General features: G+C 32.6%; 1 protein-coding gene and 1 long non-coding RNA gene across 2 annotated transcripts; one reads left to right on the forward strand and one right to left on the reverse strand.

Annotated features, from left to right (window-relative positions):
* The first annotated feature begins 21,100 nt into the window (after positions 1–21,100).
* On the forward strand, positions 21,101–113,347 carry LOC125054404 (5-hydroxytryptamine receptor 1-like). Its single transcript, XM_047656275.1, has 3 exons — positions 21,101–21,308; positions 106,753–108,114; positions 109,055–113,347. The coding sequence occupies exons 2-3, from the start codon at positions 107,158–107,160 to the stop codon at positions 109,775–109,777; spliced, it is 1,680 nt and encodes a 559-aa protein (XP_047512231.1). The 5' UTR covers positions 21,101–21,308; positions 106,753–107,157; the 3' UTR covers positions 109,778–113,347.
* A 20,337-nt stretch (positions 113,348–133,684) lies between these two features.
* Positions 133,685–134,192, reverse strand: LOC125054851. The gene is made up of 2 exons (XR_007117780.1): positions 133,968–134,192; positions 133,685–133,889 (listed from the first exon to the last, which is right to left on the reverse strand). It is a non-coding gene; the product is annotated as an uncharacterized LOC125054851 (long non-coding RNA).
* Between the last annotated feature and the right edge of the window lie 9,987 nt (positions 134,193–144,179).

Here is a 144,179-nt window from a genome sequence, read left to right on the forward strand (position 1 = left end):
GTTTGTAGCGCCACTGTTTTTTTTATTATTTATTTACTAATATATTCATAAATGTAGAATGATTATTATAGAAGCTATCGCAAAGCCAAACATATAAAACAAACGTATCATATGAACTAGGTTATATATAATATTAAATTGTATACTTATATAATTGTGTCAAAAAATAATTAAATCAGTGGCGCTACAACCTCTTTAGGTCTGGGCCTCAGATTTCTGAATCTCTTTCATTCAGGCAAGTAGGTCAGCAGCCTCCGGTGCTTGACAAAAGCCCTTGGATTTTTTTTTGGGTCTAAGGCACGTCGGCTTCCTCACGACGTTTTCTTTCACATTCTAAGCCAACATTAAATGCGCACATAGAAAGAAAGTCCATTGGTGTACAGCAGGGGATCGAACCTACGACCTCAGGGATGGGAGTCGCACGCTGAAGCCACTAGGCCAACACTGCTCGTCATATGTAGGTATATAGTTGGGCTAAAACACGTATCGCGTATATACATTTAGAAGTCGCGTGATATGGATGAATATAACCTTACAAACAAGAAATAATTTTAAACAACCTTTCTAAAAACAAATTTATTACCTTCAACACCTGTTTAATTAAAAAAGATTTATGCGAAAACTCGATTTTTATTGTTTCATTTGATTTATAGAGAGAGTGAAGATTTTGTTTTAGTCTGACTTTGACTTCAAATTTAATTTAAAAACGGAAATTGGCTCGAGGCATGCTCTGTGGGATGCGAGATTGACATTTCTGCGTCAGATTTAAAATTATCCAAATTTAAAAATATGCGTTAATTAATATTATTACATCAATTTTGTGGTTAATCTCATTGGTGGCATCATCATCGGTCTTGCTGAACGTCTAATTTTGGATTTTAATAGAACAGAACTTGAAGAGGAAAAGCAAGCAAGGGCGAAAACAAGACACGCTGTCTGAGTAATTATTTTATTTATTATTATATCAAGTTTAAGTTTCAATTTAATGTTCAAATGTTTGTTAAGTATATAAAACTACGGTGGGCAAAATATTTACTAAGAAATATTTATTATATTTCCTAAAAGACAGTAGTTAAACAAAATAAACTTAAATTTGAAGATACATTCTTAAAATCAACCATTAATTTTATTATTACTATAATATTATCAAAGAGCAAATGCACTTCAAATCGCAATCTTGAAACTACGACAATAGATGAAAAAGAATCACTTTAGACACTACGTATGATACGACCTAGATGTATGTTAATGTATAATATAATAATAATATAATGGATAGATATTATTCGACCACACACTTAAAATTAAACCTTTTGCCGTTTCGAGTCCACTGCACTTAGATCTAAAATCTGGCTTCCAGCGGTGCATTTCAGTGTGAAATCACCCTATTTCTCAGTGCTATTCAAACTATTTTACAGAGGAAATGGAACCGATTTGGAGTCATTCAAATTGCAATATTTTTAAGTAAGTGTCGTATTTTATTCTTAAAAATGTCCAAAAATAATGTTTGGCCTCAAATACCGATGAAGTCGTTTAGGACTTTTGTGAGGTATCCCGAAACAATTATTACTAAGGCAGTAAAAATGAATATACAAAAGGGCAACCATCCATAATAATGTTATATAAGAATACTTTTACTTGATTAAACTTTACCGGTTTCTGTTGTCCTTCGTAGTAAAAAAACCGCAGATTGATCACAATTTCAAACATCTATCATTCATGTTTTCCAACACCCAATGGATTGGCGCTCGGCCATAAATATTGCTAATTTTATTTCGTACTAACATTGAACATATATTGGTTAGCCTGATACAATAGTATATATAGTGGTATGAGCAACACTGCTAGGTAATAGAATGGAGAATAATTTCCTTTAAAAATGTCACCATTAAAAACAAGAGAAATGTATTAATGTTTACTGTTGGCAATAATGGCAACACTTAAGGCTCGTTTTTTTTTACAAACGGGTTCACCTGATGTTACGTGCCTATAGAGCAAGAAGGTTCGCAAGTGCGTTGCCAGCCTTTTAAGAATGAATACGTTTCATTTTTGAAGGAACCTAAGTCAAATTGGTTTCGAAATACTTAAGTGGGTAGCTGGTTCCACGTAGTAGTGGTGCGCCGCAAAAACTGTCTTAAAAGCTCTGTGTTGAACCACGGATGACGAGGGTATATGTTGCTATTGCTATATGTTCGTATTTCAGATCCTTCATGAGATATTTCAGTTCAGTTAATATCCTGAAAAATATCTACTGAATTACACCCTTTTTACGAGACCTTTGAACCAAATCATTTGACATCTTAATCGATCGTTCACAGAAGTAAAATACCTGAAGCGGTATTCTGTTAGTTCCAACATCAATTGGGATTAAGACTTCTATTTTGTGTTTTTGTATTGCGCGTCCAAGGCTACAACAGCGGAAATTGAGAGAACGTTATATGAAATTGCTTACAAAACGACAGAATAGCTATTGCTATTAGAAGGTTCAGAGTACCGGCGCTGGACATGCAACACATGTAACACATGGAAAAAGATACCATCCGTATTTGTTACCATGGTTACCATTATTTTAAAGAAATCGGATATTTTACAGTGGAATAAAAATAGTCCTTTTACGCACACATAGATAGTACCAGCATGGCTGATTAAATACTCCCTGCAATCCCGTAATTATATTAGGTGTTAAATTTTGTACATTTAGCCGGTGCCGGGTCCCAAACAAACATACTAATGAACTACAAACACTTAACTCGTAACGAATATTTATATAGGCTCTTACTTAATTACTGTGTTACATTTTCAATTTAATTTCAACCAAATCATTTTTATTTAGATGCAATTTTTGTGAGAACTAAGTGATGTCAACCGATTTAAACAATTCTACGCGGTTTGGTACATGTTACAATTTTCCAAAGATCGGAATTATAAATATGTATGATTAAGGTAAACGTTAAGTGAATATTGCAAGATATATGAGGACTGATAGTTGACGCTGCGGCTCTAAGGAAGGAACTAGAGGTATTTTTTGATCATAGAAATAATCTTATAGTTGAAATAATTTGGATTTCTAAAAAAAATTGTATCGTTATTTAATACTATAAAAACTAAGGATACTATGTATAATCATACCAATATATATTATTTTACTTTTATTATGTTTTAATTAGGTAATAACAGAACAGGAGGTCATATCTTACAGGTTGTAAATTGTCAATATGTCTAAGCCAATTTATCAGTGCGTTGGTTCAATCATTTAGTTTTGTCCTCTACGCCTGCGCCGGACCTGCGCACTGACTTATTTTAAAATAAAACCCAAATGATCGACGACGATTGCGATAACTATCTTGCTAACATTAATCACTTCGAATCTGCGACATAAATATAACATATAATGCATAACCAAATGTAGGTTAGATAATTATGGGTATTATTTAAAATAAATTCTCCCAATGTCTAGTTAGCGTAAAAATAAGGTTTAATTTTGAGGCGAGTCAGTAGCATCATCACACTTTGTCTTACAGATCCGGTAGTGTTGTAATGTCGCAAGCAATTTTTTTAAGGGTCAGTTTCAGAATCCCGGATAACACTCAGCTTACTGTTAATAATGTACATAATATAATATAATATAATGTACTGTTAGTAATGTATATAATATAATATACTAGATAGTATAAGAATTGACATTGAATAATAATGTGAAATACTTTAAGACAAATTTGCGCGCCATCGTGTGTGGCAGAATGTGCGAACGATTTATGATTGTATCACCTTAACATTTTGTACCATATTCTTGCAAAAAATAAATTATTATTATTATTAAAACATTTGGCTCTTATTATCATTTGGTTCGAAGTCAAAGTACGTTTAATATTGTTGGAAATAAGCAAAGCTGCTGTTTCTTATACTTAAATCATTTTGAGGAAGGCTTTGTGAGAGCGAATAACATAGCACGTGTTGAATAATGAAATTTAGGCTTTGGTTACAAACCAAAGCTATAGAAAAAATTATATAAAAACTTTTATCAGTTTTAAATATAATAATCAATTTATATTTTTTATTGAATTGCCTGATAGAAAAAGTACAAGAAAGGAATGGAGAAAAAAAACTTTTTATTATAATTTTAAAAGGTTTAATTATTTGTATTCGCATTTATTTGTTTGCACCTGCTGGAGGTTACATTTTTGAATTTGTTACGTTTAGATCATTACTCTGTAAAACTAATACCGATTTTATAGAGAATACAATTATCCTTAAGACTTTTCGTTCCATAAGGATGTAAATTCGGTAAATTTCCCACGACTCGAAATTACGTGGGAAATCTCTGAATTGCTATCGCTAAAAGCCGTAGTCTTACTTACTAGTGCTATAGAATAAATTTATTCTCTTTTAGTATTACTTAAAGGAATACATCGAAATTAAGTTTAGTACACCTATGCTATATTTTTTAGGAATCTTAGTATAGTTAGCTATTAGCGATAAACTTTATTGGTAGCGCGCAGATGACAAAGTGTTAGTAGCGGTATGATGTATATGGAACTAAAAGTATTAACAAATTCATTCTGGTTTGAGGTGTTTTGTTTCTGTAATTTTGTAGACCGTTTAATTTTTATAAAATTCAATACATCGTTTTTAATTATTGTTTTTTAGTATGTTGTTTATTGAGTGTAGCGGTTTCAAAAAAACGGGGTGCAGTAAGCAGCAGTGTAGTAGTAACAAAAATCGATGACATTTGTTAAGCACAGAAGGCCAATGAAACACATGAAAGTGAAGCTAATATAGGATTATAGCACCACCAGTTTAATACGTTACGTTAAACAAGTGGTGCTACAAACCTACGTAACGTACGTAAAAATTGCTTGAAGCTCAGACCGGTGACGATGGAGAATATTCCATCAATTCAAAGCCGACCCCTTAAAATGCCAACCTATTAAGTAGCCATTGCAAATCGCGCGGGAACTTTACATTGATAAAACGCCGTTGCTTGCGTAATTTGTCACGCAACTTAGTTATTTGTCCTGCGTATAAAACCCGATGGAATCGTCATAAATTTCTTCAGAGTTCAAGATGACGGCCTCTCCCAAGTACTGGACTGTTTTTTTTTTGTTTTCGGGTCATAATGGTGAAGCCATATTTCCTACGCATCCAAGAATAGTTCAATATCTTGTTGTGAAAAAGCTGTGTTTCTACACACAAGAAAACATTCTGGGCACAGTGTGCTGACATTTTTTACACACCAAAATGGCCACTTCCTATAAAAATATTCATTTTTAATTATTTATAACAAACAGTAACACAACGATCCGCCAAGAGAATGTCAGTCACTACCGCTGTAGAGGTGCGGAGGTCCTCGTTAATGAAAGCTCTTACTCGTGAAATATGGAGGAGCATGTTGGTCTCAGTGTTGATTTACCTGCTCTGTAGTTTAAATTTTCAAGCAGAGATATTTAATTACCGCGCCAACTTCAATTTTAACGACTTTTAAAATTACGTTCCTAAACGGCGCAAGCAAATGCCTTCTAAATTTAAAAAACAAAAGATAATGGATTGCTTTTTTATTATTTTTAAATCTAATGTTTGGGCTATGCCTGCCCGTATTTATGAAGTTATACTTCTTTAGACGTGTTATGAAAATATGATGAGAGTGAAATTTTACGATGCGCGCGCACCGTGACACAAAATTAACAGGATGAAATTGCCCACGGAAGATGCTACGGCATTGGACAAAATTTAAATACAACATTCGAATAATAATAGAATTTATGTTACACTAAATATAAGAGAATAATAATAAATATTTATTTATTTAATTTTTCAAATGTAAACTGAACTTTATTGACTATAATGACTCCTTTTCCAGTCTTTGATTATTTAATTGTAATTAATTATTTGCATGCAATCAAAAACTATTTTTAATATAGCCAAAGAAGTATAACTTCTTACGCGCGTACATAAGTACACGCACCCTTTTTTTATTTCCAAGAATACATTGCATTATCACTCTCCACGTACAATAATTTGTATTTGTATCAAAATATCTACCACGAATCCATATTTAAAACATTATACTTCTAAAAACACGATAATTATGGGCAAATCCTTTAGATTTAGAATGACAATTGTATATCAAATGCTAATACGCTATTGACATACGAAACACAAACTTAGCGCTGTCGTCCCCTAAGATTAGTAGATATTTGTTACGGAAATATTTTACTCCAACGTACGGTATTGCGCAGAACAAACTTTTTAAACACAATTTTATTTTCAACATTGAATAAAATCACAATAACTCTGGAAATTGAAATCGCTAACCACGATTATGTAACTTCCTTTGTTTTTACGCTATTTTAAAACCGCCAAGAATGTGTTTTGACATTTATAAACGAGCTGGATTATCCAATATGTGGTATATTAATGTTTACAATATCTCACTCGATCTAATGCGTTAATGTTTCGGATATTCTTGGATGTAGGTATTATGAGAAATGTATAAAGATTTCGTTGATCCTTCTTGTACTTGTTTTACTATAGATTTATTATTATTTGTTATTTGAGATTACTTGTAGAATAATTGAGACATTTTGTGTAGAAATATATGTATATGTTGTGGGTTTTATATCACTAAACTACTTTTTTACTATGGGTTCCCCGCAACTTCGTTTCGCTGTAATATGATTATTTTTACTTAGCCTGTTAAGTAGCTACATAGCAACATATGGAACATTTCACTATTATTATATCATAAATTATGAAATACAGTATTTTATATTTTATGCAAAACAATTTATTGAATTCTCAAATGACGAATTATAAATTAAAATGCCATGTGTTTTTATTATCGAATAAATAAAGTAAAAAAAAAAAAATTTATAATTTGTATTAATTGTCGACACTTTTAATATTTTAATGACAATTAAATTCATTCAATTCCTAAGATATCTTCCTTTTTCCCTCCCTCTCAGTCTCGGAAATCTAAAGTTTTATTTTAATAAATAAATATGAACAAGACTTAAAAATTAGTTTGCTAAAGAATTTTCACTTCTGACACGTGTACTTTGAACGCACGCACTTTTTTATTGTATTTCAATTAGATTTAAATTAACAAACCCGATTCAATACGCTGTTAGTATTAATTAAATATTTTTAAACTTTTGGCATACAAGTGTATACACTTTACTAGAGCTTACTGTGAAATCTCCGAATTGGGTAACAACATTGTTAGAATCTCGAGAGGTTTACTAACTACGTTTCGTATGTGTTAACAAGTTCTTACCCGGGGGCATAATTCGTTCACACAAACTCTAACACAACTGATTCGGAATAGTAATATACGAAGGGTTAGCTTCAAAGGGAATAACATTAAATAGTTTCAAGTGCTTGCGGAGCCTTTATGATAATAATTTTTAGAACGATTAACTAATATTTTTTATATATATTACCAATACTTTATTAATTATTATTTATTTATATATTCACGTCTTTTCCCGAAGGGGTAGGTGGATATCACGGATCTTGACTTGCTACGGTCCTGATATACCTCTTTCGCTTCATCCACTTTCATGACATTCCTCATGCTTGCTCGTCGGTTATGGGAAATATCTTGAATAGTTTAATGTAATAATTATTAATACAGTATTATTTCAGTTAATTTAGTATAACAAAGACAAAAAAAAGGGTGCGTGTACTTATGTACGCACGTTCTTTGGCATTATTAAAAATAGTTTTTGATTGCATGCAAATAATTAATTACAATTAAATAATCAAAGACTGGAAAAGGAGTTATTATAGTCAATAAAATTCAGTTTACATTTGAAAAATTAAATAAATAAATATTTATTATTATTCTCTTACATTAAGTGTAACATAAATTCTATTATTATTCGAATGTTGTTTTTAAATTATGTCCAATGCCGTAGCATCTTCCGTGGGCAACTTCATTCTGTTAATTTTGTGTCACGGTGCGCGCGCATCGTAAAATTTCACTCTCATCAATTTTTCATAACGCGCCTAAAGAAGTATAACTTCAATAAATTTAAAGTAGTAAAAGATACAAAATTAATTTATTGTAATTTATATAAAACTCCAAAAATGTTTCTCATTGATATGCGGTCCTGAAACAGGATGGTTCGTTAATATAATAATTAAATTGTACGCTAAAAACCATTGTAATAGACGCTGTGGTCTAAAATATTAATCGCTAATGGAAGCCTATTAGTAACTTTGGGAATAATCCTTAAAATCGAGCTTTGCGTTACTTTCATAAATCCCTATTTCACTAATAACTGAAACTTTCTAACCGTTTTTGTTCTGCTGGCTATCTGTCTCTAATCGCAAGTTTTAATATAGATTTAGGTTTGTCAATTATCAAATTAAATTTCGCGCCTTAGCTTCGCAATTTGTCACTCTTAATGGGCTATTTGATAGTATGAAAATAAAGTCTTATTAACACGTTCACTGCGCCATCATTTTTAAAGAACTTTCAGCTGGTGCTTTGGAGACCTAAAAGATCTCGTAACAAGCCTATCCTTTGGTGCGTTTGAGACCTAATCAGTCTCCTAAAAATACACTTTTGAAAATAATTTATATCTTCCAAAAAACAATGACATATAGTTTGAAGTTTTTGTGGGTGAAAGATAGCTAATTGCTTTATATTTTGCTAGGTTCGCACGCAGTTACGACATTTGAATAAACTACAAATACCAAAAAAAAATTAGATATCGATTGTATCTCGTACCGCAACCGAAGATAGTTCAATATGTGTAGTAAGTAGTGATGGGAATAAAATAATATCTCAGTTATCGATTCTAAAAGTTTTATTAATTATGCAAAGTGTTTTTCATTAAAACATGGTAAGCACATTGATTGCTTGCACATTACGCGCAAATGGTAACAATTCGTTTAGTTTTTTTAGAAGCGTCAGTGCTGTTTAACTCCGTGTGCTCCAACGAAAAAGGTTTATCCTTAAATATTTCATAATCAGAATCACTGTCATTATTAGTCAATGGGGGCAAATTTGAACATTTTCCAAAACAAATATTTTACTGGACGATGCAGCAGTATAATCCGGCGTTGATTTTTTGTTAGAAACCTCACCAATAAAATAGATTTTTTACACTTTTTTCTTTTAAACTTAATCACTCATTGTTTATCAAAAATAATCAACACGCTGGTATATACGCGAGTGTTATTTTCAAAACGTGCCCGCGACTTCCCGAATGTCGATTCTAGGACAACACTAAAAATCCCATCCTCCATCTCTTGCGTCTACGAGGCGTACGAATTCACGAGTAGGTACCGACATATCTCCTAACGCAAGGAATTATAACAATTACAGTACTGTGCGTTAGGGACCTAATCCATCTCTAATTTATTTTTTAAAGTCCTTGAATTCAGCTTTAAGTAGGAAGCAAATATGTATATTTGTCCTGCTCATCCTTAAAGAACTTTACAAGTTACATCCTCCCGCAAGGAGTGAAAAAACACGATTATGTTCAACGCACAATACAAAAGTCCTGCAAGAGATCTGATAGATCTCGTAATGCAACGAACGTGTTAAGAGTAATATAGCTTTAAAAAATCAATAATTAAAAATATTTATTTATAAGTCAGTCACGTGACAGAAAACGGAGACAGATTGGACGAATCGGCGATGATATCTTGGAGTTTATATCGTCGGAGACTGTTATCAATAAATATTATACGTTATTTTTCGATAAAAATTGTATTTGAGTAAGTTAAGATTGATGATTATCACGTAAAAAACCTGAGGTTTGTTTACGTGTTTACTGACATAGGGCGTCATAGAGACTGGTGCGACGCCATCTTGCATAGCGTTTTGGCGTGTTTTTAAAATTACGTATATTTTAATTTGAAGTTTAAAGCAAAAACTAAACAGAATTTAAAAATATATAATTGTTCAGGTTGCATGGTCACTAATGCGTACAATGAAACGGTTTTTAAAATCTTGTGAAATATTTTATTTGACTATGCCGTGTTCTCGCTCTCTTCTATGAAATTATTGTTTTCAAAAATATATTTCGTGAAGTTATTATCATCCTTTATTTATAAAATTATTTTATACATTATTTAAAAATCAAGGCAAGCTACATTTGCACGTAAAACAAATATTTTTGTTCTCGGTACAGCGAAGAAGATCATTCTTTACTACCCAACTAATAACTTACTTGTTTATAATTAAAATTGGTAAATGAAACAGTTACAGAAATGTGTCCACCTTATTGAGAACTTACGGAATTTAATGCTATGAATGTGCTTAACTAAATTGAAGGCGTTTTAACTAGACTAAATTACTAGAATACAATTTTAAAAGAGTACCGAGAGTTTTTCTGACGGCTTTTTCTCTCGGCCTACACCCTCTGTCTTCTTTGCCGATTAGTAGGGATGTCTACCTGTACAAATTTAATGACGTGGAATAAGTGATAACTGTATCTTATATTCCATAATAAACATATTTTATTTTCATATAAATATAGTAGCAGTATTTTTGCATTGTGATGGGGCTTCATAATTAATACTAATCGAATTCATACCTTGAATCGAAAACATTCTCGCCTTAAAATCATTTTGCGGTGAAACAAGACTGGAATTGCCGCTAATTCAATAAAAAAATATTAAACATAAAAAATATACAATATATGAAATGAATGTCATATATCACTTTAGGTAACCAAATCGTGTTTATAAGTTATGTATTATAGTTTTGTTTGTTTTATTCAAACACAGAGGAGATTGGATCCATTTCCAAAACACTGAGTGAACGTGGGAATAATAATTATTTTAAGTCAATCAAACTAAATAATCAAGTGCATAGCATAAGCTAATATCGTATTAAAATTATTATAACCAGAGCTTACTACACTTAGGTTCAATCAGATTCAATTAAAATGGAATTTTCCCGAAGTGAAAAATACTTCACAATATGAAGATTGCGCTACACTTTGATATTGCAAAGGCTTTTCAAAAATATAGTAGTTTTAATGAATGCCACTTATATTGTGAAATGTATGAAAATAGTTTGTGTCTAAACCATATAAATATATTTTAAAATACCTATATTTCAAAAAACTATGTAAGTTTGGAATGCATTTAAAATATGTTACGTGTAACTTGACCAGACTTGCTTTCTTCTTTATGGTAATAATAAATATAATTTATTTTAGTTGGTGTATAGAAATGGTTACGTAATATTATGTGTGTTTTTCTAGACATTTGTGGTTTAATTTATTTTTGCTTAAAAATCTCTGACACAAAAACACTAGGTTATCAATTTAATATAAATTTCTTTAATGGATATAAACGCGTATTAAATTACGAATTTTCTCAATCTTATAATATCTAAAATAATATAAAGCCTTCAAAATGCTTTAAAGAACAAATAAATGGATAATTAATACGATTATTCGTAAACTTCAATAGTTTATCCTTGTGCAGTCAGTCCATCGATCGGGCTATTTATTACGTTTCATAAATAGAACACGATGGTTTATCAATACTATCTTCTACAGTCAGAGTATAAATTCAATCTGCATGTTCGTGCAAACAAATTCCTTGAGTAAATTTGAAGACTTCTCCAAACGGCTGGATACATAGGAGATGGTGTTAACAAAAATACAGGACATTGCATAAAATAATATGCTTGGGTATTATAAGACAATGATTTGGTTATTCTAAGAGACGCTCTTTGGTCTATGGAATTAATAAGTTGCCAAAAAGCCTAAATGTTCCTAATAAAAAGATTTTAATATAAAAATGTATGTACTTTACTGACAAGTCAAAATTTACATTATGTTACCTACATGATTAAATGTTTTTTTTACTTTTTACTTTTATTTCTTTCTAAATATAATTTATGATCGTGATTTATCAACGCAGACCTCACAGGGGCCGAAAACTTGTAATTAACTAGTTGGGACTAAGCTAAACATGTAGACGCACTGTAATGAAGCTATGTATTAAGTTGGCATTTTTGAAAATATCATTGAATTTTAGTACAAGGTATAGTTTATTAGTTATATATAAATATGGCATTGTACTTTCATAATAATATTCTTGTAATTTTCATTTGCGTAAGAGGATTTGTCACGCAGATTACTGTTCTGCGAGTAATGACATTCATATCGATTCTGTTTTAATTGACTTTAAGTTGTATATATCTAGACATTAAAATTTTTAATTTGCTCAGTAAATAACGATTTAAAGAAAAAACTTTTTAACCGGATTAAAGTTATGTATTATTATAAAGATTCTTCCCAAGATTGGTACGCGAAGCCATTAAAATAAAAAAACACCCCAATTTCAATAGAAAAGACGGCCTAAAATTGTCAAACACCTGGGATCCAATAATATTCAAATTAAAATCGCAAGATAAACAATCCACGAAAATAGAGGACACCGTGAGCCATTTCTGCCAAAACCCTCCATCTTTTAGTCGGTACCAACTCCGTGGAAATAAATACACATAATGCAACTTTTTCTACAGCTGTGATACTTTTTGACATTCAACACCTTTTGTCTTCAGTCACCGTGACCACGCACGCTGTAAAGCACGCGAAACGTCGGTTAAATTTAAAATTATGTTAAATAATTGTAAATTTATAATAATACATAACTCTAATCCGGTTATAAAGTTTTTTCTTTAAAGGTTATGTCAATAAAAGACAATACTAAATAACGATTTTCAGATGTTTATTTGAGTAAAACATTAAGGTTCTGGGAAGCTTTAAAAGTAGTATAATGAAGTGAAAGATGTGTAAACTGCCAACATCAATTTGTTTATTTAAATTAAGAATTGCCGTATACAAAAACAAGGATTTTTAAAGTATGCAGGAATATAGAACAATGGGCTGGTAAAAACAAAAAATAAAACGTGTGGCACTCGGGGACTGCCGTTGTAAAGCTATTGCATAGCATTTTTTATCAGCTTATAATTACAAAAAATATAATTATTTATTTATTTTTTATTTATGCAGAATTCTTTTTCTTTGAAGTAAGTTTTTTCTTTGCACCGGCCGCGCTTATGCTACGTCACCGATCTCGTTAGAGAGATGTGAATACGCAATATGCGTTCTGTCCCACTCTAACGCGTATTGACCGCACCTATATAATATATTATGTCATCGTGTGTTACGTTTATTTCTTTACGGAATTTCTTGATTCGGTCGCCGCGATAAAATCTATGCAATAGCTTAATATTCCTGGGTGTCAAATAAACTGTATGGTTTTGTAAAAGAAACAAACTGATATCGTTAACCTTTGCTTTGAACACATACTAAACATAACATTTTAGAAATTTCTTTCACTGTTCAACAACAAAAGATGTAATCAAAAATTAATCTCTTTATAATGGAATGTGGTCTATGTTGCATAAAATTTCAATTAAATGTTTGAATACAAAATGTTATTGAAAATCCTTGGATTTACTGATTGGTCTGCCTTTACTCTAAATTTTTGTACACATTTTTCAATTACCGGGATGTCCGTACTGAGTCTTAAATATTTTTTATAAAAACTAACTGTATTTCTCGCCTTAAGCTCAATCAATTATAAACTAAATTTATATATTTATAGTAATTTTATCAGTAGGTGTCCATCACCTTTATACTTTCCGTTGTATTTCTAACAATATTATTAAAATAAACCATCAACGCAATATTATAAAACGCTTTGAGCCCTATAAAGATTTTAAGTGCCCGTATACTCTTAGAACTATAAGCATGTACTGTGGAGGTTCCCGGCTCTACACTCGGTTCCATTGTTCTCATTCTATTTACGTTTTACGGCAAGTAATTAATCTTGCCAACTCTAAATCCTACGTGAAAGTATCGATTTTTTCAACAAAAGGGCGGTGAACAAAAAGTTTAATCTTCCTCGGGAAAGGGTGAAAACATTAACATTTTTATGAATGATTGGGAGTCGAGATAAGCAACAGATTTGAATTTTTATGACTTTATTGAATGTTGTAATGTTTTCATAAACTTCGTATATGAATTTTAATTTGATTAATTCAACAATACAACGTTTTAATAGTACATGAAAGTATTTAATTTGGAATAGTAACCCCATTATATATATATAAAAATGAAACCGGTTTTCCGTTGTCACGACATAACATGAAAACGGCTTGACCGATTTGTCTGATTCATTTTTTATAATATTCCTTGAAGTAAGGAGATGGTTCTTACGGAGAGAAAAATTTAAAAAATTGAGTGAAAAAAACTAAAAACAACAATTTTCTATATTCCCATACATAATATTCGTAACAATACTTAAAAGCCAATTTGAACTTTAATACCATATCATAAAGTTCAAGTGTTAGTGGAAGGTAAAAAAGCAGAATAAGTATTTAAAAAAAATAAAGAATCGACTATCGACTTCGGCGGTACGATGTTCGCCAGGCCAGCTAGTTATTACATAATTTCTAATGTGACGTACTGTTAACGTAGTCTTGCTAATTTGCAAGAACAAAATTCAAATCAAAATCAGAATGATTTACGTTAAATAGAATTTATATATGGACGTATATAGAATTACAGTGTACAATCTCAGTATATATCTGAAAGTGTATATATTTTTATACACAACTGCCCTGCGATTCTGAACTCACTTTTCGAACTCACACAGCGGTTTTCGCGTCACTTTAGCAAAAGTGAGTTACAGAATCGCAGGGCAGGCCAGATGTTTGGCTTCAATCCCAACCAATGTGAAGAGAGGTGTGGCCTATGGAGGGCAAGGAGTTCCGCTTCTTTGCTGTTTTTATAAGGAAAAGGCTGTTTCGAAGGAACGAACGATATATTCCGCCAGTTGCTCTCCTTTTTATTTAATTATGTCAATTGTACTATATTAATGTATATGCAACGAAGTGTTAATAAATAAATAATAAATAAATAAATTATATTTTATCATAAGTTAATATAATAATAACCACTCAATAATAATACGCCATTAATAACCGCTCATTTAAATACAATAATTCAATACAAGATCATAGAGAATGTACGTTGCCAAAATTCAGTATTTTCACAGCAAATAGAGTTGAAGCCAAACTGTAATTCCTCTATTGAAGGTTACACAAATAACGTTTATTTCCTGACATAACTGCATCATTAACGAGTCTTTACATAACGAGTTTCTATACAGTACTGACAACCGGCAGATCGGTAACATGTGAAAAGTACTTAATATTATAAAAACCTCAGCCTACTCTGTAGGTCTCTGGAATTCTGTGCTTAGCACGCAATATAGGCGTCCGTGTTTCATTTGTGAGCCAACTTTTGAAAGATCCAGGTTGAGAATCGTATGCTGAACAACTAACATTATGATTGACTTGGTTAGTTTTTTTTTTTTTTTTTTTAATGAGCTATTGTACTCTATGCTAGTTTTTTTTGTCTTCTATATTTAAGGGTTAGGCGCTGTATGCTGAAATACAGGTTCACACCTAGTTCAGCGTCGTATAAACCTGGACTATTTTTGTTTAATATAACTAGCGTAATTTAGTAGTATAAGTTAGTATTTATAAATTTTCCCCTGTAAACAAACTTGAACTTGAATAAATTGAATAAAAATTGAAAATTGATTATTTGAGAATAAAAAAATATTATATACAGATACAAAATCTGTTTTGCATATACATATGTATACAATCCTTATTTTTTTTTTCTTTTTTGTAGCTGCTAGTTTAGTGTCAAATTTTGCTGTCATGTTTTGTCTAGTCTTACTTTTTATTGTATTTTTTATTAGTGAAACTTTTTTCGAGGATATGTCCAATATGTCTACTTATTTTATGTTTACATTTATTTTTATTTTTTCTATATAGTGATGTATCTGTTTAGTTTCCAATAAATAAATAAATAAATAAATACAATCATTAATTCTAATTTTAAAAGAGGAAACATCGTAACAATTACTTATAATTAGAAGCAATCCCCGCCAAAAACCACTTCACCAAAACATTCGCAGGGACATTTTCAAAGCAAAATAAATGTACAATGGCGTCGTTTATCTAGTTTCGGACATAAATTCCAACCCAGGCTTTTTGTTAGGGCTGCCACAAAATATAAAGCATTTTTATTCCCTAGCATTACAATAAATGTCTAAATACTGTAATAATATAATAGTTCCTCACGCTTTCTCCGCGATATTTTAAGACACATCGAAAATGCACACATGGTGATAATTATCTTGTAGCGGTAAATCTGTGATACCTCCGAAGTTATTCATTGAAGTAAGATTTGTGACATTTGCGCCAAATTTAATTCTTGTGATAAATAGTGTTTTTTTTTTTAAAAGACAATTCACACCAATTGACCGAGTCCCATGCTAAGCTGGTGAGACTTGTGTTATGGGTACTAGGCAACGGATATACATACATAGATAGATAGACATATAAATACATATTTAAACACCCAAGACCTAAGCACAACACCACATGCTCATCACATCGATGTTCGTCTCAGCCGGGGATCGAACCCGGGACCCATGGATTCGCAGTCAAGGGTACTAACCACTAGACCAATGAGTCGTCAAGAAAAAAAAGTCGTGTTGAGTGCAAATAAGAATTAATATCGTGTTTATAAAAAAACATTCGCAACGAGCAACGCTTTTTATTCTCACTTCTGTTTGTTGTTTAATAGGCTATGGCATTTTTAATAAATGACACTAAGGGTGAGATCTATAGTGCGCACTTGGACTTTGCTCAGACTTTACTTACGAAAAACACTAAGGTTAAACTATGATTTAGTATATTTATAGACATTTTAACGGTGAGATTAAGCTAAGCTCAAGCTAAGACAGAAATTGATGTATCATTTCATGCAATACCTTCTTTATTATCCTTTAAAAAAGTAAAGAATGGTTGTAGTTAAGTCTGAGCAAAGTCTAAGTGCGCACTATAGATCTCACCCTAACAAATAACGCAAAAATAATTTTTCAACTCCAACCAGTAGTGAGATTAGTGCATTCAAACAAAAAATAAATCAATGGCGCTATAACCTTTTTAGGTCTGGGCCTCAGATTTCTGTATTGGTTTCATGATCATTTGTCAATCTAATGGCAAGTAGGTGATCAACCTATGCCGACACACGCCGTCGACTTTTTGGGTCCAAGGCAAGCCGGTTTCCTCACGATGTTTACCTTCACCGTTTGAGCGGATGTGTAATGCGCACATAGAATGAAACTCCATTGGTGCACAGCTGGGACTCGAACCTACGATCTCAGGGATGAGAGACGCATGCTGAAGCCAGTAGGCCAACACTGCTCAACAGTGCATTTAAACAAACTAATAAATAAACTGTTTAGATTTAAAAAGATGGAAAAATTATGTTGTGTTGTGAAATTACAAATTATTATAAAATGTTGTAATGAAGCTATAAAACTTAAAAAGTCTGAAGATGTAGCCCTACCTATAGTAACTGTCGTTCGGAATAACCGTACATCAAAGTGGATTCCCGATACGAAAGGTACTTTCTTCGGGAAATCGTAAAATCCTTCGGGTGCAGTAGGTGATATTGAAGGAATCGTTTTCTTTATAGAAAATACATAGTACCTTCTACTTGTTTGGAATATTTAACTTATGTTTTCGAATTTTGTATAATGTTTGACTTAAGCCATTTTGGAACGAAGTTCCTTATCGCGCGTTGTGAAAGGGGGCTAGACGGAAAAAATTCTTACGAAAAGTTGTCACGACACTTTTTTGCTATTTGCTATTGTAATACACCGGTTCTCGTCCGATCACCGAAGTTAAGCAACGTCGGGCGAGGTCAGTACTTGGATGGGTGACCGCCTGGGAACACCTCGTGATGTTGGCTTGTTTTTTCGTCGTAAGATTGGTGTCGAGAAAATCTATCATACTGTTATGACTTATGATACCAATTAACATATAAATTAATCGAAAGGAATTTCGTTCCATCCGGGTGTCCCTTGACACCTCTAAAGTTTTTTAGTTTACTTGCGTCGCGCTGGCTCATAACCGTCCTTCTTTATATATTCCGGAGTATCAACAGTAGACTTTGACACGAGTGCCTCTGTAGACTTTGAGCTGGCTAGTATTTCCGTAGTCTTGCGCTGTGTGATTTTAAATTTGGAAAGCGCTCACATAATTATGATTAAACATGAATTTAGAACTTATTTATTCTTTTGATTGGATGTGTTAAAAATATGGAAGACTCCCACTGACTCTTGACGACTTGATACATTTACTTGAATAAGACGTCAAAAATCCTTAACAATATGTTTTGATGTACGTGTGTTTTGACTCAATACAGTAATCCCTCCTATAACACGGCAGATTTGTTCCGCTTTATAGGAAACGCGTTGTAGGAGTATTCTCGAATAACGGGTTATGTACAAATAATTCACGGTTAACTTTTCTAGTTAAAGGGTATTTAAATCGAATATTAATCGAATGTTATACAAGGTACTGAAATCGCGTAATATGAAAATGCGTTGTAAGAGTACCGTGTTATAAGGGGTTTAACTGTATGGTGCTGGTTAATTTCAGATTCAAACAAATTTAATACACTTGAACTGATTTTACTTTATTATTGTTTGATTTTTTAGAGTGTACTCCTCCCTCAAAGGCCGGCAACGCACCTACTAAAAATGGGTGTCTATGGGCTTTTTGGGCATCCTGTAGGCTCGTTTGGCCCCCTATTATATAAAAAAAACTATTAGTCAATGGCTCGCTGCTTTGTTGATATACCTATTATTTAAGTATAGAAATTTTTTTTTCAATCCAGTTACTATTTCTATTTAATCATCCGCGACACAGAAGGATTCATGCATCTTTTTCTAAAGAAATTGGTGTTTTGTCTGTAACCTTTTACGCTTGTGTTGTCGATCCGGTATCGTCAAATCCGTTTACATGTCTACTGACTGATGACCGTAATGGAAACCCTTGTATACAAAAGTTCGAATATTTTCGGACTGTGATTGATCACGACCGTCTATGACAAAACTGACGTCATTAATCATTTAATTGGACTTTTCTTCCCTATGATTGTTACGTCCTATCAAATTATCATGTCATCGATCGTAATCATTATAAAAAAATTGTCCTTTTTGTTAGCATAGATTATAGAGCATTAGGCTTGTTGCCCCAGATTACGGGACGTCCAAAAAGGGCAGTTGTCGCGGCTCAAGGACACCCATTTCAGTAGGTGGGTTGCCGGCCATTGAGGGAGGAGTATGTTTTTTTATTTAACAGTTAGAGGTCGTAGCTCCCAGGGAAGACCATGCGTATCATGTCATCACAACTGAGCGTTTTCTAAGGCAGTTTATGCCGCGCACCACCACTATGTGGAACCAGCTGCCCACTGAAGTATTTCCGAACCGATTCGACTTAGGGTCCTTTAAGAAAAGAGCATACCAATTCTTGTAAGGCCGGCAACGCACTTGCGAGCCTTCTGGCAGTGTGAGTGTCCATGGGCGGCGGTATCACTTAACATCAGATGAGCCTCCTGCCCGTTTGCCTCCTCCTACATTAAAAAAAAAGAAAGAGAATCGATACCACAGTATGCTAGTTCGTAAAATAAAATGTCCTGTCAAGCGGGCCAAGAAGAATTTCGGCCATCAAGGTATCAAGACAGGAGAAATCAAACTAAACAACATCAAACTAACTATTTCACTCGCATGAAGTGCTATGCCCGAAAAAACCTCATTTGAATGGACATAAAGAAGAATGATTTAAATGATTGCGATTTAACGATAACGCCTCGTCAATAAAGATAAGGTTCCACTAGTTTTATTAAAATATTTTCCTCGTTATGGAAAATTTAAATGCTGCGTTTATTATGAAACTTATGCAACATTTAGCAGCAGGCTTAACAACTGCGATAGAGATTTTATGATTAAAAGCTACGCTCATTACATGGTTTACGTATTTACGCTTTCCTTTGCGAAGTTTCAATGAAAACCCAACTTGTTGATTTAAAAAAAATGGTTGGCTGTCAAGTCGGTTTATGGACGATTGTTTAACGTGACAACGTCATACCAAAACATGGATGAAATGTTTGCATACTTTTATAAATAAAATTGAATTATTATTTTTATTGAATTATCACTATTTTATTTGGATACAAAGGAGTGAATCCTCGGACGCATAGGCTAATCGAGTGGAAGGGAGATAGATGCGGCGTAAGCGTACAATGAGCGTAACGGGGCAATGAGCGTAACGGGACAATGAGTCATGCTTTTTTCGTGGGTACACTTATATTCTGTAAAAGAGCTGTAGCATAACGGCATTTCATATACCTTAGGTCGAACCTGGGCCACACCATATTTCTCTTACCCGGTCTTTCTTAAACCAAATCAACGTGTGACACAGAAGCCACTTATCTTTTAAATATCAAATAAACGCAGTATAGGCTTGACCCATACCCCATTAAGGTACCATACACCATTAAAGTAATAAGTGTTTTCCTTTAACATTTTTACTATCAAACAATTTTAGTGGAAACTAACCTTTAGTAATTTGTAGAGGGGAGTTACTTAATATTGAGTTCGCATGCTCAATGGGACTACTTAACTTTTATTGTATGAATAAACGACATTTCTGTCATTAATTCACCGTTTGGGGCAATTATATTATCTATAGTTATTGTATAGAGGTCACGTGACATAACTATGCGTCGCCTAGTGATTAATCTATTTCTTGATTGATAAATTAAATTTACTTCACGAATTTTATAATTATATTGTTTAATTTATGTTCTAAATTCCATAAAAATTGGCTAAAAAATAAATTGTCTCATGTATGTATTTGTTGGAAAAATATTGGGGAATTTATAATCGTTCCAAAATGAATTCCTGACCCTCTATATGAAACAACTCTAAAGCGTCTTTATCAAAATGTAAACAATAATATGTATATTATTTGACATTGTTAATCGCTATTATTGTAGGTTGGCTTTTTATTATAAAATATGAAGATTTTAGATTCATTCATCACTTTTTATGACAATCCAATTCTTATTTAAAATCTTAATTTTGATTCGATTTTCAAAATAGGGGATTCTACAGGTGCGCGTTGACCTAGCCGTTTGCCGCCAGACAACGACGCTCAACCAACCAGCGATAAGCAGTCGAACCGCGAATTTCATATCGGCCGCACGTTATGTAGGCGTCACTCGTTTAATTTACGACGCGTTCGGAATTCGAATAATGGCATATTTTCTTTATTTTATACTTAAGTGATAGTGACGATTGTGACATTTTATAATTAAAAATTACAATTAACTGTGAAAGTGTTTTAACTGGAGGTAAAAGTGGTTTAATTGTTTGCTTCGTTGTAAAATGTAAGTACTAGTTCCTAACACATTATCCAAGACGTTAATAATAACAGAAATAGTTTTAAGTCTGCCAAGGCCTAAATACATCGATAAGATAATTATCATATTAAACTATTATTGCTTCCGAATTTCTTATTAATTTGGGTAACATATATGTTACTTTACTAATAACTATATTATATAACATACATACTTTAACCATTTAATATTAGGAAAAAAAATTTTAACTATAAAGTAAAGGCGGAAATTCTGTCCTAATAAAGTAATTTATCATATAACAAATTACATCTATATACAATTATAAAATAAATTCTTGATAATAGAACATTAAGTAATAATATAATGTGATAACAATATAAATTAATGTATAATAATGATGAATGTAATAAAAATCTTTATAGGATAATTTTATGAAAATTTATTTTTTTACTTGATAGCTAATAATCAAATTTAAATTACATTTTTTATTGACTGAGACATCCTTGGACTTTACAACACTAAGTAATTTAATTCTTGTTAATTTATTACTAAGAATATTTAATATAAGTATCTAATAACATTACTCACGGGGAAAACAATATGTTCTTGTATTCTATTAATTCAAATAGATATAATAGTATTTTATTTTCGACGGAAACTCACACCGAGTTAGAAGTAGAAGAAATAAACAGGATTATAAAATAAAGCTTATTTATGTAAAAAATGAGTATGGACCACATTTTCGCGCAATGTTTTTAAAGATTGCAAGTGTGTGTGATCACAACCTTCGTTTTTTTAATTCTGTATTGGAGATGGTAATTTGTTTAGAGGTGGTTTTTGTATATAATGCATATATAATGTATAGTGTCATAATTCTGACTCTCTTTAAATGTTTTGGATTTCTACTTACGGGATTTTCTGAATATTACCCTCAGATCTAGACTGAATATAACTACCGCATGTTAAAGACAATACGATTTGAGATACTTATAGCTAAATCGTGTTATTGTTTATTACAACTAACCCTTCTGCATTGATAAGGCAGGATAAACAGTCTTATATATGTCACCGTAAAATTGTAAAAACCGTTAGATTGTAATCTATCTCGCGAGATTGTAAACTGTCGAAAGATTGTGAACCTCAACGAACTGCTTACAAATTAACGTATTATTATTCGGTAGTTATATGAAATTGTTGGGAAGTAAAATTAATCTGTAATTGACCAAAGAAGTTTGAATGATAACTAAGTTAGTGTAGTACAATCTACCGAATAATAATACGGTAAATTGTAAGCAGTACGCTGAGGTTCACAATCTTTCGACAGTTTATAATCTCGCGAGATAGATTACAATCTAACGGTGTTTACAATTTTACGTTAACATATATAGAAGAAAGAAAGATAGATTTACCGTGCGCGGGTTGAATGACAATAAATTGGAATATATCGTGTTTCCTGTCAATCAGCGTGAAATTTCATATTCGTTTCCGATTCTTATTTTAAATTCCACGTGATTCTTCGCATAACGTAAATCAAGATTTTATTTCGAATAAGGAGTCATAGATCTTGCTATTTTTCAACATTATTTTAAATAATTAATGAAATCATCGCGACGTATTTAAATTTGCTAAAAGACATGATTCATTTGTGTAAAGTTGGCAAGCATAGCCCTTGTCAAGTCTGATGTGACATGTTAAAAAAATAGAGCAAAATAAATACTAGGTGATGAAACGAGTTTTAGCATATTTCTGGGAAATCAATTAGGGCTATGCTTTAGAATGGTTATTTATCGGAAAGTTTTTGTTCGACCACTCTTTTTTACTTACTGAATTGAGTAAGCAAAACAAAAGACGGAAGAAATGTCTCGAAGAAGCGAAATTAATACTTAATAAAGTATATTTGTACTATTACTGGAACTTGTACTAGTTAAAATAAATATGAAAATTGGTATCAATATTTTAATAGTTCAAGGCATGCCGGTTTCCTTACGATGTGTTTTTCACCGTACGAGTTTTAGATGCGTAAATAGATGGAAAGTCCAATGGTGCACAGCCTAGGTTCGTACCTACGACCACAGGGGTAGGAGTTGCACGCTAAAGCTAAGACTACATTGCTCAAAATTCAACGCTGTGTGTCAGGCACAGAAAGCTGATCAGTGATCACCTCTATTTCTGCCGTACGCAAAACAGATACATAAATCTGAGGCCAGACCTAATAGTTTGTAGCGCCATTGATTTTTTCTTATAGCATTAGTTTCTTATAAGTATAGAACAATCAATCAAAAGAGGCTTTACGGCTAATATAGGTTTTTAAAGTGTATCACTTTAGTTTCATTGAAAATACAATGTGCCAGAGCTTAGAGTTTCTAAACTCTCCACCGGAAGGCTTATCGCAATAACAACTCGAACTACCTCAAAAGCGTTAACGTAAGTTTGATAAATTAAGCGCTAACGTAAAATACGTAGGTATAAATTAAATATTCTATGAATGAACAGCGCCCCTTGTGCTTATTTTTGGAACTAAGATTTGTAGGTGACGTGTTTTATAAGTATTTAATTCCTCGTCAAGCTTATATAGGTTACTGGTGGATCCTACATCTAATTTTATTTGGACAAACAACATATCTAACGTATATACTCGTATAGAGTAGGAAGTCGGACGCCGAACGATAGTCAACCAATAAATTCAAATATATTTTATTGATATAGATTAGATGTACACTTATGTCTTAAGAACGTTAATAAAAAGTATTTTCTGAATTTACATTTACTATTAGTAAGCTACGTTGTTAGTTTGCCGAGAGAGATCATTCTTTTTAGTCAGTGATTATACAAAAATTTAAACCTTCTCGTCGATGAAAAGCCATACCGTACCATTGTACATACTTACACATGGCATCATTATATAGTTACCACAGAACATATAATGATAAACTAACTATATAATGTAAGGTAACTATATAATGATGCCGATACATTATTACAATATATAACTAACTCAACTCAACTCAAAATATATTTATTCATGTAGGTAAACAAGTACACTTATGAATTGTCAGAAAGAAGTTAAATTAATTGTAAATTTACATTTACTAACAGTTCGCAAGTCAAGGGCGTAGAGCGGCTAAGAAGAACTGGCAAGAAACTTTCCGCCACTCATTTTAATCGCCAAGTATTGTCATACAAATTGTTTGAACTGGAGCAAATCACTTTACATCAGGTGAGCCACCTGCCGGTTTGCCCCCCGTTCTATAAAAAAAATCCCAAGGATTAGGATCATTTAAGTATTCCTCAAATTTATAAAAAGCTTTATTGATTAATTTTCGTTTAACTAGTATATCTTCACGTTGTAGACTAGTATACTAACATGTACAGTGCTTCCGGCTGAAAAATATTTGCGATGGATATGAACTGGAATTCTAAAAACGAAACTTCAAACAGATGCCTCACTTCCGGTCGCTACGCAAAAACTCTACGCAAAAATGTTGATTGTTTATGCCCCTTTACGGTGAAGAGTTTAATTTGATATTCAAATATGTGATGTTACCAAAGGCTTAAAGTGTATATTAAATTATCCAACCAATATCTGTTCTTCAAGTACTTCAGGCATACTATTTTTGGGATTGGAATCAGGCTGAATAGATCTCGGATTTTCATAGTTTTTTATACTAGTGTTTTGTAACAGACATTATTTTTTATGTTTTATTTGTGGCCTATGGAATTTCAGGAATGAAAAAAATATTAAATAACACAAAGTGCAGAAAGCAAAATGAATAAAAATATTCCCTCTAGTTGTAGTACTTGGGAATACATGTTTGCGTTTAAACACTGATGGTATATTTTTATTATTCAAAAGTGTTAAAGGAACTGATTAAAACGCGTCCTTGTACACATGTAAATTATGTGAATTAGGTACCTAAAACATTGAAATCAATTATACATTCATAAAACGTAATTAATAAGTTTTTATAAGATGAAATGAATTTTATTTTGATTCACGATTTAACATTAAATTGAATAATAATGAATTTATTAGCAAAGAGACCAACATCCTCTAAGAAAATTATTAAATTTTGACCGTTATTATCAGTATTGCAACTCGTATAGTTTTTTGTGCAATATTAACATTCAAATATATTTATTTTTAAACATTCATTGACTTTGTTTGACATTACTGGAATGACGTAGGTAGTGTAAAACAATGGAGAATCACCAATGTAATGTAAACAATTTTTTATTTGCGTATGTGGTAGACGAGACTTACAAAATGTATGCTTAAATAAGAGATATTGGGTATATATATGTCACCGTAAAATTGTAAAAACCGTTAGATTGTAATCTATCTCGCGAGATTATAAACTGTCGAAAGATTGTGAACCTCAACGAACTGCTTACAATTTAACGTATTATTATTCGGTAGTTATATGAAATTATTGGAAAGTAAAATTAATATGTAATTGACCAAAGAAGTTTGAATGATAACTAAGTTAGTGTAGTACAATCTACCGAATAATAATACGTTAAATTGTAAGCAGTAAGCTGAGGTTCACAATCTTTCGACAGTTTATAATCTCGCGAGATAGATTACAATCTAACGGTTTTTACAATTTTACGTTAACATATATACTATATATAGATAGAGTAAAATTAAAATAGGAGTTAAAATATTTCTTTAATTTTACAGTTCCCTCACATACAACGTACGATTTATGTCAAAAGAAATTATAAATATGCGGGATAGGAATTCATATTTTTTACATTTTCCGATGTGTCAAAATAAAACTCCAGCCAAGTAACATCTAGCACCTAGGCTAGTGCTCTGTATCTCCAAAAAGCTACAGTGATTGCGATTTTATTGTTGATTTTTTCGCGCAATCCCATTCGCCATCCGCGCTACGGTATTGAGATAACTATCGAAATTGGATACAAAAACGCTACAGAGAGTAACCGTCTACCCACACTGAAGTAATCAAGTAAAGTATTTATTGTATGGAAACTATGTTCATTATAGTGGTTTCGTTTCGTCGCCCTATATACTTTATATGCATGTCTTAGAAGTGTCGTGGTTACATAAATATTAATTGATAATGACACAGACATCGTAATAAATTTCTAAAACCAATAACGATCTTCAGTTTGCTTCATATACAAATAGGTTTTGAGAGTAACTACATTAAATTATAATTTAGAAAGTGTATTATGATTAGAAGGTACTTTAACATTTTATTGGACATATCAAATTATGTAATATATTATGTTAAAATAAAGGTGTAATTGCGTAAATGAAAGACAATAGTGGACTAGAGTACTAGAGTGTAGATTACGATTGTCATATTAGAGCAATTAAGGGAGCAAACGAACCTACGGGACGCCCAAAGGCCGGTCGTCGCAGCCCATGGACACCTATTTTATTGGGTGCGTTACCGGCCTTTGAGTGAGGGAGTGATTGCATACTAACTATAGAATTTATTTAAAGTAATAATAATTAAAGAGTTATCTAAAAAATAATTTGAAAGTAAAGCTAATGGATTTAGAAAATTATGTAAATTTTTTGAGTATTCTGAGTGTATTCGGCGTTCCGTTATCAGTTAGCTAAAATAGTAATGGCGCATATATTGTCAAATACTCTGATAAGCTACTGAAATCTTATACTTCATCGCTGATAGGCACTTGTTTTAATCAACATCTTATCTCGTACTTAAAATAATAATACTTACATTTTACGTGTGTTGAATGACCTGGCATTGATAAGAACAATAGACATCTATGTATATGAAACTGTTTGTCCTGACACTTGCTTCTACGTTTGTGTAGGTCTCAAAAAAATAAAATGAAATTATTAACATATTTAGCTATATTTTCTCCATGTGTTCTTAAACTATCTAAAGTTCTCAAACATACGTCTTCCTGCTACGTAAATTATTAAGAAGTAGCTAGAAGTAAGATAGCTGTATCTAGAAAATTGTCACAATTGGCCAGAAATAGTTACACGTTGGAAAATAATTATAGTAAACCTGTTTTTCATCAAAATTTGTCAAACAACAAATAAATTGTTTATAAAAATCGTCATCCAATTCGAGTAAAGTAAGGAATAAGCGAAGAAGGTAAACCCGTAATTTAAAAAAACAAGATTCAGATTATTAGATTAATTTCGTAGGCGTATCACTAACAAATAAAATTTTCTGCGAGTTAAGTTCGTTTCATAGAATAATAATAATGTTACGGGAATTTGTAATTTACAATACGGAGAGAGAGGAACTACATTTGAAGGATATGTTACGGTTTCATACCAATAATAATTTATTGGCAGATATAAATTAACATTATCTTATAACGTCTGAGTAACAATAAGCAAAAAACATTATATCGTGTAATTAATTTTATAATGAAGAAAACAAGAAACCTACTATGTGAGTTTCCTGTACAAGGTTTCATATTCCCGGAGAGTAAAACACGAAAGGAAGAGTATATGTATTATCATTTTAAATCAAATAATAATAGTTCTTTACCAGAAATAAAAACGATATTTTACATTTACAAATTACGTTTCGAGTTCTTTGAAATTAGGCAAGAGACTGCAACATAATACTTGATATTATTATCATTAGTCATTGCCATATTAACGCCATTACAAGTGTAAAAAGTAAACTTACTTTACAAGTGTAAAGTAAAGTAAAGACAAAAAAAGTTTTTACCCTATGCCCACAATGGGTTTTGGGATGTCACTTATTAACCTTAAGAGCTATTACGCACTGTCGACTTGTCGCCGGCGACTCGATCGCTGGCGACTGTGAGTTTCTACAGTTTAAATAGATGTCTACGCACTTGGTCGTCGGTCGCCCAAGCGACTGGGCGACTCGCCGCGTCGTGGCGACACACAAGCGACTGCCGGTCGCTGGCGACCAATAGGAGCACGGCTTCAAATGGAAGCATTCACACTGCGAGCAACTGTCGTAACGACTGGACGTATATATACGCATGTACTTGGAATACTGTTGCTCGGCTTGGTCTCCTGCCTAGTTGCCTATGTTTTGGTCGCCGAGGTGACCGAGTCGTCGGCGACAAGTCGACAGTGCGTAATAGCTCTAAAAGTAATTAATATACATAACTAACTGAAATTAAATAAATAAATTACTTTATAACAGAACTTATGTCTGGACTAGGTATATTATAGTGCAATAAAGTTGTGCCAAAAAGGAAGTCAAATGCAACGACAAAATTTATTTTAATTTTAGCTTACTTTTCAAGACAAAATACCACGTCACATTGAGAACCACTTGTATTTTGAAGCGATGAAAATTAACCAAACTTTTCCTGAAATTTCCCCTCATTATTTTTTCAAGATGCTTGACGTCTCGAATGAATTCAAGTAGTTTGAATATTCAAGAGTACTTGTATAAACTCCGCATAACGTCAGCTATCTATCAGACTGAAATAAAGATAAAATAGGTTCGCGTACAGAGACTATAGAACAAACAGAATCATTCCGTAGCTCTTCTAGTAAACGTTTTGTTCCCTTTGGCGTGGTAAAAACGTTTACATAGATATCTTTATTTAATTTCTGGTATATGGAGTGTCTTCAATCACTGCTTTTAAAAGTTTACTTTGATTTAATGTGTGACTTCATTATCTATAACAATGTATTACCATATATACATTAATTTTCTTATCAAGACCACTATGATTTAAGAGTTTTGAAGATATTAAAAATATGCTACGAAACTAAACAGTTTCTCGTTTCTTTGTAAACTACTTTCAAAATTCGTTCAATGTTTTATTTAAGATTGTTAAAGTTGCTTTCCTTACAAAATTAATGCAATATTAATTGTAATGATAATATTTGAAAATTTAACCGCTGAATTATTTTTTTCTAATTTTTGTGTTTTTGAAAAAGAATTTATTCATAACGTACTATAAACGTAGGTAAGAAGTAATAAGTTTCTATTTAGTTTAAATTTGCGATTTTATTTTTCATATTTTGCCTATGTTTTAGTTCCTGACTTTTATATATTTTTTTCCTTTCTTGTATGTAATTTCTAATCTAATATAATTTATTTGTAAACTGTATATATGTATAAAATTTGTAACTTTATATTTAAGTGTTATTTTAAGCACGCATGTTATTCTATAAAAAAAGTAGCTATTGGATGTTTTCATCAAATTACTTTTGAGTAATTTCGCAAATTTCCTTACATAACTGTGCTTTACTCGTCATAAAACGTTCCCAATATAGAACTGCGCTAAAATTGTAATATTTTATTGAAGACATCGATTCGATATTGGAATTATTTCAAGCCAAGTCCGATCAATCCAGAATGAATATTTAACGAGACAGAAAGTAGTTCAATAGTTGATCGTGATTACATTTAAAAAATCTTTATGTTAACTACAAAATCTATGTTAGACTAGACACGTTGAAACTCGTTAAACTAATTTTTGACGGTCACCACCAAAGAGTCACCGTACACTACATGCAAGCGCTCTTTGATTTCGCTGCGCAATTTACCTTCTAAACATAAGAATCGAATCACCGACCGATATTGTTCTTTTTCTATTTTTCTGAAATCCGCGCAAACACTCCTTCCTTCCGAACTTCGATGAAAACAATACTACCCGACCGATTCGGTTCAAATTTTTACAGTAGCTGTCTACAAAAATGTTCAAAGCGATGAGAAATTGCTCTTGTAGGTAGCGCTAGCGGGCGGTCAGGCTATGTACTTCTCGGACCGCTCTCGGACATCCACATACTACCGTGCAGTTTGTTACCGATCTAATTTTCAATAATTTAATCATGTTATTTAGAAACGTCGTCTTACAACTGCCAATGTTATCAATATTAAAGGTTTATTTTAAGATAAAAAATCGGTTGTCTATCAAGTCGGTTTACTGACGATAATTGAACGTGACAACGTCATAAGAAAATACTGATGGAATGGTTGCATTTTTCAAGAGAAAATTTTAATTTTATTTGTTTCATAGATATTTTGTATGGATATAGAGAAGGAGGTAAATGGAAATCACATTTGAATTGATCTAGTTACATTTATTTGTACGCATAAATACAATTATGTCAATTTTTAACGAACGAACGCTGCCGAACGCGGAGGCCGATTGTGCCTCTTTGTCGCTCGTTCCGCGCTCTCGCTTGCACTTCAAGGCTTAAATGAAACGCCTCGTCCATAAGCCTCCTTAAAGTTATCTTAATATCTAATTATATATATCTACTTCTATGCGTGTATCCTTAATGAAACTCTTCCTAAGCGGCTAGACCGATTCTGATGAAATTTTTTGTGTGTGTTCAAGTGGATTCGATATTGAATTAGATGTTCAATGAAATGCTTTTTTTTTATTAAATACGTGTGTATAGGACAACGGCTGTCGGGTCCGCTAGTTTTACATAAAGCCTTGGCCCTGGATGATCTCATTACTATCAAGATCAATGACAGTGCGCACTACTTATTTGAAGGCAATTGGTATTTCCTCATTTATCTGTGTTAGGTAATGTACCATAGCAAACATTGAACGTACACTTTAGTTCTTTACAAGCGGGTATTCGAAATAATTATCATTTTACAGATGTGAATGGCAATTGCGTATAAAGAAGTTCGGTGATGCACTGATGGCGATGAAAAATAGGAAATATCACCCCAAAACACACAATAAAGAACTTTTTTATTAACACAATACACAAACAAAATTTGGTTTATTTATTTATAAGTTCTAAAACAACGTGTATGCATAAAATTGTACAAGAAAATATGACATCACATTACACAAATTAAACAAGCAACCACAAGATAAAAAATTTATAATGAAATAATGTCATATGACTATAATTTATACCTACATATTTATAAGTCTCAGCAAAAAATAAAAAAAATATTCTATTTGATTTGGCCACAATGTCTTCGACAGACGAAGTGTTGTTTTATCTATTGATATTACGATATACGAACATACGGTTTACAAATTCAAAATAATTAAAAAGTAAAAAAAAAAGGTTTTCATGTATCAGTATTTATGGCCAGACTAGTCATATTTCTATAATAGGGTTTTTAATATGTTATAACAATCTTTCCAACCTGCCGTATTTATATATAATATGCTCTTTGTAAAACTTATTTCTGCATCTATTATAATATCCGTATGAATGTAGTTTCTCTAATAAAACAGCAAAAGATGTTCATTAATTAACTTTGTAACGTAAATGTGTACGATTCCACACTCGTTACTTAAAGTGAATATTTTTATATTTACTGTTTAAAAATACTCAATAGGCTATGGGGTAGGAATATTATAACTCCACTTACAATAAAACTGTACTTATTACAACGAAAGGCGCCCACACAACTCCCACGATGTCGTAATATAAAAACACATTTGCAATGAAATGACCAATATGTATGTATGGTTTATCATTAGTTCCGCGAAAGGATATTATGGGAAAATTCTATAAATGTGAATGACGTGTTCTTCTAAAATATGTATCGATATCGATCCCACCACTACCACATTGGGGTCAGTAAAAAGTACTGACAGTAGTCACAACATTGAAAAATTATATAAATTGTTACCGGAGGATCCACCACGATCGCAAGGTGAAGTTAAATTTAAAACATTTATAAAAAAAAGTTATGTAGCCGCTAGGGCAAGATGCAGACATATTTCTGCGTCCGTTTTTTTGATATTTTTTTATACGCAAAGGTGATTAGGTGCAGATAACTAGCTGACGACTTCATGGTTTTATACCTGCCATATAGTAGGGGAGCCCACGATGCTAAATGGGGATTTACTCAATCGTCATAGAGACCTATTGGGTTGCGAAGCTTAGATAATACTAGAAAAAATTTTTTATACATTAATACATTTTCATCGTTTGGGGGAGCGGTTATAGATTTTCAAAAATAAAAAAAATTCTGAGCCATGGACATATTCGAGCGCGTCAGATATTGATAGCATCCATATCCTTAGTTTTTTTAATAATTTACGTATGTTAATCTGATTGTTTGCATGGCGTCAGATTTTCTAAGGGGGTGAACCTAAAAACATTTTGAGTAAAACACACGGTTTTTACAAGCGAGGAATGGAAAATATCACAAAAATTTACCTAAACATTAAACTACTTAATCATATATTATTTTTATCACAATCAATTGCAATTTTATTAAAAGTCATTATGATTGTTTTATAATAAAATATAATCGTTTTGAATCAATCTTGAGGATTAAATGTCAGATTTGTTTTTGTCATTGCTTTGTTGCAATTCTATATACATAAACTATTAATTAACTATGTATAATACCCACTGTTTGTTTAAGAATATGTTATAAAGTATATTACTATTGTGTATGTAAATAAATGCCACTAATAACAGAAATAATATAGCGTGGGAGGTAGCACAGGACAGCTGGAAGATTCTCATTTCGGAGGCCAATACACTTTTTGGGTCGCACAGTCAGCGGAGTAAGTAAAAAATGACATAGATTTATTTAATGGTATATATTGTTACAGAATTTCAGTTATTACGAAAAGCGTATTTATCAGAAACTTTTCTATAGTTTATTCAAGTATTCGTAAACAATATGGTGTCAGTTTCACGAACGGAAAGATTATGCCATTTTGGTGTCTATTACACGAAAACCAATCGAACGTTTTTTAGATACAAAAAGAACACTCGTCTTGGACTAAAACCTCCATGGTGTGCTGTTTTGTTTTGTATATGGAACATTAATGCTATTATTGTTACTAACCTATCACGGTCCATTATACGCAGCCTTCGTTTTGTATTGTACTTGTGGAGTACTACAACTATAACCAACCAAAGCTTCAATTAGCAGGTAGCAAAAAATGAAAAGGTGGACTTATAATATCTAGTACCTGATGTAGTAAAATCGTGTTATAAGTTACAATACAAGATTGTTATGAAAATAACTAGTAATTTGTTAAGGATTACACTTGTTAATTCTAGAAGTACGTAAATACACGACTTCGCTTTGAATTTCAATTCCTTTACACCTCATACTTCCTTAAATATACATAATAATTACTGTAATCATCACGGTGTTAGTTTAATGGTGCATACAAATTAGAACATTCTCATGCAACACGCTCAAGGTACTTTTTACACTGATCTTTATGTATTTCAATAAAATAATGAGCACTGTTGGCCTAGTGGCTTCAGCGTGCGACTCTCATCCCTGAGGTCGTAGGTTCGATCCCCGGCTGTGCACCAATGGGCTTTCTTTCTATGTGCGCATTTAACACTCGCTCGAACGGTGAAGGAAAACATCGTGAGGAAACCGACATGTCTTAGACCCAAAAAGTCGACGGCCTGTGTCAGGCACTGGAGGCTGATTACGAAACAGATTCAGAAATCTGAGGCCAAGACTTAAAGAGGTTTTTGCACCACTAGATACTAAATGCGAATATACAATTATTTATATAATATGAAAATATAAAACCGAAATATGAAACGAGTCTGAAGTTTGGCATTAATGGTCCCGGATAGATTACGTTGAAAGTCATCGCAATAACAGAGGAATGTTTTGCGCATACTTGAACCTAGAGGCGATTTGCTATAACCTATATAGACAGCAGAATTGGGTCCGGGCCTTCGTCCGGGAATTTTCCTTCTATATACGAGTGTTATGTATTCACACACACCTTCTACGCCGGTTTGCGATGCAGTAAGACATGTTCAACGTCTAGTAGTCGTTCGTCCGTCCTATTGTTATTTGAAAAATAAAACAGTTTCATGCTAATGACATTATTGTAGAGATAAATGAGAATGTTCGTAACAATAATTATTGAAGTTGCATAATATTTACCGAGTAAATATTGTTTTATTCTATACACATAGGAACGTGGCTTTACTTTATCTAAGGCTTATTCTAGTCTTAGTCCCAGTAAACACTATGACGTAGATTTCCATCCAACCATACATAATATATTCATGCTTTAATTTCCTTTGTATAACTTGCTCGTTAGTCTTTATACTTCTTGTAAAACGGGTACAAAAGATTCAGTCTTTGATGAAAATGATACTCCACGTAAAGAGCATGGTTACCATGGCAACTCATAAGGTACTTATCCTATCCTATCCTTCGCTGTAGCCTACATTTTATAAGACCTATGCGGACTTTAGCAAACCGACGTTCCTTTGGTAGCCCTAAACACGATGCTGACTGGGTAAGTGCAGTTGATCGATAACTTTAGGATTTGATCTTAAAAATCATATTACAATTTGGAAAAGGTGAATCAGAGACTATTTTACACTTATTTATTTAATACTTAGTATTTTGTGTGACTTAACCATTTTCATTAGTTTCATCACAGTATAAATACAATTTGAAAGATAATAACTACAGTATAGTTAATAGTGTAATTAGACTGTAGAAATTAACAAAGCTCAAGGATGAAACAGAACTATAACTTGATTTCTTACAACACCTTCACAACGGATTATTTCTTATTCCTGCCGAGCCAAAGCTATTTCTTAAATAAAATCTGTATTTGTTTCATGACCATTTGTTAATGTAATAAGCAAGTAGGTGATCGGCCTCGTGCCTGACACACGGCGGCGACTTTTTGGGTTTCTTTTACCGTTCGAGCGAATGTTATATGCGCACATAGAAAGAAAGTCCATTGGTGCACAGCCGGATCGAACCTACGACCGAAACGACTGCTAACTACTCTTTCTATTTCTTAAATACTTTTTATTAACAATAACATTAGCTCGTATGTTATCTTTCGTAAACACAAATATAAAGATCCGTGTTAACGATTGATTTAGTTGGAGATTGTTACAATTACATCAAACTGTAGTAGTTTTCGAATGGAATATTTTATGATTGTATTCATTTGTAAAACAATTTATTGTAAAAGTGTTGTTTCGATAAAAAATATTAACAGCAATGATATCCTTCATATTTAATAGCCCATCCTAAATTTATTATTATTCGACTCGTAGACTTGATATAAATTATTCCAATAATGAAACTCGTAAGATGAAACAAGATTTTTATACGAATATGCAAAGATTATTTAAATAAGTCGTCATAATAATCTAAATGACCATAGAAGAATGTTTACTTTGTTCAAAGAATCACATATATTAGTTGGTAGATGTGTGATTGATTTTTGTCATTATTAATGTACTACGAATGAATAGGATGAAATCCTCAGTATATAAAAAAGCCTTTATTACTGTACTTAGTGTAGAGTATTATTTTAATTATTTTATATATTATTTACTATTATTACAACTAATCAGTTGTGGCATATGTGTCATGGCAAATGTCGCCATATTGATCAGCCCTGCGATTCTGTAACTCACTTTTCGAACTCACACAGCGGTTTTCGCATCGACGGTTGCTCTCAAATCAGTCGTGAAGCTGTCATTCTATGATTTGGCATTCTGAAAAGGTGGGAGCATGTAGTTTATTGTTTATCTGAATGCCAAATCATACCAACACCTCTACCTGCTCAGTTATATCATTATAAATAGCAAGAAGTGTCATGATTTAAAATTATTATCTCCCGTGATTCCGTTAATGAATCAGCCAAAACAAACAAACATAATATACACAAGAGAAGGTTATCTAAGTATTCCGCCAAAAAATTTATTTGTGAAATTGAAGTATGCATTTATTGGTGAGTACTATATGAGCCTAATTTAAGTTTAGATTTTATGGTCTAGAATTAGATATTAATAGATAATGTAAAGAAAGTATTTATTTTTTTAAAGAATTTTTACTATCTCAATACGATAAACATTATCTATTGCTAATAATAGTTCAACTTAAACTAGCTATTTCTTTGTTTATTAACTTTTCAAAAAGTGGCTCGATATAAAAATATTTTAACTAAGTTATTAAAATCATAAAGGTATGTATAGCATTTGGAATTAGACAATCTTATTGGTATAATTATGTTGATATTTATGATGAGAATAAATGTTTGTAGACGAATATATTGCTTAAAACTTGTTAACTTGATTTAGATAGAAAACCTTACAAACCGCGTTCAAAGAAAAGATATAATCAATCTGATAAGAACTCAGATACCATATTTGATCATATAATATCAAAGATAAAGTTTTCTCGATCATTTTTTAAATCTGTGTAACACAATAACACATAAAACACTATTATTTAAATTGCTTGTCTTTGTTGTGTGTACCTTAAGCAATGTCAAATACACAACAAATACACTGGTAAAAATAAAATCTTTCCACAAAAAAAATATAACGCCAAATAGACCTAAGAGGGATAGAGGGATCTAAAAAAATGTTTATTCGAAAATGGTAAGCAACAAAGCCAATTCAATATATGTCCCGGAAAAAGTGGTGTTTTTTTTTTGTTTTTTTTAAAAGACAATTCACACCAATTGACCTAGTCCCATGTTAAGCTGGTGAGGCTTGTGTTATGGGTACTAGGCAACGGATATACATACATATCATAGATAGATAGACATATAAATACATATTTAAACACCCAAGACCTAAGCACAACACCAAATGCTCATCACATCGATGTTCGTCTCAGCCGGGGATCGAACCCGGGACCCATGGATTCGCAGTCAGGGGTACTAACCACTAGACCAATGAGTCGTCGATTTCTGTGATAACTTCTATTTAGGTGTGAGAGAATTTTAAATGTAAATATACCCTATCGAACTCCCTCTCCCTTAATAATAGTACAGGTGTGGATCACTACGATAGCCTAATCATTAGTCGCATGTCATTGTCACCACCTCGTGGCCTCGATCACCAGTGTACGATGTGTGTCAGGAAGGTAAAAACACCAATGAATTGCCCCATTAGTAATGTGTATAAGATGTCGGTAAAGATTATTTTTATTTCCATTCAATATTGTTATTGGATTCGTAAAAAGTAGCTTGTAAAAGTCGAAATTGAATATCATGTTATCAATAGATATTGTTGTCAAGGATTTATTGTCACATAAATCCCAAGTACAGGATGTTTTGATCTAACATCACTGGATAGGAAAATATATTCTTTCAGCTGTAAAGTAAACAACAAAGGTACAACATACAAATAAATATATATTTGTTAAGTACAAATTATATAGCATTCATATATGTAGAGTTATATTTCATTGAAGTAACTATATATAAATTAATATTTTTAAAAAATGTGAGCCGTCACGGGACGCCTGGCAGATGTGAAACATCGACATTATTTTGTAAAAGTAAGTCATAATGATAAAATAAAATATTACGATTTTTTTTCCAGATAACGATGACTATTTATTGAATAAACATTTATTTTCATTAAATACAAAAATTTATTTCAAATCGTGACTACTTAATTCGTTTAATCAGTGACTTCGGTAAAATTTATATTCGATGTTGCCTCTGCGGACGGTATTACTGTGACAATTGGTCGATATATATACCATCATATAGCGTGTATAGCGTATAGCACATAGCGTGTGGCGATGCGTCGCCACGGCATGCTTCGCTACGCCAGAAATCGGTTTTACGTGCGGCTATAGATGTTTCACATCAAAAATACTAAATATTAATAGAAATGAGTATTAAACATATTTGTTTTGAATACTAATAAATAAAATCTTCGGTGTGATTTTTTAAAACATTTCCACAGATTATAGTGTATATATCTTTTTGAATTTGGAATATTATTCTTGTGTACGCAAAAATATATTTTTTTCCAGTACTAAAAAGTTGTGAATGTAATCTTATCTTTACACCCTCTACACACGAAAGTTTATTCAATCTCTAAATTGACACGACAGCTGCGCAAGTTATTTTCTTTGAAGATAATTTCATGATATCTCTTGTTATCGTACATTCATAAGTCATTGTCAAGATTACAAACGTGCCATTTAAATTTACGTTGCTTAGTTCTTTATAAAAAACGCTGGCTGGGATAATTTTAAGAATTCACTATTGTAATTGTATAAATAATATAAAAATAGGTAGTGCGGAAGGGTGTGATTGTCAATTCTGAGATCATGTCGAACACTGGCTGTGTGCCAGTGGTATTTTCTATATAATAAAAAATAAAATAAAAATCTGTATATTCATTTAAAGTACATATGCATTACAATGTGTAAGATTTGGCAACCCTTTTAAGTAAGAAATACCTGTGTCAGGGCTCCCAGCTCTTCCATAACAAACTTAAGTATAAATTCCTTAAAATATATTTGTTTATAATTTAATTATATCTTTTATTATATTTACTTTTTAACTGTTATCAACACGCCTGAGTGCATGAGTGAGTGTGTGGGTGCAAATGTGTAAGTGAGTGAGTGAGTGAATGAAAAAAGTGTGTAACTACATACTTGGTCTCAAAAGCATTTCTAACACTGCGTAAGGTATGCTCATAAGCCAGTCCTTTAGTCGTATCTTTAGATTGTAGACGGTGAGAGGGTAGATATATACTTGATTGTATGTTGGAAAAAAGGATTGTGTGGTTTTATGAAACCACGGTAAAAGTGAAACTTTTTTTTACATCATAGACATTTAACTAAAAAATTTTGGAATAATATTCCATTAAGGGTATAAAAATCGCTTTATCAATCTTATTTTTATACCTTACCTAATAATAATAGTAAAGTCTCCGACTAATATTTTCATTGAATTCTGTGTCTTAGAGAGTACGCCATACATAATACTTAACTATTATTTAGATTATATACACATATTAAATAATAGTCTATACACTACACGGTCAGCTGCTGCGAACTTTAGGCGCCGTCATATTGGCCTTGGCTGCTATGACGAGCGCCTTTCACTTATCCCTACTCCGCGGCCGACCGTCACGCGACATGCAACACACAGATGAAAAAGTTTGAGACGATGTAATAAAAGTACCACTTTAAAAAATAACAATGTGAGAGAACCGGCATGAATCCAATCGAAAAATTTACAACTAGTGTCAGTATGCGACTAAATTACAATTAAATCCAGTATAAATAAAAGAGGGTAATTTTAACATATTTTGAATGTTAGCAATGGGCACACTTTATAATTATTGTTAAAACAAGAAACTACCTAGTGAAAAGGAAAGTCAGAAGACAAAGAAAAGGTAAGACAAGGACACATCACCCATAGCAGGAAACGGATGGTTGTAAGTAGGCCACGGCAGAGAAATATGGAGGAAGGCATGACCCGTATAAAACTGTTTTTCTCTAACTATAAAGCATAAACAATGGCTATATTAATGACTTATGAAGCCTATATAAAAATTGTATATGTTGTTACTCCTACTACTAGTGTTTTGTCAGATCAAATGCAGAAATCTGAGTCCAAGAACGCGCGGCAATACAATTGGCATTAACAACAATATCTACTAATCCTTCGAAATCTAAATAAATAACAGATAATTCATTCTTATTATTTACAACAAAATTAAAGAGACATCGTTGAAGAAAATAGTTCTCTGTAAGGCAGATTGAAGTTTAATCTCTCGCAAATCCAGTGCAGCAAGAAACGTAAAAGAAAATATACTATACAGTAGTATATTTTCTTGAAGAAAATTATTTATCAGAAGTAACAGATCACGATATTCTATTGGGATTTACTTCGAAGGAAACCTGAAGCTTAGATCACCTTGCGTCCCTCGACACCTTGACACGAGAAAAATTATATTAGATTACTTTTAAAATACAGGAAACTGGTTTATGTTCGTATATATTATTCAACTAGCTGGCCTGGCGAACATCGTACCGCCTAGCAGTCGATTCTTTATTTCTTTTTAAATACTTATTCTGCTATTCGGGACACCGGTCTAGCTAGTAAGATAAAAAAAGAAAGTTGATAAGACAACAAATACATTATGTCAAAAAATAAAAATTTACCTTCCCGGAACCCCTCCACACTTGAACTTTATGATAATATGGTATTAAAGTTCAAATTGATTTTTAAGTATTATTACGAATATTTTGTATGGGAATATAGAAAAGTGTTGTTTTTAGACTTTTTCACTCAATTTTTTTTTTAATTTTTCTCTCCATAAGATCCATCCTCGTACTTCAAGGAATATAGTAAAAAAGAATTGGCCAAATTGGTCCAGGCGTTGTTGAATTATGCGCTTACCAACACATTTTGCGATTTTTATATTATAGATAACACTTTTATTATAAACTAAAGAAATAGTTACTTAACAACAAAAGTACAAATTTTCAATGTTTGATTAAAATTATATACATATTTAATTGCTTTTTTTAAGTTTTATTTCTCAATAATATCTTTTATACAAGCGATGCTACAAATGTTGATATATTTTAGTACTATGTTAGACAACCCGGTGAAGTTCGTATCACTGACATATATTTGTGTGTGTTAGTGGTTTGTGTCAAAACTTTATACAACAAATTTAAAACAAACCAAAGAGATCTGTCTTCATCGTACAGCTATGTGACAACCAAGTGTTTTTATTTCTAAATAGACAAAATACATCATATATTTCCCAGAAGAGAACAGATTTTATTGGATAATTCAATCGTCGTTTAAGTAGTTTTCTTTACTAATTATTTGTTTTCCACAGTTTAAAGCTTCTCCCAACAAATATTTCAAGATCAAAATCAGCCATATCGGTCCGTTCTCGAGTTTTACCGAGACAAGCAAACAGCAATTCATTTATAATATAACATTGTTACTATTGATATTATATTTTCGATTTGCAAAGAAAATATATACAAAATTTTAACAGATTATTATTTACAAGTATTTCTACAGTTAAAAATATGCTGTTAGCTTCAAATAGATTTAGGAAACACCGGAACACTAAAAATAAGTCCATCACACTTCAATCGGATCAATACTGGAACCAATAAAATGCCAATTTTATTACCTACAAGTATATTAACCTACGTGTCCGTTTATGAAGGACAAATAATTTAACAACAATATTTTATATAAACCATGTCAATAAGATTATCGTATTGTGTTACAGTGTAGTTATTATACTACTTTACAATAAATTTAGTCACTAAAACAAATTTGGAACAAAGAATAGTAGAAAATGAATAATATTGTATTGATGTGTGAACTAACAATAGTTCTATTTAAATCTATCTCTTTATGCGCGCAAACTACATAAGAAAGATATCGCGACAAAACATGTCTTAGAACTGGCGATCTCCACTGCTGGACATAGGCCTCTAAATTCCCAGGCACCTATTAACCTTAAAAAATTAAACGATACAGATATATAAAAGCGTCCGTAGATGGTAAGACCCCTGGTTGTATAGTCGTCCCTTTAAAATATAGGTTTTTAAATAATAGATGAGTTTTTAGAAATATACCAATTGAATTTTTAATATCGAAAAATTCATATCGTCGCGTGTGAGGAAATTTGTTTTTACGACTTTTCCGATTTTATTAAAAATCAAAATCGATGTGAGTTCGCAAGTGCAGTTAATGACTTTTGCGTAGTATGAGATTGGTACTATGTACTATCTACGTAAAAGTGCTGAAGTAATAACGCTCCAAAATATTTAAAAAATATAATAATACTTATTTAAAGAAACTAATAATAAATAGTTAATTATAAAAAAAGAAAGATCTATTCTCTGTTTTGTTTTGCTTGTAACATACAGCCATCATTCGAATACTGGGCGCATGTCTACATATCAATTCACGATTATTCGCGGTCATTTGAAGGGAAAGGCTAAATTAGCTTGATGTGCTCAGAAAGGCACGATGGTACTTCATTCCGCCCCATCACTTGCAACTGGATAAAGCACAAATTAGGCCCCACATGGAGATAACCCAGTATCTGCCGTATTTACCATGAGGAGTTTTTTTTAAATAATGCTGCCGGTATTAATTCGAACATGGGCTGATATCCCAAAAGCAACTGACATAAGTGTCTGGCAATGGATGACGAGATTCCTTAGGTTATCCCTAATAAAATATAAAAAAATTGAGCTTTATACTTTAACGAATTTAAGGTACTATTTTATACACCTTTACTACCTGTTATCTGCCAAAGTAACCACTACCCAAACTCTATAGTCCCTGGTCGTTCTTACCTGTATAGGGGACACGCACAGAAGAACTATCAGCTTTTATAAAATGACGAAGGTCTGGCCGTCCTGGGCTCTTGATCTATGAGTTTTATCATCGGACGTCAAGGCAGAATACGGAATTCCACCCGTATCACCTCCACGTCCGTCGTTCTACAACTGAGCGTTATTTAAGGAAATTAAGGCAACCACCACTATGTAGAACAGCACAGTATTTAAAAATAAAATTTTCAGCCGTGGAAAACTGGAACGGGCTGTAACATATATTTTTTACATTATAAATATATCTATGCAGCGGAAAATAAACCATTATTTTGGCATAAACACTTTTCCCTTCCGGCTTTCTTGATAAATATTACGCTTAAATAACGGCCATTATTTATATTAAGGACTAATAAATTTAGTTTTTGCCTTTAATGACGTAATAAATATCGTTAAGTTGTGTTTTTGTCATCGAGACAGTTAAAATTAGTATTAATGGTCGCCACCGAAACTCTCTGACTTGTGTAATTGGAAATACAAAACTCGTATATAAATACAAAAATGTATTAGTTTTGCGAAACAATATTAAAAATAATTTATCCAAAAGGTACAAGTATTAACAATATTCTTAACCGTATGTAGGTTAAAAATGAAAATAATAATAATGATGAAAAATTTAATAGGGAATTAAAACGAATTTAAAAACTGTGGTCCCTGTGGCAGTGTACGTTCGTGCAACTACTTTGACTCGACCCGACACTTTAAAGACTGTGTGAGCAATACTCACAAAAATCACCTCGAGTAGTTCCTACAAAGCCGCGTTACAGAGACTCACCTTCTACCGGGACCTCAACGGCTCCAGCCATAAGTTCTGTTACAAATGAAAATGCAATTTTTGAAGTGAAACTTCTTTAGGCGGGCTTCTTATGAGGTTTAAATTTTTACGAAACGTCACGAAGATGTGCAGCGTTTTTGTCGAAGAAAAGGGAGAGGGCGATTAAGACCGATTGAGAGAGAGTGAGAAGGGTGAATTGAATTACCTTATAGAAATTCTATTTTTAAAATCAAAATTTCGTAAAGAGAATTTATGAAATATTAGTAATTTATATTTTATGCAAAATAATTTATTGAAATCTTCGATGAAGAATTGTAAATTAAAATTCCACGTGTTTTTATTTTCGAAGAAATAAATTTAAAAAATATAATTTGTATTTATTTTCGACACTTTTAATATTTTAATGACAATTAAATTCATTAAATTCCTAACATATCTTCCTTTTTCCCTCCTTCTAAATCTTGGAAATCTAAAGTTTTATATTTGTATAAATATGAACAAGAGTTAAAAATTAGTTTGCCAAAGAAGTTTCACTTCTGACATTTGTACTTTGTACGCACGCACTTTTTTTATTGAAGTAATGTAATATTATTAAAATTTATACCTAATAATTAAAGTCGCAAAAAATTAAAAAAATATTCTATTCGAAATGACCACCAGTGTATTGCTGGGAGGTTTCACAACATGATCCAAGACTGTATCTTGATACACATTGGCTGAAGTTTTGACTGCTTTTTCTCAAAAATGTAGTTTTGTGACTCCTTGATAAGACGCCCCCCCAAACCATCACTGACGCAGGATGATGACCACTTTCCGACGACCTTTCCGTGATCATACATAAATTAGTAATAAGGTCATAGAGTAAAGATTTACGACACTATCGTGAAATATATGCCATACGGTAATCAATAGATGTAAAGAGATTCTGGAAATAATATAGATTATTACACGAACTCAAATAATAAAAATACAATTAAGAATTACTAATCTGTCCGATGCTTCGGAAGCTTTTAACCTCCGTGATCACCAATAGATATATTATATATTTATTCTCACATAATATATTATGTGTTGTATGTTTAAAATTCCGTATTCTATGTCGTACAGTCATCCACTACTGTTTAGAGATTACTATCAATATATGCTTTTTAGTTATTTATAGTTTAATGATATGACCTTTTTACCAATACTCATAAATATTTGCAAATATTAATATACTTTATTTTCACAAAACGAATATTTCTGAAAATCCTCGGCTCTGGCCCTGTACTTTAATAATTGAACTCCAATCCTTTCGGACAATGTCATTCTGTCGGTCTCTCATTCGATTCGTTCAATCGCGAACTGTCGATACGAGAGCACTCATTTCATGATTGAGTTGTTTTATCGGATTTTTTAATTTCGATTTTTTTTTCGCTTGAAAAATATAGATTATATTTCAACCCGGAGTTATATCTATGTAGCAAAACCAATATTGAATTGCAAACAAAATGTTTAGTACTATAGCAAATGTGATTATGGGTTGACTTTTAACTATTACTTACTTGCCATAACGTAGACGACGTATAGCCAATACGTATATAAGTCTCAGAGTGGTGGCCGTTTCACCTCTTATCACATGCCTGAGCTTTGAACACCGATTTAATAATATATTGTAGGGAAACCGGCATGCATTAGGCCCAAAAAGTTGACGGCATATGTCAGGCACAGAAGGTAGATCAAGTAGGTGATCAGCCTTCAGTCTCTCAGACTTATTAGAAAAAAATATAATCACGAAACACATACAGAAATCTAAGGCCCAGACCTAAAAAGGTTGAAGTACCACTGGTTATGGGTTATCATGCCAGGTCTGTCGATATACACCACTAAAAGTTATAATTTATCTGTACACAGGTTAGATATAATTTACCCAGGAATAATTATTACTAATTTAATCTAATTACATTAAGGGAGTCGGCTGCGGGTCCCAGATATTTAATTCACAAAGATAAAATATCATTAACATAATTTTCAGTGTCTGAAATAAAATGAAAGATAAGGAAAACGTTACTACGTTTATAATTAAAGCATTTAAATTTAAAAATAATAAACTAGAGACACAGATTCTAGGTTAATCTCAGCCCTGAGGTCTGATGTTCGAAACCGGCCCGGAGCGAGTACTAAGACTGACCCCCATTTATCAAATGCAATACGTGTTTAATGGCTTACGCTTTGCACTGGAATTCTGGAGGAAACAACCCATTTAGACCCAAATATAGAAGTAAGTTGTAGTGGTTCACACAGCAACACAGTCGAACAATTACTACTATAAAATATGAATTAAACAGTTGCAGAAACCTGAGAACAAGCCCCACATAGAGTTGAATCTGTCACCGTAAAATTGTAAACACCGTTAGATTGTAATCTATCTCGCGAGATTATAAACTGTCGAAAGATTGTGAACCTCAGCTTACTGCTTACAATTTAACGCATTATTATTCGGTAGATTGTACTACACTAACTTAGTTATCATTCAAACTTCTTTGGTCAATTACAGATTAATTTTACTTTCCAACAATTTCATATAACTACCGAATAATAATACGTTAATTTGTAAGCAGTTCGTTGAGGTTCACAATCTTTCGACAGTTTATAATCTCGCGAGATAGATTACAATCTAACGGTGTTTACAATTTTACGTTAACATATCGCTAATGAATCATATTGACAATATTTTTGTTAAATAATTTCGGGTAAAATGACTCCTTAATAGGTCACCTAATTTAGACTTTAATTTACGTGTAAAACCGATAGAAGTTAACTAAAACTTACCCCCGTGATAAAATTAATTAGTGTCTATGACTTTGTTAATATAACAACTATAGATATATTATGTGAATTAAAAAATAATCATGAGTCATATTATTTAGGCGTTTTAAGGAAATAGCAAAAAGGTTACTCGACATCCTCACAAAAGGTTAGTTATAAGAGACCGAAGAGCTGACAGCTACCTCGGATAAGGAATTGGTCTAGCTATTAAAAGGGGGAACGCTGCCAGTATCGTCGAAAACTTGCCTAAAGGGACTCCTTTTAATAATATATTTTAGTTATTATAGATAGTAATTTATGTTAGCTGTAGTTTTACAAAATTCTTGTGAATCAAATAAATAAATGTATTACTTATTTTAAATAACACAATTCATATTAGTTAGTAGCAAAGAATGTTGTATTAATCTATGTCAACTTTATAAAGCTAAGAGTTTGTTTGATCACGAAACTCAGGAATTGTCGTTTCGAATTGTAAAAATGTTGTATAGCCCGTTTATCGAGATATCTAACAATACAAACCAACGAAGAGCAGAATCCTGAGAAACGTTACAAAAAAGTAAGAAAATTTGACCTTTATAAGATGTTCAGTTGCGTGCCGAATGACGAAATGGTATCTCTTAAGAAGTTCTATAAAATGCCTGACATAATTTGTAAATATTCACAATATATACGTAATTGTACCTCGGTAATATTATTATTTACCTTATGCTAACAAACTGAATTAAATTAAATTCTAATTAATAAATAACCTTAACATATAATAACAGAAATATATTATTAAAAGGAGTCCCTTTAGGCAAGGTTCCGAAGATACTGGCAGCGTTCCCCCTTTGAATAGCTAGACTAATTTGTCCGAGGTAGCTGCCAGATCTTCGGTATCCTCTGATGTCGACTAACCTTTTTGATATTTCTTTAAAAAGCCTTAAAGCGCTAGGACCGCACGGACCAAGGGTCTCGACAATTGTAAATTATGTCAAGTTTCCCTATAACCTACTGTATTAGTTTCGATTTTAAATCCCACCAGCCATTTAATTACAATATAAAATTAATCTACGTGCATATACATGTATCTGGCTTACAAATTATAAGATATCAAACTACACAAAGGAAATTCAGCCTAAGTCCCAAACCCCGGACGTCTAACCCTCGTCCTACAGACGTCGTATTTTATTCAACAAGTGTTTCTTACCAGTGAATATTTAAGCCAAGAATACATAACTAGACCTTTGTACATATTTGTCGGTTTAATGTGTCCGGTACCAAATTATTTATGCTCCACCGGTTGTACCATACATGTAAATATAATTTCTAATTTGACAAAATTAACTTAATTTTGGTGATTATTCATATAACGAGTACAACTAATAAATTAATAATTAGTTTGAATAATCTTATTAAAATTTACTGTAACATACCAATCTTAATATATATAAATTACGTGTCACGTTGTTTGTCCGCTATGAACTCCTAAATTACTGAACCGATTTCAATCAAATTTGCACACCGTGTGCGGTTTGATCCAAGATACAAGATAGGATAGCGTACATCTCAATTTATACCCGCAATATTATTTTATTTCAAAATATTTGTTTATTATTTGATAGTCACAATTCTAACAGATGGCGCTGTGTTGAAAGTACCAACGTTTCACATAAGCTACAATTTAATGGCATAACCACCAAAAAAGCATGGTGGTCCCCATGACTGCTGTTCTCCAACCGTTTCCCTTGAATAGTTTACCACTATGTGATATAACAAAAACCTTAGCCACAGCAACGTTTGGCCGGTCTGCTAGTTAATTTATATAATATGGTCCCAGTAGCAGGGTACTATTAAGGCCGGCAATATTTCTAATTACCTAGCCCAAAACTAGGAAGTATAAAAGATAAGGGAATTTGGTTGTTGTTTAAAAGATCGCAATATTTTTATATATTTTTAAACTCACCCGAGATCTGAGGTCTCTTTTTCGCTTGCTAACCACTAACTTATGAGGCGGTCAAACCAACTTGTATAAGTATGACCTACAAAGGTGCCCGTAAAGTCATAAAAAGTGTAATAAAAACATATAAGCGGAAATCCGAATCATGGTCACAATATATTACATACAGACAGAAAAACTATGACCTCGTACTAACATTTCCTATTCCATGTTTACGGTAAATTTAAATAAAAACTTTAGAGGTGTCAAGGGACACCCGGATGGAACGAAATTCCTTTCGATTAATTTATATGTTAATTGGTATCATAAAAGTATGATAGATTTTCTCGACACCAATCTTACGACGAAAAAAAAAGCCAACATCACGAGGTGTTCCCAGGCGGTTACCCATCCAAGTACTGACCTCGCCCGACGTTGCTTAACTTCGGTGACGAGAACCGGTGTATTACAATAGCAAATAGCAAAAAAGTGTCGTGACAACTTTTCGTAAGAATTTTTTCCGTCTAGCCCCCTTTCACAACGCGCGATAAGGAACTTCGTTCCAAAATGTATGGTAATATATATGATACTGATAACTAACTAATATAAAAAAATATACAGTAACTCCGTATTTGTACAGAGATCCTTTTATTTACATTGACGATTTTTGGTCATAACGAATGAATGAACTTTTATTTTATTTCAATTAAAGACTTTTTATTCTGTATTTGTAAGGATAATGAAAATTATATAATTATATATAAATTTCTAGTTGTTAATAGTTGTTAGAAGTTTGCGATATTATTTTAATAAAGCGGCTCCGAGGGAAAATTAGAGCACGTCGCATATGTACCGCAAGGGAACAAAATGTTTATACACATATTTTAGATATAATTTTAAGACATAATATGGACATTCAGTTTTATACAAGCAAGAAAAAGCTTGCTTCAAAAAATTGTTTTAGATTATTCACGCTAGTTTACGGATATAATTTGTATGTATAATTTTAATTGGCACTAATTAGACAGCGAATATAAATTATTAATTAAAAGGTTTTCATACACGTACGGCTAGAGACATTTTCTTTATTTACATATTTTTAGCATTGTATACCTTATTATTTACTTTTTACGTGCTATTTTTTGATATAGTAGTAGGTAGAGATTTATAATTTATCATTCATGATAGGAGGTGATTAAAATAAACTAAGATAACATTGTTTGCATTCCAAAAATATGTTTTTCATAATTTCCATTGGGGAAATAGTAAAGCGTAACCCTTATTAAATATTTGTCAGATTGCAGGTTTCTCATGTAATTTTTCTATTAATGACAAGCAGGGGATCAGCCTTCTATAACTCACATGAATAAACCAGTGGCGCTACAACCTTCTAGGTCCTCGGTTTATGTTTCTTGATCATTTTTTTTATTAATAGATAAGTAGGAGATTAGGCTTCTTTATATATCTAATATATAAAATTCTCGTGTCACAGTTTTCGTTGCCATACTCCTCCAAAACGGCTTGACCGATTTTGATGAAATTTTTTGTGCTTATCCGATATCTATGAGAATCGGCCAACATCTATTTTTCATCCCCCTAAATGTTAGGGGTATTCCCCCCCTAAATTTTTTTTTTAGTTTTTAGGCAAAATTTTTAATTTCTATTTTTTTATGATACAGCATTAAAAAATACATACAACCCCTAATTTTCACCCCTCTACGATCAACCCCTATTTTTTATTATAAAAGATATACATACATGGCAAAACGACGTTTGCCCGGTCAGCTAGTCTAATATATTAAGATTTCCTCACAATGTTTATCTTTACCGTACAAGCACCTGTAATTGCATTGATATCTGGGTATTCCAATAGTATAGTAACAATAAAACAGATACAGAAAATCTATTCAATATGGTATATCATTCAGGAACTACTAGTACTACATTTCTAAAGGCTTAGGTCGTTTGATGTATTTCAAAGCGAGCCTTCAGTCCACCGAAATAGAGGCTAAATATGATTAAACGGAGAAATAGATATCACTTCGAATAGTATTTTACTGTACGAAACAGACACAGACGGGCCTATCCTCCATTGTGGGTTAGGGGGAGGTTACGAAATTTTGTACTACGTTTATTCAACTTTTAATCAACAAATATAAAATTCTACAGTCATAAAATTTATTTCTTGTTTTTGGAATAATAATAATTTATACCATACATCACAAACAGAAAAACATATATCTCAGATGCAATAGAAGCTAGGAAGCACTAATATAGCATTTATAGAAGCATTTAACACTATAACTACTAAATTTGTTTTTTTTATAGAACAGGGGGCAAACGGGCTAGAGGCTCATCTGATATGAAGTCATACCGCCGCCCATGGACACTCTCAATGCCTTTGCAATTGATACGCTCTTTTCTTGAAGGACCCTTAGTCAAATTGGTTGGGAAATACTTCAACTGGTTCTACATACTATACATAACTAGTACTATAGAAATTTGTATGTGAATCAAGTGTGTAAATATTAAAAGCATATAGATTGTCATGGAATTATATGACTCATCCATCAATGCCTTCGATCAACAAATCGTAAAACGGATGATCACATGACTTTCATAACTCGTATGGAGATGTCAAATATCGTTAAGTATGATTTTCATAATGAATGAGCAAAAATCTTGTATATATATATATATATATTAATATCATACTCGCAAGTATAAATCCTTTGAACTAAATTTGTTACAGCATCAAAACTGTCAGGAACACATTATGTTGTTTCGAAAGAAATCCTGCAAAGTTAACAGAACAATATTATTGTCTATTGTTTTCGATTCGGGCACTCCATATTTAAAAACTAAATCAGCCCACTTTTAACTAAAATACTCTTGTCTCTTTCTAATAAATATAGTACGCTGTGGTGAGAAAGGACAGAACCTTTTATGAATAAGTTTGAATATGTGAGTATGTTTTGAATATGGAATAATGAATTTGTAGTAATGTTAATAAATATAAATATTAAATTAACATTTACAGTCTTTGGTGATATTTAACTTTCTTGACTCGTGTGTAATAATTTAAATTATAACATTGATTCTCCCTCAATAACAACCCAAAGATGTATATATGTTAACGTAAAATTGTAAACACCGTTAGATTGTAATCTATCTCGCGAGATTATAAACTGTCGAAAGATTGTGAACCTCAGCTTACTGCTTACAATTTAACGTATTATTATTCGGTAGATTGTACTACACTAACTTAGTTATCATTCAAACTTCTTTGGTCAATTACAGATTAATTTTACTTTCCAACAATTTCATATAAATACCGAATAATAATACGTTAAATTGTAAGCAGTTCGTTGAGGTTCACAATCTTTCGACAGTTTATAATCTCGCGAGATAGATTACAATCTAACGGTGTTTACAATTTTACGGTGACATATATAAATATATTTTGTAGGCTCAAGTTTTATGAATGTCTTTGCTTTCGTATTTACTCGTACACCTTTATTTTGAGTAATGAAGCCTTTGATTGAAATTTTTATTGAAACCGGCTTTAAAACAAAAAAGGTATATATATATTTATTCATATTTATATGATCAACTATCATTATTACTAGAAGAAAGTAACAATACTAGAAAAAATCCTACAATTCTTCGATGAAATCTAGTAATAGAATAAAATATGTAGTCAATCCAATTCAAACACAGAATCAGAAATCTGAGTTTTATAAATTTTGCCGTTAAATCTTTGATGATTTAATGATTATTTAAGTGATACGCGTTATTTCTGTGACCTTGCATGATTTTCAAGTTCAAGGCAACTCAATATCCTTGTTATATCAATCAGTTGGCGGACGCCCAAAAATATGATTTATTATTGACACCACACCGATGCCAAAACTGACTCAAATTTTAAGGGTGACGGCCTTTGTTGTTGCCACGTAATTTATTATAGCTACTGATTTGAAAGTTTCAAATGTCGTTTGCTTGGCGGTGCGACTCATTAGCATATTCGAATATATAAGTATAGGGAAATTTGTGGAATTTCAGCCTTGTTTGTTGCCATGGATATTTTCCTTGGAAAATAATGGTTCGATAATTACTTTAATTATCTTTGACTGGTATTAATTACAATTATGTAGACTTACGTTCCTTACGTTCCTTACCTTCACTTCAACATGAACGTAACACCAGCATCTATACAAGTACAAGTCTTCATCATCAATGGCTTAATCGAATGTTTTATATGTTTTATTCAATTTATATCTTATTTGAATCTTGTTCAAACAACCATTTATACAAAAAAAAATTTGTTTGTCTTCTATTTAAGGGTAATTTTCGTTCATTCATTACCTTAGCAAATGTCATATAAAATATAATTTAGAAAGAAAATTACATGTATCTGTTGACAAGCGACCTGAAATGACGTCACATTGGTTGTTAGCGCGCTCAACTATGAAATTATTGTAATAAACAATTGTTCACCTCGTATGAGCGTTTTGTGTGAACTACATAATCACGGAGAGGAAAACATGAATATTATAGTAGTAAATATACGGGCTTCGTTGGAATTTTCAGTAAACGTCATTTTATTATAAAATAGATATGTCAGAGCAGTTATTATTAGTCGTAGTTTTGAACAAAAAGAAAAGGTTCGTAAATTTATGGTAACCATTAACGCGGTTACTCTTAGATATAATTCGTAACAAAGCTGTATTATTTTACAGCATGAAGCTCAAACGTCAAATGTCAAAAACGTATGGTATTATTATTTAGTTTATTAAGTAGTTATTTTAATGTCTGAGGCCGTACTCTGCAACTTCCAATAGCAACAGCATTACCGATCTCGACGTTTTTTCAAGTTCGATTTATTTCTATCAATATACTTAGCGCTAATGTCGCAACCTTGGAATCGCGCGGATTAAAATATTGACAAGACCAGATCCTGTAGGTATCACTATTTTAAGATAACGTTTTGAAATTTTAATTCACACAATCAAATAGTATGGGTTTTCAATCTCTTTTTGGGTTCTGCTAAAGGAGTTTCTACATAGCTGCCCCCGTTTCTTTTTCTTATATTTTTTTGTATTAAGTACTTTTTTTTTATAGCTCTGACACGATTTGTGCATTAGCCAGCGTCAAGTATAAGATTTTTTATAATTCGTGCTTGTCTTTAAAAATTCGACCGTGTCCTCCATGTACAGTTTAAGCAGTACGCAAATTTAAATTAAATTAAAACTTGCAATCGAACCGGGAATCGAACCCGGTACCCCTCACCTAGCTGCCACTTAATAAGACCGCTAGGCTATGAGGCTATTAAGTACTTTACCTACCTCTTTAGTAGCTTTGTGCCGCTTCAATTGTTTTTGTTGCGGTCATTTTATAAGGCAATTTTTATAGTTATATAAATTATCTGTATCTATATTTTACACTCATATTAAACCTACTTAATTTGTATGCACAAATGTACAATAAAACTTTAATCATATTAATTATACTCTCGTAAATCATAATTTTCAGAACAATTGTACAAAAACAAAATGCGGTTTTGAAATGTGCACGTTCGAACTTGTGTTCGCTTTTAATAAATGGTTCGTCGTTATTGTTTTAAAAAATCTTTTACACATCTCAGTTTTATAAACTCGAAGCAACCTTGTAGAAGCTCCGTTTTTGTTATCTAAAAATAACAGTAGTAACAAAATTTGATAAGAGCAAGACTAGTTTGTGTTGTGGTCTATTCTCGATCGTCTTATTATCACACATTTATTACATCATAATATTTGTATTATCGATATGAAAATTATGAAGATGAACGATTTATATAATTGTATGTCTTTGACTATTTGAATACAACTTAACTACTGGACCGATTTTAAAGAACTCGTTACACAGGGCCAAGCCTTTTTAAAAAATGTGAAGCTGTGCGAAGCCGGGACAGGTCGCTAGTATACAGTATATATAATACTATACAGTATATAGTAGCATATATATATTATAATTAATATTAAAGAGGTTAATGGGTATGTAGGCGCATGATCGCACCCTACTTCATCGTACTAAAGTACACGAATTGGCAATTTAGTCAAACATTATTATTAGTTCAAACTTTAATTATACTAAAGTTTTAATAATTTCTTCAGTATTACATACATATTATTAAAATATTGGTATCATCCCCAAACTACTGGCATAGGTTTCTTTTATGTAATCCTAAAACCCAAGCCCAAAATGCAGTTTGAATTGAAATCTTGTTTAGGAGACATTTTAAAACAAAATGTACAAGTTGTAGTAATTACGTATAGGCCTTGTTTTGGTGCCTGAGAACAATTCTTATGACCTTAAGGCCTGTGGTCCAGATGGGTCTTAAAATATTATGTATTTTCAATTTCTATCTCCTTGGGTTTATATCTTTTTCTTTGGATTGATTTCAATCTACCTCACTTGTTTAGTTATTACGATTTAATATCAACAATCGCCAGTAATTTGGTTTTTCAAGTATGTAATATAATTAATTAACTATTTAAGTACCTTTACTGTTTTGCTTTGTTAAGTAGATTAAGTATTAACATATAGGAAAGAGCGTTCATCCCTAACACAGGTTCTTGAACTTAAAAGGGATGTAATCAAATATAGATTTAAGACTATTTACTTAATAAAGAAATTTTTGTGTTTTGTGTTAATATCTTCAACATACAGACATGGTTTTAAACAGTTTCATAATAGAGATTGTGTTGGCAAGACGCCAGACTTTTTCGGACGTAAACTAAGTCTGCGGCCATCCATTATGCCGGCGTAATTTATGCTCAACAATTTAATATCGATCAGGTAAAGTGGTTCAGAATGTGCGGAAGATTACAGGGCAAAGTGCTTTTCACTCAATTGTGTAACGACTTTTGTTTAGTCTATGCTCATTAAAGTATCGATTTTTGAAGTGAAACTTCTTTGTCGGGGTTGGAAAAAAATTTTGTGTAACATTTTTTCGAGACGCGTCACATTTTTCGGTTACGCGTCACATTTTTCGGTTACGCGTCACATTTGACCGTTACGCGCGTCTTTTTTTTTCCCTTCCAGGGTTGATTCAAAGAGATTCGAAACCATTAATAACAAAAATGTATAATATATATAATAATAAGTTGCATATAGATAAATTTCGAAAAATAAGGTCATAAAGAAGTTTCACTTCTAACGTGTGTACACTAGTACACGCACATTTTTTTTTCGTAAGTACATTCGAATTTTGAACGTACAATAGTTGTGATATTTCTATGAAAAGGTTTAGCAGGAGAACGAAAGAACGATATTATAATTCGTCGTCTATATATCTGTGATTATATGCGCCAAAGATTTTTGTTTACGTTGCTTCTGTTAATTGGTTACTCTAAATCAAACCACAAACGTTTTTGATGTATGGAACTTATTCTCCAAGTCTCGACTTCGAATCTTACCCGAAACTGTCTCTCAGCAAAGGTTGTTTAAAAAATATTAATTACTGTTACCTGTTCTATTTATTCCTATTTGGAAATATGTTCAATGAAGTGAATATAAAAAAAATATAAAAATGTGTGCGTGTACTAGGTGTACACACGTAAGAAGTGAAACTTCTTTATGACCTTATTTTTCGAAAAATGATCTACTATATGCAACTTTACAGAAATTGGTTAAATAAAGTTAAATGAGATAAAGTTTAACAAAAGGCTTTTATTATCATAGACATGAATACAAATACAATTATTTCATTTTAACTTATTACTGTACTACTATGTAGTACTAAGATTATTACAGAATTTCATTAATTGTAATAGAATTATTAGTATTTCTGCAAAAAAAGCAACATGGCGCGTAACCTGCTACAAAATTTCTTCCATACGTCGATAAAGAAGTTTCACTTCAAAAGATGGCGCGTAACGGAAAAATGTGACGCGTAACAAAAATGTTACACTAAATTTTTTTCCAACCCCGATAAAGAAGTTTCACTTCAATAATATATGGACTATTAATACGTAAGAAGAAACTTGATACGTTTACTAAATTAAATCGTAAAACGATACTATGGAATTTTGACCAAGATTATATATTTTTATAACCATTAATTTTTGAATGATCAGAGGGGGTACAATTTTTTTTAATTTGGTACAGCATATATAAAGAACAACTAATGTGACTAGAATGAATCTCTAATGATGAAACCTCCTTAATTTTAATTTAACTAAACGTAATAAATATTTGTAAATAATTGAAATGCGTCTATTTGTTACTTAAGTCCAGATAGACACAGACGTCTAATTTCAGGTTAAAAAGTAATCACAATTGTTGTTTCATCAAAATTGTTGACGGAACTGGCGCATTTTTCATTAAGACAAATGATCCGCTAATTAGACCAATCATTGCATGACGTTAGCTATTTAATAAGAGCCTTGTATTATTGCAAATTTGAAATCATATGTGAAACATTCCACTGTTGTTTTAAATTATAATTCCGTTTACTTGCTTACTGGTTAATGCCGTAGCCCTTGTGTGGAAGAAAGAAATGTTTTAAAAAGAAAGTTATAGTATAATCCAAGCCTCAGGTGAATACTTAAAAAAATCAGTACCGTCGGACTATCAAATATATGAAACACTCTATTTACTTATTAAAATCTTATATCTAGAAACAAATACACAATGATTTCTACTTAATACCACGGTTCTATTTTTTTAAATAACATTTGGTTCTGCACTTCTCGCACTCATCATGTATCTTTTTTTAGTTTTTCTCTTTAACTAGGGTTGCCTGGAAAAGGTCGCTGATTAGCGATAAGGCCGCCCGTTGCATCCCTTATTATTTTTATGTTTTGTGTTATTTGTGTTTCTTTTATTTTTATTGCAACGAAGTGTAAATAAATAAATAATTAAAAATGAAAAATATCGCATTATATTGGGAGCAAAATATAAATGATATCGCTTATTGCAAAATTAGATACCTCTTGAATTGAATAAGAGATGTGTGTCAAGAAAAGGCAGGTCAAAGGCAGAGGAAAATTTATTGGCTAATTTACACATTCTAGGAATAAAGTTACAACCTAGGACGGTTCAATGATAGGGAATGGCAATAGGCATATATATATATATATACTATATATATTATTTTTCAACATTTATTATTAATTAATGTATTTTGTACTTATAGATAACTCCCTAATCTTTATAACCACCATGTTATGTAATAATAATTAATAAATTACTTAATTAACAACCGCATGAACTATATTTCATAAACAGCTGCTCTGGTAATTTGGCGCATCCACGAGCGACGCTCGCTAAACAATATTGTTGGCTTAAGTTAGGTAATTCAGAGGTACCTAGAAATTTGCTACTTACTGCTGTATGGATTGATATATGTTCATTGATCCTCATATTTTTGAAGTTATACTTCTTTTGGCGCGTTAGGGAAAAATGATGAGAGTAAATTTTTACGATGCGCGCGCACACCGTCACAAAAACCCGACACCCGTGCACCGTCACAAAAAACCAACACCCGTACACCATCACAAAAAACCATCACCCGCACACCGCATTTAAAATAAAATATGTCCATTTCTTAATTATGTAAAATATATTTTTTGTGATATATAAATAAACTTTATTTAACCAGATAATGCGTTATAATAAATCTTTCGTTGTATTAAACACCTTTTTACTATTTATAGTGTAGTTTTTTCTACAAATGTATTCTACAAAAGGCGAAAGATAAAAATTTTAAAAAGATTTTTGTCATGTTATTTGTATAACTTCTAACTGTTTGTGTACATAAGTACACAAACATGTTTTTTTGCCTAGTTTCATTTCATTTATTATATAATCTATATATATAAAAGAAAGTCGTGTTTGTTACAACACTTATAACTCGAGAACGGCTGGACCGATTGCCATGGTTTTTGATTTGTTGGATTTGTTTCCGTCCCGAATAGCAGAATAAGCAATAAAATATCGGATAAGTTATCGAATAACAATAAATAAATTAATTAATTTTACGAATGCAAAAACCATATGGTGCCATCTGTTGACAAAACTACGCATCATTTTACGTCGAATTCGTGTCAGTTCAAGAAATTCCGATATTTTATATATTGTATCCAAACTTGTAAAAAAATTACCAATAACACTTAGATAATAGATATTTTAACGACGCAAAGACAAAGACATACCAATTAGGAGTAATGTGGACATGTTGGCATCCATTAAGGAAATCACTTCCACGTTTCCCATTCTCGTGGGAAAATTAATGAAAAACCTTTGCTTATATCGAATATTCAAGTAATAAGGCTTCTTCTTTGTGAGTGCTTCCGTTAATGTAATTTGCCTAACGTAAAATACGTTGTTACAAGCAAATATCTAAATGATGGGTTTTATATATTTTATTTCATCCAGTAACATAAATTTTATTAATAAAAACAGCTTAAAAGTAACATTAAAAATCAAAATAAGTAATAAAGACAATCTAGCATCTGGTACCGCTAAACATGAAATTAAAAAAATGATGACCGTTTTTGATAATGAAAGTATTATAATAAATATTCTTTAGAATATTTTATTTGGTTCCAAACTGGTGTGTACGTCACCCTTACATGGTCAAGTATTAAAAATTATACCTTAGATTTCTGTATCTGTTTCATGATATTATGTCTAAATAGGCACCTAAAGAGCCTTCTGTGCCAGATTGCGTCGAATTTGGTTCTAAGGCATATCAATTACCTCACGATGTTTTTCTTCTTCTTTTAGTGTTATGTGGGCATAGGAAGTAATTCCATTGGTGTATAGCCTTTGAGGGTTGAGAGGCTAAAGCTACTTCGCCAGCACTGCTATAAACGCAAAATATTCTTGCGATTAATATTTGTATGTACCACGTAGCGGAACCGTAGCTAACAGTGATGAACACGAGAGCGTCTTTAGTTTTCATTCCAGTTTGTGTTTTTTCATTCTGATTGTCAGCGATCGTTGGCAACAAGAACAGATGATTATTTTACGTTTAGTATTGTCTTTGATTGACATAACCTTTACACATTTAAAGAAAAAACTTTTTACCGGATTAAAGTTATGTATTATAAATTTACAATTATTTAACATAATTTTAAATTTATCCGACGTTTCGCGTGCTTTACAGCGTGCGTCACCGTTTTTCTTTAAATATTTTACGTTTGTTTAATACTATATTCGGTAGTAGGCACCTGATACATACGAGTAGCATTTTTTAAACTACTAAATGGTTTAATTTGAATAGACATAAAGAACTGGAATTCTAACCCTGCAAGGAGTATGAAACTTTCGTCGTCTGTTTCATTGGTAATTCTTAATAAAAGTTATTTGCCATTTCACATTTTACGGAATTATATGCTGCAGGTATTATTATTCCTTTAAGTTTTTTTTTTTATAGAACGGGGGGCCAACCGGCAGGAGGCTCATCTGATGTTAAGTGATACCGCCGCCCATGGACACTCTCAATGCGAGAGGGCTCGCGAGTGCGTTGCCGGCCTTTTAAGAATTGGTACGCTCTTTTCTTGAAGGACCCTAAGTCGAATTGGTTCGGAAATACTTCAGTGGGCAGCTGGTTCCACAAAGTGGTGGTGCGCGACAAATCTGCCTTGAAAAACTCTCAGTTGTGGAACGGCAGACGTCGAGTTGATACGGGTGGAATTTCGTATTCTGTCTAAGTGTACAGTATATATGAGACTATATATGAGAGTATATATGAGACCATGTCAATTAGTTGAAAAAAATATAAATACAATCACAATATACCATACCAACAATTAGTCAACGGAACAAAAGCCCGCATTCGAGACGATATACCATCAAAAGGGGAACATTAATTGACCCAAGTCTATGAAACTAAGGAAACCGCAACGTCACTGTACGCAATCCATCAAGCCGTGACATACAAGATGGATCCGAGCTACTTAAACACTCATGACGCATATATACGTATAATATAGCTACGGATATTTAGATTTCATATTTAAAGTTAGCTAATATTTACGACATCGAGTGCATTAAAATAAATAAATGAGCTTGGATGTTACCACACAAATAAAAAATAAAATATTTCATATAAAATCATTGATAAACGTAAATGAGTGGAGGAACAATTAACTATATATATACATTATACATAGTTAGTTATTATTATAATTTGAGTACCTTTATTTTGTATTTGTAAAAATATATATTAATTAAATAATTAATAAATAATTGTCTTTTATTGACATAACTTTTACACATTTAAAGAAAATACTTTTTTACCGGATTGAAGTTATGTATTATTATAAAATTACAATTATTTTACATAATTTTAAATTTACGTATATATAATACATAACTTCAATCCGGTAAAAAAGTGTTTTCTTTAATAAATAATTATATTTTATTTTACCTCGAAAGGAATTTTAGATAAGTTTTTTGGTCAATTTGACATTAAACATGTATAATCTAGAATGTAACATAGGTTACTAACTAAAAAATCTAAAAAAATACTAAGCATATTTGCGCTAGTTCTTTCCATGATTAAGGAAGGTTGTAGTGAACAACCCCGCCACTAGTCCACTTAACCAGCCCAGAAGTAAATTTTCGGAGTAAATTTTTGCTTGGGGCACGATTCTCCAATCGTCATGGTGAAAATGCTTAAAAGGTGTGTATCATAACACACCTTTCAAGCATTTTCACCTTCCCAATTCCCAATTCAAATCCCTGTGGCTAACTCAGACGTTTGCGATGGATCCGCTTCCGAAATAGCCTTAAATTCTTCGTTATCAAATTTGGTCTCCGGCCGTCCACGAAGCTTGTTCTGCAGATCGAAATTTCTAGAAGGAAATCATTGGAACCGAAAACGCACTGTATTTCCACTTCGACATTAACTTTTCGAGCCGATCCTGCAGCACTGGTGTCACGGTGGAACTCATACTCGTAAATAACGCGATGTTTTCCATTTTATAAATAGAGTGATTCAAAGAAAGAAATAAAACGGGAAAATGAAATTAATCATGGTTTACGGAAAACAAATGCACAAGTAAATAACTGTGAAAAATTGAATTTGAAATTCGTAACGAAAGAGGAGATATTTGAGGTCAAAGTGGCCATTACGACAAAACGCCAATTTTATATGTAAGAACCTAATATATTATAAATACTGACTTGGGTAGGGTATGAACAGCTGTACTATACCTAGAGCTGAACAAATTTTCACTTGTAAATAATAAAAACAAAAAAAGGGATTTTCACATAATTTTAGTAAGAGACTCTCTCTTATATATATATTAATTAATATTTTTTAAAATCACCCTTCCTTTTGAGAAAGGTATTTGTTATTTTATTTGTTCCTCCAATTTTAATTAAGTGTCAAGATAAGCATTCGTTATGGTACTGATAGCGTTATATTAATAACAAAAATTTGATGAAGGGGCTTTTCAAAGAATTTGCTTTATTATTTATTAAAATTTTCGTGAATTTAATTACATTATTATAATATCTAACGAAGTGTACAGAACATAATTAAATCGTGTGTTATATGGAGACCCGACGATTGTCTTTAACAATTTGATATTTGTTCCAATTATTTTTCGTCATCATTCATTTTACCTTAAGTAATAATAAGAAAACACACTGCTTGTTTCTTTCATTCTAATACGACAGCAATAATTATATTTTACGCACGATCGAAGGGAGACTTAAACGAGCTACTTGGCGAGCTGGCCTGGCGAACATCGTACCGCCTAACAGTCGATTCTTTATTTTTTTTAAATACGTATGCTGCTGTTCGGGACACCGTGACCGGTCTAGCTAAGATAAAAAAAGAAAGTTGATAAGACAACAAATACATTATGTCAAAAAATAAAAATTTACCTTCCCGGAACCCCTCCACTAACACTTGAACTTTATGATATGGTATTAAAGTTCAAATTGACTTTTAAGTATTATTACGAATATTATGTTTGGGAATATAGAAAAGTGTTGTTTTTAGACTTTTTCACTCAATTATTTTAATTTTTCTCTCCGTAAGAACCATCCTCGTGCTTCAAAGAATATTATAAAAAAAGAATTGGCCAAATCAGTCAAGCCGTTTTTATGTTATGTCGTGACAACGGAAAACGGGTTTCATTTTTATATATATATAGAGATTTATAAATAAGTTCATAGTTTTATGGCGCGATCGGCAATCGTGGCATTCTCTAGTTTCAAAGGCCAAGGTTCACTTTGCGTCGCTGGGCCATGTGTGGTGTGTGTGATAATGGTGTGGTGGTAACATAAACTGTGTCTACTTAGGCTAACCAAATCAAATTGTGTAAGGCGGTACATTAGTACCGCTTATCATCGATACATAACAGCTATTTGTTACCCCATACAAAAAAAATATATTACGATAGCCACACAAACTGGTGAAATTTCCAAGAGCGATTCGTATTCTGTAGAAGTTTCATAGATTATATGAGGTACATTTTAGAACGGTTTATAGCAACCATAACATACTGTATTTCTTAATTCACCCCAATGCATAAACTTTATTGTGGCTCTTAAACGAAACACGACATTTGGTTTTTACAGGCGCTTATGTTTTAGTGTCCTGTTGGAAAACTCGAGGACGTAACAGTTTTAACGGATCTCGTTAGTATATTATGTTTATTTTCTAATTATCTTACATCGATTTTAGCTTTAAATAAAAGCTCTATAACGGATATAAACGCAGATTTATTTATTGGTCTTTAGATGTTTTATATAATTGTATAGTATTAGAGTACACTACAGACAGTATCAAAAATACAAATATTGTTATATATATATATATATATATATATATATATATATATATAATGTTATTAGCACGTTGATATTTCTAGATTTCCCAAAATGAATTATTCCCAAAATAATTAGTTGGGACCGAAAATGAAAACACATGCTCTTTTCGCCTTAATGCCTTAATTAGGGAATTTGCTAATTGCACTTTATACTTGTCTATGTGCACAATGGAAAATAACTAAATATTAAATTATATTTACGCTTCACGGTATTATAATCATAAGATAATATTTGCCGACAAGTAGAAAACATGACGATAGTATTCATAAAATACTAGCTGGGCCAGTAAATTATTTCTAGTGAGAGTTGAAGATTTTTACAGCACTTCATAGTTTAGGGGTATAAAAAATTGTTTACGACCTATAGAATATACACAAAGAAATATAGTTTAAAAAAACTAAAAAACACGCTTTTAAAGCACATTAAACTAAAAAGTGAAAAATAATTCCTAATTTAGGCTGAAAATGGTAATGAACAAAAAATACTGGTATTATTGTGAAAAAGTTTGGGTTGCTCGATAGACGAAAAATATGGCACAGAGCGTGTTTTTTAGTTTTTTTAAACTATATTTATTTTTTAGTTAATTTTTTTTCAGATTATTGCATTGTCATTGATCTTTGACAGGTGAGCAAAGTTTGAATTAAATCTGTCCGTTAAAAGTGGGTCAAAATCGAGTCCGAAGGAGTCGGTTACATACATACATACATACAGGTGAAGCTAATATAAAGCGTGTAAAAATCCATAGAAATCCGGCAAAAGAGTTTACAAACACGCGAAAGTCAGAGATGTCAAAATGTTAATATCCTATTAACCTATTATACAAGTGTCTGCCTGAAATCTATTTAATTCAACTTATTCCCGCACACGTGCAAAGAGTGCACAACTGCACAGATTTTAATAACGACCGTCTACTCGCACTAATTTATATTTTGCAAAGCACTTAATAATCGTTTGGGGCCTTGTGAGACATAACTAAAGCTTTTAACATTTTTATGAGATAGGAAAATATGACTTTTAACGGTTAAACTCCGTGTAAAAGCCGCTTGATCGAGTCTGATAAAAACGTTGTTACATCGAAATGGGCCGGATATCCTTATGGCGGTAACCCGGGTACCCGGTTAAATGTGATATAGTACGTGTTGTGAATTTCCTAAGGTAGTTCAGGTTAACATTGAGTGTAAATTGTATTTAGAGGTTCTGGCATTCTTGAATGATTATCGTTGATGACATTATTTAAATAAAACATAGGTTTTAGGATTACAAAAAGTAGACCGGAATTCGGTATCTGTTAATTGTCTAAGTCGATCCCAGTGTAATATAATAAATTAATTGACCTCACAGAAAATATATATAGAAAGTATGAAAGTGCTATTAAGCATACCAGTTTTTTAATTATAAGGAGCAGGGAAATGGACTAGAGGCTCACCTTATTGACGCCGCCTGGTATCTGTTAAACAATGTCTCTAGAACAAAACCTGATCAAAGGTTCTCCTGTTATATATTTTTATTTATTTATAAAAACACTCCTGCACTCCTAACCTAACAGGCGATCCTAATGTTTCGACGAAACAAAAAAAACTCAAACATAAGTAACTAATCAGGAAAAACAAAATTACATAATAAAAAAATACTAGAAATTAACTAACTACTATACCTAGGCACTAACAAATAATAGAACTTTTGACAGTTCACTCAACGGACAGTGGACAATGGACGAAAAAAGGTCCGTTAACCTATGTAATTCACGTTAATAAATTGTAATAAGATGTCATATTAAACTTTGTCGTCCATAATATTATTAGTAATATTAATGTTTATCGTTTATCAATAGAAACTGTTGTAGATAATAATTTAACACGTAAAGAATCGTTGAAACACTTTTACGCGACAATATTATATCGATTTAAATAGACCTACAGAACAAGTTACTAGAGTACGCGGAGTCTGATATCTATCTGACGATAATTGTTTCTGTATTGAATTGGTAACAATTAATTAGATTTCTAACTAAATTATATTATTTATGCAGAAAATACCGAAAATATTGTCTAGTTTGGTTACATTTAACTATGTATTATATATACGTTATTAACTACCGATATAAATACTCTAATAAACACTTTGTTATAATTTAGAATAATGAATAAGTCCGGAAATAAAAACGCAACCATCGCACCAACAAATACATTTAACCGATTAATAAATTTCCCGCCACGGCAGCATGGTCGCCGTACCATTTCCTTATTATAATATCGTGCGAAATTGAATTAAGAATTCTCTCCACCCTCGTACCATGCAACAAAATAATGGCGGCGACAACGTTTTAAGTAGCAAAACTATCTCGACATTCCGCACCTAATGGACCGAGGCATTTGTTTTATTTACACAATCATTTGTTTGAGCAAATGAACGAATATTCGTAGGAATTTCGAGCGTCGCCAGTACATGTTTTATTTTAGACTGACAATGTAAGCTAAAAAACATCGATTGCTAAGCGTCTTTACTATTTTATGCTTTAAATTCTAAATAAAAATAAAAAAAATATTATACAGTCCTAAATCTATGTGTAATAAAACTACGAAACAAAAAATATTGTTTGTGCACCGCACCTATCATTCACATAAATGCCTTTTTAAAGCTGACTTATTGCAATAGCTCTTTCGGCGTATACTTACGAATAAATGACACTTTGGTTTTACTATTAAGATGTAATATTTTAAGTACGTTATTCTGTTTATTTTTATAGTAATAAGACAGACATTGTATAAGTAATAAGAAAATATGCTGCGTATAGCTTTGCAATATTATTTTCGACTTTGTTGAACAAGAACAAAGAAAGGGAGGCCACTTATGATATTTTAGTAATAGAATCCGACAAACAGGAGAAGATCAACACAAACAAGTGAAATCGAATCGGCCGTTCTTGAGAGGAAACCTTGAAATTGGCGGCAAAAAATATACGTAAGGTATAAGCGAAACCATACATAGACAGTATAGACCGAAGGATCTTTGAATGATATTTTAATTTATGTTTTTTTTTTTTTTTTTTTAATGGCTTTTATATGTGCCAACTGGGCACAAGGTACTTCGCCAGTGTCGTGTAGATGGAGAAGGCACGATGGAGATTGATCGGTGAAAATAATAATTAAGTTAATTTTGAATATGCACCTAAACAAAAACAAAATAGTTGCAATTCGATTGTTAGTTTTAAGACTGCACAGACAACACAAATATGAGTGAGTAATAATACCATTATTAAATACTGTTTCCTCTTTATAATAATTTTTATATATATATTACACTTTAATTTTATTGCTTTCTATATATTTACATAAAAATCTACAATATGGACTAAACACAAACATTAACAAACATTTAACACTTAAAGGACGGGGGACTTTACGGGGAAGAACGTCATAGAGAGGATAGGTTAGTTTGGGACAATTAAATAGAATGTGAGATACAGTGCCTTCATCCAAGCCACACTCACAGATAGAGTGATCCCTTATCCGGAGCTTGGCTAGATGAACAGGGGTGCAAGCATGACCAAGACGAAGACGTGAGATTGTGGATGTAATCCAGCGATTTGCATTCCGATAATGACAAAACCAGGGTTGTCTTGGTATGTTTGGTTGGATGGAAGCATAAAACTTACCCTTAACCGATTTGGAGTCATTCCAAAATGTCTTCCAGGTTCTGTCCAGATATGTCTTTGCAAGAGTACAAAGATCCTGTGCTGAATTTTCAAAATGATCTAGAGAACCTGACTCAACAGCTGATTTGGCACATGAATCAGCAGTCTCGTTTCCAGGGATACCTGAGTGGCTAGGAATCCAAACTAGTATGATAGACAATCCTTTTTGATTACAAGAGAGCAGAGTCTCCCTGATCTTTAGAATAATGGGAAAACGTGATTTGCTGCGAAATGGGTTTTCTTTAATGGACATTAAACAACTAAAAGAGTCTGTCAAAATAGCTGTCTGTTGTATGTTATGGGAGTGTGCAAATAGGATTGCCTCCAATAGAGCAGTAGCCTCTCCTGTGAACACTGAAGATTCGGGAGGACATTTAAATTTCAGGATAATTCTATACCGAGGAACCCAACAGGCAGCACCAACACAGCCGTCTGGAGACAGCTTTGATGCGTCAGTGTAAATAAGAAGATGATTTGGCCAATTTTGATTAATATAGCTTTGTAATTTGATGTTGGTATCTGGGGCTCCTTTGATCAGACCAAGGTCTGTGATGATGGGAGGTTTGTATACCAGGGCTTTATAAAAAGTAGAATACAGGGGATTTATTGGAAAAGATATCAGGGGGTTAGGGAGGCTGGTGAACTTTAGATAACTATCTAGCAGATAGGAAGAGGAGTTGCGGGTACAAGGAGAATGTGATAGTTGGGATAATCGATGCCAAAGAGGGTGGGATGATAGCTGTAACATCTTGCTAACAAAGCGGTCACATAAATACTGCCGGCGGATGTGTAGAGGAGGATCAACACACTCAACCTGCAAAGCATTAGTGGGGGAGGATTTCATTGCACCTAGAATGATTCTAAGGCACCTATATTGAATTTTGTTTAGTTTCTCAGCAGCTGATTTGTTAAAGGGATCCAGAACAAACATACAGTAATCCATATGACTACGTACTAAGGCATTATACAATAACTTTAAAGAATAGGGGTGAGCGCCCCACCAAACTCCCGCTACTGCTCTTAGTACGTTAATACCTTTTTCGCATTTTTTGATAATGTGTTCAGAATGGGCAATTCCGTTCAGCCGGTTGTCTAAATAAATACCTAAAAATTTTGCTTTATCTGTCAGGTTGATTGCTTGATTTTCAAATGAAATGAGTAGAGTGGGAATGTATCTCTTCCTTGTAAACACCACTGCCTGAGATTTGCCCACTGACAGGGACAAGCCGTGGTCAGACAACCACTGGCCTAGATAATACAAAGCAGAATTGATACGACAGGATACTTCCCCTATACTGCTTGAGCTGTGATAGAGGACAATATCATCAGCATATTGTAAAATATTGCAAAAACTGGTAACAGACAGTTCGAGGTCATAGGTATAAATGCTATAGAGCAGAGGGCTGAGAACTGAGCCTTGAGGGAGACCTTTCCAGACTAGTCTGGGGGGAAGAGAGGTATTTTGATGCTTTATCAAAATAGATCTGGTAAATAGCAGATTACATATGAGATGTACCATCCTCGAAGAAACACTCAGCTTAAGCAGTTTCTGCCTGAGCGCTGGAAGTAGGACACTGTCATATGCAGAAGCAATATCAAGAAACACACCCACAAGGTACTCTCCTTTTGTAAAGGCTAGGCGAATGTCTGTTGTCAGTATACTGAGGCTGTCTGTGGTACTCATACCCTTCCGGAACCCAAATTGGGATGAGGGGAGAATATTTCTACTTTCCATCAACCATTCCAGTCGGTTTTTATGAAGGTGTTCCGTTACTTTAGCTAAAGTAGATGACAAAGCTATGGGACGATAAGAATTTGAATCTGAAGGGTTTTTTCCAGGTTTGAGAATGGGAATGACTATTTGAGATGTCCAAGATGTCGGTATAATACCAGTTTCAAAAATTTTGTTGATTATTTTTAGATAGTAAAGTTTAGCTTTGTCATTTAGTCTAGTCAGGAAGGAATATGGAACGCCATCTTCCCCTGGAGTTGAATCTTTGAGACCATTAAGAGCGATTTGAAGCTCAGAGAAAGAAAAGGGAGCATCCATTTCATTGTTAGCCGGAGCTGGCGTAGAACTTAGAAATGAGTCCACATAGGGAGCGAAAGGTGGAGCCAGTTTATCCGCAAAGTTGTTAAGCCAGTCAGAAGGGTTATTTGAAGAAGGATTAACATGGTTCAGGGAACGACGGAATCTCCTCACATTAGACCACACAATAGAGGATGGAGAACGAGGGCTAAGGGATTCGCAAAATTGTATCCAACTACATCTTTTCTTCCTGGATACCAACCTTTTAATTTTAGCATCAAGCTTCTGGTAATTAATAAAGTTCTCCTGTGACATACTGGCTGAGTAGGATTTCTCTGCAGCCATTCTCTTACCAAACAAATCGCTGCATTCATCATCCCACCAGGGAGAGGAAAGCAGCTGATTTTTAGGAGAGTGCTTTTTGGGGATCTGGGAATCGGCCGAAGATATGAGAGAATTTAAAAAAAGATCATAGCACGACAAGACATTTTCTTCGCATTCCAAATCAGGCAGAGTGTCTACCATGCAATCAACGGATTGGGCATAATCTTTCCAGTTTGCTTTTTTGAGTTTATATTTTAAAAGGGGGTTGTGGTAAGAGGGGGGTAAGGATTTTTTATTTAATGAAATAATTACAGGAAAATGATCACTGCCATAGGTGAACTCAAGGGCGTTCCAAGTTAGTTGCGAGGCTAGGTTAGGGGAACAGAGGGTGAGATCCACTGCAGATTTGGGATTCTGATTAGGGTATACCCTGCGAGTTGGAGAGCCATCATTGAGGATGCAGAGATTGACATCGTCGAGTAAGTCAATCAGCAGTGGAGCAAACCTATCACTAGCATGGCACCCCCACATAGTGTGATGGGTGTTAAAGTCACCCATGGCTATGATAGGGCTGGGAAGGGATGATAAAATTGATTGTATCTCAGGAAGAAGAGAAGGAGAAGGGTGAGGAATATACAAAGATACAAAAGAAATGTCTAAGGTACGAACAGCAACAGCATTAATCTGATCGCTGTGGGTAGGGAGAGGAATTTGGGAGAATGGGAGGGAATGCCGTACAAAGACAGCACTGCCCGCATACCCATCATTCCTGTCATCCCGCAGACAGGAAAAGCCAGGCACCCGAAATCGGGAACCAGGTCTCAGCCATGTCTCCGAGATGGCAACAATCGTGGGTTTATGGAGGTTTATGAGGGAAATTAATTCATGTTTTTTTGAACGTAAGCTTTTACTATTCCATTGAATTAGGGTTATTGGGTCCGTTTTGTAGTAATTTAAAAAGTTGGGATAGGTTTTTGGCAACGTTGGGCGGTAGGGGGATTTCGCTACATGGAGCGACAATACTTAGAAGAAATTCAGAAATAAATTCTAACATTTTTCCCTGAGAGGGAAGGGTGTCAACATTATTGTTGAGAGCACAACCATTTGGGAGGGATGAGGAGCACTCACCAACAATAGTCTGGTGAGCTGTTCTATCGTACCCCTTTGCTAGAGGAGCTTGGGGACGAGGGGAGCGATAAATTGTTTGGCGATAGGAGGCATTGGTAGGAGTTTGGGCTTTTTGAGTAGATTTTAGAGAATAGGCAGGAGGGGTAAACATTTCTTTTGTCATCTCAGCATATGAACGTCGGACAGGAGGAAACTTAATTGCTGCTTCAACGTATGAGATGTTGTCCTGGGACATCACCATTTTTATGGATTGCTGTCGAGTAAATTCTGGACAGCCCTTGTCAGAAGCAAAATGTTTGCCTGAGCAATGTAAACATGTGGATTTTTCTAAAGTGACTTCACACGTATCACCTGTATGGGGCTGAGCACACCTGTAACATCTTGGCTTAGATCGGCAAATCGATTTGATATGTCCAAAACGGCAGCAGTTCAGGCACTGTATGGTTGGGAGTTGGTAGGTTTCGACAGGGAGGGAAGTGTGGTAGGAGTAAACCTTGGCAGAGAGCATTTGCCCCCTGAAGGTAAGGACGACAGATTGGGTAGGCACCCAGGTGGTGACACCCTCAGTGACTGTTTTTCGGTTCAGTCGCCTTGATTTTAATACTTCACCACATCCAGGAGGAAGCTCTAATGAAATCACGAGTTCGTCCATTGACCAGTCCACCGGTACACCTCTGACCAACCCCATTCTGGTAATGTTGTAAGTGGGGATAATAGCTTTAAACTTGCACATACTAAGAACCGGGTTGACCAGAAAGTTGTTGGCAGCTTCAGCAGAAGAGAACTCAACGGTGATTTTATTACGGCCTATATTTTTTACACCATCGTGTATGATAGAATTAATTTTGTGCTTATGCATAAACTGGCCGAATGTTATAGCACGTAAAGAGGCTCCGGAAGATGGGTCTTCTACTTCACGGGAGACTTGGACAATGAACGGACCTTTATCTTCATTAGAGTAAGACCTAGGTCCATCGGAGAAGGAGGGGTGGACATAAAGGTGTTGTATAGACGGGTTCGCCTGAGCGGGATCCGTAATAGTTTTTTTAAAGGATGGTTCATTTCTCTCCTCTCCTTGTCGTTTGCGAGACGTAGAAGAGGTTCCCGGGTCAGGAGGCTCGGGGTCAGGATCTAGATCCATATTACTAAAACTGCAGCAACTATATTAATTTAAATTTTATACTTTACCAGCACCAATAGGGTTAGTTTTATCTAAATAGCACAATAACAACTATTTCAGCTTAGGAAAATCACAGAAACACCGAGAAAAACACGGAAATCTCACTAACACGTGCGTCAACCAAAGCTAACGCGAGCCGACCATCAATTTATGTTTAACAATAGGTTATGTGCGTATTTTATTAAAACTTTTATATTATTTTTTTTTTTTTATTCCCTTCTTTATATACATATTTTATTCTCCTATTTGTTTTAGCGTGATTGAAATTAAAAACAATACTTTAAGTGCATTTTATTTTAAAACATTTGTTTTATTAGCATTAAATTTTATTCCAACTAAATGTTTAAACGATTGCAGTTGCATTTAAAAAAAGAAGCTTAGTATGTAAAAGCTTAGTTATTAAAGTACTTAGAAGCATGGAATTTGGTATCCAACGTTTAGTTTGCAAATTTAAAACATTTGTAGCTAGGGAGAGTAAGAAATATTTCCCCAAAATTCTTTAAGCCTAGATGCTGATAAATGTTGAAAAAAGAAATCTTAGGTCTAGACCTAAAGGTTATAGTGCCATTGGTTACATATTATACCTACATAACATTTTAGACCTACATCAATGTTATGTACCAATGTATGTATAATTCTGAGCACATTTTACAGCCGTTTAGTGTTCCCTATAGCCTAGTGTTCCTAAGTGCTTAGGATGAAATATATTCATTCTCGTACATATTCCTCCGTCTATTGCGCCGATCTAGATAATTGGAGTTTAATGATTCTATTCAGCTACAAAGTGGCCCTTTTAGCTTTGTGATCCCGTGGATAGTTTCATGTAATTAACTTAAATACTTTATAAAAGCCGACGGTGCGTCAATAAATTAACACGTAACGTGACAAGATCAATTCAAATGAATGATGTCTTTAGTTGTTTGCACACACACACATTCTTAAATTTATTTGACTTCGTAGCCTATTCCCGCGCTTAGGCAAAATACCAAAGACGCGTCATCCTAATGCCTAAACTATATCATGTTTTAGTGGCAAATCATCAAATTTATTTGTTTAATAATTGAAAAACAATTATTTGCATAGAAAGCGACAGACGGACTCCTTAGCACGAAGCGAAGGAACATCGTTAAGATTTTATGTTGCGGCTTCAAGTAATAGAACGAAGTACGTCATCAGCCAATCAGCATTATGCTACTCAAAAGAACCCTATGATATTCCCACGATGATGTTCATACATATTCTTTTTTTTTTTATTTTAACATCAATTCTGACAAATTAAAAGCCGCCCGCGCGGCCAATAATAATAAACTTAAAAATCAGATTAGGGTAAAAAACCGCCTTCCCCGGGGACCTTTACTGCGTACTTCGCTCACTCCAGTGAGCTTCCGTCCTGCCCTTCAGGCGATTGACCGCCCCGCGGCGGCCCAAGCCGAGGTCCGAGTCTCACAGAAGACGCCCTTGCGCTAACCGCGGGAAAAACGCCAATCCAGGCTGAGCTACGTTCAACAGCCCGAGCTGAGCTGTAAAGGCCCTTAAGGCCATCAGCGAGAATCCATTCAAAAAAACAACAAAAAAAAATTGTTTCTTGTAACATCAGTTTTTCTTTATGTTACCTATGTAGCACTCCTCAATTGGCTGGAATACCGACCGTTAATACGGAATAGAAATTGTATCCGACAAAAGTAGGACAAACTACTCAATAAAGGTCAGCACACACTTCGTTAAGAGCTCATTGAGATGGCGTGTTGATACTTCGGTAATGGACTTGACGCAAAGTTGTCTAGGTAAATTCCTTTATTCCCACTCTCAGGTTACTATGGCCGACGCTTGTAGGTTTTATAACGGTTTAAGATTATGGTTTTAGATAAAGTGGTGGTGGTTAAACGGTTAATTGTATCGATATTATTGTCTGTCACAAGTGTATATGTACATCTTCATATTAAATTATTGAGAATTTTTAATAGAGGCATGCAAAGACTATAGTAGTCAGGTCATGAAAATGATTATAATTATGTATACGGTACTTTTAAATACATAGATTAGAATCGTAAACAATTAAATTACCATTTAGTATCTTGATTTATTAATTTTTGTCAGTCCGTCGCCTAGGTCTTTACACAGAAATTTAGAAAAGAGCAACAAATCATTAAAGGAACTTTTCTTTTTACAGGTGCATGAATGGAAGATTTATAAATGTGGATCTAAACTGTAGCCTTAGGTAAGAGATTTTTTTCTAAAGTCATTTAATTTATAAATACATACTTTAAAAATTTAATGTATAATGTATATATTCTAATAACGGTCTTAATTTAAATGTATATATTCTAATAATAATTATGGTCCTTGTTTATAAACTAATCAAGACTTAATAGATTTAATTGGTTAAGGTCAATTCAAATAAGATATTCTTAAATACTTTTTATTGTTTTTATGTTTTTCGTGTAAACAACAAATAATTTCATAAATAAAAACATATGTAGTGAGCTTATGTGACAGTTGAATTTTCTGTGTTGCCAGTTTACAATAAAGAAAGTATACACTGTAACCTCTCGTTTATTATCTATGACCTTAAGTCACGTCAGAGATGACATCATATATTAGTTAATGTCATATTAATGACACTCACAAACTCTGTGAGCATGACCTATTCATATCTCCGCCTACGCAACAGTTCAAACGATAACGCTGTGATTACAATTTAACCATTTTTTTATAATAAAATTAAGATGTTATATCTATATAATATTAATGATTGTCTTCACGATCAGAAATAATAAATGCTTGTTAAAAGTAAAACAGCAAATCCTCCTTGTATCTAAGTAAAATACTAACTAAAATAATAATAACTACGAATTATGTATTTACTAATGACTATAATAGTATTGTACATATGACGCCCATTCGACTAAATAAATGAAATATTTGACAACTACAACATATATATATATATATATATATATATATATCTTTTAAGATTATATCCTTTGAATGACCGAATTGGCGGTTCAATACGGCTTACCATTCTCCAAAGACCTACAACGGCCGGAGATTTTCTAGTGCGTCGCTGGCATTTAACTATCATATAAGAAATAGCTACACAGAGTCGTTAATTTAGTAAAAATTTTACTACGTAAATGGATTTAAATGCAAATTATCTACATAACAGGCATTTTGAGAACTTAATAGCAGTCGGGATCAGTGAGAGAGGGAAGCAATTGTAAGCTGAAAATGTATTTTTGCTGTTCCTTATACTAGATATTCACTAAATACATGTTACATTTTGTAGCAGAGTTTGCATCGCTCTTTAAATTATTCTCAATCTAACATAATAGATTAAAGAGTTGAGTGCCTAAAAGTAAAAGTAAGACTCAAAATCTTACCGCTAAGTCTAGCAGTTAGGAGGCCAAAGCACTTTTTGGGTCTGAGCCAGCGGAGGGAGTGGAAGCTAAGTATGGCTCAAACGGTATAGTTGTTTTTTGCCTCTGACACACAAGTGTTAACTCGGAACCTTTCAGTAAGTCAGTTTTGTTTAACTAAATAGTAATTATGTTTTGTATTCAAAACTTAATCTTTTAGTTTTTAATACATAAACCAAATAACAGGTGAAATTTCAGAATATATTTAAATGTTCTTTGTTGACCCATGAGAGTGAGAAAACTGATAAGTTGATAAAACCGAACAATTAGTAAAGTAAATAAAATATATGTTTTTGCTGTATGTGACAATCTTAATATATATAAATTACGTGTCACGTTGTTTGTCCGCTATGGACTCCCTAAACTGCCGAACCGATTTCAATCAAATTTGCACACCGTGTGCAGTTTGATCTAACTTAAAAGATAGGACAGCTTACATCTCAATTTATACCCGCAATATTATTTTATTCCAAAATATTTGTTTATTATTTGATAGTCACAATTGTAACCGATGGCGCTGTGTTGAAAGTACCAACGTTTAACATAAGCTACAATTTAATGGCATAACTACCAAAAAAGCATGGTCCCCATGGGTCCCCATGACTGGTGTTCTCCTACCGATTCCCTTGAATAGTTTACTACTATGTAATATAACAAAAACATCAGCCACAGCAAAGCTTGGCCGAGTCTGCTAGTATTATATAATATTCAAATATTATTTATCACCTATAAAGGAATTTGCTATCTTGTGATAAATTAATATCAATGCAACAGCCATATACTTCAATACAAAATAAGATCACAACAAATAAATAACGCAATCGATAAATTTATTCCGAAAATAAATTATGTTTGTTTATAGGTTTAGGAAAGGTCAACCAATTTTATATATATTAATTCTTATCTGAAATATTTAAAAAAACAAATCACAAGATGAGTAGCGCGTTGCTCTTAATTTAACTTAAGTATTGCAACGGTCAAGCACCAGTTAACAAGGAATTAACACAAATAGTCTGTCCTTTAAAAGTCATGAATAACAATAATAATAATTTGTCCGTGCCTAATCAATTTATGCTTATCTATTTAATAAAAACGAATTAATCAGATATCTTCATTTGATATCCATATAAAATATTTATCAAATGATTATTATTGAATTTATCGTTTTATTATTATAATGATACAATGCTGTTTGGTAGTTTATAGAATGTTCTAATTAATAATAAAATAAATCTTAGAGTTGTTAATTAAGTTAATGGTAACTTAGTAAAGAATATTCTATACATTTTTAAATTGTCGATGAAATCTAAATTCCGTATCTGTGTTTCAATTAAAATACTGATTGAATTTCCTTATGAACACTTGAACAAAACTGTCGACTCTTTGGTATGGAGTTTCGCTACACCGTATTGTAAATGTAAATAAAATGTTTACCAACGTCATGTTTCCATAGATATTCAAGAGATAATATATTTCTAAGAAAATAAACTGTAATCTTAGCCATGAGTCGTTTTAGCCATTTTATTTAGTAGTCAATAGATGTACACTTCAGTACGTAGACTTGTGAAGAGGAAAATATATACAATTTTTATTTATTTCTCTTAAAGAAATAAAAGTTTGTCTTATATCTAATATATAAAATTCTCGTGTCGCGGTGTTTGTGGTTAAACTCCTCCGAAACGGCTCGACCGATTCTCATGAAATTTTGTTTGCATATTGGGTATGTCTGAGAATCGGACAACATCTATTTTTCATCCCCCTAAATTTTATGGGTCGTCCACCCCAATTTTTTTTTTTTAATTTTTAGATAAATTTACCCCTAATTTTCACCCCTCTACGATCAGCCCCTTTTTTTTATCATAAATGATAAACATGGCAAAACGACGTTTGCCGGATCAGCTAGTAACATATATGAATATGCTAAGTCTTCATTAAATCTATTATACCCAATAGCCAGAAATCAAATCTTTTATCGAAAACCTTAGAAACTTTTCATTTCACTTGAAACTTGGAGAATATAAATTATTAATGAGGGTGGGAAAATATGCATGAAAGTTTTCTTGAATATTCCTTTGTGGCTGTGAGAGACCCGATCATATTGAAGGATTTTGTGCTTACTAAAATAGCTCTAAAAATATTATCATACTTTACGTTCTATTCGAAATTTAGGTAAAAAAATCTTAAATAAAAATATACTCGACTCCAAAATTCACATAAAAATGTTTCTCATTTGTATTAGAAATGAATTAAGTCAATAAAGCTTGTTTTTATCGGGGCCTTGAAGATTTTATTGAGCTATTTTTTGGATGTCTATACAAAATCATCAAATATATTCGTTTATTTCGGTAAGTGAGACTTGGGCCTTCGAATAAGCATAAATTTTATCCTAATTTGTGGCTACGTGCAGCGGCTTTTATTATTAGAGCCACTCGGTATAATTAAAACTTTAGGCATTGAAATGCCTAATAATATATTGATTAATATATGATATAATTTTGGTAAAAGACATGAAGTATTTGTCGTTACCTCCATAAAATTATCTCCAATTATCTGAAAGAATATAAAGAACCATATTCTTATATTTTTTTAATATAGCTATGTAGATAAATATAAAAAATAGATAATAAAAAAGGGCGAAACTTGCCGCAGTCTGACAGTTTACAAATTACGGAGGGAAAAAAAATTGTTGGATTTGCGTTCCCTAATTGCCATAATTTCCCATAAAATCTGATAAAAGCCAAGAGGCTGATTGCAGATGGATTAAGAATAATAAAAAAAAAAGTAGATAAATTATGATTAAGGGAGTAACATTTCGGGATCGAATTATTTCACATTACATCGAGATGGGTCCAAAAACCGAAGATCTACACTCGTACATCCAAAAAACAATAAATTCGAAAAATACAGTAATTAAAAATAATGATCATAATCCGAGTTACACTCAAGACATGGAAAACTTATTTATACCACGTTTTATAGCCTATCATTTCCCGAAGGAATGTGGAACTTTCGCTTCGGATTCCAAAGGGCACACGTGCGCATTCTTTTGTAGATATTTTCTTATGTTTAGCAGTAATAATATGTCGGAGGTATGCCATAAAGGATCAAGGCGAGTTATTCTCTGCCTTTGTTATTATGTACACCTATCGAAGACAGTGAATTCGGAATTGGGACAAAGTAATTGGATATCACATCGTGAGACTTAATAAAAATTATATAAGGTACGATATATTTTTCCCATTTTTCATATATTATATGAAACGAAAACCTCTTTAGAAGGTTATAATATATATATACGCGGAAAGTCCATACGTTATTTACAAAACTCAACATTCAAGTGCTTTACAGCGCTGTCAGCGAAAGACCCTCTTAATTTTTATATAAATGGAGTTTACTCACTTAACATTTATATAATATAATTTCATACATTACTATAAACTTACTATAAGAGGTATTAAATTTTGTTTTTATTCAGTGCCTTTTGTAAAATAAATAATACATTATTGCTGTTTTATTGGTGTTAATACATTATTTATTTAACAAATTGTACAATCCTTTGTGTCTTACATACGTAATACTAAAATGCTACGAAAATTCAATATAAATGTTTCTAAGAAAAATTGTGTTTTTATTATAATTACTTAGAACTCATTTATATAACATAATGCATTTTAAAACACCAGTTCGCTAATATTGACCCTTTTAAGAGTATTTAGTATTTCCAAAGGATGTTGAATAATTAATGTAGCCCCGTCGAGTAAAACATTTTATTAACTCCATCTTAATTTTACATTGAAGCGATCGAAAGGATTAAAGGTAAATGCTTTTAATATACATATAAGATAATTTTTTCAGAGGTTTCATTAATGGCAATATAAAATTATGAGGTATGGTATATTTTTTTGTATTATGTCATTGATCTCAATATGTTTTATACATCAAATACCTCTTACACCTTAGTAGCTGAAATTATTATGGTTTCATCGGATATCGAATCGAAGACCTTCGCGTACACGCCAATGTATATTTACCATAGATCATTTTGCATACTAATAACTAAATAGTAACAATTTTGTTACACTTATAAATAAGTACGATATTACGTCTAAATATGAAATATGTATCAAAATTATAGCAAATATGTCTTCGATAGTTTTCGTTAAATCCCATAAAAGAAAGAGTATTTTAGTTTATAGAAGTCAATTATGAAATTTACTATTAACCAAAATATTAATAATAATATTCATTTTAATTCATAAATACATTTAAGTCCCCGCAGAGCTAAAGAAAGCCAAACCACAAATATTCGTAAACAAAGCGTGATTTGTGAGTTATCAAAAACAGTCTCACTTTATATTTGTTCAAGTTGACAAGCAAAATACTGAAAACCACAACGAGGAAAATTTTGTTGGTCGGACATTTGAGAGGTTTCCTCTTGAGAAAAAATAATAGAATATTTATAAGCAAAAATTTATGCATAATAGGCGATGTTTTCCTAGCAACTAGTTTAAGATAGATCTGTTCATAAACAAGACTATAGCTTAGGTTTCCTATAAAAGCGCTCAATCTGACTTCCATTCACTAAAATTAAGTAGATTTTGACTTATACAGGAGTATAACTCACGCCGCGACTGCTTTTGAATATCACAATACGTTTTTCACATACGGGACTGAATAATCACAATCCTATAGTAAAACAATTTAATAAAAAACACAGCATAATCATAAGGAAATGTGCAATATATGAGCAGTATCTTTACTTAAATTTATAGGTGTTGCTAAGTACTATTAAACTGATAAAAGGGATTCATATCTAAATAAAATTAAAGACATTGTTTTGTACTTTTTTTAACCTATAACGTGTCAGTTACACAAGTACTGAGTATATCAGGCGAAATATGACCAAAAAATTGATGTGTCAAACATATTCGCCATGCTCCATTGAAAGCATTTCCAACAACAGTTGTGGAACAGACATTCGTTAAGTTGTAACTTCTCGTAGCGTGGTATCACTTACCATCTGAGTCCTGAAGTTCCAATAACGATACTGACTTCCCAATCTGAATGAGTTTTTGTTCCGCGATTCCAAGGTTGTGACATCAGCACTACGTATATTGACAGAACTAAATCAACTTGCATAAAGCGTCAGGATCGGCAGGTGAGCCTCCTATTGGCTTTTCACTACATAGTATAAAACAAAGTCGCTTTCTCTGTCCCTATGTCCCTTTGTATGCTTAAATCGTTGAAACTACACAACGGATTTTGATGCGGTTTTTTTTAATAGATAGAGTGATTCAAGAGGAAGGTTTATATGTATAATAACATCCATTAAATAGTAGAGAAGTACTGTTATTTTTGATGTCGTAAATAATTACATTTTTTCCGCTTACATTGCAAACGCAGGCTGAACCCTACGAGTTTTATCAAAATAATGTACTAAGTATTGTACACATTGAAAAGGTCTACAGAAAAGTCCGTGATGGTATATGTCTATCTCTTATGAATAACCCACAATAACTTTTTTTTGTCATTTACTTTTTACGACAAATAATGGCTAATTTTCGAAGCGATTTTAACCAATACAGCATTAATCCTTAACCAATTAAATACCTTGAATACATTGTTCATTTAATATAGATCTATATGGCCCTTAACACCGTATGATTTAAGTGAATATTTTCGAAGATATTATAGATTTAAAAATTGCGGGACGTAGCGTTTGCGGCGGTACCGGCCGGCCGCACAGTTTTTCTGTATTGTATTTAGTATCAGCATTGCACCCGTGCGAAGCCGGGGCGGGTCGCTAGTATTCTATAAAAAGAATATTTGATGAAAAGATGCGATAATAACAAAACGTATATATATCAATATGGAGATATTTTAAGCAATAGCAAGACTAAACATAAATGTTATTATATATTAATCATAATTAATAGCACGAATTGTAAGCAAATATTCTACATTGTATTGTAATATATAGTTATTACATTGTAAGTTAGCATATATCATATTGTATTACCGAGCTGAATAGAACTGTTTATATTAAACTATTAGCCGCTAAACAATTGAAATATATAAATTATTTAGACAATAACCACGCTGAATGTAAATTTATTGTTTGGAATTGCGAAACTCAGTTCACGTAAACAGTAATGGATTTGATTGTCTTGGTAAATGATTATGTTTATGGAATTTGTTTGACTAACTCTAGCTTGCGATTTCATCTGGTTAGATTTGTATACGAAGTTAAAACTACAGTAAAAATTTGAGTCTCTCCATGTGTGTGCGAGTAAAATAAGAGCAATGTTGGCCTAGTGGCTTCAGGGTGCGACTCATCACTGAGGTCGTAAGTTCAATCCTCAGCTGTGTATTTGCGCATCTAACACTCCCTCGTGTAGTGAAGGAAAACATTGGGAGGAACATGTCTCAAATCATAAAATTGACATGCGCTAGACAGAAGGCTGATTGTCTGCTTGTCTATGAAATAAAATTATCAAAGTTTTAGATTGCATCTAAAACCAAGACCCAGATAGGCTTACAGCGCCCCTATTATTATTATTTGTAACTCAAATAATGTCCTTCAATTACGCGAGTAATGCTTTTTGCGCAGTCAAAACATCGACGTATATTAATAATACAATACATTCCTTTTTACATCCGGGTTTTATTAATATTCTTCTACAAATCACTTTTTATCCGAGTTTCATTAATATTAATGTAATATTTATGTGTGTATATTATCAAATATTTCCATCATAGAATTAGAATTTTTAAACATTTGAAATGCCAACAAATGTTATATATACAACGCACAAACACAGAAACTTAGGAATGTATAATATTGGTACATATGAATTCTACAAAAAAAATTGCAGTTGTATTATAAAATATTGTAGGTATAGCTATTACCGGCGTCTTGATTGTGAATGAATATTTAACGAATCACTTTCAAGTTTAGAAGCTCTTTATAATTATAAATGTACGGAAAGTTTAAACCTTTTCTTTACGAGTTAAGCTTCGTCTGTATGAAATAATTATAAGGCTGCGTATCACACTCTTTAATTATGCTACGTAATGTACATGCTGTACTGAACTTAGTTTTTAATAAAATATATTAAATCATCTTTGGAATGGAGGAAATGAAAATTACACTCTCTATTGCCCATAATCGCGCCCCAAACTCAATGTCAGGGGTCATATCCTATAGCAATTGTCTCAATATCAAATCGCATAGATCATTTGCTTGAAATCCTAGGAGGCTTGTTCTAGGTCTATTTAATTGTTAGCCAAAGTGTCATAGATTAAGAAATAATGTTTATACTAACCTAGTCAAAACAACACGATCTTATTTTATTGGCCCCAAACTAAAATAAATAAAAACAAAATGTCTGTTAAAATAGACGCAGCATATTATAAGCACATACAAATGTTAAATAAACATATTACCTATAAACGATATCATTATAAAAAGTCAATATATCACCCACCATCGCAAAGTCTTAATTTCACATCGGATTTCCAGTATTAAGCCACATTACTGAAAAGAATACTAAGCTTTATTAAATTTACTTAACACGCGGCAGTAAAACATTAATTTCAATCGTTACGACTAGAAATAAGTCAGTAAATATACTATTAGTTTTGACACCATCGCTACTACCAAATATTACGGCTACATTAAAAAAAATCCATGTGTTTTAAATTGCAAATAAGTAATCAGTCGGTAAAGTGACGGATTTGATAGAAACAAGTGATTTTTCTAGAAATCTGTGTAATTTAATTTTATTATTTTTATTTTGTTTCAAAACAACCCCTTTTGTTTGCTGTATGCCAATTTTCATAATAACAGAATATTAATTAAAAAATTTAAAATAGGTATGACAAAAACTAACATGATTATGTTATTTTGAAATGGCTACTGTAAAGTTTACTATTTGTCAGATCCGTCACTATTCTACGACTATGATGATTTTTTCAATAATAAGTTATATTACTAAGCCTAGTGTTCTTAATAAATGTATTTATGATCAATCAATTGCATAATCGGTGTTATGGAACTTGACTATACAAAATTCTATTTCAGTGTCAATCACACGACAAATGTTCCGGTGGTCTCCGGTTCATTGCCAATGTTAACGATGAATAATGATGAAATGTGCTCGCCCTTGGCACAAGGTAATGGCTCTCATACACAGACTCAAGGTTTATTCAAATATAGATTTTGATTTTCCGTCAAATATAAAGTTAATTGGGTAATTAATTTAATTCTAAAATTTACTGAAATAAGATTTTAACGCTCTAATAACAGTGACTTACCAGTACTTCTCATCTATTCCACGACCATGATTTAAGACCTAGTTGTAAATGGAAGTTAAAGAGTAGATATCTTTTTTACGTTCATAAGTTTGCCATAACTTACCTACAGGTATAGACGATATTTTGACATAGATTGAAGGCGGAAACATACTACCAAAACGCGACGCTACACCACGCCATCTGACGCATGTCAGTACTTATCAATCCCATATATTTAATATCGCCAGATGCACATAGACAACACGCCATGTGATCACACGCGGTAACATCCAATCGATTTGGAACGGCGTGTTGTGGATGTTGTGATGATGACGTCATGCGTCAGTCTTTCGAGTTTTTGACACGAATGTCAATTTATATACTTAGATATTTTTGGATTTATTTGGCGAAATGAACGACGAACAATTAATTGAGTTGGTGAAACAATATTCTGTTTTATATGACATGAGATTACCTCAATACAAGGACAAAAACAGGGAGTTAGGAAAAATAGAATATAATAAAAAAAACTAAATACAACACACATACAATTTTTTATTTCAATTAAAATAGACATCTGGGAAATTTATTTCTTAAAAATAACATCATCCAGATGTGCACCATTGCGCTGCAAACATTCCTCGAATCTGAACCTCAAATTGGTAAAAACTTGCTAGCACATTGCGCGGGGAATAAATCAGCTAAATGACTTCTGAATTTGCAAGCGTGTCGTGGTGTCGCGTGTTGGTAATGTGCACGATGGACATCGGGTGTCGACACGACACGTCGCGTCGCGTTTTAGTAGTATGTTTCCGCCTTTTGTATTTAATATCTAGTAGGTATTTTGAGGCACTACAGTTAGTCAGTTACAGCATTGGCTAATTTCATGTTAATTTATAGTAATCACTATATTTATAGATCAATAAGACACTGTTCTCGCTCTAATATTCAAATCACTGGGAATGTTCATGTAAATAATTCGGATTTGTGTACGTTAAATAAGTTTTATTCAAATGTAGCGATGTAATGTAGTTCGCATACATTAAACACAATATTACCTACTGATGATAAGCCTAAAATTCATCAAGGATTATGACAACACTGGATTATTCTTATCATAAACACCAAAACACATTTTTATCGCTCAATATATAAAATCTACAAAGTTCAAGACAAAATAGAATCAACGATTGTTATCATTTCCAATTTATGTCGAAGGAAGTACGAAAACACACATAAAAGTAATAATTAGATGGTAAACATGAATAGAAAAACGGCATAAAGATCGTACTTTTGTGTTATCACATAAACTATGGGGTATATCCTAAACTTGTCAGAGGAAACCGAGTTTTATGCTATTGACATAAGAACCAATTCACACTGATTCGATGACGTTTAGAAAGTTTATAGGAGAAATTGATTCTTATTTGACCCGAAAATTTATATTCTAGTTTATGTGCTACTGCTTGACTTTTACTATGACTATTGATAGTATAATAGAATTAAACCTCTAGTGTGGGATTTGGAAAAGAATGCGATGATAGAAATATAAATGTGTTTAAGTGTGTCTGAAATAAAAGACTTCTATTATTATTATTTTTAATTAAACACTAAAACCATTAAAATAATTGTGTAGTGTTTATGATTTGTATAACATAATGAGCGAAAGGGAGCTGCTTTCATAACCTCCGTACAAAATAGTACAGGATAGTCAAACCTAGAAATGTTATTTAATTAGAAATACACGGCCTCGTACGTATACATTTTACATACAAAGCCAGACCTACGGCTTAACCTTTGACCTTTACATTTGAATATCATTCAACTTTGAGTAATTTCGTCAGCGGATGACGTAAAATTCACGCCTAATTAGAAATTCATAATTAACAAAAAAGAGTATAAAAAAGACTGCTTCCAAGTTTTGATTTCCCGTGACTTTGGATTTGGATTTTAATAATACTAGGTGTTATCTGCGTTTTCATAAGTGATCTTAAAGATTTAACAGTAACATGGCGGCTACGTGGAGAATTCTTGTAAAGCCTGTAAAAGTCTTTAGGTTAGCTACTACAGAAATCTTACTCACGTAATGGGTAATTACCCATAACAAATTTTCAAACATACTAGGTTTGCCCCAATTTTTGGGATTCGAGACTCTGACGATAGAGCTGGAAATTTCTCGAAGTTAACATTTTTAATTTTATTTCACTTGATGCCGAAGCAATGTTGGCCTAGTGGCTTTAGCGTGTGACCTCAGCTCTCACTGAGCTTGAAGGTTCGTTACCGGGCACTAATGGACTTTCTGTCTTCGTGAAGGAAACATCATGAGGGAACCGCCATATCTTAGACCAGTAGACGGCGTGCGTAAGGCTGTAGAATATCAGCATTGCCTATTGAAAAAAAACAAATAATCACGAAATAGATACAGAAATCTGAGACCCAGACCTAATGGTTGCAGCCCCACTGTTTTTTATTATCTTGATACTGCATTACAGCAACACCAGCATATTGTATATATTCACATTTTATTGCATAAAAATAAAAACAAATAGTATTTGTTAGTACAGAACCGCAACTTAAAATTGTCATATGCAATACCACAAGAGCTTCAAAATTATCGGGTATTTCCCGATAGGTTCGTTGCAAACAATTAATATAGTTGTCATGACGACGACAGTCGTCATGACAACTAAATTTGTTTGCAACGAACCTTGAGGGAAATACCAGATAATTTTGAAGCTCGAGTGGTATTCGGGGGATTATTTTTCCGACCCAAATGTCGGCCAATAGAATTGCACCATGAGACGAAATGTACAGTTAACAAATAAGAATTTCATAATGAATAAAACAACTACTTAATACTTTTCTTGAAGCAACGACCAGAGAAAATTTTCACAAAAAATTGTCAGTATAATACCATGTAGGTTGTACCACGTGACGTCGAATGGTGCAATTCTATTGGCCGATATTTGGGTCGGAAAAATAATCTACTTAATTTATTTCAAAACTTGTTTGGTTATATGATTACCTACTAGCTACCTTCCTATTGTCTACGACAGACATTTATTGATGGAACGGAATTCCATGATTTGCTGAAATAGATTTTCTATGCCTTTTCCATGACAAGCTGTTTTATAGTCGGCCTTGGTACAATCTGGTATCAGTCTACCGTGTCCTGGCAAATAACTAAGTATATTACGAAACATGTTGTGAAGGCAACACGTCTAGAAGTTTCTGTTAATCATAGACGATTAGGTTCTTAATATATATAAATTACATTAAATATTTCACGGTAATTACATACACATTAAATTAGTTGTTTGTCCGCTCCTAACGACTCCTAAACCGATTTCAATCAAATTTGCACACAGTGTGCAGTTTGATCTAACTCAAAAGATAGGATAGCTAACATATATATATATATATATATATATTTAATTCTACTGTACGTGTGTATGTCACTGAACTCCTCTTAAACAGCTGGACCGATTTGAATGATTTTGCATGCGTTTGGGCGGAGCCCTGGATGATTTAGATTCACAAATCAGCCCGGCAGATGGCGTTGCAGTCGATACTTTCATACTTTGTTTAATATCCTAATCGCTTGAAATATCATGCAGGACAATGTCTGTGGGGTCCGCTAGTATCTTATAGTTATATGCTTACTACTTTGTGAGATATATGTTTTTTAAGTATGTACGTATTAGTTCAAAAGAAGCGGTGCTGTAATTTAAACATTTAATGATGGCGTAGTCTTGCTCTTTCGTGAATTTTGTAAACGTTGTTGACATTCATAAGCATGCTCTAAGAAGCATCTAAATTGAATAAACGTATTTTGATTGATTGATTGATTGAATGCCCACGTACAGATTTAATAAAAATATTAATACCATGAAAGAAAACCAGACTCTTAAATATTGAGAGGCATCATTTTAAGGCATTGGTGGTCAGCGTTCGTGGTTACTAAGAAACAATCTGTATTACGCCAGAACATGGAAGGTGAGATGAGGTGCGCTTCTATCGCGCTACGGAGTGGACTGTCGATTAATGATATGATGGTGACGAAACGCCGATATATCTACAACCATAAAGAAACACTGTCCAGTTCTGTTACTTCCAAGAAGTTAAATCTAAGGCAGCAATACCCTCGAGATCCCTAAAAAGCATCGTCGAGACAGAAAAACGTCAAATACTCACCCTAAAGTAATAAAATAAACCGTTTTTCCAGTTTCATTAGCGGCTCCATCCATCAGGGTGTAATTGAGACCCGCCCGGCTGTCACTCACTCCGTCTTATTGGACAAGATAGCCATTACTTATTGGCAAAACTGTCGAATGTGTTCACGATCAGTTAATTGACTATTTTTGGCCTGTTAGACATTGTTATCCCATTTTCTTAATACAATGTGCGGTGATATGGACCGATAAATTGACAGTTTTGAAATTTGAAATTCGAATCTCTATATAACAACATCTACATTTAGCATATTCTAACGGGTCAAATTCTTAAAAAACTAAATTATTCACAAGATTTGACAGTTCTCGTTTCTTCCAATAGCGGTAGCAATTCCAATACCCGCTATTATGAGGGATATTATTTTTTATAGTATACGAATCTACGAGACTCCCAAAAGGGGCATTCATTGCAGCCGATTAGTGGGTGCGTTGTCGGCCTTTGAGGGTCATTTTTTTAAACAATTGGAGGTCGTATCTCCTAGGGAGACCCCCACCGGGAGTCGATTCCACAGTTCGCAAAAGAAAATTGTATATAAAGTATTGGGTAGAACAAGCTAAGAAACTTCAATCAATAACATGGTTCAAGGTCATTAAGCAATAATAGTTTTTATTAGCATGTGATTTGAATGTTATTGACAATGATTTTACTTCGCTTGGAGTATTGTTGAAAATATCTTTCAACTCTCGTTTTATGAAGCTTTGTGGTTAATGTTGTCTTTATTGCGAGATATTTATTTTATATTATTACTAGCAGACTCGGTCAAGCGTTGCTGTGACTAAGATTTTTGTTATGTTACATAGTAGTAAACTATTCAAGAGAAACGGCAGGAGAACACCAATCCACCATGCTTTTTTGGTGGTTATGCCATTAAATTGTAGGTTATGTGAAACGTTGGTACTTTCAACACAGCGCCGCGCCATCTGTTAGAATTGTGACTATCAAATAATAAACAAATATTTTGCAATAAAATAATATTGCTGGTATAAAATGAGATGTAAGCTGTCCTATCTTTTAAGTTGGATCAAACTACACACGGTGTGCAAATTTGATTGATATCGGTTCGGTAGTTAAGGAGTCCATAGCGGACAAACAACGTGACACGTAATTTATATATATTAAGATTATATATACCTAATAGTAGATTTATTGTTTGAAGAGTAATAAATGTATGTGTAATTTAATAATTGTAAAATCTAAAAAATGCTAGGTGCATTTTGTGAACTCTATTTGAAACAAATTGTTCAGTTGTAAATTCCTCTGCCGGTGACGTATTTGTGACTGAAACAATAAATACATGAAATATTTTAATGGACACTTCAAATGTGAAAATTCGCGTTCACCGTTTGTCGTTAAATAAATATTTTTATGTGAATTGTTTTTCAGCTACAACTTTACAATTTGCAATTTATGCACTATATTTTAACATAATGTTCTGCAAACTGTAAACAATTTTTAATTAGTATGAAATCTGATGTACGATTATACCGGGATTATATTTTTCCGCATTATTCTACAAACTAATTCATTAATAGTAATAAATAATATCGATAACAGAATACAATTATTAAATAATAATCCAGTGGCTGCAACCCTTCTTGGGTTTGGTGGAATTGCATCCGTTTGTATGATCATTTTTATTTCATAGACAAGTGGGTGATATGCTTTCTGTCTTGGCATGTCGGTCGATCTTTGGATATGAGACACGCCGGTTTCCACACGATGTTTTCCTACACCCTACGTGGTAGTGTTAGTTGCACACATAGATAGAAAGTCCACTGGTTGCACCCTGAAGTTATTAGACCCACATTTATTATAGAACAGGGGGCAAATTGGAGGCACACCTAATGTTAATTGATATCGCATTGCCAAAGGTTGGCATCAACGCTTTTAAAACACTTATTGTATCATATAAGTGTTTTAAAGGGCGGAAACGCCGTAAAACATAATATGTATACAATTTGTAATTGATTTATCAATACTCAATGCATTCCAGATGACGGCTCATTGGTCTAGTGGTTAGTACCCCTGACTGCGAATCCATGGGTCCCGGGTTCGATCCCCGGCTGAGACAAACATCGATGTGATGAGCATTTGGTGTTGTGCTTAGGTCTTGGGTGTTTAAATATGTATTTATATGTCTATCTATCTATAATATGTATGTATATCCGTTGCCTAGTACCCATAACACATGCTTCACCAGCTTAGCATGGGACTAGGTCAATTGGTGTGAATTATCCAATAAAAAAAATTCAGAACTGCTTCCTTAGTGGATAACATATTCAACTGTAGATCTCGGAATCAAATATCGAATGGGGGAAATTTAAATATTCCATTACGACTTTTACATACTAAAACTTTAATGTCCCGAAGCATATAAACTGTATTACATCTTGACCATGCCCATACATATCTGCAAACTTGACCAGTCTCAGTAGAAATTACCCGCTGCAGCTGAAAGGATCTTAACAGGTGGTTTGTTATTGTATGAGATAATAAAATTTACAACAATATAAAATATATCTCCTCTAATTTGCGTGTAAAATCAGAACGATTAAATGAAAACAAAGTAATGTTGTTTTAGGATTTCTTTTTAACTCCAATACAAATTAATTGAACTGTTTTATGAAATTTAACTTCCACAATGTTATTAAACAAAGTAAGACTTTATTATTAAATGATCAAAATTGTAGATGATTTTATTTGGTTTATTTAATATACTATATATTAGTAAAAATGCGAACCTTAATGTTTGATGTTTATTGCTTGTATCTGTCCTTATAGCAGTTTTCAATTATAATACGGTGACGGCAGCCTCTCTAATATAGGCAATAAGTGGACATTGAACACATGAGAGTGTGAATATATTTTTACTTCGTACCCATAACTCATCCGTGTTCGATTCATATATACGTTTTATACTAGCAGTCCGGCCAAGCGTTGCTGTGGCCAAGGTTTTAGGTATATTACATAGTAGTAACCTATTCAAGGGAAACGGTAGAAGAACAGTCATGGGGACCACCGTAATGTCATTAAATTGTAGCTTAGTTGAAACGTTGGTACTTTCAACACAGCGCCATCTGTGACTATCAAATAATAAACAAATATTTTGCAATAAAATAATATTGCGGGTATAAATTGAGATGTAAGCTATAATATCTTTTAAGTTAGATCAAACTGCACACGGTGTGCAAATTTAAGTGAAATCGGTTCGGTAGTTTAGGAGTCCATAGCGGACAAAGAACCTGACACGTAATTTATATATATTAAGATGTATATACAAAAATGATCATAAGTAATTCAGCTACTAAAAACGTGAAAGAGTAAGATTACATTTTATATTACTAAGATAATTATAAATATTTCGATTAGAAAATAACAACATATTCCAAGAAATCGTCTAAAATATTTCGAATTATAATTAATAAGCACGTTGATAGAGTTTCATCTAAGGATGAGCATGCGAGTCACGTGTGGTGTGTACGTGAACAACACTCTACGTGTCAAGCATGAACGAATTTTGATAATTTTGCTAAGAAAACGGTACATTTTGTGGCACCTTGTGGCTAGTTAATAATACAGAGTTTGTTCTATTGCCGGCGAAACAATAGTTGTATCAGCTCGGAGGGGTCAGAATACTACGTATTTGCGTGCTGTTCCCACACTAATTCTAGAGCGGGGTCTTGTCTATGATGCTTATTGCTGGTAGAGGTTAAACGTTTGTTTTTCTTATTTATTTATTGTTATAATTAATTGCTTTAAGATAATGCATGCTTGCGGCAGGTGATTCGAAACATTTTGTAAACAAAAAATGGTAATTTACTGCCAATTTCTCGCATCCGTTCTACGCCCTTGATTTGATTAAGCGTAAATTTGGAAGCATTTCAGTTTTTTGTAATAAATTTCTTATAAGGTTAATTATACATTGTGTTACCCGTATGAATAAATCATATTTGGATTTTGATTACAATAGTAAACTAATGATCTTTCAAAGATGTTTTATAAATTTTAAGTGTGTGTAAACGTCCTAGTGTGGTTTGAGTAACAAAGTATTTCAATAATAAGGGCCGTTAATTCCTTTCATATCCAAATTCCGATTGCGCTACTTAATCGTACTGTCTGGTAATAATGCTTGTATAGGAAAACATCAGTAGGTATAGTTAAAAGTAAAAGTTTTCACTGAAGTATTTTCGAACCAATTCGACGTCACTATCCTTCAAGAAAAGAGTGTAACAATTCTTAAAAATCTGGCAGCAATAGACACTTTTATTGCTAGAGCAATGTCAGTGTCTATAGGCGGAGGTATCACTTAACATCAGATGAGTCTTCAGTCCGTTTGTCCCTTGTTATATAAAAAAAAGTTTCATTAAAAGGCGGAAATATATCACAAAAAAAAACTTAGAAATTTCTCCGTCTCTACGGAAATCCATACAAAAACATGAACAAACTGCACTGCATAGTATTTATGCAATATTCAGTTCCGAAAATTTCCGACATTTTATAAACTTTCTACTTCTGCCCTAGGGATATTCACTACAACATGCCTTTACATTCAAACTATAGAAACGGTTGCATTCGCTTGTACATATTTGAAATGAAAACATTTACCTTATTTTTCTGTCAGCGAATAAAGCGTTAAAAATTTAGAAAGAATCACGTATTAAAATTCAGCCTTCCTTTGAAATTACATATATTATTTCTGGGCTACCTTCAATAACTCTATAGATTATGTGAATAAACTTTCATCTAAATAACTATATTCAATAGCTTCTTAGGAAAATTTTAAGTATCTGACCAAGTTCGATTGATTAATTCACTCAGAATCAGTTGTTCTCTTTTGGAGTTACGATGCCAAAGTTTACAACTCCTATGAGAAGATTATTTATGACTTTATATCGATTTGACACTTGGTAGTTGCTGTCATCTTGTCTAAATCAGGGGCATTGTGTTTGGTAAAAACATCCTCATTATCTACAATTCTATAGAGCCATATAACGAGACTTTACAAGCTCTTTGATCAGACTCGTTTGTAGATAAGACGGTCGCCGCGTGTTGTATTGTGTTATAAAGGTCTCTGAAACGGGGGTAGGCCTGTAAATTATCCAAATGAATATCCATTCAATTCAACATGGTTCAAAGAATCACAGTAGGTTCGTTGACCTGTTTTTTAATACCATTTTTAATTTTGTATAAAATTATTTACAATGGAAATGTACTAAGATGTTCTTACATTTTTTGTTACTGTTTTTTGTACATAGAAGGCACCCACAGTAGCTAGTGGTATGTTTATATAAAACCTTAACTAGTGAAGTATTCTATTCTATTATTACTTTCGTCTCACGCTTCGCGCCGCCAATAAAGTATATATATCTCGCTTAAATGGTCCACACACTGTTTGCCATGACGTGGGGCCATCCTATTATCTTTTTATTATCTTCGCCATACTAAAACGGTTTTTTTTAACCAAAAACTATACTTAAAATCATTCATCTTGTAAATGTTTTTGACATTCATAAGCATGCCCTAAGACGCATCTAAACTGAATAAACGTATTTTGATTTGATTGATTGATTGATTGATCATCCGCTTATATTCTTTTTTACTCGAGTAATTAAACAAGTTGGACTCCTTAAAACACAATAAAATTCTGGTCTGAATTTATAACGCATAAATACCGCAAATCTTTTTATGTTCATTTTGCGCTAACAAAACCTTCTATAAATTTTAATGACTTCAAAAACACTGAAGATTTTTCGTTTGACATGATAATTATAAAGACGGAGGCATTCACTGTAACAATAAGGTACCATTAAATATACCGTATAATTAAAAAAATCCGTACTAATCGTATCTTCAAAGGTATTAAATGTACAAAGATTACAGAAACAATGAGAAATATTAATGATTTTCATCAAACAAGATTCTCATTAGAAAGATTAAGAACATCGTCTATTGGTATGTCTTTTGTTAGGAACTCCAATTATATCCTTTGTGACCGAAAAGAAATTAAATATTACACGTCCCATAGTAGACCAGTGCCGATAATTTTTGAAACAAAAAAAAATTACAGTAGGATGAAACCCATTAGAAAAGCAGGGGAATATGATCAAAATGAAAGGAAAAATAAATTACGGTCGATCTGAGGTCGGGAAGGGGCAGGGGGGGGAGGTTTAAGGGTAAAAAACGGTTTATCTCGATTTCCGGCAAAACTAAAAGTCCTATCGAAGAAAGTTAAATGGCAAAGTTGTAGGTAATAAAAAGATCTAAAACTTTTGTATTCACACATTATTCACACAACCTCAAAATTGGTGTGAAAAATTCAAAAAACCAAGTTTTTGGTTTTTTATTTTTATCTTTTACAAAAATTTATTTTTTTAAACGAAATTTGGTGAAAACTTACCTTATTATGTCCCTAATATACTGTAATTTATTTGATTAAAAATATTTATTTTTTCACCTTATTTTGAATTAAAATCGAAAAAACACCCTAATTTTCAATCGAAAATTCTGACGTCAAAATTTCAGCTTTTTTCAAAAAGTTGGTGTGCTTTCAGTTCGTTGAAATCTCTACTTTCCTATGGTAAAAAAATATATATATATTACCATAGTAAATCTTCTCAGAAAATGCAAAACATCGTATGCAGTAACGCCCAGACCCGTCATACCCTTCCCTACTTCTCTATGAAATACGAAAATTTTAGCCCATCTAAAGGCAAAAAACTTTTTTTAGGTCACTCAGGTATATATAAGTTATCTTAAAATAGTAATAAATAGGCATCTAATTATAATTTAAAGAAGATTCATAGAGAAGTAGGGAAGGGGATGACGGGTCTGGGCGTTACTGCGTACGATTTTTTGCATTTTCTGAGAAGATTTACTATGGTAATATATATATTTTTTTTTACCATAGGAAAGTAGAGATTTCAACGAACTTAAATCACACCAACTTTTTGAAAAAAGCTGAAATTTTGACGTCAGAATTTTCGATTGAAAATTAGGGTGTTTTTTCGATATTAATTCAAAATAAGGTGAAAAAATAAATATTTTTAATTAAATAAATTACAGTATATTTGGGACATAATAAGGTAAGTTTTCACCAAATTTCGTTTAAAAAAAAAAAATTTTGTAAAAGATAAAAATTAAAAACCAAAAACTTGGTTTTTTGAATTTTTCACACCAATTTTGAGGTTATGTGAAAAATGTGTGAATACAAAAGTTTTAGATCTTTTTATTACCTACAACTTTGCCATTTAACTTTCTTCGATAGGACTTTTAGTTTTGCCGGAAATCGAGATAAACCGTTTTTTACCCTTAAACCTCCCCCCCTACCCCTTCCCGACCTCAGATCGACCGTAATTTATTTTTCCTTTCATTTTGATCATATTCCCCTGCTTTTCTAATGGGTTTCATCCTACTGTAATTTTTTTCACTTTTTATTTATTTTGAAGGCTATCTGCACTGGTCTATAGAGGAAATAGGATTTAATTAATGTGTATTGTCAAAAAATTGTGAGATTTAATTATTTACATTTTAATTTAGAGTCAGCTGTCAATCAGAGACCATACGAGGCCCACTGAGACTCGGTGTTGCTGGTGTCAAATTGAAGATGAGTTGGGCTTATTTATGGTTGTATTTTTGTAATTTTTTTGTGTAAGCACCATTTTTCAAATAAATACTTTTCTTCATTGTTTTCTTACTTACCTGTTGTACAGTCATTAGTTCCTCGATCATACATTATATATGTGTAATTAATTTTTGTGGATTATCCTTGTTTGTAAAAATGTTAAGTAGATATAAATTTAGAAACTCACTACTTTACAAAATAAAAAATGTGTTTAAAACCAAAAATTTAAAATAAACTTACAGACTACGGAAAGGGATTATGTTAAATTACGCTTGATACACGGGGAAACAAACCAATTAATTTTTTTTTTGCATAAAACGCGAAGCAAATATAATCTAACAACAATCTAACTTTTTTACAAGCCAAACAACAATAAATCGCCGTAAAATTTTCAAACTTATAACTTATGCAATCCGATTTTTAATAATATTTTTTTTTCTTTGATTAAAATTTAATAACCCCAATACTATCGTACTGGAGTTAGCTCTAGGTGAAGGTAAAAAAGGGCAGATTAAGGTGTAACTCCAATGAATTCTCTAATGGCAGCATCACATGGCAGCTACGACTAATTTAAAATTTTACTTCTAAGGTATTGTGTTTTATATTAAAAACTTTTACTAGTTTTTGATTATTTGAATTTGGAAACTCAGTTTAAGGCATAAGATTTTCCAGCATTCTTGAACCAACCATTTTTGTCTCGGCAACTTCGTGTTCGTATTATTGAATTTTAACAGTATTAGCTAAAGAGATTATGAAACGCGTGTGTTTCGCGTGCGTTTCAGCATTCTCGTAGTTTTGTATATTTATTTATTCTTGCGGTTTTGAAGGTTGTCGATCATCATTATTTTAATTTTGGGTGCCACACTCCTGAATAAATATTGTGCTTTGACCAAACTTTGTTTTTTGATTTAGTTATATTGTATAGCAACTCAATTCTTTTTTTTTTAATTTTATATATGTAAATGTGTGCTGTTTTTAATAAAATTAAATATGTTATTTATGTGGCTACCATATTTAATTTGAAAAGTCTTCTCACTTTTGTTTACACAAATATGACACGTTTAATAAATAAAACAACTGTCAGTTTTATTATCCACAGATAAGACAGTTTACAAATTATCGATAGATACCTATTACACGTACATATACTTATTTTGATATCTTGATATTTGTATAACTCAATAGGTACTTGGCGATTAAAAAGAGTGGTGGGAAGTATTTTGCCAGTTCTTCTTACGCGCTCTACGCCCTTGACTTGCGAACTGGTAGTAAATGTAAATTTACAATTAATTTAACTTCTTTTGGAAGTTCATAAGTGTACTTGTTTACCTATATGAATAAAGATATTTTGAGTTTGAGTATGAGTTTGATTTGTTTGAATCGTAACAAGGCTTTATAAAAATATTTAAAATTACAAATAGTTTTCCACCAATAATAGCGTACATACTTCGTCTGCAACTAACTCGTCTAAATAAATTATTTAAGCTAGTTTTAAAATAATAAACAACATTTGAATAGCGCTTTGCGTATTTGACTATTACAAAGACTATTTAAGGATAAAAATAGCCGACAGTAAAAGCTTTTCATCGGTTTTACACAGATATTACTTCAGTAAACAAAGCTTTTGAAATCCTCTGAAGTCTCGCGGAATTACAGTTGTATGTAAATAAAATGATGAAGTGAAGTTTTGAAAAGGAATATTACAAGTTTTACTTTCCTAATATAAAAATGTATTTTAAATATCTGTTAATGAAGTTAAACAGCTATATACGGTTTTGTGGTTTGCCTGTTCATCTGTATGATCATGTCTCGGTATACGATTTAAAAAAAAATTATGACTTTCTTATTTATTAAACACTATGTTGCACTAGAACTACAACACTAAAACCATGAGAAAACTTAAATAGTAACTTAAAAAATCGTCTTACCGATTTCCAGCGATCTTTTCGGGCAATCAGTTTAGTACGTGAAAAGTTCATCCCGATGTTTCTAATCAGAGTACTCAACTTGTCATTCAATAAAAATGATTGTAAAGGAACGTAGCTTAAGTTACTTAAAGAACTCTAAGGTAAAACGATCCTAGACTATTCAATATTTGCATTTGAAATAAGCGGAGAATAGAGTTCTTCGATTAAATGGGTCTCCTTATTGAAGCGTTATTAACACCGTAGCACACGGGTGTAGTACAAACACCTCGAAATAGCAAGTGCTGCTTAGAACGGCATTGAGCTTTATACCAGCGTAACTATAGCATTTTACTTTATCGTTTATTCGAAATACCTACATTTTCTCGTCATAAATATAGAGTAACCATAGATAAACTATGAACGAATATTTAATAGTAAGATTGGAAAAACAAAATCGAAACGATTGTGCCTATTGTTCTATTATGATTGGTCAACGGAATCTCTATTCCAATACTCGGTTAGGTACACGCACTGCGCACTATATCTTCCTTATATCGTATTGAGTTTGATATTTCTTATTTTAGATATTACAATTCCAGTACAATTAAAGGTGATATTTTGTCTTGCGTTTTTTGTTTTACCTTATCACTCGGACTTCTTTTAATTTACTAGCGCATTTGCAGTTAATTAACTGTCATTATAACTATACTGACTCAGTGCCACGGCATAACCTGTCATAATAAAGAAAAAGTAGCCCACTTTTGGCTCAAACAACATCTTAATAAGTCATATACGTATAAAATATAATCGTAAATAAATACGTAGTTTTATAATCGAGTTAAATAATAAGAAAGTATAAACTTGCTGACGGTCTTAGTAATATATATATTATAGTAATGGCCACACACACAAATTTATTACACATTTAGTTCTGTACTACGTATTTATATTTTCGATTGAAATATCTCCAATACATCCTATACCCATTCGACTGAAAATTTACAATGAGCCATTGTTAGGTTTGATACGGTGTAACAGTAGGAATCTCAATAGTTCTTGCAATAAAAGAATTTCTTGTTTTTCTAAAGCACTTTGTCGGATTCAGTGCTGAAGTTATAAGAAAGCGCATTCTCTTCTTGCTTTTTAAACCGTGTTGTTAGTGGTAAAGTCGCTACTTTATTTTATATTATATTTATCTGTATAATATGGTTAATGGTTTATGGGTAATATGTATAATATAGGTTCGAAACGTACACAGCTAGTGACAGCTGCACATATAAAGATTATATTAACAACGGAAAACTCACTCTGTGATAAATTCTATATTTGTTAATAATAATTATAAATCATTTATTTGCAAAAAAAGTGGTACATTTTAATCGATTAATTATAAAAATCCGCACAATAGCCATATAAAAATAATTCTTAATGTCATATAATAGGAAATTAACATAATGTCATAATAATAAGTTAAGTTATTTATAATTGTTGTCAAACTTATGGTCTTAATACTGGCCCATGCTATAAAGACACCTTGGCTTTAAACATTTAATAACCTTCCCCTTGAAAGGCATTACACGGCAGTGATCTATAACTTTTAGGAAAGTGATTATATAGTTTGATAGCCATCCCTCGGTATATACAGGCAAGTTTATTGTTTTGAACAATTTTGAATACTTTTGAAGTAAATCTTCTTTAGACGCATGAGGGTAAATTTTTACGAAAACGTCACGAAGATGTGCAGCGTTTTTGTCGAAGAAAAGGGAGAGAGTGTTTGAGGCCGATTGAGACAGGGTAAGAAGGGCGCATTACCTTATAGAAATTCTATTTTTATAATTAAAATTTCGTAAAAAGAATTTATGAAATACTTGTATTTTATATTTTATGCAAAATAATTTATTGAAATTTAAAATGACGAATTGTAAATTAAAATGCCACGTGTTTTTACTATCGAAAATAAATTTAAAAAATTAAAAAATGTCCTTTTTACCTCCCTCTAAGTCTCGGAAATCTAAAGTTTTAGAATGTATAAATATGAACATGAGTTAAAAATTAGTTTGCCAAAGAAGTTTCACTTCTGACATGTGTGCCTACTTTTTACGCACGCAGTTTTTTTACAGTCATAACTTCTGTAAGGCTATATAAAAATGTTACTGTCAAAATACCGATTTCGTAAAAACATGGCTTACAACAGGTCCAACTCCCATAATAGCCCCAATACATTTTTTCTGAGTAATAAAAACCTTATTCACATCTACCGAATTTCTCCACAAAAGGATAACATAGCGCAGAACCGAGGAAACAACTTGCTTAGAGGCCTCTTTGCGAGTTCGACTCAAAGCAAATACAAATCTATTAAGGCGCGTACATATCGATAAAATGTGTGGTATCTAAGTAAGATTTTGGTGTTTGTTTGATGTGACACACCCTTATCTCATGCCTTCGCATTCCAACAAACAACACATCACAATAACAAGGTTTCTAAGGAATTCTTGTTACTTCATATTAATCTTGTTTATATCGAGGTTAATTGGGGTCGTCTAATATTACAAAGGGCCTTATTTCCATATAAGCTGGCCTGAGCAGGCTACCTTTTGACTTTTCAAAGGGATCTAAGCTTATTACGCTCCTGCATGTACAATGAGCGGTTACGACATGTAATAGCTTCAGTTTTTATTAACAATTAAGCCTCTAGAACCTATGAAGTATTTCTAGTATAAATATTATTTAAATATATCATCAAATTTGAATTTTAAAACAACTTACCTTGCGTTTTTTTGAAGTAGTGTTTACCAAGTGGCTTTAGCATGCGTACTTTCATCTCTCCATTTTGATCACCGTCGGTGAACCAATGAATTTTTGTCTACCTATGTGTTTTGTCTCATACGGTGATGGAAAACATCGTGAGGAAATTATAGGCAAGCGCCTTTGATCCAAGTAAGTCGACAGCGTGTGTCAGGCACATAGAGCTGATCACCTACTTGCCCGTAATAAAAAACAAATGATCACGAAATAGATACAGAAATCTAAAAGTGGTAGCCCTATTTTATTTTTATATTATTCTTCTTCATGCTTGAAGTTTGTGTCAATAATAGTTACAGTCCGCTTATTTACATTTCTGAAGTGGCCAACTTGGTGTAAATAAGTCAGGTACGAAGTTAGTTTTGCAATGTCAAACTGTAAAGTGAATGCTTTGGTCCAATTCACTCTGTTCCTTTAGGGTGCAGAATTGAATTAGTTTATTAAACAGTTAATTGAACTAATACGTAGGCAACAGTTGACTGTATGAAAATAATTATTATTTCTCTCTTCTGTAAAACTAAAGATAACTATCATAATTAGATTTTATTTTTACTTTTATTTTAAATCAAGTAATTTACATGCCTTAAAAATGTTAATTCAGAAAACATATAGAGAAGAAAATATTTAAGTAAACGCTAATTAGTATTGTCTATGTGTCATAAGATAAGACGGTAATGAGAAACCTTTACGTCAGTACTCTGAATAATTTTAGCAATAAGCGCTTGGAATCCCGAATTTAATGTTAAGTTTTTGTATGTAATGTTGTGTTTTTGCTTACAAAAACGTCAGGATCGGTATAGCTATATCTCCTTGGGCTTTACAGAGTACTGCATTTTTATATCATATAACAATACATACTCGTATATCCTAAACTTAAAGACTATCAAGACTTGCTTGCGCAAGACTGACAAGCTTGCTTAAAAATTTCTCCCTAATGTTGCTCTAACTTCTTTCTCTGTTCTGTGTCATTTGTTTTTGCATGTTTTGCTATGCTATCTTTGTATTATGATGTTACTCTTCAGGCACTAAGGTTAACTCTGTTTCTGTACCTTCAATTGATGTATTAAATGGAAAAAAATCTATACCCTATAGCATATTTCTTAGACTAAAATAATATTTGTTCATCCCTTTATTTTATAATATCAAATACCAAATTACGCCTAAATTATAACAAATAAAATATTATACGTTCAAAAGTTTTAATGAGCAAGGATACGAGAAATCCTAATTTCACGAGCTATTTTAATAAGCGAAGTTTTAATTACGTATATCTTAATAAAGTTAAAGTTGAAATGTTAAATAATATAATGCTGTAAATTTAAAAATCTCTTTTATAGAAACGATTTTAATAAGAAAATAATCTGTGAAATGGTGACAAATTAAAAGCCAAAATTAAAATTTCTCCTTCTCCGCAAACTTCATTACTGAATGTCGTGCTTGTCTTGAAAAGCCTTAAGTCGATGTATCACGACTTGCTGCCTCCACACCACTCCATCCTCAGTTTGTCTCAAAGCATTAGGAATGTTAAGACCCATAATTGACGTGGTAGACCAACGGGTAGGCCTCTGCCCCCGACTTCTCCTACCATTACCTTCACCGGGCAAGATGTGGACCTTTTCTACGAACTTCTCTTACTCCAGCTTCCGTCCTGCTCTTCAGGCGATTGACCACCCCGCGGACGACCACCGACGGACGTAGCCAAGGTCCAAATTTCACCGGAAACGCCCTTGCGCTGGTAAAGCCCATTCCGGCCGAGTTATGCTCGCCAAAACAGCCCGAGCTGTCAAGGACCTTGACCAACTGCGAGATTACATTAACAAAATCAATATAACAGACGTAGAAATATACCTTTACCTATAGAAGCTGAAATCTAATAGGTTGAAACCAATACAATAATTGGTGAGCGCCACATATTTGAATGTATGAAGTTGTAGCCAATGGGTAGGGAGATAAATTTCTGAATGTTTCTTTAATATTTGAAGTACGCCTTCTGTGCTTTCACAGGTCGTAGATATAGGCCTGTAACATGCCGGTTTTCCGCAATATGTTTATTATGGAACATAAGATACAGGTATCACTTATTCCACGGCACTAAATTTGAATTTGTAGGCATCCCTGCTCATCGGCAAAGAAGACAGAGGGTACTCTTTTAAAATAGCAAATAATCAAACAACACTTATTTTAAAACAAATATCGCAAATTAATTAGAAGTAGCCTGTCATCACTAGTCCCAGGCCCTTTTATCAACTAGATGATCGTTAACTTTATAGTAAGCCTTTTTACACAGCTTTTCTTTAATACATTTCTTAAATTTATTAAAAGTTTATATGAATATTTTCCATACGAGCATATTTTTAAGCGCACATATAAAGTGTATTGTTCAAGTTCAAACTCGTCACAGGCCTCAAAATGAGAATCTGAAATGTAAAACAGGATTTGAGGTATTATATTGAAATAACAATGCAATGTTTAAACTATCATGGACGCAATATTTTACCAATGTCGGTTTAACTTGTGTTTGAAACTAAGATAACTTGGCTCTTATACGAAGTATCAAGAGAAAACTTCAGCATCGACGTAGTTGGATTTCAAAACAAAAGTTTGCTGTGTTTTGCTAGACTAAAAGCAGGTGCGAACAACATACAATTTATTGTAGGGTTTTGTTAAGAACGTAAAGATATATTTAGAAAGAGAGTAGGTTTTTTAGGATAAACGTACTGCCATTTATGTAATGTGTATGTATAAGTATGTTTATAAATGGGAACTATAAACAGTAAGATAAATGTTATGAATAGGTCTACCAAGTGTTTGACTAAGTATGAAATACTAATAGAAAATACAACCGCGTCAAATATTTCTAAGAAATGTTTACAAATATCTGACGCAGAGAAACAAGAAAGCAGCGCCTCTGGTGGTCGGGCCTAAATGTTTTTATACAAATGTTTGACCCCATATTATTCCGAGAAATACCTTGTGAAACTCATGAAGTGCACAGTAAACAAGTGCGTACATAATGTACGTAAATGAGCCTCAAAAGTTTACCCTCAAAATGATTCCGTAACAAGAAACGTTATTAAAGAAAATTGAAAATAACTACCTCGGTCATTTTACGATTATTACGAGCAATTTTCCTGTTGTTCACAGAAAAATACAAGGCGGTTTTGGGAAAACTGAACAAAAAGGGCTTCGGAGTATTTTGAATGGATCTATTATTATAGATTAGGTATGATGGTACACAACTTATTATAAAGATGCCGATAAATTTAATCATTATAGGGCTATTAACATAATTTTCATCTTTTATCTGAACTATATTTTATATTTTAGACATTCGTTTGAAAAATTATTATTAAAGACTATTGAAAATTCAACTATGCTCTTTAAACTTATACATTTGGTATAACTTTAAAAAGCGTATATAGGTATGATTTCATATTTTAGTAATTATTTATAACTTCGTTCTTAAGTATAATTCGATTAATTTATAAAATGTGATTAACGGATCAATGGAAATCGTCAATGTGCATGATAGGTTACTTTCAAACAATATAAAGTACGTGCGTTTAAAATGAACTTTGTTATTACAATTTATTCCGGCTGCTAACGATGTATACAACTTCACGATCTCAGCTTCTGGACCAGTCAGTGGTTAGACTGGTCGAAGATCCTCCCTTTAGGTTGGACGAACTGTTGATCCATCCTCCACAATATCTACAATTCATTTATTGAATATAAACGTCACTTAATTTCTTTAAAACTAATATAATAATTGCATTGGTGTGCGCCACATACTTGCATGTATGAAGTTCCGTAGCCAATGAGAAAGCAGATACATTTCTGAATGTTAGTCTTATTTTCTTACGAAATGTCGTGTATACTTGCGAGTACTTACTGTATATAATATTTAATTTCTATTCTTGATCACCTAGTTACAGTAATTTCCTTCATTGTATTGGCGTTGAATAAACATGTCAAAACCATGTCATGTCAATACTTAAGTGGTGTGCCAAAGCTTCATTTATTATTTATGTCTAAATATTGTGGGTTACGTCTTAGTTGGATTTCAACTTGTAATCCCTTAATTTAGTGCGGTCCCTAGGGTTTACTCTAATCTAGGATTTTGCATTATTCATATATGATACAAACTTTAGCGCCATGATTCTAGATAGATGGATTCATAATGTGGCCGATGTCGTATTAACTCGCCAGTATCGTATATTTTATTTGGTTTTTAAATATTAAGAACTAGCTGACCTGGCTAACTTCGTTCCGCCCTACAACCTTATAATATCGTTGTTACTTTAATTTATTTTACGATATCATTAATGTTAAGTATTACATTAATACAACTTTTTGCAAATACAGAAATGTTTTATTGCTTGCCATTGCGAAAGAAGAATGGCAGTTTTACACATTAGGCATCTTCTCTCTAGCGTCAATATGGCGATACTGCATGTTAAGCACTTTCTGATATCCAACATCTTTTGATCAGGATCAAAGCATGGTTATGCATGTCCTCATTCACCTCAAGATCGGAATTTCTTGAACTGACACGAATTCGACGTAAAATGATGCGTAGTTTTGTCAACAGATGGCACCATATGGTTTTTGCATTCGTAAAATTAATTAATTTATTTATTGTTATTCGATAACTTATCCGATATTTTATTGCTTATTCTGCTATTCGGGACGGAAACAAATCCAACTAATCAAAAACCATGGCAATCGGTCCAGCCGTTCTCGAGTTATAAGTGTTGTAACAAACACGACTTTCTTTTATATATATAGATATAAATATATTATTACTTATAACACGCTAGCAGATTACAGTAAACAGTATGTGTATTTATTCATTTGTGTATTGTTTAACTAAGGCTTAAAGATTTTAAAACTATATTTTTTTAATACAGTTCTACTATTTTTTCGGAAGAACAATTAAAGACGGCGTTCATGATCGACGACATAGTTTGACATTGATATGTACACATTTATATTAATATTACAAACGCAATAATATTTAACCGAAGCTGTGCATAATAGTAATTATTAAATATTATGTGTGTGTTACGACATCACAAATAACGACCCTTTTACATACAAATATTTTATGAATTCAAAGCAAAAATCTACCTCTATATCACGTAAAAGTCATAACTTTCTCTAAGTTCGTTATATTGGTGCTAAAATCCTTATATTTGTATAAACGAATCTACGAGTGGAATTCAATTTTGTACGTGGTTTTGCCACTTTTTTACGGTCAGTTACTCATCGGAATGCAATATTGCTGGTAGCTATTGCCATAATTCGTGTTGGAGCAACATTTTTTAAGCTCGCTGACGCGAAAATGTTTATTTTTTATCCGTTAATAGCCTATACGAACCGTACGGACGACCCAAAACGATATTAGAATAGTGAGCACAGATATCATATAGAATATATAATATAGGAAGATAGTAGTTTTTTTAATAAGGTAATTGAATTTTTAGTCTAATAAAAACTGATGTTCATGTTAATACATACAGACAACATTATAAACAAGTTCAGTAAGAAGTTAATGGATTATTATTTTTGAATGCCTAATACCTATACCTAAGAGTAAATTATAATTCTTGTGACTTCTTATAAACAATAAAACATTGGAAGATTTTATTGTATAAATAGCCAAATACTGTACAGTGTTAATTATTTTAAATTAATTATACTATAAAGTAAGCTTTTGCATACATTAAAATGCTTATTAACTCAACAATTTAACTAAAAGCTAATTTAACGACAAAGCATATTTCGTAGTCTCATTACAGTTTCACGTTTTAACTGAGATATCTTATACGTTTTATCTCCTACTTAGTCACGTAACGTAGCTATTAACCAAAATAAGGTTTTTAAACTGTCACTCGTGAGATTAGATTAATATTTTAGTAGCTCGTTAGAACGTTTACTTACAGGAAATAATTTCAGGCAGGAAATTAGAAAATTTACCGCACTGCAAAGCTTTATTTGGCTTATGCAAATGTGACTACTACAGGGGCCTATTCTGTGTCCCGTTATGTTATTACAATATGCTAATCCTGTACATATTTTGAAATAAGCATGTGTCCCCAAAGAGCCACGTGCACATCTACTACGCGACCTTATGAAAATTAGGTAACATATATTAGAGCGGTGTTGGCCTAGTGGCTTCAGCGTGCGACTCTCATACCTGAGGTCGTAGGTTCGATCCCCGGCTATACACCAATGGACTTTCTTTCTATTTGCGCATTTAACATTTGCACGAACGGTGAAGGAAAACATCGTGAGGACGCCGAAATGTCTGAGACCCAAAAAGTCGACGGCGTGTATCAGGCACTCGAGGCTGATCACCTACTTGCCTATTAGATTTAAAAATGATCATGAAACAGATTCAGAAATCTGAGGCCAAGACCTAAAGAGGTTGTAGCGCCACTGTTTTTTTTATATTAGGACCTTTATATGCTATGTTTAAATATATATTTACTTATACTTACCATTCAATTAAATTCTAAATTCTACTGATCTCTGTTTACAAAACTCTGATCTTTTATCTGATCAAAAATTCCTAAGACGCCTTATGATAACGCCTTATTTCGGTTAAACTCTTTTTGGTGTGATATCCTTGATATTTATTAAAATACGTGTTCAAGCTGTACACTTCGATTTCTTTTCTCTTCTGTTAATATAACAGCAGGATAGTCTAGGAACAGTTTTTTTTTATTATTATTAAAAAAACATTCATTATTATACTAGTTATAAGATTTTAATGTGATAGAACTAAGGGAAACCAAATAAATTTTTAAAATCATTATTTAGGCTCAAATGTAACAAATCAGACATTAGCAAGCGCAAAAATAAAAGGAAATGAAATTATTATTCAACTCATGCGCAGACACACTGTTGTAGATAGTTATCATTCAGGTTAATATGACTTTCCATATACGTAATGTAATGGGTAGTTAGTATTTTAAGACAGCATTATAACGTGGAAACGTTTGTACCTAGATATGATCACATTAAATTTTATTATCCTTTAATGCGTCATGACTCCTTGTTGCTAATAATTATTTTAATCTCTTACGTGGTGCCAGGGTTAGATATCATGTGAGGTCCTGGCTAAACAAAATATAAATTACTGACGATATCGTTTCATAATTTTATAATTAATCTTATTTCATTTAATAATTAGACAATTAACTTTACTTTCAATTCTACCCGATATTTTTTTTATCTATATGAAATAATCACAATTATTAAAACTTCATTTTACAACGAAATTTTACTTTTGTTGAGCAGTAGTAATAAGGTCTAAAACTCAAGTATTGATTCTAATAAACACAGTCTCAAGTTATTCATTTTATTAAATTCCAACAAAATATCGGTTTGAAATTCTTACTTATGTTAAAATACATTTCTTAACCACAGTTTCCTTTCTTTTCAGGTCGGAAATTTTCTTCCCGATCACCGGCGCTAATGAAGCAATCTGCAAGCGGAATATTGAACTAGCAGCCACTCGAACCGACGTTTAAGTGCAATAAAATAACACTCCCAAGCGACAAAACCAAACAAAACTAACCCCTATATCGAACGCAAAAGGAACATAGTCCTCATAAACGAATACACAATCCAATGGCTCTGTGCGGAATTGGAAAGACAATCCAAGCGATATGTCAATTAAAATACAATCGGGACTGTAATCAATTTCGTGAGCCCAAGACGCGACTCCTTCGCGAGGTTAAACATCAGACCTGATTTAATTATTTTGAAAGAATAGAGTTAGTCAAACGGAGAAACCTGATGTATGGTACCAAAAGAAAAAAAGTAATCGACCCAGTCAGGGACTCGTATGGCGTCTCAAAATAACTCGCACTATTCACGACCTAGCTTGGTTACTTTATCTTCGTATCTTCTCATACTTGTATCTTTAGTATTGCAAGCAGACTCGGCGTTCGCCTCATTCGATTTCAATTCAACTTTCTCAGGAGTCAATATTACCAATCCCAACTCGACGCTCAATTGGACTTTTTACGATAACAACGCGACGGTTGTGAAGCATCTCCATATAAAGCATTCGAAATATTCTACCCTCGTAACTGTGCTATTGGCAGCGATTTTTATGATAGTCATATTCGGAACAATAGTTGGAAATATTTTGGTTTGTGTCGCAGTTTGTTTAGTGAGAAAACTGAGACGACCTAGTAATTATTTAATCGTTTCGCTGGCAGTAAGCGATCTGTGTGTTGCGATTATGGTAATGCCAGTTGCAATGGTGTACGATCTAATGGGGTCATGGCCTTTCGGACCTGTCATATGTGACTTCTGGGTATCGAGTGACGTTTTATCGTGTGCAGCGAGCATATTGAACTTATGTATGATATCCGTGGATCGATATTATGCAATAACGAAGCCTTTAGAATATGGAGTTAAACGGACGCCGAGGAGAATGCTTTTCTGCGTGTTTATTGTTTGGATGAGTGCTGCGTTTATTTCCCTCCCACCAGTATTAATATTAGGTAACGAGAAATCAGACACGTCATGCTCAGTATCACAGAATCAGGGTTATCAAATTTATGCAACCTTTGGTTCGTTTTATTTACCCTTAACGGTTATGGTTGTGGTATACTACAAGATTTTTAGTGCTGCGAGGAAGATTGTGAAAGATGAAAGAAGAGCACAATCGCATTTAGAATCGCACTGCTATTTGGAGATAAATGTAAAAAATGGAGGTGCAGCCGAAGCTAAGCTTTTGGAAAATCAGCCTCAGAACCCTACAAGGGGATCCACCGCGAGTACGAATACTACTGTAAGTAACTAACTTCAAACCCTATAATAATCATGCAATAGTTGATGTTTACCGTTTACATTGGTACTTTTTCTGGGTTCATTCCCATAGAAAAATAAAAGTCTAGAATGATCTTACCCCAACGAAAATTATGAAACTAGCGTTTAATCGCTCGCAAAAAAGTAACAATAGAAATAACCTAATAGAAACAAATTTATTATTATTATTATATACTTAACACACTGGCAGCTTATTGGAATGATATATTTTGTTAGTTTTAGTAGATTTTGAACCTTGTAAAAAAAGTAATTGTCCCTACAAACTTCACTAAAAACGTTGCGTTATCCCCAACAAAATAAATAGGTATACACACTATTACGTACATTGAGATTTTATGTATTGTTTAAGTCCTCCAAACGCCGACTAAACTTACGACATGATCATAAATGCTAAATTAGTAAATTTCTCTTTATATTTTTTTATACTAGCGTTTACGCTATATATTACTATAAAAACAGATATAACTAAATACTTTAGTTCAACAGATAATTATTCATAATGTTCTTAAATAAATGGGTTAGGTTATTGTATTAGTAACATATTATGATACAATATAATTTCCTCATTAGTAAATCTTTTTGAGTCCATAAGAATTTATATATAAGCCCTCTAAAATAATAATTACATTATAACATCAAGGAGATACCTTTGCTTTATCAAATATTCTCGTTAAGTATGGTTATTAAATATCCTTTATGAGCCCGTAAAGTTGAACCATTAAAGTCGCTTACATCGGGTTCAAAAAGTTCTGTGTAATTTTCAAATTATACGGCTTTTCTTCGTGAATAGTGGAGTTAATTTTATAACCTCGTATTACCCCCAACATCTGTAATAAGTTAATGTAAAATAATAGATTAACTTAACTATTATTTACGTACTAATAAATACATTTTATTTTCAGTGCAGCGTCGATAAAGCAGAAAATTCTATAGGAAGATGTTTTTCCGGGCGGAAATCGAACGAATCACAATGCCCTATGTTACAACCACCAAAGACCCCAACCAAACCGATACACACGATCAATCGACCGGCCTGCCAAAATTTAAACCCAGATAGTAATCTAAAAGAACGGCGAAGACCATCTTCAGATAATCAAAAGCAAACTAGTAGAATTCGCTCGTCATTATCTACTTTCGCACAAAAAAGTCACATTGCCAAGGACTTACTACATCCAGTAAACTCTCCACATCAGAAAAAGCTCAGATTTCATCTTGCTAAGGAGCGGAAAGCATCAACTACTCTCGGCATAATAATGTCAGCGTTCATTGTGTGTTGGCTGCCTTTCTTTGTGCTGGCCCTAATTAGGCCGTTTGTCAACGAAGATACAATTCCTGACGCCGTCAGCGCTCTCTTTTTATGGCTGGGGTACTTAAATAGCCTTCTGAACCCAATAATTTACGCGACTCTGAACAGGGATTTTAGGAAGCCGTTCCAAGAAATTCTCTTTTTCCGATGCTCAAATTTAAATCATATGATGCGTGAGGAATTCTACCACAGTCAATATGGGGGGCCAGAACCGCATTATTGTGTGAATAACTCGAAGAATCAGAACTATGATGAGGGTGTAGAGATTGTATCTGCCGTCGACCGGGAAGAAACGAGGGCGACTGAGAGCTTTCTATGATTGTCAATACCCAAGGTCGAGGACCTAGATTCTGTGATCTAATTAAGACTTTGCAAGGTGTCGTGCCGTTAGTATTAAACATGTACCAATCAAACTAGTCGTCATAGTCGGTTTAATATTTCTTTGTATTTTTTACTAAATGGCTCAAACTTTAATACCCTAATAATTGAAAAACTTTGAAAATATATTTCTAACTTTTTGTGGATTCTCTTTAACCTTGAACAATCAGGAACAAATTTTGACTTAAATTTTAGGCAATTCAAAGGGCCAAGGATGAGTTAAAAAATTATCAAACAGTGAAAAGGCGGCTTTGTTCTTTTAGAGTAGAAATTTGGGCGAAATGATTGATAGCAAACGGCGCACTGTAAATATTTGAACTGACACCCGATTGTTTGACACGCCCATATAGCATACACATTCGCTGAGGGTAGTTTTAGTCACGTGTTTTTTGAGCTAAGTTTAGTTAACCCTACATCTTTCAACGTGTAAATATTTGACGTAACCTATATTTTCGTGCTGAACATTCAGGTAGCAAGTTGTTAACGAATGCTACTTTAGTAGAAGTTTTTTACAAATGATTGCCATCTCCATTTCCGTTACTAAGTATGTCCATGAAACATAAAGGGGATTTATCTGCTAGAAGTATATATACAGGTGTCTTCAAAGCAAATCTACGAGCTATTAAGTCTACAAGTCTGTGGGCTTTTTGAAACAAATACTGCATTGTGTTCAAAGCCTTTGAAATCTTACCTATTCCAGGTATACGCCAGCATCGTTTTAGCTCAAGATTTGTAGGCATTTTATCGTGAGACAAATATCTCTTTCTAGTAATAATACACCAATGTATAATTACATTTAGTGCTTTATAGTGTTAAAGTGAAAAAATATTACCCGTACACAAATAATAGAGCAGTGCTGGTTTAGTGGCATCAGCGTGCGAATCACATCCCTGAGGTCCTAGGTTCGATATGCAGCTGTGCACCAATGGACTTTGTCTATGTGCGCACTTAACACTCGCGTAAAGGAAAACATCGTGAAAGGAAACCTTGCATGCCTTAGTCAAAAAAGTCACCAGTGTCTGTCAGGCACAGAAGGGAACCCACCTACTTGCCTATTATAATATTAGAAAATCTGAAGCTTAGACCTAAAACTGGAACCACTAAAAACAAACGAAATAGAAATAAACTTAAAAGACAAAACGACCAATTTATGTATTTTTTAAATAATATAGAAATATTGGTAACTTTTTATCTCATCCAAAAGTCCACCTTTGCTTAGGTTATACAGAAATATACCCTCTTCATGAAAAAAACAGTCTAATTACACGGTTTTAACAAAAGCACTTTCAATCTCTTTATAATGTAGTGTGAATGCAATGTGAGGGAAAACAAGATAAAACAAAAGAGTATTTTAGATGAAACATTGCAAGCACACAGAGTTTTTATGAATACGGTCGTCAAGTCTCTACGTAAGAAGTGTGAAGCTAAGTACACAAATTCATTGTGAAAATAATTTCATTTAATTAATATTCATCCTTTGGAATTACCTAAAAGTGTAAATGCCCCATCCCAACCGACCATTTTGATACAATGTATAGCCTATTTAATTATAAGTTTTTTAAACCAAGGAATTAAATAACCAGCTTGACCAAAGAGTCTAGCTATAGAAGTGTAACTTGAATTTATTGTACCAAGCATGAGACTTTATTGCTAACGTATCGTTTGCTATTGTAGAAGATTATATCTATTTAATATTTAATTAACAAAATCGTGTACATTGAAATTAACTAATTAATTTGTGGATATATGGATGTTTCACGAAAAACAATGCACTAGTAAAAATAGTTTAAACAAACAATGATGACCTAGGTGTACGCACACGAACGCACCCTTTTGATATATTTGTTTATCACGCACAGAATATTGCGTATTAATTTTTAATTAAACACGTGTCACACTCGCGTAAATGACATAAAAACAAGCGTGTATGAAGATCAGTTTGTTAATTCGATATTTAAATGTATAAAGCATCATTAAAGTAAAATAAAAGTAATATAAGTTGTCGCAAAATTAACGATATGAGAAATAAATAATTGCAATTTTAACTGATATTATGATAACGATATGGCGTAATAATTCTCATGCTTCGAACATGTATGAATTTATCTTAAGTGATGTGACTGTGTAGCATAAAGTTAGATACATGTGATAGTAGTAATAGTAGTTATTGTTTGTCAATAATTTTCTTAACTTATATTTCAAATTTCATAGTTGATATCTATTCACCGTGTTCTTCTTGCCTATGTTTCTTCACGTAATTTACCTTTGAAGTAGAAAAACAATGTACAAATTTTAATGAATACAATTGGTACTGCCATATATTGTATACCAGTTTAATATAATTTCTTGTATGAAAGTTTATTGTAGTTAAAATTGTACAGAAATATTTAATATCCTACGTATTTGCATAAAACTATTTTTATTTCCATATATATTGTACCGTTACATTTTTTCTTGTTGAATGTGTAAACCTTAAACATTTCATTTATAACAATTAAATTGTATAAACTAAAAATGTAAATAGTGTTACATGTAAGTAGATTAATTATATTATAAGTACATAATATATATTATTAATATACCAGAAACCGTGGGGAAACTACGCTTGAAAAGTTATTTGACAGTTCGATTTGATGTAACTATAATGAAAATATATCTAAATTGGTGTGGTTTCTTTCCGTAGAAATATATGATAAAAATATATATAATTCTTTCAGTATTTCTGTAGTTTAGATGTGTTGCCGTGTAAAAACTTTTGTAAACGGCCTCGTATAAAATACTATTATACTATTAACTCTTTTATTTTAATTTTGAAGATAAAATTTAATTTGGATTAAATTAACCGTTCAAAAGTTCTATGCGCTACAATTCCTCTAAATTATTTACAAACAAAATTTGGATTAAATCTAATTATATACTAACTTAAATGTTTATTCTGTGATGACATTTAGGGAAAATTTGTATAATATTCTTAAATATTCGCTAAAAAACACATGTACACGTAGTATCACTTCCTAGATAGGTTTAATGAAATCATAATATATAGATTCGAAAGTAATGCAACTTAGATTTTGAATCTTTGGAAAAATCCACAGACCCAAAATGTTAATTTACACTTATTTAAGACTAAGATTCTGTATAAATGATCAAAGTGCAACATGAAATTGCTTAAGATTTTGTGTATATAAAATTGTAGGTTCCTTATTTATAAGAACGATTTTTATCAGATAAATCCATTGATCGGATAAACTAATATTTTGGACTTCAATTTGTTTATGTATGTTACTATGATTTTAAATAACTGTGATTCAGTATTAACTTTTAAGCAGTGACTTTTATATTTCGTACTAGACAAGTATAGAGATTTAAATAGTAAAACCTTACGTACGACGCTCTATAACCTTAAATCTCTAAACTCAAATTGCTGTAGTTTGGCGGCAATATTATTTATTTATTATTTTGTATGTGAAACGATTCTAAAGTGTTGTAAATAAAAATCTAGCTATCATTAGTGTTTTGTTTTTTACTGTTCCCAATCCTGAACTTTGTTGATAGCGTGTATATATTTTTACATCTCCACAACTCATTATTACTTCACAATAAGGAGTTCCTCTTTTATAAGCGCACTTATCAATATCATATAGACGTATACTAAAATTATATAGTGGAAAGATTTGTATTTTATTACATATTATGATATAGCATAGGGTATATTTGTATCTTACATCTTTAAAAAAAATAAGACTACGAAGCCGGGACAGGTAGTTAATAGGCTATTTGACAGTGTGAAAAATAAAATGTTATTAAGTGTAAGTATTATACATATTGTTATAAAAAGCGTTATGGAGTAACATAACTTGTAAATAAAATAAAAATATTGAATATTACACAAAACGGTTCCATGGCAATCCAGTCTAGTCCAAATTTTCATCGGAGACTATTTTTGATGGTTGTTGTGTAATTTAGGAATAATAATTAACACATAAAACTTGTCTCGTTTACATTTTGACAAGCATGGTAAGTCATTGAGACTAGTGCGACGCTATATTTTTTGTTTCATCATTTAAATTTTGTTTAATTTGAATTAAGCTTCTGTAGTGACTAAAAAACAATCTAAAATGATTATTAAAATATTGTCATAAAAAGAGCATGTACGAGCTACTTATTTTTAAAGATTAATAATAGTATAAAATTATACATATAATCAGTTTAATATTATCTCCCTTTGGTAGGACCTATATCAGAACTCTGCACCGCTAGTAAAACTGCAATATCGTCTTGTATAAAACTAGGTCAGTGTAGTCAAAAGAATACTAAAGTAGTTGAACGAAAAAAGCTTCATTATCCTACCAAAGAATCCACAATGATGGAAAATAAATTAAACTAGAATATCGTTTACTGAAAGGTGTAAGAAATTGTATGTATATTATTCATTCTCTTTGAATACCAAGGCAGTCCAGAAAGTTAAAAGAACAAAAAGGTAAGTCGACTTTAGTTCCGTTACTTTTTTATAGCAAATCAAAGTGTTTGTGATTTACTCAGTGATGATATACATGAATAAAAGTGAACGTGCCATGTGAGACGTCGGGCACTGACTAGACAGGAACATCAGAAATTTTTCTGAAGAACAGAAACCTTCAACTGTATCTAATAAAGAATAACAATAATTTAAAGAATGTCATTGTATACAATAATATGAAAGATGGATTGAACCTTAACTGACTTCCTCGTATACATTTATACAACAATGATGCATCTGTATGCGACATTAGAGCAACTTAGAGTCAAGTCAAGGAAAGTACAACGGGCAATATTGATTATGGAATAATTCCCTTGTAGAAAGTGTAGGCTCTATAGAGAAAAGATAAATTATACAGAAAATACATAATTCAATAAAAAAATATTTGTATTTCTTGCAAAAGGACAAAGCACAAATTCTTTTCTTCTATTTATATATATATTTCCTAATTATTTTGCAAGACCCTTCCGCAGGTGAAAGCCTCCTCCAGAGATCTCCAGGTATCTCGGTTTTGGGTGAGTTGCATCCAGCTCAAGCCAGCTGTTTCGTTTCCCAATAGAGCCTCCCCAACGGGTTGTCCTTATGGTCCATCGATCATCAGACAGTCTTGCTACATGCCCTGCCCTCAGAAACAGAAAATAACTGTAAAAAAATCCAATAACTTATTTGGGGTCAACTTATCCAATCTACCGGTTACCGATGCCTTTTTAATTCATTACTCCAATATATGTTGCTCTATATTGTATTTTATATAATCATAAAATTCAAATATAAATATAAAAATTACGTGAACTCTGACAATATGCTAAATGCGATTTTATAAAATAGATATATCTATTTTATAATTGCTGCTAAAACTCCTATAGCTTATTTTTATATCCGACTAGGCAGAGAGCATTTTTTACTATATTTTTTATAAAAAAAATAAAGCAAATAAAAATGTATGAATTGTTTAATCCTGTTAATTATCAGTCATATTAAAAATACAAGTCGAATTATAAACCTTCGGCTTTTTTGAATTAGGTTAAATTCTTTAACAAAGTTTTGTTTGAGTTACTTATTAACAATATATCTGAGTGTTAAAAATCCCACCTCATAGTCACACTCGAGTGCTCATAGTGTAAAGGCCGATTTACATTATCTTAGTGTTTAGGAGAGTGCTTTAGGATAGTACTTTAGTTGAAACATGTAAACGCTACTTGCTTTAGTAAACGCTACTTGCTTTAGTAAACGCTACTTGCTTTAGTACGGTTCTACATGACTTTCAAGTTGAATCAAAATAGAATCGCTTTTTATTTTTGTTTCAAGTGATACCCCTCCCGCGCCCGCGCACCCCCCGAGATCTTCCCTCGTTGTGTGTTAAGGCCGATTTACATTATCTTAGTGTTTAGGAGAGTGCTTTAGTACAACTTGAAAGGCAAGTTCTTTAGCATAGCGTTTACTAAAGCAAGTAGCGTTTACATGTTTCAACTAAAGTACTATCCTAAAGCACTCTCCTAAACACTAAGATAATGTAAATCGGCCTTTAACACGTAATTTAGTGAAATCTTTAGAAGAGTGCATAAGTGCCGTGAAACGCGTGCGTGTTTTTTGATTTTTATAGATGGCTAAATGGTCGAAAGATACAACTATCAAATTTGTGTCTGAATATGTTGTTCACGAATGTTTGTGGAAATTTCGAATAAAATCTCGTCTTATATTTGTTCCATAACTACAGTTAGTATTTTGCGTAGAATAGAGCGTATTTGCCGACGTCGTTGCGCGTTCATTGTGGCGCTGTAATGATACTCTACTGGAAGAAATGTAAACGTTCACTCGCAACGCACTAAAGCACTAAAGAACTTGCCTTTCAAGTTGTACTAAAGCACTCTCCTAAACACTAAGATAATGTAAATCGGCCTTAAGAATGACATCTCTAAAACCTTGTCCGGTGTATGTCTGAGATGAGTTCATTAGCAGCTCACGTGACAGCATCACAAAACACATTATCTCGTCCGACGTGACGTGGATGGCGCGAAATGAATTATACCGTGGACCCTCGTTATATTATGACACTTGGAAAAATGAAACATGTCAAATGACAGCAGGGCAAATTATTTTATACATTTACTGGTAGATTCGGTGAACTTCATACCTACATATATTTGTATCAAAACTTTTGAAAACGCAAAAATTTTGGCAACGACCAAACGACGAAGAGATCGGACCTCGTACTACGGCTATGAAGCACCAATTTCTGAAGGCACATATAAATATATAACAACCAAGTGAGAATTATTTTATTTTAAATAATAAAAGACATCAAATATTTTCCAGCTAATAACAGTTTTTATTGGAAAATTCAATAGTAGTATTAATATTTTTTCCTTTTTCTTCTCTTCCACAATTATTTCAATATCATAATAAGTCCAATCGATCCATCCATTCCCGAGTTTTAGCTACACAATCGAACAGCCTGGAAAAATAAAACACTATTTATTTAGTTCGAAAGTTGGAAAATTCGTGTCTCTGTTACGTTAGTTCTATGTGATTTTCTATTGAGTTTTGTTGATCCTTAATATTATTATATGTGCGAAAGATATTAACTATAGAAAATTGTATGTTACCAGCCACTGCTATGACGCATACATAACCTAAATAGGTAATAAATTCTTGGTAAATTCGTTAGAAGTTTTATTAACACGTGTACTTGAGTAAACACAATATTTACCGTAGAAAACCTCAACACGCTCGCTTTCTTACGTATAACTACCACATTTCACTGTACGCGTATAATGGGGCTTATGAAATACGTCCAGCATATATCAAGCTGGTTTGATCGCTACAAAGAATCCGGTACTTCAATGAACCCTTTGAACCATTCCGGATAGCGTTTGAAACGCGAAACATTGTTACACATTAGTTATTTCGTTCATATTGCGTTGTTATTTAGTGCTTTGTTACACGCGATGTGTATTTGTTTTTTCATGTACCACGATAGTAAAAATTATTTGACATTGTATTGGCGCGTAAAATATCTAAGAGTGTTGATATAAATCTATATTAATAATAATAAATAGAGGCTAATTTTCAATCTTATATCAGTTATAAGATGCAGAAATTAGCTAGTTATATTTTCATAAAAGTCTAGCCACCTACGGCTAATAAAATTAAGAATATCCTAAGCTATTTGTTTTCAAACCAACTGTACTAAAAAATATCAATTCCAATAACACCGTTCCGTTACACGGCAGAGAATAGTTAAATACAACAATATTGAAATACTAAAATACCTCAACATTTCAATTTTATTAATTGTAAAGGCTGTGTGGCTTATTTGTATAGACTGAAAGTATACAAAAATGAAACAGTATTTAAGACAACATAAAGATTTTGATTACCATGTTTTTAATAGCGTGGCAATCCAAATTTTTTTTACAACATTTACAGTCAATCAAATAATTATTAAACTATAACTATAACTATATTTAATCTTTTGTTCTTACTGCCAAAAACGTAAATATGTGAAACTGTTGTTTTACTATTCAAGGAACTTTTATCGCGGTTTGACTGAAACGGCGGGATAATTTGTATTTTATAAATGGCTTTTGTGACTTCCGACGACCTCTCCAGCGACTAAATAATTTAGATTAGCCAATGCTAAATTGTTACTCTTATATTGTTTTATTATGCCTTTTCATCAGTAGAAGACTGCATTTCTGTTCATTCGTGGCCTATAACAAGAATATATCTTTAAAAGCAAGTACTGGTACTCCATTTAAGTTACAACTTACTAAATATGACGTGCGTAGAACCAAATGATTGATTGCGTTTAATGGAGCCTAAATTTTAACATTAATCAATGTTTAATTCAACAAAGTGACGTTTCCTTAACTTTATTGTATGGTATGATATTATTAAAATTACTTAAGCTAAATTACATACACAAGTAAAAAATCATTTTAATATGTTATTTCAATATGAGGCAACAGCGCTAAGAGTATTGAGAGAACTTTATCAATGTTTTTGACCTTGGATAATGCCATTTCGATGCCATTATTATAAGTATGTAAATATGCATTTCAATGAGTAAGATTTGGACACCCTTTTAAGTAAAAAAATACCCGTGTCAATCAAAAATACCACTACCAGTACCTTATATATTTAACTTATATATTTTAGTTTATATTAATAAGCATTGAAAATATAAAGACGTGACATCTGTAATAAACAGAAAATATAAATCTCAGTTTATACAAATAATTAATTCATTAATAGTGTTAATTACAAATGTATTTCCCAATTTTCTTTTTTGAATGTTTATTGATGTTTTTTCACCGATCAAATAAACTGAACCACTACCTGTCCTTTTGTCCAGTTGGCATTATTGTAGTAAAAACAAAGCGCTAAATACTCTTATTTATAATAACAATGAAGTATTATATTATTGTTCGCATTAGCTATCGTGATCGTCTTGAATTATTATAATTTATAAGTAATATATTTTGAGCAGTCTTGGCCTAGTGGCTTCAGCGTGCGACTCCCATCCCTGAGGTCGTAGGTTCGAACCCCGGCTGTGCACCAATGGACTTTCTTTTTATGTGCGCATTTAACATTTGCTCGAACGGTGAAGGAAAACATCGTGAGGAAACCAACATTTCTTAGAACCAAAAAGTCGACGGCGTGTGTCAGGCACTGGAGACTAATCATGAAACAGATCCAGAAATCTGAGGCCAAGACCTAAAGAGGTTGTAGCGCCACTGAATTATTTTTAAGTAATATATTTTACTAGGGTAGGCATTCGTGGCGATTATTTGTTTTCTGCCTAAATAAAAAATAGCTTTAAATCGTACTCAATGAAAATTTAAAACAAATGAATACGTAATAATACGTTAAAGTTACGTATTCATCTAACTTTGATATTCATCACATAAATTAACAGTTAAAGGGAAAATGGGATGGAAGGATATTCCAAACTTTTTAAAATCCCTTTTGAAGTTTGTTGTCGTCTATTGAATATTATCTGTATTACTGACATAAATTCCTGGAGAAACCCGAACAACTACGAAACTTACCGAGTTGGATAGAGGAATTAAAAAAACTTAAAACGTAGACATAATCCATCAGGATACTTTAAAAAGATTTGTATACTTTTAAAGTTTCTTAGTGAATCACCCGAATATTACGTAAGCAAATTAATCTTAGTATGTACAACATAAATATTTTTCCATCAATAGATGTAGTGTGTTTCGTTTTCACCACACCATTTGTCAATGACACGATCTGTCTTCAATGGACAGGGTTCAAGGCTATGCTATTAATATAGATCTAAAGTTGGGATGAATTATTCAGAGGATAGACTTTTATACGTACGTTATAGCCATCCAAATCAGCATAAATATAGCTGACGTACACCAATAAATAATTCGGATTCAATTCCAAAATAGCGTATTTTAGCATATAAAGCTGAATTACCGCGTTTTATTCATTGATCGCTTTTTATTTTAAGCGGATTAGGGGATTGTTTTTTACGCTTTCTTTTGAGACTTTCGAGTATAAATCTGGTAAGTCTGATTCTTCTAAGATCTAAATCTTTCAATGACCCGCCTAAGCGGTGATAGTTGTATCGAAGTTTGGCATCGAAGATCGGCATTTCATCAATAACTGGTGCCAATTCGATGGGCTGGAGGGTTTTAGTTTAACCCAAACACATGATGGATGGATAAAATCTTCGTTTGTGATCCTTTTGGCTGTATATTTTTAAAGCGCCTCCTATAAAGTTTTAATAAAAACAACGTGATGTTTTACGTGTAATTAACATGAATAAATTCAATATTGTCTATTAAGTTTTGAACTATTTAAATTATTTTCCGCAACCTCTTTGCAATTAATACAAAGAATGAATTATGACGTAAATTATCATGATTTATGACGTCAAAATAGTGAATTCAAAGCGGAAAAGGAAGCACACTCCTAAAAGGAGGAAGCCTTGACCGGGCGGATCAAAAGGCGGGCGTGAAAGCTCTTTGTAGGAATTCACGGAATGACAGTCATGATATAGGGCGGGTGGTAGGGCGGATATATCGCAAAAAGTACTTATACAACTTTTGAAACAACAAAATATAACTTTTAATTTTTACCAAATAAATATATTTGGTTTTGTTTGTTACTAAATATCGCAGATATAATGCACAAATTCCTTTATATATCTCATTTATTTGTTAAGATCTTGCTTTTTTTTGGTTGTTAATTATTGAAGCTAGTTTATTTATTTCCTTAATTTCTTTAAATACTACATGCCAGATAAACACAGTCCTAAAGCAGCGAAAATGATAACATAATTTATCAAAAACTTCACACATTTAGCTCACTCAAGTTTTAGTTCTTAGTTTAATAATCGTAGCGATTAATTAAATTACAGAGTCGGAGATACACCCCGAGAGTGTATACGCAGGCACTGTCATAAGAATTTTACCATAGCACAAATTGTAAGCGAGTGAAATTGTCCATCCTCTCATAAACTACTTATTAGTTTAGTAGTAAAGGATCCCGTTGACCCAGAAACCCCGTACAATATACGTACCCTTAATTGATATAATGTTACTTCAAAATATAGATTTTATTTCTCCTTTGAAAATAACTTACAATTCAATCTGAATTATTAAGAGAACATTAAAAGACGAAGACATATAAGGTATATTGTACCCATTCGTTCTCATGTCCCTGGAGATAGCTTTTTAATGGGATAATGGAAATGTTGAAAGGGGCACGTTTAACGGATTAACCGAATTCTCGAAATGCCATTTTTGTAAGTTTCTCAAGACCTTTCCGACCTTTTGAATATACCTTTGAAGTAATATTTTTGTTTTGTTTATATCGGTGGACGATTTACTAATTAATATGAATGATTTGTCGAGTACTTCTTAGCTTGTAATTATATTGCTGTGAAAATTGTCCTGTAATTACTCTATAAAATCCCAAACTTTTAACAAAATTATTATGCTTATATTTAAAAACAGATCAATTTTCAGATCTCGGTCGTAGTATGTATACGAAATAAAAATGGTTATAAAATATTATATGTATGAAATCCTCGATGACGCAGACACATTTCTACGTCTATTTCAATGATCATTTTACTATACCTATGTAGTTGTACAGATTAATACCTGCAGCTGAGTCTCAATATCAGACGTCGAGGCAGAATACGAAATTCCACCCAAACCAGCTGCCCACTAAAGTATTTCCGAACTCTTAAAAGGCCGGCAACGCACTCGCGACCCCCTCGCATTGAAAGTGTCCATGGGCGGCAGTATCACTTAACATAAGGTAAGCCTCCTGTTCGTTTGCCCCCTGTTCGATAAGAAAAGATTATATGATCTTTTAGTGCCTTATATTCTTTTTGATTTTAAAATATCTGTTTTCTCGCAATATTCATTTAGAAACAAGCAAATCTAAGAGGATCGAGTATGTACATAATCTAGTCATTTTATCTTCTATTATCTATTATCTTTTGAATGGACACACCTATTCCATGTTCAGTGTTTGTTGCTGTCACCACCAGTCCCCGACACTATTATTCTAAGTTCAATTAAATTGGGTCATTTGAATTTCATAGACGTGGTTTGAGACAAGAATTCTTTCATTTAGATTTTACTAGGCGGAAAATCATCGAAATATCAGAAGACAATGTCAGTAGTTATAATGATGCAGAATTTTTATTACTTATAGTCGTTTATAAACCTCCTTTCATCCGTAGTTATTATATATTTAATCTCTATATATAAAATTCTCGTGTCACTATGTTCGTTCCCATACTCCTCCGTAACGGCTCGACCGATTCTTATGAATTTTTTAATGCATATTCAGTAAGTCTGAGAATCGGTTACTATCTATCTTTCAAACTCAAGTGATATTAAGGAGTGTTTCACTTCAAAAAAAAAAAATTTCTTCAATTTTTGTTTGTATTTTTTTATGATACAGCATACAAAAATACATACAACCTTTAATTGTCACCTCTCTACGATCCACCCCTATTTTTTATCATTGTTGATAGTTATTTTTATTGAACTAAAAAAATGTTTTCTAGAAACAATATACATGGCAAAACGACGTTTGCCGGGTCAGCTAGTTATATATAAAGTTTTTATTCACTAGAGACAAATGAGTTGATTGTTCTATTGATAGGAGTTCGAAACGTTTTTTTTTTACTTGAATATAAAATACCTCACTGAAATATGAATAGTGCAGCTCAAGAATGACTCAGCTATGCTATTCAAATGCACTAAAGATTTTTACTTGAAGCAATATTTAACTAAACCGCAGACATTTGCCATTTCCATAATGGATCCGTGACTCATCTAAATAACTTTCAAATAAACACCTTTGGTCTCCCAAATATCTACTTCTGCCTTCAGCATAGATTATCATATTTTCGAGGCTTTTCAGATGTAAATTGAATAAAAATGGTAAATTTGTTATTAAAATATTCGCGAATTTATTTAGTGGTAATGGTTCCTTTTTACGCGCCTACGTAAAAATTGTTTCGTAATATTTTATTTACCTTAAACAATAAACGATAAACATATTTAATTAAGACAGTTTTCCTATTACTTATTCTGAATTAACACAGTTTCGTGTGATTAAGGGTTGATCGCCTTTGGGGAGATCTTAAAAAGTAACATCGAATTCAATTTAAATTATACATTTGTGTTTGTAATGACTTTTCATGATTATTAAGTTTTAATTAATTTTTTGTTTATAATAATGTTTGACCCCAAGAGCTTAAGAGGCCATTGTTAATAATGTGCAGTATTCTCAGGTGTCCTATATAGACTTATTTATGCTCAAATATGTTTGACACGTCTACGTGTAGTGAAATAAAATCAATATTCTTTTGTAAACAAATTTTGACAAAAGAAAAGTAGTACAGTAGTAAGTAGTGCAGTAAACATAATAACAAGAGAGTTTACTCTGGTTTCTCTTTATAGACATGTAGATGTGTTCTTCTGTGTCCATGTATATCACTTAATTAGTTATCCATTCCAATTGCCACCTTCCACCAAAATTTGTATAGGTACCAAATACATATTTCTGCTATTTTTTGAGCTCAAATAAATGCAAGCCAATTCAATGACGCGTACACATCAAACAGACCACATGACGTTGCAATTGGGTTGGATAAATTGGGTAGAAAATCTGTGGAGCGTTCCATGTAAGGTAAACTGTTTATGTTTGTGCCGACTACGATAGGCTGCTTGCATACCACCATAAAAAAAAATTAAAAAAAATTAAAAAAAATAAAAAAATAAAAATTATGTACAGTTACGCAATTCACTTTTTAACTGACTTAAAAATCCAAATGAGTTGACATTTTGAAGATCTTTTTGGGACAGTAGATACCCAAAATATGGCGGACATAGCGGTTAACGAGTTGGAACCATTGCGAGAAGTAATTAGTGACCTTCCACGTTTCAGATTCATATAGCTGATCTGAGCTAGATTTGACTATGGATCCGAATATTTTAAGTCGAAGCGTGAAGTTCCGTGACCGCCATACGGGCGAAGATGTGCGAAGGCAATGCGTGAATTTATGTCCCCTTCTGTACCTCCAATATCACACATAACGAAAGTACTAGTATTGGACAGTAATTCGTATAGACAACTGACTGAAATTGACTTGTGGTCTGGACTCAACGCTCCTTCCCTTCTTGGTGAGACCAATCAGAAGAATTTAAAATTCACAGTATTTCAATAATGTTATTATATCCGGTAAAGCAGCTTAAATACAAAGTTAACATAATAAGACATTAGCTTTGAATCCGTCAGTGGCAAGCCTTAAGGATTTTGTGCAGTGAATTTTCTACGGAAAGCAATTTTCCTTCTCGTGTTTAGGAATGCATAGCAATGTGTACTTTCGATCGTTGAACACGTAAGAACTAGTTTGATATTGGCTTCAAGGTGGGAAAATATTTAATATCTCCTTGAAAGAATATTGTATTTCACTATATTCTGCATTCAACGCCTTCCCTCCACCTTCACCAGGTCATCTGTCCACCTGTGTGTGGGAGTTGTGATAATGGGAGGCCGTCCAACGCTTCGCCAACTGGTTTCATTCCAGGACTTTTTTGAATCCTCAGCATGCTAAAAACGTAATCTAAAAATCTAATATATAAAATTATCGTGTCCCGGTGTTTGTGGTTAAACTCCTCCGAAACGGCTCGACCGATTCTCATAAAATTTTGTGTGCATATTGGGTATGTCTGAGAATCGGAAAACATCTATTTTCCATCCCCCTAAATGTTAAGGGTAGTCCACCACTATTATTTTTTTAAAATTTTAAATAACAATTTATTCTTTATTTTTTTATGATACAGCATTAAAAAATACATACAACCTCTAATTTTCACCCCTCTACGATCAACCCCTATTTTTTATTATAAATGATAAACATGGCAAAACGACGTTTGCCGGATCAGCTAGTAATCTATAAAATAGACGCAAGGACATGCCCATTGCCCATGTCACATTAGGGATGACCTCTCATTAAAAATGTTGAAAAACACATTGGTATTTTCTAAGTGCCATTGCCTAATATACATTTATGACTTTATAAATAATTAAAAAATTAAGGTTCTAAATTTAAACTTACTACCAGATCAAAGGCTTTAAAAAATAATCAGTAGAAATAAGTTCGTCCTGTTTGACCACAAAGGATCCTGTGAATTCTTATAAAATACTGTATTTCTTTAAGACCAGGCCATTATGCCGGGACGTGACACACAAAATATTTTAATTATACACTTGGCCCAACCAAGTAGAATTGTATATTCCTTTATTTGGCCAACCACGGAAATAATGCCGATCGTGACTTGATTTTATATTTTTCGAAAGTGATTTCAGGCTTCTAAGGGCTCATAAAAATCTTTTTATTGTACTTCTAGGCGTTTCTTGTATTGATTTATTATGAGGTTTTAGTATGTGATTCTGTGCCAGATAGATTTTTCGGTTATGCAGGTTTCTCACGATATTTTATGATTTTTATTTTACTTTTACGTTGCGAGCAAGTAAGATTCAAATGTTAATGTTTATCAACTTTAACTTTATCATTTGCAATTTTGTATATAGGAAAGGAACAAACTCAAAAACTACTGGACCAATGAAAAATTTGTTTTACTATAAGAATGCTAAATTATCGCTGACTTGCATATGTCATATTTTTTCCTAAATATTAAAAAAGTATATCCAGACTTGAAAAGCCGGGCCAAACCTATCTAATTTATTTTTTATTAATATTTAAATCAATATGTACAATTTAGGCCACATAATAAATAGTCAAGTTTTTGTATTTTTTTTGAAAAGTTGAATAATAATAAAATTGAGAATCTAAAACGGTGGGATTTAGGTTCTTAATTTTATTTGAGTCTTCCTGACTTCAAGACCTTTCATTTGTATTCCTCTATTTATTGAGTCCATATTCATCGTAGCACTAAATATACTTGACAGTTTCAACGAAGTCATGGGTATGACATCTATGAAAGAAAATAATTTCCCGTTACCGCTGTGTGGGAAATATAACAAAAGATTCTATAAGCTTCTTATTTAGATTGTATCCCACACACATCCTATATACGTGCACATGTATTTTTATACAACTGTTTTGCAGACACAAGTTACTTCACAGAACAAAATTTTTAACCATATCATAAGTTGCATTAGGTCACCAACTAAATAAAACTTTTTTTAAGTATATTAATCCGTTTTTCAGAATTCACTTAAACATTTGTCAACCGCTAAAAGAGCTGACGCGGTTGTCACAACTTTTAAAGCTAAAGGTTCGCAATTCACCGATAGCTTTCAAGATTAATTTTATGTTTGTGTGAATAAGTATATATAATATAAGTAAGTATATAGAACCAATATTCAAACAGCAATTCTGTCTTATACGTTCTTTGTTTCCTCTTAAAGTGGCGAAGACTCCTTCAAGCCTTATCGTGATGAGACTACCCGATAGTTTTAAGAAAATTACACCACTTTGAACCTCTGATGCACTGAATTCCACCACCTCCCGTAGGGCTACGCTCGTTATCTTAGGTTTCTTGGTGCAAATCCCGCGCTTTTTCATATTCAGGACTTTAGTGTTAGGGCACAACTGTAGGGCTTAGGGAGCCGAAGAGTTGTCAGGTTCTTATATGTCTAATCTCATTAACTCATACATTTAGTTATCTAGCGCAGCTTGCTACCAATAATAATATATACACTACTATACATAAAATTCAAATGATGAAATAGGAGCACGCTCTAACATTCTCGTGGGAACAACACGCAAATACACAAACATCATAACACTAACTAACCTCACCGCATATACGAATTCAAGTACGACCAGTCACCACATGTAGCACCCGTTCACGAGTATGACGCATGGTCAGCCATCGGCCCCCCTTGCCATATTTTAGGGAGAGAGAAAACCCGACACTACTTACATATAAATTTTAATACATATTCCACAGTCCACAGTCTGGCAAGCTATACGTGTTTATAAACCTTTAAAACTGAGGAACTTGCATAAATCAAAGACAATATTAGTTACCATGGTCGTTTTTATCTATCATGTAGCATTAATTTCTAAGTTCACTATTCTTTTCAAAACACAGTTTATTTAAATGTCAATAGATATAAATTGAAAAATGGATCAAACGTTTTATTTTTTATGTAGTGCCAACAATCGTGATGCCTGCAACAGAACATTTAAAACGAGAATATTATTTAAACCTTACCTTTTATAAATTACCAATAGCATAACGACCGTAAAATTTATAATAGCACTAATTGATATTATAAGTGGGTTATTGCTATTAACTATAAATCCAAAACAACACCTACCAAATGGATTTATTTAATAATATACTGGTTGAAATTAAGTAAATTAAATTGCATTGTTAAATTAATATATGATCTGATCTAAACTGTTATAGTCACGGTTTTAGTAAGCAAGTTTTTTTTAATAAACAAATAATGAAAATAGAAAAGAAAGGGACAGTTGACAAGAATAGTATTTACTACTACTACTTATGTACTATTACTTCTAGTCTACTAAATCTGTGAAGATGAGGTCAACCAGTTGTGAGATTTAAATTCATATTAAATACTAATTTGAGAATCTTCGTAAAAAGCGGAAAATATAGGTGTTATGTAAAATAACTACGTCGCATAATACGTTTTAAAACGTTTTAGGTTATATTGTTTCGATATGAAATTAAATATAGGTTAATTAACCTGTTTTCATTATTAGAACACGAAAATCAGCTTATGTCACATTTCCATTGCGGTTTGAATATCATATCCATACGTTTAATCTGGGATTATCATTTAATGAATTATGCGAACATTTGTAAAAATATGGGCATTATAACACTTTTGCTCCGGCGTCAGCAGCCGTCACCAGTCATTTGTGACACTTTCTCTATTAATATTTTTTGTAATAATACTATTTAGAAGATTGTTCGACAGTACAAAATGGCTTTGGAGCTATTTTTGATATTAAATAGTACTTTCGTTTGTCTATTTGGCTCGTTGCCTATATTGCAATTTCATATCACTGTCAAAATAAACAGTGCAAGTGTCCATTTTTTTTTTTTTTCGAAGCACTTTTGAAATAGGAATTCGACATTAAATGAAACCTCTATCGTTATGCAGTGCACCTTCCAATTAGTACATGAATAATAGCTACGACGGATCTATGGCGTATATATGGCTATAATATATATAATAATCTATATTATATAATAATCAGTATCAGTTTTTTTAAACATAAAGACAGACAGACGGACGCAAAATAAACGGTGACGTTTCTTTTGCTGATCAAACTATAACATCGTTAAATATTTATAAAAATGAAACATTATTCAAAATGAGTCAAAATAAATAAAAAACATGATAAACTATTAATTAATATATAACTATATTTAATGATAAAAATCTTTATATAATTGTATTTTATTAATAAAAACTAATTCGAACGAAGAGCAGTTTTGTATGAGGTAAACAAGGTAAACTTTGCACTAGCCCGCCTAATGGCTTGGGCGGAAATAAGGGCGGAACAAGTTACTGTGACTAGTTTCGCTTTTACTGTAATGTCATTAATTATGCTTCATGTAATGATTGGTAAAGTACGTGTAATAATTTTACCTCGTATGTGTGTTTAACTCCGGTAATTAAAGGGTTGGATTGGAATGTGTATTAACTTAACTTTTTTGCACGTCTCTGTGTTACGCTCAACACGGAGCTGTAAGAGATCGATTATTTGCAAGTCCTTGTTAATTGTTTTATTCTGTGCAAGCTACTGAAGTGTATATAATTAATAATTTATACTATAAAAATATTTAGATGCAGGAAATTTCAGGTTTGAAAATTGCATACTTAACCTTAACTATTGGCTAGCACCGCTGTTACAGCAACAATTACAGAATAAGAACACATAGAAGTAAATCAAAACCCCGTCCTGCGAAGTGCTGTAAGGGTTGTTAGGAGTCAGTAAAGTAGTAGCGTCGGTAATATTTATTCTCAGCATAAACTTTATGTCGGTAACTATGATAAAAGGTATTTTATCTTTAAAAATCAAGCAATGCAAGACAGCCTTGAAGCCCGTCTACAATATTTATCGCCCGAAACTATTCACATAATTTTAATTCACAAAGTACGCTTGATTGTCAATAATACATTTTCTAATATATAAAATTCTCGTGTCACAATGTTCATTCCAATACTCCTCCAAAACGGCCAGACCGATTCTTATGAATTTTTTTATGCATATTCAGTAAGTCTGAGAATCTGCTACCATCTATCTTTCAAACCCCTAAGTGATAAGGGGTGTCAACCCCAAATTTTTATTTTTAATTTTTAGATTTATTTTTGTTTTTATTTTTTTAAGATACCTACAGCATAGAAAAACACATACAACCCCTAATTTTCACCCATCTACGACCAACCCCTATGTTTTATTATTGTAGATAGTTATTTTTATTGAACTAAAAAAATGTTTCCTGGAAATAATATACATGCCAAAACAAACGTTTGCCGGGTCAGCTAGTATTCTTATATTTTTCTAGTCTTTAATCCCATATGGCTTGCATAATAATCTTGAATTCCAGCTTACGATCTTATGATCCGTAAACTTGAACATCAGCACTCAATTACTCTATGGGAATATTATTACCTCCTTCCAAATCCTATGAAAACTTGAGATGTAATGATTCTCAATAAAGCGGATTCTTAATATTCAAACGATATTACCCATCGTGATCTCTTGGGAATATTATACTCGGATTATCGACATTCAATGGAATGTGTGAAAGCGTCTTATATACCTTTTCGCTTGAATATTTCTTGATTTTATATTATTTTGATGGTTTAACTGCGAGGTTTTATCTAATATTTTTATAGCCCTGACATCGCTTTAATCTTTAGATTTTCTCCGGTCCTTTCACAAGTTTTTGAGAATGTGTGTGACACTGTGTGACATTTTGACCCAGTGTCATCATCACGTTAAGTTCATATTATTTAGTCAAAGTCAACTTTACATTTAATGATTTGTCATAAGTAACTTCTTTGTATATGTTTTTATTAATAAAATAAATTATTAGTATATTAAGTGTCATATTAACACAGAGGATTGATATCGCTAACACGGAATCATGTCAATACTTCGAAAATGCCAAAAGTGATCGTACAAAACAGAACAAATTTTGTTATGAAAAACTGTTAATAGTTTTCTTATAAAGTGAAAAGAAACCTTTTGCCCAACCTTACTTGACGATTCAACTACTTAATATATGAATAACGTCAAAATTTATACTTTAGTTCTAATTCGATTTGTAGGTACTTATTTAATAATGCCGCACGCTTTATCGTTGCGGTTCAATCGCAGTGCCCACTCTCTCACACTTATCTATCCATTACACCATGTGAATTGCGTATATAATATCGCAATTTTCTTCTGTCCTTTTCGATGGTGCAGCCACCTAATAACTTCTTAAAAGCCTATTGACGGCAGTCTTGAATATAAATAATTACATTAATGTTTTCTTTTACTAAGGTAACACTGTTATAGCATTGTTAAAATAACTGGTGCCTCGAATCAACGTAGATTTATGAATTAAATGTTTTCTTCTTTGTGTCTTTGATAATGTTGCTAATTTTAATTTTACTAACATAGTTATAAGTATTACTCTACTAACAATATATGGACGATTAATGGTCTGAATTAATTTTTTTTTTTTAAATAACAACACAAGGTATTCTACCGTAAAGTAAGTCAAAACAGGTCGGCATTGAGTTAGCGTATTCGGTTAACAATAATAGAATTGATGATGATAGGACATCTTATGAAAGCAATAAGATAATAAGTTGTTTCTTGAATAATAACGCCATGGAATAAGTAGCAATAACACGAAGAGCCTCCATATAATCATAATATAAGTTCCAAATACAGTCAAACCTGGGTAAGTGAGAACTGGATAAGTGAGGAAACTCTATAAGTGAGAGTAATAACCGGGACCCATCATTTTAAGCTCCCAAAACCTCTATTAGCGAGAAACAGAAACCTCTGTAAGAGAGAGTCGTTTTTCCCTCATGCACCTCCGTAAGTGATACTGCTACTTATCTTTACCTCTATAAGCGACAGTCGGGCTTTAATTATTTACATATCTCTAAATCAGGCAGCGCCGAACTCAAGTCATAGGCTTCAAAGTTTAAAATAAATAAGCACGGATTTATATACGTATCACGTTACACGTTTCTAATTTCATCGCATAATTCAAAATCTTGAATTCCAAAATTGTCATTTTGCAGTAAATCTAACCGAAACTCGAGCGTGTGTCACACGCACCCCAATGCATTTAAATGTACGCATTAACTGGCATTTGAACACGCCAAAGTCACCTTTTTACACACACTATGACTCTGTCTCGTAGATAGAGTTCTACAACTAGATGAGCTTCTAAAATAACAATAATAACTAAAGAGAGAAGGCATTAACGTGAAATACTTAAGTGCGAGCGAAACAGAGTATCAGTTTTTCTGTCTCCATTTGCGTATCGGGTTTTATTTGTTTACCACCGAGTCCTTGGTGGTAAACAAGTTTTCACCGCTTACTGATGTCAAACCCATATTTTAAGACTTTATCCTTATAAGAGGTGTATTTAAAGTGTCAGTCATTGTGAATTGTTGCATAACCTTTGCTTTGTTAACATAACCTTTCATCGGTAAGTAGCTTATTTTGTAACGACTCAGTAACTTTCTTTAAGAATTATTCATTCGAATGTGTATTTTGGTCAATAATAAGCAATCTTCAATGAACTAAAACTGTAAATACGACATATGTCGATCATTCGCTATCTCACACGCTGTACGCTGATGCCTGGTCTATACTATAGTCCGTCTACGCTCTGTCTATTTCAGGGAAAACGCCAGTTTCATTCCAAGATATAAGCAGATACAAATATGCCAACGTTTCATCATCTGCAGTAAAATATCTAAGACAAAGATGACGTGGTAAGAAGATTGTCAATTAATTACTCATAACACATACTAGTGTGTGTAACACATACTAGTAGTGTCTTATAACATAATAGTGTGTGGTTTTGGAGCCACAATATCTGTGTATTCTTTTCTTATTTTAGAAAAGAATAATATAATTATTATAATGATTTTGTTCCCTTTGGAGTAATGTCTCTTGGGCCGTGGGGTTCAAGTGCACATGCGCTAGTTAAAGATTTAAGTTGGCGCTTGATAGTACCGGTGAACCCAGAGCTGGTGCTTTCCCCGCTCAACGAATAAGTATCGCAATACAGCGAGGAAATGCTGCCAGCGTTAAATTTTCTTTTTATTAATTTTTACTGAACATACAGTATTTTGATTTAAGATAAATTAGACCACTGTATGTACAGAGAGAAACATATATAGATACAGATGTATGCTATTTATTAATTTACTAGTTTATTATAAATAATATATTTTCATTTATAAAATTGTGAACACTGTATGAGCACTGTAGCATATCCAAGGTAATTGGCCCTACAAAAGCTCTTTTCTGCTGTGTAAAAGTTGAAATCGTTTTAACTAGTAATGAGTTCATCATAAAAAGGATAGGAAGGATAGGTACTACATACAAAATGTATGTGAATTTTAATGATGTCGTTTCATTTTACGCTCACCTTATATGTAAGCCCACCAAGAACGCTTGTGTACGGAACACGTCTTTAATATTGCGAGACGTTTCTGCTGCATTGCTACAACTACTCTGACTTTCCCTGCTTATATTTATGAAAAAGGAAATGCAGTGAAATTAAAATCAACAGACAAATTTAAAAATATAATTTTATAAAACTTAATTGAAATAAAAAACATATTGCTGCATACTTAAATTAAATTTCAGTTAAGGGAAATTTATAGGCTTCCAATATGACTAAAGTTATGGAAAAATACAAAACAATTATTTTTGAAAAAAGAATTCAAAAGTAATTTCAAACAAATCCATTATCAAGTAACGACCAACAAAATTTTAAATACAATCTGTATTTCAAATTACATTTTCAAATTTCGAACGTCAAAAACGTCGATTCTACCTAGATCTACTATTCCGTGATTTTTCAATGTAGTAAAATCGGTATTAATACAGTTACTGTTCGTCCATCGGGGCGTGTAAACGAGGGGTTGGATGTTAGAAATCAGGTCGCGTCAAACTAGCTCTGGTTCACATAGTCTTCTAGTTAGCGATCACGTATGCACCATATACATTACATGTTTTTTTAGGTCTGGGCCTCAGATTTCTGTATCTGATTCATGACATTTTGTTTTTTCTACTAGAGAGGACAGATCAGCCTTTTGTGCCTGTATTACGCCGTCGACTTTTAGGGTCTAAGTTATGGTTTCTTCACGATGTTCGATAGGATGGGACTCCGGGATGACAGTCGCACGCTCAAAACACTAACTAGGCCAACACTATTACTGATATTTTCAATATTACTTGAAGTGTAAAAAAAGCAATTCGTATAGAGAACATTAAAAAAAATGTGTGCGTGTACTAGGTGTACACACGTAAGAAGTGAAACTTCTTTATGACCTTATTTTTCGAAAAATGACTGAATGATGTAATATATGCAACTTAACGAAATTGGTTAAATAAACATAACTCATTTAAATAAAACACTATTTTGACCGGATTGAAGTTATGTATTATTATAAATTTACAACTATTTAACATAATTTTAAATTTATCCGACGTTTCGCGTGCTTTACAGCGTGCGTGGTCACGGTGACTGAAGACAAAAGATGTTGAATGTCAAGAAGGGTAACAGTTTTGAATACCATCGCACTTTTTTGACGATACTAATTATTTAGGAGTCTCGGAGGACCTTCATTGGAACACCTCCAAGTGAGTTTTGCTCCGGAAAATGTGATCACTTCCTCACTATTCAAGTCACGATTCACAACGGACCCATCGTCCTCAAAATCATTTTCACGAGTAAAACTTGTAGACGCCATCACTATAAATCTGAAAATGATCGCGAGAAATCAGTGTTGATTATGTATGTAAAGCCAAGTTTCAAAAAATGCAAATAAAATAACGCACTTTCACGTGAAAATAAAAAAGAAACGGATTTATAAAGTAAACTTTGCACTGTAAAACTAATTACCGCTAGTCTAGCATAAACCACATTCAAAATGGCCGATTAAGTTTATAAAATTAATAGGGATGTGAAAAATAATCGATTTTTTTTAAAGTGAAAATCGATTTTTGTATTCGATTTTAATATTAAAAATAATTGAAAATTCGGCGACCAAATATTCATATACTAACTCTAACCTAACCAATCTAAATAATATTTGTTTTTGTGGACAGCTCCGATCTAAATAGTAATTGTTTATTCAAGCCTCGGCTTCTCGGCGTCCTGGTCGCCTTCGGCGACCAAATATTCATATACTAACTCTAACCTAACCAATCTAAATAATATTTTTTTTTGTGAACAGCTCCGATCTAAATAGTAATTGTTTATTCAAGCCTCGGCTTCTCGGCGTCCTGGTCGCCTTCGGCGACCAAATATTCATATACTAACTCTAACCTAACCAATCTAAATAATATTTGTTTTTGTGGACAGCTCCGATCTAAATAGTAATTGTTTATTCAAGCCTCGGCTTCTCGGCGTCCTGGTCGCCTTCGGCGACCAAATATTCATATACTAACTCTAACCTAACCAATCTAAATAATATTTGTTTTTGTGGACAGCTCCGATCTAAATAGTAATTGTTTATTCAAGCCTCGGCTTCTCGGCGTCCTGGTCGCCTTCGGCGACCAAATATTCATATACTAACTCTAACCTAACCAATCTAAATAATATTTTTTTTTGTGAACAGCTCCGATCTAAATAGTAATTGTTTATTCAAGCCTCGGCTTCTCGGCGTCCTGGTCGCCTTCGGCGACCAAATATTCATATACTAACTCTAACCTAACCAATCTAAATAATATTTGTTTTTGTGGACAGCTCCGATCTAAATAGTAATTGTTTATTCAAGCCTCGGCTTCTCGGCGTCCTGGTCGCCTTCGGCGACCAAATATTCATATACTAACTCTAACCTAACCAATCTAAATAATATTTGTTTTTGTGGACAGCTCCGATCTAAATAGTAATTGTTTATTCAAGCCTCGGCTTCTCGGCGTCCTGGTCGCCTTCGGCGACCAAATATTCATATACTAACTCTAACCTAACCAATCTAAATAATATTTTTTTTTGTGAACAGCTCCGATCTAAATAGTAATTGTTTATTCAAGCCTCGGCTTCTCGGCGTCCTGGTCGCCTTCGGCGACCAAATATTCATATACTAACTCTAACCTAACCAATCTAAATAATATTTGTTTTTGTGGACAGCTCCGATCTAAATAGTAATTGTTTATTCAAGCCTCGGCTTCTCGGCGTCCTGGTCGCCTTCGGCGACCAAATATTCATATACTAACTCTAACCTAACCAATCTAAATAATATTTGTTTTTGTGGACAGCTCCGATCTAAATAGTAATTGTTTATTCAAGCCTCGGCTTCTCGGCGTCCTGGTCGCCTTCGGCGACCAAATATTCATATACTAACTCTAACCTAACCAATCTAAATAATATTTGTTTTTGTGGACAGCTCCGATCTAAATAGTAATTGTTTATTCAAGCCTCGGCTTCTCGGCGTCCTGGTCGCCTTCGGCGACCAAATATTCATATACTAACTCTAACCTAACCAATCTAAATAATATTTTTTTTTGTGAACAGCTCCGATCTAAATAGTAATTGTTTATTCAAGCCTCGGCTTCTCGGCGTCCTGGTCGCCTTCGGCGACCAAATATTCATATACTAACTCTAACCTAACCAATCTAAATAATATTTTTTTTTGTGAACAGCTCCGATCTAAATAGTAATTGTTTATTCAAGCCTCGGCTTCTCGGCGTCCTGGTCGCCTTCGGCGACCAAATATTCATATACTAACTCTAACCTAACCAATCTAAATAATATTTGTTTTTGTGGACAGCTCCGGCGCTACGGGAAATGCAGCCCCTCCACCCTTGCGTACCAAAGCACAGGCATTTTATTCAAGCCTCCGCAACCTCGGCTTTTTGGTCGCCTTCGGCGACCAGCCTCAGCCGCTACAGCTTTCATAATGCCTGTGCTTTGTTACAGCGGGTGGGGGCTGCTCTTCCTCCGCGCCTCCGATTATTTATATACACTCTAGGGGTAAGACAGACAAGACCACGTGGATAGTGGGGTGCTCTGATTCGGTTTTGGGTACTTTTTGGATATTAAAGTAAACACTTTATTCTAGTAAAAATTAAATAATATAGAAAGTTGCAAACAATGAAATACAAGTACTAATTAGAAAATACAGACGAGTAGGTATCGATCATTTCAAAAAATTTTGGAACCCTATAATCTATCAACACGAAATTAGGTTAATTTCAATGTTGATTATTCTATAACTTTAAATTTCAAAAATGAGGAAATAAGCGATAAATAAATAAAACGATTATTAACAATCGATAAATTAAAAACACGATTTTTTTAAGTGAACGTCACATCACTTATAACCAATAGAAAAGTAGAAAATGGCGGATTGTTTACAAATTTTAACACATTACACAAAACTTTAAATTTTTTATAAAAATATTAAGACGCGTTTCCGGAGCAAAACTCACTTGGAGGTGTTCCAATGAAGGTCCCCCGGACACTCCTAGATAATTAGTATCGTCAAAAACGTGAGGTGGTATTTAACACCCAACCCTCAAGAAGTATCACAGTTGCAGAGAAAGTTGCATTATCTGTATTTATTTCCCCAGAGTTGGTATCGACTAAAAGATGGAGGGTTTTGGCAAAAATGGCTCACGGTGTCCTCTATTTTCGCGGATTGTGTTTCTTTTTGAGATTTTAAACGTCGGATAAATTTAAAATTATGTTAAATAGTTGTAAATTTATAATAATACATAACTTCAATCCGGTCAAAATAGTGTTTTATTTGGTTAAATAAAGTTTAACAAAAGGCTTTTATTATCATAGACATGAATACAAATACAATTATTTCATTTTACCTTATTACTACTAAGATTATTACAGAATTTCATTAATTGTAATAGAATTATTACTATCATTGTTATCGTTATTATATATTTTTGTTATTAATGGCTTCGAATCTCTTCGGATCAACCGTGGTAGGGACAAGAAAAAGATGGCGCGTAACCGAAAAACGTGACGATTTGCTACAAAATTTCTCCCATACGTCGATAAAAAATTCATTCTAACGCCGATAAAGAAGTTTGACTTCAAAAGGCAACATGGCGCGTAACGGAAAAATGTGACGCGTAACGAAAAAATGTTACACTACATTTTTTTCCAACCCCGATAAAGAAGTTTCACTTCAAAAATTGTGTTGTAAAATTATTAAAGAATGAGCCTCTTGATACCAATCTAATAACACCAACCATTTTCCATAAAACAAAATGGAAACATACATCATACCTTCGATAAATCAAGTTAATTTCCCCAGGCTACATTTGGCCCGCGAAAAATTATAACAGCCGATACACATATGCACAAGCGTTGCCTCTGACTTTGTACGCGTGATATGTCCTCCGTTTCGTATGGCAAAATCGAGGGTTTGTTTCAAACATATTTATGTTTTAATTAATCAGTGGGTTCAAATCAAAGCGACAAAACAAAGAAAACACTCATTAATGAATAGCATACTTTTTAATAGAATAATTGTGAGAACTTTCACACATTTTCAGCGTCAAATTTTTTTACAGTCAATTTAACTGAATATTTAATGTTTTCTGTCCCGAATTAGATTCTAAGTTTGAATTTAAATTTTCTATAGTTTATGTTCGTATTCGATACTATTCATAGTCTTGATAAAATTATACATTATTTCTTTATTTACAGCATAAAAGCCAAATTTGACAGCCAAGAATTATTTGTATAATAACAGAAAACTTCATGCTTATTGTATAGCCTTGTTGTAAAACTTATGATGGTATATTTACCATCATAGGTTTTATAACTACGTTGCTCCCATGCGGAGAATCGAGCAATGGGAGCTTGCTGCCGCTAGACTGTGCGAGTTGCGACCGGCAACGGTGAAATTTTCCGGAACATAATCTCATAATCATTTCTAGCATTTCGTTATTATTTTTAAATCAAATTTGAACTCAAATATTAGTCTTAGACAATCATACCTATTGAAATCGAGTACTATCATAACTCCTAATACACACGGAACATACTAGGTGAGCAACAATGTTGCGTTTAAATGGATAGATTAGATCTACCAATGTATTTGTGCTATCTAGGCCCACAGGCATCGGGCAATCAAGTAATTGTTCCGTGTAATACGAGATTATAGGGGTTCAGAATTAATGTATGGTACCTAAGACAATAATTATAATTATGCATATTATTATTGTCTATGTAGCGAGTAATAACTATTAAGTAAAATATATCAAGCACATTTCAGTACTTGTAATTTTATATATAAAATATCCATACGATGTGTAATTGCGCATATAGAAAATCAATTGGTTCAGCCAAGATTTGATTCTTTAAAGACCCATCTCTGCAAAATTCCTTTAAAGTATATTGAATTTGTATATTGTAAATAAAACATGAATATTTGTGAATTGTCTATACTACATTCATCAGGACCACCTTGTTTTACTTGTCCATCATCCTCCAGTACGCCCTGCACCTAGTCGGCTAGCGGCCGCGCGGTCTTCTGTTATGCCGAGGTCTCCATTCAAGGTGCCTGCAGGTCCATCGACTCTTGTCCATGCGCGCTGTCTGGCCTGCCCAGCGCCACTTGTTGCGACAGCACTTACAGCTACGTCGTCGCCGGTCTTTTCACGGATGGCCTTATTTCGTACTCGATCGCAAAGACAGATGCCAATCATTGCACGCTCACATTGCATCCTCAGGCTATGGGATGCACTGATTGAAGACTTTTCTTTTGAGTGCTATAGAGAGGGGTCCCCGTATTATCTCTATACTACTTCATAATTCGTTATTATTATGATAGTCTGTTTAAATGTCAAGTAATGGTTGCTTACAATTTTCTTGTAAAAGAAAAACTTGGCGAGTAAAAATAATGGCGTAAAGTACGGTTCCTGGGTCAACGGGCTGTTTTAAATATTGGAGGAAATTCAATAACTCTATATTTACCACTCATGTATAGCAAAATAATGAATTTATGCTAAATGCTACTAACCTTAATGAAGTGCTATGCTTTGATTGAAGAGAGTGCCTGCTTCTAGCTATACTCATGGGGCATACCTCAGTTCTGTCGGAGGCGGTGACTGTAGGCGTAAAGGCTGTACAATTTCTTGCTAGTTCTCCTCGCCCGCTCTGCATCCTGGATTTGGGAATTGGTAGGAAACATTAGATCCGCTTTTGTTTTTAAATATTGACGTTGAACGTGTTATGTTACTTAAATGGTTTAATATAGTTTGATTTGATTGGATAAAGGGAAAACCTTTGTATATTTGTATCGAATCTTAAAAACTACGACTATACTTCAAGTCTATTTCCGCCATCGAAAAGCTTTTTCTTACATATTTTTTAAAATTATATACTATATTACTCATGGATAATTCAATTGGTAATTTAATTTTAATTCCAAAATATTTACAAAGTCGGTATATAATTTATAGAAGCATTGATTGCAGATTAGCTCATTCAAGTGTAGCTCTGAATTTTCAACAAATGTCTAGCGGGTTCAAAACTAAGTGTAATTTACAATTTAAACTTAATATTCAGCTATAAAGGATTCAAACAGCCTTTGATGTAAAAAGATTTAAATGTATGGCCAATTGAATTATCAAATAATCAGTTTTAAGTATAAAATATTTATTCATCCTACAATAAAATAATTAATTAAGATTTAATCCGATAGCCATTAAATTTAAACGCGCAACACGAATAAATGAGCAAAGTAATCGAAAACGGTTTTGGAATACACTAAATTTACTCAGACTACTAGATTAAAAGTCTAAATTAGACCTAATTATGATTTGAAAAACTTAAAACGACTCCCATCCGCTTTAACATATAATATAACAAAAACAATAATACAGGGGTCTAGAATCTGATTCAGACTGATCTCAGAATATGATTTTGTCCCATTCGGTATCGAGACCCTTGGTCCGTGGGGCCCTAGCGCTTTAAGAATTTTTAAAGAAATATCAAAAAGGTGAGTTGACATCACAGGAGACCGAAGATCTGGCCGCTACCTCGGACAAAGAATTAATCTAGCAATTCAAAGGGGGAACGCTGCCAGTATCTTCGGAACCTTGCCTAAATGGACTCCTTTTAATAATATATTTTAGTTTATGTAAAGGTTAGTTATTTATTTCAATGTATAATGTATATAATTAGTTAAATAATCGTTTTTACATATTTATTTATAGAGTTATTTAACATAGCAAGTCTATAATAAGCTACATATTAGATAAACCAATGTGATATTTAAACCATTTTCTCGTTTTATAACAAAATATTCTTTTGTTTTTTAAATGGACAGATTTTTATTATAAGCAAAAAATTTATATTTAAATTTAATTAACCATACAATTACAAGTAACAGTAGAATTATACAATTATAAACTAAAAAAGAAATAAAAAATCGTAAGGTTAATTAATCACAATTAAGATATATAAATAATTACAAGATAGAAGAAATGCTCAAGAAGAAGATTCTTAAATGACTATAAAAACTGAGCTCATCTGATTTTGATACGAAAACTGTACCCACAAATACTTTAAAACTCGATGAAGTACCGCTAGATACTGCAGTATTACAAATCTGATAACAATTCACTTTTAAATTGCTTTTGTTTTCGTATTTTTCGCCTGAGGGACTTAAAAGTTTTAATCTGTCGATTCCCAGAAGCAATTTTAGTTACTGGGGCTTTATCTTCAGTTTATCTTCAATTCTATAAAGTTTCAGAACTTTGATCAACTTTGGTTTTGATTGAGGATGACTTTGGCATTCGAATTTTAAATAGCCATTGGTCAGCATTTTAAGTTCGTAATTCGTATTTTTAGTCGTGGCATAGGCTGGCGGATATAACTAGATGAGATGAAAAAAGAAAAAGTTAAAATATCTTTGGGTTGAATTTTTAGTCATTTTTCTAAAAGCTTACAGTTTTACAATGATTATTGAGTTATATAAGTAAACTAGCAGACTTGGCCAAGCGTTGCTGTGGCTAAGGTTTTTTTTATATTACATAGTAGTAGAACACCAGTCGACCATGCTTTTTTGGTGGTTATGCCATTAAATTGTAGCTTATGTGAAACGTTGGTACTTTCAACACAGCGCCATCCGTTAGAATTGTGACTGTCAAGTAATAAACAAATAATTTGCAATAAAATAATATTGAGGGTATAAATGAAGATGTAAGCTGTCCTATCTTTTAAGTTAGATCAAACTGCACACGGTGTGCAAATTTGATTGAAATCGGTTCAGTAGTTTAGGAGTCCATAGCGGACAAACAACGTGACACGTAATTTATATATATTAAGATAAGTAAATAATGATCTTTTCCAATAATTCACATTCCACAATTACAAACGATTCAATTTTAATAATAATAAAATGCTCTGTTTTAATGTTAGTTAAAAGTTACGGATAATAATAAATAAAACATACAATGTAGCATTTTATAGGTGCATTTATGTATTTTTCGAGAGGTTATGTTGCAAATAAAACCGGTGACAACCTTTGTTCTAACATTGTTTCGACACACGTTTCACACAAAGATCTTTTTGCTTTTAAAATATTTAACTCATGCAACTCTGTGAAAATTCAGTTAAACTAATCCTTTCACAATTTTTTATACTGAAAACAAAGTACCAATTCTTGGAACAATATTTATATTTTTTTCTCTTAATTGGTTATAAAATTGAATAACGAATAAATACTTAAGGTATTAATACTGCATATAGTACGTATGCTCGTGTTTGGATAAAAACATTTTGTATGTTATAAATGTTAGGCTACTAAATAATGTGTGAAATAAATTACGTGTTGTGTGAAAATTCGGACATCTAATGCTCTTATTTCTTCTTAAATTCTAAGAAGCTAAAATTGACATTGTGATATACTAAAATTGATCTTGGACCTGACTTTATAAGAAACTCGTCAGAAAGTAATAATTTATTAGTGAGAATGATTTAAGTCCAAACACAAGATAGCCTAATCAAACATTTGGTTACTCAACCGAGAAGATAATTAAACAATGAATATTTCTGAACTCTCTCTATTTCTCGTCTTAATAGTTAATTTGATGATATCGATCATAATAAATTTAATGAATATTATAGTATGCTATTACAACTCAAACCTTAACATAATATAAAAATTAAAGCTTTCTGGACCATAATTTAATTCCTTTATTAAATTATCTCGCTAACAACACGTTATCGTTGACAGTTTGAGAAAAAGATGACAATTTAATGGTTACCTGGGTTAGTTCATCTCAAGTTTACCAATATTTAATGGTGTTGTAAAATATATGTCATATACTTAAAGGTTGCTTACAAATTTTAATAATAGATTTAATAAAGCATTTTGAAACAAACTTCATTTTTAGTTAAGTTTTACAGAAACTCTTCTTCGGTCTCATTCGCTCTCTCCGTTTTCTTCGACAAAAACGCTGCACATCTTTGTGACGTTTTTATAAAAATTACCCTCATGCGCCGTAAGAAGTTTCACTTTAAAAAATAGCTTTGTATTTAATTCATTTATATTTAAATTGTAATTAATTATTTATTTAGCTACGAAGTCCATGTAACTGGGAGATCATAGGCATTAGGCTCCTGAAACACAGTTCTCACCACATCATGAGGACACATGTTTGGTAATAAATACCATGAATTTATTATACTAATTTGTTTGTTAATATAATACAAAAAAAAGTCTTATGTATTTTCTGAAGCAATCTATTCTATAATCCTTATAGTCCTTTATTATTACTGATTACATCCAACCTAATACTAAATTAATAAATCAATTAAAATAGTTTTTTATACAAATGAAAAAAGTTTAAAGTACCTCTTTGGTTTTCCAATTACATTTGCGATATGTCGTTAGTTTTTAGTATCTCAAAACGATCACATTCTCAACAGGATAATATAGACAGTATTTTAATTGATTGATTTATAATATATATGTATAGGGAAACATCATCAATCAAACATCGAAGATATAAGATATATATAGACTTAGAAGCATTCGTTTTTGGTATGTGTTTTTTAACATTCAGTTTCTTGTATAATTCAAGTGTGGCATAGGCTTACGGTATCCATTACATAGATAATTGTTTTAAGGTACGAAAGTGAGAAGTTGTTTTAAATTATCACTTTTCTTTGAACTATAAGATGTGATATAAACTCAAAGTAAATTAATCAAAATCTACTCGAATCATTCTAGAATCAATAGTTACGTACATAACCTAACTAATGATTCTATAAAATCAATGAAACTTAAATCTAATTTCAGGGGCTGTCAAACCATTATTTCTGAAGAAGAGATTGTGCTTGACATACGAATTCGAATATGGACCTAAAATACTTAAGAGCCTTTAATACTGTTTATATTAACAACTGTGCCTTAAATCCGCAGGCAATTAACAGGGCTATAATTGGTCTGGACCCTCTTCCCACAGGTTCAGTACCTTTCATTAGGAAAATTTAGATCGAACCGTTTTTCATTGACCCTAGATCAAGGACTTAAATGACTTGAAAACAATTTCAATGGGGAATTGGAGTTCTTTGTTTGAATTCACCAAAATTGGGCCGTCAGTACCCAGAAATTACTACGAGTACTCGTATATGTACGCGTCACGTAGCTGTCCGTCATTTACATAATATACTAGAACTGTAATAAATGCAAGCATACATTCAAACTTTGCATTCTGAGATAGAATACGATCATAAACTTGTAGATAGAAGGCGTAGAAAGGATACCGTATGCCGTCCTCAACTTTTCAAAACAGCTCTTTCCCATAGTTCGTATTGCTTTCTAGGTACCCATTTGTACAATAAACTTAACAAAGGCCTTCAAATCTCATCTCACAAAATACAAAAAAAAGTAGTAATTGAATATCTCAAATCGCTTAATTACCAAACCACAGAAAATCTATTACGACCCCTAATTTAATTTAATAAATGGAACGTTTTTCTCGCCCACACTAGTAACAATTTGGCTCACTCACACACGCACACGCACACGCACTCACACTGACTGTACACTCACATACACATGCACT

This window comes from Pieris napi, chromosome 12, assembly GCF_905475465.1.
Source record: "Pieris napi chromosome 12, ilPieNapi1.2, whole genome shotgun sequence".
NCBI classification, from domain to species: Eukaryota; Metazoa; Arthropoda; class Insecta; order Lepidoptera; family Pieridae; genus Pieris; species Pieris napi.

Excerpts from the sequence above, each read along its gene's own strand:
- LOC125054404 (XM_047656275.1), top strand. The coding sequence starts at position 107,158 with ATGGCGTCTCAAAATAACTCGCACTATTCACGACCTAGCTTGGTTACT. Across the intron at positions 108,115-109,054 it reads CCGCGAGTACGAATACTACT|TGCAGCGTCGATAAAGCAGA; the intron begins GTAAGTAACTAA and ends TTTTATTTTCAG.